The 144,179-nt window shown below is 43.6% G+C and overlaps 1 protein-coding gene and 1 long non-coding RNA gene across 2 annotated transcripts; one reads left to right on the forward strand and one right to left on the reverse strand.

The window, feature by feature from the left end:
- The first annotated feature begins 24,072 nt into the window (after positions 1-24,072).
- LOC134949292 (cytochrome P450 2G1-like) lies at positions 24,073-107,660 on the forward strand. The gene is made up of 9 exons (XM_063937790.1): positions 24,073-24,330; positions 33,006-33,168; positions 51,207-51,359; positions 64,498-64,658; positions 70,776-70,952; positions 78,118-78,259; positions 97,176-97,363; positions 105,544-105,685; positions 106,710-107,660. The coding sequence occupies exons 1-9, from the start codon at positions 24,151-24,153 to the stop codon at positions 106,889-106,891; spliced, it is 1,488 nt and encodes a 495-aa protein (XP_063793860.1). The 5' UTR covers positions 24,073-24,150; the 3' UTR covers positions 106,892-107,660.
- On the reverse strand, positions 64,451-65,630 carry LOC134949293 (uncharacterized). The gene is made up of 2 exons (XR_010183133.1): positions 65,543-65,630; positions 64,451-64,648 (listed from the first exon to the last, which is right to left on the reverse strand). It is a non-coding gene; the product is annotated as an uncharacterized LOC134949293 (long non-coding RNA).
- Positions 107,661-144,179: the final 36,519 nt, after the last annotated feature.

A 144,179-nucleotide genomic window follows, 5' to 3' on the forward strand; every position in this document is an offset into this window, starting at 1 on the left:
GTTCAGACACTGCCAGCCTGAGTCAGGTCATTCCCCTCATCAGGCTTTTGCAGAAGAAGCTGGAGGCATTGAAGGAGGAGCTAACACGGAGCGATTCCGCTAGGCATGTGGGACTTGTGGATGCAGCCCTTAATTCGCTTAACAAGGATTCACGGGTGGTCAATCTGTTGAAATCAGAGCACTACATTTTGGCCACCGTGCTCGATCCTAGATTTAAAGCCTACCTTGGATCTCTCTTTCCGGCAGACACAGGTCTGCTGGGGTTGAAAGACCTGCTGGTGACAAAATTGTCAAGTCAAGCGGAACGCGACCTGTCAACATCTCCTCCTTCACATTCTCCCGCAACTGGGGGTGCGAGGAAAAGGCTCAGAATTCCGAGCCCACCCGCTGGCGGTGATGCAGGGCAGTCTGGAGCGACTGCTGATGCTGACATCTGGTCCGGACTGAAGGACCTGACAACGATTACGGACATGTCGTCTACTGTCACTGCATATGATTCTCTCAACATTGATAGAATGGTGGAGGATTATATGAGTGACCGGATCCAAGTAGGCACGTCACACAGTCCGTACTTATACTGGCAGGAAAAAGAGGCAATTTGGAGGCCCTTGCACAAACTGGCTTTATTCTACCTAAGTTGCCCTCCCACAAGTGTGTACTCCGAAAGAGTGTTTAGTGCCGCCGCTCACCTTGTCAGCAATCAGCGTACGAGGTTACATCCAGAAAATGTGGAGAAGATGATGTTCATTAAAATGAATTATAATCAATTCCTCCGCGGAGACATTGACCAGCAGCAATTGCCTCCACAAAGTACACAGGGAGCTGAGATGGTGGATTCCAGTGGGGACGAATTGATAATCTGTGAGGAGGGGGATGTACACGGTGATATATCGGAGGGTGAAGATGAGGTGGACATCTTGCCTCTGTAGAGCCAGTTTGTGCAAGGAGAGATTAATTGCTTCTTTTTTGGGGGGGGTCCAAACCAACCCGTCATATCAGTCACAGTCGTGTGGCAGACCCTGTCACTGAAATGATGGGTTGGTTAAAGTGTGCATGTCCTGTTTTGTTTATACAACATAAGGGTGGGTGGGAGGGCCCAAGGATAATTCCATCTTGCACCTCTTTTTTCTTTTCTTTTTCTTTGCATCATGTGCTGATTGGGGAGGGTTTTTTGGAAGGGACATCCTGCGTGACACTGCAGTGCCACTCCTAGATGGGCCCGGTGTTTGTGTCGGCCACTAGGGTCGCTAATCTTACTCACACAGCTACCTCATTGCGCCTCTTTTTTTCTTTGCGTCATGTGCTGTTTGGGGAGGGTTTTTTGGAAGGGACATCCTGCGTGACACTGCAGTGCCACTCCTAGATGTGCCCGGTGTTTGTGTCGGCCACTAGGGTCGCTAATCTTACTCACACAGCTACCTCATTGCGCCTCTTTTTTTCTTTGCGTCATGTGCTGTTTGGGGAGGGTTTTTTGGAAGGGACATCCTGCGTGACACTGCAGTGCCACTCCTAGATGGGCCCGGTGTTTGTGTCGGCCACTAGGGTCGCTAATCTTACTCACACAGTCAGCTACCTCATTGCGCCTCTTTTTTTCTTTGCGTCATGTGCTGTTTGGGGAGGGTTTTTTGGAAGGGCCATCCTGCGTGACACTGCAGTGCCACTCCTAGATGGGCCCGGTGTTTGTGTCGGCCACTAGGGTCGCTAATCTTACTCACACAGCTACCTCATTGCGCCTCTTTTTTTCTTTGCGTCATGTGCTGTTTGGGGAGGGTTTTTTGGAAGGGCCATCCTGCGTGACACTGCAGTGCCACTCCTAGATGGGCCCGGTGTTTGTGTCGGCCACTAGGGTCGCTAATCTTACTCACACAGCTACCTCATTGCGCCTCTTTTTTTCTTTGCGTCATGTGCTGTTTGGGGAGGGTTTTTTGGAAGGGACATCCTGCGTGACACTGCAGTGCCACTCCTAGATGGGCCCGGTGTTTGTGTCGGCCACTAGGGTCGCTTATCTTACTCACACAGCGACCTCGGTGCAAATTTTAGGACTAAAAATAATATTGTGAGGTGTGAGGTATTCAGAATAGACTGAAAATGAGTGTAAATTATGGTTTTTGAGGTTAATAATACTTTGGGATCAAAATGACCCCCAAATTCTATGATTTAAGCTGTTTTTTAGTGTTTTTGGAAAAAAACACCCGAATCCAAAACACACCCGAATCCGACAAAAATAATTCGGTGAGGTTTTGCCAAAACGCGTTCGAACCCAAAACACGGCCGCGGAACCGAACCCAAAACCAAAACACAAAACACGAAAAATTTCAGGCGCTCATCTCTAGTAATCACCAGGGAAGTCAGGCTGATCTGCAGAAAGGAATTGCAGGAGAAAATCTGTAGTGAAGCTTGTATGCTGGAATCACAGATGACAATGAAAGCACTGACGATCTTTTGGGAGCTGGGACCGGATATTTATACCTGCTGCATAGCAGGGATTGGCTGAGCAATTATGACAAGGCTCCAGCACCGTGGATAAGAGGAATAATGTCATGTGACTGGAGTCTAACATGGCTGCGCCCATGAACAAACAAAGAAGGGGAATTAAGTACTATAGGGAAGGTGCAACACTTGCGATGTAGGCCGCAGTAGCTGAATAACATGCGCCGAGTGGCGCGCGGCGGTCAGCGAGACAGGAGTGGCAGCAGAGGCCCATGGAGGACGTACATCCAGAAGGAAAATGGTGTCTCAGTATCCGGATCGTGACACCCAAAGTTGAAATAATGTATTAACAACACTATAACGGAAACTGTTGATGAGGAAAGGGATACAGAAGTCACTATTTCAGGTGACTTAAATGCAGCAATTATAACAAAGCAATGAAGAAGGCAATCCAGATGCTTGGTTAGGGAGAGGAATAAGTAACAGAAAGAAAGATATAATAATGCCACTGTAGGTAACATTAGGTATGGCCTCATCTAGAATACTGAGTTCAATTTCGAGGCCATACCTCCAGAAGGATATAAATACATTAGATACTGGACCAAGAAGGGCAACTAAAATGGTGCATGGTCTACACCACAAAACTTACCAGTAAAAATTAAAATATCGTAATATCTATAGTTTGGTACAGAGATGAGAAAAATAAGGGTCATGATTGAGATTTTCAAATATATCAATGTTTTAACAAGGTACAGGAGGTAGACATTTTTCCAAGGAAAAGTAGTATTAGAACACAAGGACATGTGCTGAAACTGGCAGATGGTAGGCTCAAAGGAAACTTGAGGAAACATTATGTTACAGAGAGGTTTAGTTGTCGGATATCCTCCCATCAGAGGTGGTAGAAGCAAAGTCAGTAGAGCAATTTATACATGCTTGGGATAAACATAATACCCTTACAAAGAACTAGGGATCTAATGGGGTTGAGGTTACTAAAAGGTAAAAAAGGGGCAGACTAGATGGACCAAGTAGCTCTTATCTGCCATCAAATTCTATGTTTCTATGCCAGTGATTTTGCATCTTTTTTTTACGCTACCACTTTTAGTGACATGTCGGCGAAACTCCCATAAGACCAACCATCTCTGTACATAAACTTTGCCACCTCCCAGGAATACCCAAAATTCTTTTAGCACATTTCTGAGACCATGTTTCTCCCATGCATCTCAAATGCAACTGCTACATAGAATCTGGAAAGAATTTGCACCACTGTGTCCGGCATCGCCGTTGTGTCTGACTCAGACCCATTCTAAGTATTGTATCCAGCATACAGAACAAGAAATGTGTCACTGTGCAGTTCTCCATACATACAGAATGGGGACAGCTCATACACGAACAGAAATGGAAATGTGCAAGCAGCCACTTTATACTGACAACTACAAATCACGTACAGGACAAAAGTTGTACTGTGCTGTTGTCCATATATATGCACACACACACACACACACACACACACACACACACACACACACTTATGAGGTTTTTCTTGATTTTAATTGATATCAACAGGGATCTCACCTTTCATTGTGTTTTAACACATATCTAGCATATGTTACATTTACTACATGTAAAGAGAGCCCCCAAAAATTAATCTTCCTTTTCCCCAGTAAACAAGTTGTAGCATTGTAACTGCAAACTGTCATGTTATCCAGTGGCGTCACAAGGGGGTGCAGCGGCACTTGCAGATCCTATCTGGCTCCCCTTCCTCAGTCCCATAATGTACTCCTCTTGGGGGGCGGAGTTTCACAGAGTGACACGGTTGCATCGTGACGTTATGGCGCAACGTCATCATTTTGCAAAACTCCACCCCCTTGAGCAGAGTTCTATGGGCAGGAGGAAGGAGAACAGAATAACAGTGCTTTTATACACCCCTAGACAATGAGCATCATTACCTTTGGCAAAGAGCATGGATCCCACAGCATGAAACCCCTGGCAACGAGCATGGATCCCAGAGCATGACACCCAGCACATGAAACCCCTGGTAACAAGCATGACACCCAGCACATAAAACCCCTGGCAACAAGCATGGATCCTAGAGCATGAAACCCCTGGTAACAAGCATAACACCCACCGCATGAAACCTCTGGCAATGAGCAGGTAATTTAAAAGTAATTAGAAGCTGTACTGTAGGGTATAATGTATCACGGGCATTGCTGTGTATGGCATAATATGGGTTCACTACGATTTGCCGGCGGCGACCAGCATACCGGCGCTGGAAGCCCGACCGCCTGCTTACCGACAGTGTGGCGAGCGCAAATGAGCCCCTTGCGGGCTCGCTGCGCTCGCCACGCTACGGGCACGGTGGTGTGCAATTTTATTCTCCCTCCAGGGGGGTCGTGGACCCCCACGAGGGAGAATAAGTGTTGGTATGCCGGCTGATGGGCTCCCAGCGCCGGTATGCTGGTCGCCGGGAGCCCGACCGCCGGCATACTGAAGACCACCCCATAATATGGTGCAGGAGGCATAATATGGTGCAAGGGGCATTACTGTGTGGGGCTTAATATTTTGGAAAGTTTTTTTTTTTCCTGTGGTGGCCTAGGTTTGTTGTTGCAGGGTCAATAACTGGGGTGTAAGGTAGTCTTTTTCTACAAGGCCACTCCCATTTTTGAGTGACCATGCCCATTTTAGGAAATGCCACAACCCCTCATTGAGAGTGCAAAATTATTATTTTTTATATCTGGTGGGGTGAGGGGGTTGCATTTTTGAATGTCTATGGAGGGGGCACATTTTTTAATGCTCATACTGGGAGTGAAATTTTCTAGAAACATCTCTGGTGACCCCAGCTTTTATGTTCTGGCAGACATTATGAGCAGCCATTGGTCAAATGTTTAATTGTGCTAACGATGTGTGTCCAATGTTGCATCTTTATATAAAATACAGCGGATGTGGAATTAGCATAATTTCTCAGTTCTGCTGCATACAAGAGTGCAGTGATTGTCGAGAATCGCTGCATCTTCAACAGCTGGCTGTGATACTGAGGCATCTCTGGTGAGTACAGCACCCCCCATCCTCCCTGTGGCGCGGACAGATAAAGAAGCGGCCATCACCCCCTCCCACCTCCCTTTCCCCGCTATGTGCTTAGCACATACATGGAGAGGGGGTTACACTGTCCAGCTGCACTTCTATGATGTCTCTCCCAGCAGCCATAATGTGTAAAAAGGGGTACTATGCCTGCCTAATGTATAAAAAAGGAGACTCTGCCTGCCTAATGTGTAAAAAAGGGGGACTGCCTGCCATAATGTGAAAAAAGGGGGACTCTGCCAGCCTATTGTGTAAAAAAGGGGGACTCTGCTGCCTAATTTGTAAAAAGGGGACTCTGCCTGTCCAATGTGTAAAAAAGGGGGTCTCTGTTGCTGTAATGTGTAAAAAAAAAAGGGGGACTCTGTTTCTATAATGTGTAAAAAGGTGACTCTGCCTGCTGTAATGTGTAAAAGGGAGCTTTGGCTGCCTAATGTGTAAAAGTGGGACTCTACCTGCCTAATGTGCAGAAGGGAACTCTACCTGCCATACTGTGTAAAAGTGGACTCTACCTGCTGTAATGTTTAAAAAGGAGCTCTGCCTGATGTAATGTGCAAAAGGGAACTCTGACTGCAGTAATGTGTAAAAGGGAGCTGTGTGGCAACACCATTTCTCCATGAAGCAACACCCCTATATTTTAGGCACACACCTATGGCATGCACTGGCCCTGTTTTGTATATGGGGGGCACCGATGCTGTTTCTTGCACACAGCACTAAAATGTCTAGTTACTGTGAGACATATACATTCTGCAATTGTGTTCCACAGTGCCACACACTGCAGACTTGCTCATGGAGACTGTCACACAATATTTAATGAGACTTACTATTAATTGGCCACATGATGGATAGAGACACATAATTAAACAACTTATCAGCCGTGTCAGCATCAGGTGTTACAAGACAGGGAGATTCCAATGGCTCAACAATGTGCCCAGGAGTAACCTCATGCACAGCTGGAGTTGACCTGCTGAGGCTGATAAGCCAGGCCACTGAATACTTTTTGAAGATAGAAAGAGAAAATCAGCACTATTATTTTCTATGTGAACTGCCAGAATTCATCCTGAACAAAAACAACTTTGTGTTCAATGAACAGTTCTTCCTACAAATCTGAGGTACAGTTATGGGGACTATATGTGCTCCCACATACACAAAAATGTACCTCAGGTGGTAGGAGAAAGAACGTTTCTTCAGTGACCAACTGTAGAACTATACTAAACATATCAATGCTGGTATAATGTTTAGCATTACTGCCTCACAGCACTGAGGTCATGGGTTTGATTCCCACCATGGCCCTGTGTGGAGTTTGTAAATTCTCACTGTGCTTGCATTTCCTCTAGTTTCCTCCCACAATACATAACCCTAGTGTGTGTGTGTGTGTGTGTGTGTGTGTGTGTGTGTGTGTGTGTGTGTGTGTGTGTGTTTAAACATGTGGTAGGAAATATAGATTGTAAGCTCCACTGAGGCAGGGACTGATGTCAATGGCCAATGTGTGTGTGTGTGTGTGTGTGTGTGTGTGTGTGTGTGTGTGTGTGTGTGTGTTTAAACATGTGGTAGGGAATATAGATTGTAAGCTCCACTGAGGCAGGGACTGATGTCAATGGCCAAATATTTTCTGTAAAGCGTTGTGGAATATGTGTGTGCTATATAAATAACTGGTAATACACAAATAAACAAATAATAATAATAATAATAATAATAATAATAATAAAAATGAAATAAAACAGATACTGAGGATTTTACTAAATATTTCCCTCTTTTGAATATACACTTGAACACTGATAACATATGATGAACCCAATAGAGAAGATTGGTTGAAAATACAGTGATCATGTGTATTGATCATTATCAAAGATGACAATGATCTAAACAACTAATATCACAGGGGGGATGTAATAGGGTGTGAGACTCAGAAAATAAGATATTTTATGAGAGTTCTGTTTTTTAAAGTGGCAATCATTTACATGGCAAAATCATTCTGGTTCCCCTCTTTAAAAAAAAACAGGGGAACTCTCCCAAACTCTCTCACTTCCTGATTCTCACAACCTATTACTGTACATCCCCCCCCCATATGTTAATAATTGTAAAGTGGATTATATCATTCTAAACATTTTAGTGGATATTAGAATGAGTGACACTCATTTGATTTTTCATGATTGCAACACTTTCTCACAAACAATAGATGTGACAAAACTTTCACTTTTTAATATTTTATACCACATACTATAATTCCATAGAAACAAATAACCTAAAATTATTAGAGATATTTTTTTAATTGCGTACCTATTCACTATGCAAAAACACATATTTGTCCATATAAATGAGGAGAATATTGAATGGGGGATAAAATAAATAATTAATATATGTTACGTATCACTCATGATGTAGAATATTTATATGATTACGCTGTATACACATTATTTTAATTATAGAAATACCCTAATTTTTATTTTTAGCTTCATCACCATTCACAATTAGTTTATAAATAGATGCATTCATGGGAAACCATTATGTGATTTAATGTAATTCTTAATACCTTCTTATTGACTAAATCCTAAATTATTAATTTATTTTCATCTAATAAAATGTATTTTTATTTTTATCTAATAAATTAAAATATAGATATCTGATGTGTATAAATAATTATGTGTCTGTGATCGATTTGAAGTAGAGCAGTAGAGAATCTGTATACAATTACAAGTGCCCAAGTCCCTCCGGTGACCGGAACGGGAGCTCGTACAATTACCAATGCCCAGGTTCCGCCAGAGCTGTTAACCACTTAACTGATGATTTTTTCCCCCAAAAGAAACGTTCCAAAATTGTCGGGGCTTTTTTATGAGTGAATTAGGTGAAGAACATGAATTTAACCCTATCCAAAATTATTTTAATAAAAAAAAAGATATATATATATATATATATATATATTTGATTTTTTTTAAAGATTTTTTTAAAACATTGAAACATCGATCAGGAACATTGCAACCATTGAAACATCGGAAATATCGCGACCATCATGGCTTTCATTTTGAAAGCCGGAACAACCTCCAGGTATACAAGTGATGCGACCATGCCAGGCAAGTGGTTAATACCAGTGACGTGTGGTGGAGTGAGGTAGGTGAGACAGAGCCTTTCCTATCATCCTAATGTATTAGCCAGAGTTTTGACTCTATAAAGTATAGGACAAATACAAAGACTATGGGGGTAATTCAGAGTTGATTGTAGATGTGCTAAATTTAGCACATCTACGATCATTTACTTTGACATCCAGGGTGCTGCCCAGCACGTCAGGGCCTAAACCCCTCCCCCCACGCACAGGTACAAAGGCATCGCATGGCGGCAATGCTTTTGTACCTGATGAGTAGCTACCTGCCAGCTCCCAGGTCACAGCAGCCATGGCCCGCCCCCCAATGGTCTGGACACGTCTCATTTGTCCGGACAGCGCCCTACCAATTGCGTTCTAACACTGTTGGCATGTCTTTGCCTGTCAAACAGAGGTGACCGCAGCCAATGAGATGCCGATAGCATCTCACTGGGCCCCCGGGGTGCGCGCGCGTACTCCACACAGTAATTCAGACCGCGACTGCTGCCGCTGCAGCGATCCAGTCTGAATTATGCCCTATATTAGAAATATCTTATTATTATTATTCTAATCATTTTTTATAGTCAAAATGCTGGAGAAAACAGTCTATGGCAGGTGAGGCAGTGCCTCCCCTGCCTGACTTTTCCTCACATCTCTAATCAAAGCTCACCAAATTTCCAACAGTATGTACTGCTGTACCCGTGTATAATGCCCACATGAACGCTTGGGCTCATTTATTATGTGTAACTCTGGATCTGGTACTATCCAGTGCCTTCTGAGCCATTTACCTTATCGTACGTCTCTGATTAATACAGCAGGTGGTTAGCGGTGAAGCTGTGTAATGGTGTGTGCCGGCAAAAGCCGGAAGGGGAGTTTGGAACGACAGTTAGCCGACTAGGGGAGATTCCGTCTCACTAGTATTTATGCATACCTCTAAGCATGACTTTCTCCAGTAGGGACAGAATGCTCTGCTCCTGGACTTCCCTCTTAATTTATGATTGCCATCATCTGTGGTGAAACGCCTTTCTTATCCATTAACCTGTTCAACACAGGTGACAGCAATAATACATTAAGAGGAAAGTTCAGGAGCAGAGCATTTTGTCCCTCCAGGAATGGGTCATGTTGGGAGGTATGTACTGTATATACACTGTAATAAACAACTCATAGAGCCCCTATACCTATATATAAACTATTGACCCTGACATGGCAACTAACAGTGGGGTAAATGTATGAAGCAGTGATAAGAGTGAAGCAGTGAGCAAGGGGAGAAGCTGCCCATGGCAACCAATCAGCTGCTCTGTATAATTTTATAGTATGCAATTTATATATGTTACTCTAGTGCTGATTGGTTGCCATGGGCAACCTCTCCACTGACTCACTTCTCTACTCTTTTCACTGCTTCATGCATTTACCCCTTTATAAGAAGCTGCATAATGGTGAGTGTAAGCTGGTTGAGGAGACCAGAGTGATGGTCAGTAAAATAAGGGGGACTCACACCCAACCACACACACCCAACCAGTCCAACAGAGTACAGAACAAACTATCGGTGGGATGTAATGCCTGCCCAAGTTCAGCGGGCGTGCGAGAAGCTGGCCGAACTGGGACTTTTTTTTATAAGGACAATCACTTACAAGGGAGGGTTTTGTAAGTGACTGCCCCTTTAAAAAAAAGTCAGAGTTCAGCCAGCATCCCGCACGGCTGTCGAACTCAGGAGCAGTATTACATCCCGACCTATATCTACAAATAAAAACCTCTGATTGGACTCTTTCAGGGAAGGCTATAACCTGCATAACGAGGTAATTATTTCATTTTATACATACGTAAAATGGCACACCTGAACTCTATTGAAGGCAGCACTATTAAGGGGAAACAGACTCATTGTCTAAACAGAGCCACAATTACTACCACAGTACAGTTGTCTGAAACAAGGGTAGTTAGGCTGGTCTGTATAAACCCAGTGACATATCTAATATATGCAATGAAAGGCAGGAAACATTTATATTATCCACACCATAGGAGGTAATTACTTGGATAGCAATATTTATTTACAACTAAGTAGAGAGATCTGAACTGAGGACATGATAAGTAGGAATCAGATGTCAATACACGCAGACAGAAAGTAGACACATATTAAATGTAAATAACTACCTTGTGCCCAATAACACCCCTTTCACATGGCACAAATGACGCGGTATCGACCTGGTATATTGCCAGGTGGACGCGGGTCACTGTGCAGTGTGAAAGGCATCACTCCAGAATTTCCGGGTTGCCTAACCCGGTATTTCAACCTGAGAATTAAGAAGGGTTATTCCCTGGTTATTACCATGTCAGGTGCAGTGTGAACAGGTTGCTAGGCCGATGTAACCCGGGACCCGTTCACAGTATAGGCAGAGGTGATGTCATCTCCCAGTGCCACCTCCGCACCAGCCACCAATGTCGCCTTTGTCCCTGCCCCCGATGGCAACCCGACCCGGCATATTGCTGGGTCGGAAAGCTAGTGTGAAACGGTCCAATGCCGGGTCACACACGGGAAGGACCCGTTTCCAATTCCTGGGTTAGACCCAGCATTGAGATCTGAAAGCTGTATTAGATTGCCAGATATTAACCAAGTAATACTCTGATACAGTGTTAAATGGTACGTTACTTTGTTTCTCTGTGCCTATAGGAATACAAGAACGTAACCACCTCATTGAGCTTCAGTGAGCCTTGGGGAAGGAGCATTGTGAGCACTATACACAATCTGTAGAAAGAAAGAAAATATACAGTAAGTGAAAACAACTCACTTACACACCAATTCCCTGTAGGATATTGAAAACATTAAAACTATAAAGACAAAAAAATAACACAGCGGCCATTTGTTTTTAATCATTTTAAATCCTTACTTTATTCCTTCATAACTAATATTTTAACAATGTCTGTATTGCCTGTCTGAATATCACAGAATCAATACAGTTATCATTTAATTTTATTATTAGAACTAATTAAAAGTTGTGTTTTAACATTGTATAGTAGAGGATATATATCAGCAGAGCCCAGCATCTATGGGTTCTCGGAGTGCACCAATACAGTAGATCTCACTCTTTCTTGGTATTCACATGTTGTGAGATACTGTAGGTAGCACCACCTCTCTTATAGTACATATCTACAGAAATACAGATGGAAGACAAATCAGTGATATTAAATGGAAAATCCCTTAACAAGGGAAGATCGAGAGATAAGGAAACCAACAAATACACAATAAAATCTCTTTCTTATCAAGGAAATAGTTCTGTGGTGAACCATTACCTAATTGTTAAAAAAACTCAGGCCTAGCGTATGGACTGCTTTGAGGTGGTGAGATTCCCCTGATGCCGTGAAGTCATTTTGTGAAAATAAATGTTATACGTATGGTGGTTGATACTGCTGGCTGTGGTATGTCACCTGTCATTTGCATGTGGAGAGTTGATGGAATAAAATCTATTTTTAAATGGATTCATGCACTATAGAGCACCCTTTTTATTTCATTTTTTAGATAATTGTCATCATTTGTTGGGTACTAGTGCAAAAAAGGAGCTGCTATTCAAGTGGATTAAAGTGCAAGGCGGCTGCGGTGGATGCCCTTTTGCTGCAGGGGACAGTCTGCCATATTTACTATTTATCCTGGGACTTGTTGTTCCACAGGGTGGCTGGTGAAATTGATATATTGCGCAGAAACCTTAATTGTATATATATATATATATATATATATATTCGACATATATACTGTATAATAACATACAGTACACACACAGGGTATATTTACTAAGGTATGAGTTTTTTTAAAAGTGGAGATGTTGCCCATAGCAACCAATCACATTCCACATTTATCTGGCTGCTTCTAGACAATAATAGCTAGAATATGCTATGGGCAACATCTCCACATCCAAGAAACTCACACTCTAGTAAATATACAATGCAGCATATTTTATATACAGCACATACAGATGGAGCCACGCTAATCATGGCTCCATCTGTGATTGGGCGCGCCCACCTAGGCACGTCCATTGCAGCATCTGGGCCACGTGCGTGTCCGTGATGCACACGCACTCCAGTCACTACAATGGGAGTGTCTCTGTGTGCTCCCATAGTAGGGCTAGCCATATCACCTAGTCCTGCCAGGAGTGCATGTACAATATATTGTGTATACATATATACTTGAGACCACTTACAGTACCTACTGTATAAATCGCTAAGCTTATCTATAGTAAGATTCAAGGCTTACCTTAGCAGATAGTAAAAAATAACAAACCTCAGTCACTAAGTAGCAGAGTACACCATCTACACCTCTAAAAACATATATAGTACATTCTGTAGAACTTACCACAAAACACATGGGCCTGGCAAAGGCTAGTGTACCACTTAGCCTCATATTTACTATCCATCAACAACACCATTGCAAAATATGGCCATTGTGCACCTAGCATAGCCATGAGGCAGCAACCCTTAGTGTACAGATTACAATTCCTAAAAGTACACGATCTATGCCTGTAACTTGTGTTTGCATACATATATCATACATTCTACAATACAAACAACAAAACATGAACTAAAAATAGTCTAGTGGAGGAGCAGGAACATGGGTCACAGTGCTTTTTAATTAGCCAGCACTAGGCTGAGCCATCCACGACTTGCTGTGAGGATCTGTGCAGGGATCTGGGAATTGCCTGCATACACTCTGATTATAGACAAGTCAGATATTTGGGCAGGATTTTGGTGGGCTCCAAATCCATGGCTTAGTAAAGCTGTGGCTTCTATCATCTAGAGCAGTGGTTCCCAAACTCGGTCCTCAAGTACCCCCAACAGTTTATGTTTTCCAGATCTTCTCACAGGATTGCAAGTTAAATAATTTGGGTCTTTCAAAATGTGTCAGTGAGTAATGAATACACCTGTTCAACAGCTAGGTGACCAGGAAAATATAAACTGTTGGGGGTACTTGGGGACCGAGTTTGGGAACCACTGATCTAGAGCACATGTTCTCAAATTCAGTCCTCAGGACCCTAAACAGTTCATGTTTTTAATGTCTCCTCCAGAATTGTGACACCCAGGTATATATTGATGTTACCTTTTTCCTTTTCTTAGAACTTCCCAGGGTCCAATTCTTTGCAGAAAGGTGAGAATGATGACTGCAACGGAAAGCTAACAGCAAAGGAAAGTAAATCAAACCCCCAATTTTATTTAAATACATCAACAGCAAAAGATTGAAGAAGGAGAGTATAGGCCCTTTAAAGTATAAGCTGGGAGTCTTAATCAAACACGATATTGACATAGCGGATAAATTAAATGAGTTTTTTTCATCTGTATTCACAAGAGAGGACTAGATGCAGGGATTAACACACAATCTTAGCAATGATAATGCCCCACCGCTAAGTGCTTATATAAGTGAGGAAGTAGTCTATGGGGTATATGCAATTGCGGTCGAATTCCCGAAATTGTCGAAAAACGGGACTTTTTCGCAAAAAAAAAAAAAATCGACAATGCAATTCAGTACTTTCCGTCAAAAAAACGGACTTTCAAAAGTCGACTTTTTGAAATTCGACTTTTGGCAAATTCGACTTTTCTGCAATGATACAAATGCTGCAATTCGACCAAAGTATATTCAATTGAAGTTTGGAAATTCGACAACAGTGCTTTTAGACAGTAAATTCATCATTTTCAATCCGCCACACTTTGGTGGGTGAAACTAATAAAAAAAATTAAAAACATATTTTTTTGGTGTTTTTTTTTCTTTCTAACAGCATATCTATTTATATTAGAAGGGATTAGGTAGTTGGTTTGTCTGTTTTGGAGGCACAAGTATTATTTATATATTTTTTTAAATAATATTATTTTTTTTAGATGGAATGGTAAAATCCAGGAAAAAAATGGCGTGGGGTCCCCCCTCCAATGCATAACCAGCCTCGGGCTCTTCGAGCTGGTCCTGGTTCTAAAAACCCGGTGAAAAAATGGACAGGGGATCCCCCGTATTTTTTGCACCAGCACCGGGCTCTGCGCCTGGTGCTGGTGCAAAAAATACGGGGGACAAAAAGAGTAGGGGTCCCCCGTATTTTTTACACCAGCATCGGGCTCCACTAGCTGGACAGATAATGCCACAGCCGGGGGTCACTTTTATACAGTGCCCTGCGGCCGTGGCATTAAATATCCAACTAGTCACCCCTGGCCGGGGTACCCTGGGGGAGTGGGGACCCCTTCAATCAAGGGGTCCCCCCCAGCCACCCAAGGGCCAGGGGTGAAGCCAGAGGCTGTCCCCCCCATCCAAGGGCTGCGGATGGGAGGCTGATAGCCTTGAGAAAATTGGAAGAATATTGTTTTTTCCAGTAGTACTACAAGTCCCAGCAAGCCTCCCCCGCAAGCTGGTACTTGGAGAACCACAAGTACCAGCAATAAGGTTATTAATAGGAACCAACATGGATTTGTGAAGGATAGATCATGTCAAACAAACTTACTAGGCTTTTATGAAACAATTAGCGCAAACCTAGATCAGGGTAAGAAGGTGGATGTAATCTTTTTAGACTTTGCTAATGCTTTTGACACAGTACTGCACATGAGAATTATCCATAAGTTACAAGAACTGGGGCTAGAGAGCACAATATGCACTTTGGTTAGAAATTGGTTAGACAATAGGGAGCAGCAAGTTGTGGTTAATGGAACTTTTTCAAATTAGACTGAAGTACTGAGTGGTGTGCCACAGGGGTCTGTACTTGGACCACAATTATTCAACATTTTCATAAATGATCTAGCAGTAGGTCTGGAGAGCATGGTTTCAAGTGTCAAGTGTAAGGTAATGCACTTTGGTAGGAAGAACACAAATACCACCTACATACTAAAGGGGGTTAAATTAGGGATTTCTGTGCTGGAAAAAACTTGGGTGTTCACATAGATAACAAACTAAGGGGTAAATTTACTAAGGTGGGAGATTTTTAGAACTGGTGATGTTGCCCATAGGAACCAAACTGGTTATATCTATTATCTGCTAGAAGCAGCTAGAAAAATGGTAAGAAGAATCTGATTGGTTGCCATGGGCAACATCACCAGTTCTAAAAATCTCCCACCTTAGTAAATTTACCCCTTAGTAGCAGTAACCAAAGTAGGATTGCAGCTAAGAAGACAAACAAGGTATTAGCAGGCATAAAGTGCGGAATTGATGCAAGGGATGAGAGTGTTATAGTCCCATTATATAAATCACTAGTGAGGCCACATCTTGAATACTGTACACAATTGTTGGCACCATACTACAAAAAGAATATCCTGGAACAAGAAAGGTTTCAGAGGAGGGCTACCAAACTGATTAGGGGAATGAAAACACTACAAGGTAAGGCTTACAAGGCTAGGCATGTTCACACTGGAAAAGAAGAGATTAAGAGGGGACATGATTAACATTTACAAATATATAAGGGGACAATACACAGAGCTTGTGAGGGATCTGTTTTTTGGTAAGATCTACTCAGAGGTAGAGATGTGCACCGGAAATTTTTCGGGTTTTGTGTTTTGGTTTTGGGTTCGGTTCCGCGGCCGTGTTTTGGGTTCGAACGCGTTTCGGCAAAACCTCACCGAATTTTTTTTGTCGGATTCGGGTGTGTTTTGGATTCGGGTGTTTTTTTCAAAAAACCCTAAAAAACAGTTTAAATCATAGAATTTGGGGGTCATTTTGATCCTAAAGTATTATTAACCTCAATAACCATAATTTCCACTCATTTTCAGTCTATTCTGAACACCTCACAATATTATTTTTAGTTCTAAAATTTGCACCGAGGTCGCTGGATGGCTAAGCTAAGCGACCCAAGTGGCCGACACAAACACCTGGCCTATCTAGGAGTGGCACTGCAGTGTCACGCAGGATGGCCCTTCCAAAAAATACTCCCCAAACAGCACATGACACAAAGAAGAAAAAAAATAGGCGCAATGAGGTAGCTGTGTGAGTAAGCTAAGCGACCCTAGTGGCCGACACAAACACCTGGCCCATCTAGGAGTGGCACTGCAGTGTCAGGCAGGATGGCCCTTCCAAAAAATACTCCCCAAACAGCACATGACGCAAAGAAGAAAAAAAATAGGCGCAATGAGGTAGCTGTGTGAGTAAGCTAAGCGACCCTAGTGGCCGACACAAACACCTGGCCCATCTAGGAGTGGCACTGCAGTGTCAGGCAGGATGGCCCTTCCAAAAAATACTCCCCAAACAGCACATGACGCAAAGAAGAAAAAAAAGAGGCGCAATGAGGTAGCTGTGTGAGTAAGCTAAGCGACCCTAGTGGCCGACACAAACACCCGGCCCATCTAGGAGTGGCACTGCAGTGTCACGCAGGATGGCCCTTCCAAAAAATACTCCCCAAACAGCACATGACGCAAAGAAGAAAAAAAATAGGCGCAATGAGGTAGCTGTGTGAGTAAGCTAAGCGACCCAAGTGGCCGACACAAACACCTGGCCCATCTAGGAGTGGCACTGCAGTGTCACGCAGGATGGCCCTTCCAAAAAATACTCCCCAAACAGCACATGACGCAAAGAAGAAAAAAAATAGGCGCAATGAGGTAGCTGTGTGAGTAAGCTAAGCGACCCTAGTGGCCGACACAAACACCTGGCCCATCTAGGAGTGGCACTGCAGTGTCAGGCAGGATGGCCCTTCCAAAAAATACTCCCCAAACAGCACATGACGCAAAGAAGAAAAAAAAGAGGCGCAATGAGGTAGCTGTGTGAGTAAGCTAAGCGACCCTAGTGGCCGACACAAACACCCGGCCCATCTAGGAGTGGCACTGCAGTGTCACGCAGGATGGCCCTTCCAAAAAATACTCCCCAAACAGCGACAAACAGTGAGTATATTGATTTTTTCTTTTCAGGTATCCGTGGATTCTACATGGAGAAGAGGACCGATGTCGGCGTGTGAACATAGGTAAGTAGGTGTGTGTCAACGTATGAATTAAAGTTTTACTGTCACGGTGTGTGTGTCCTGTTTTTATTTGGGTATTTTTTTTCCAGTAGTACTACAGGTACCAGCGGGCCCGTTTTTCTCCCGCATGCTGGTACTTGTGGTTCTCCAAGTACCAGCTTGCGGGGGAGGCTTGCTGGGACTTGTAGTACTACTGGAAAAAACAATATTCAGACATTTTACTCCAGGCTATCAGCCTCCCATCCGCAGCCCATTGGATGGGGGGGGACAGCCTCGGGCTTCACCCCTGGCCCTTGGGTGGCTGGGGGGGACCCCTTGATTGAAGGGGTCCCCACTTCCCCAGGGTACCCCGGCCAGGGTTGACTAGTTGGATATTTAATGCCACGGCCGCAGGGCACTGTATAAAAGTGACCCCCGGCTGTGGCATTATCTGTCCAGCTAGTGGAGCCCGATGCTGGTGTGAAAAATACGGGGGACCCCTACTCGTTTTGTACCCCGTATTTTTTGCACCAGCACCAGGCGCAGAGCCCGGTGCTGGTTTTAAAAATACGGGGGATCCCCTGTAAATTTTTTCCCCGCATTTTTAGAACCAAGACCAGCTCGAAGAGCCCGAGGCTGGTTATGCTTTGGAGGGGGGACCCCACGCCATTTTTTCCCGTTTTTCCCCGTTTTTTTAAATCGCGGCAAAATCCGGCAAATCGGCCGTTTTTCGCCCGCGGGAATGTCGAATCCGTTTTTCATTGAATATGGTGAATTCTGGCAGCCACCTGCCGGAATTCACCTGTCGAATTGTGTCGAATTAAAAAAACGGCGATAATTTGCCGCGATTCGCCGTGAATTGCATATACCCCTAAGTATTTTCATTTTTCTAGCGAGAGGCTGAGTGCTTCCATCCTCATGTGAAGCTGAACCACTAGCCATGAACATAGGCCAGGGCCTCAGCCGTTCCTTGCCACTCCGTGTGGTAAATGGCATATTGGCAAGTTTACGCTTCTCCTCCGACGATTTTATTTTTGATTTTTGAGTCCTTTTTTTACTGATGTTTTGTGTTTTGGATTTTTCATGCTCTGTATTATGACATTGGGCATCGGCCTTGGCAGACGACGTTGATGGAATTTCATCATCTCGGCCATGACTAGTGGCAGCAGCTTCAGCACGAGGTGGAAGTGGATCTTCATCTTTCCCTAATTTTGGAACCTCAACATTTTTGTTCTCCATATTTTAATAGGCACAACTAAAAGGCACCTCAGGTAAACAATGGAGATGGATGGATACTAGTATACTTATGGATGACGAGTGACTGACGACACAGAGGTAGCTACAGCCGTGGCCTACAGTACTGCGTCTGCTAGTATAGATAATATACTAAATATATTACTACTGTAGGTATATAATATAATGACGGACCTGGTGGACACTGTCAGCTGACTCCTAAACTACTAGTATGAAGAAGATAGAAAAAAAACCCCACCACAGGTAGGTAGGTATACAATTATGGACGAGCACTGACGACACAGAGATAGCCACAGCCGTGGACTACCGTACTGCGTCTGCTAGTATAGATAATATACTAAATATATTACTACTGTAGGTATATAATATAATGACGGACCTGGTGGACACTGTCAGCAGACTCCTAAACTAATAATATGAAGAATATAGAAAAAAAAAAAACACCACAGGTAGGTAGGTATACAATTATGGACGAGCACTAACGACACAGAGATAGCCACAGCCGTGGCCTACCGTACTGCGTCTGCTAGTATAGATAATATACTAAATATATTACTACTGTAGGTATATAATATAATGACGGACCTGGTGGACACTGTCAGCAGACTCCTAAACTACTAGTATGAAGAAGATAGAAAAAAAAACCCACCACAGGTAGGTAGGTATACAATTATGGACGAGCACTGATGACACAGAGATAGCCACAGCCGTGGACTACCGTACTGCGTCTGCTAGTATAGATAATATACTAAATATTTTACTACTGTAGGTATATAATATAATGACGGACCTGGTGGACACTGTCAGCAGACTCCTAAACTACTAGTATGAAGAAGATAGAAAAAAAAACCCACCACAGGTAGGTAGGTATACAATTATGGACGAGCACTGACGACACAGAGATAGCCACAGCCGTGGCCTACCGTACTGCGTCGGCTAGTATAGATAATATACTAAATATATTACTACTGTAGGTATATAATATAATGACGGACCTGGTGGACACTGTCAGCAGACTCCTAAACTACTAGTATGAAGAAGATAGAAAAAAAAACCCCACCACAGGTAGGTAGGTATACAATTATGGATGTGAACTGACGACACAGAGATAGCCACAGCCGTGGCCTACCGTACTGCGTCTGCTAATATAGAGATGATAAAGATGATAGAGATGAAAAAAAAATATATATAACACTACTGTAGGTAAATATTTATATAATATAATGAATGACGGACCTGCTGGACACTGTCAGGAGAATGCGTTTATACTATAGAATATAAAAAAAAAACACCACAGGAGTGTTTATCTTTTTCAGGCAGACAATATACTGGTGGTCACTGGCAGCAAAAGTGTGCACTGTACTCCTGCTATAACTGCTCCCCAGTTTCCCCCACAATTAAGCTGTGTGAGCAGTGAGCACTCAGCACAGTCAGATATACATAGATTATATATCATTATCATGCAGCACACTGAGGCTGAGCACAGATATGGTATGTGACTGTGTATCGTTTTTTTTCAGGCAGAGAACGGAATATAAATAAAACTGGTGGTCACTGGTCACTATCAGCAAAACTCTGCACTGTACTACTGAGTACTCCTAATGCTCCCCAAAATGAGTAGTAAATCAAGTGTCTCTCTAATCTATTCTAAACGGAGAGGACGCCAGCCATGTCCTCTCCCTATCAATCTCAATGCACGTGTGAAAATGGCGGCGACGCGCGGCTCCTTATATAGAATCCGAGTCTCGCGAGAATCCGACAGCGGGATGATGAAGTTCGGGCGCGCTCGGGTTAACCGAGCAAGGCTGGAGGATCCGAGTCTGCTCGGACCCGTGCAAAAAAGGGTGAAGTTCGGGCGGGTTCGGATTCCGAGGAACCGAACCCGCTCATCTCTACTCAGAGGACACGTGGACATCCGCTTAGGTTAGAAGACACACAGATGCAAAAAGGTGTTTTTCACAGTAAGGACATTACGTGTTTGGCATTCCCTGCCAGATAGACTAGTAATGGTGGACTCAGTCAATACGTTTAAGAATGGGATAGATAAATTCCTAATGGATAAGGATATACAGGGTTATGGTGGGTAGGTCACGCACTATAATAATTAAAAAAAATAGATAAAAATAGTCCTAAAAATAATACAACGTAGGAGCCCCCAAATAGGTTGAACTCAACTTTTTCAGCCTCAGAAACTACAGTATGTAACTATATATATCTGTTTATTTGCCTTTATGTATCAGTTTCTTAGAACACCAATTATGATAATGAACTTTTGCGCAAATTGAGCAAAACATTAGTTCACAAAAAAGTTTACAATACAATACATCAATTTCAAATAGTGACAATGGGGTAAATTTACTAAGGTGGGATATTTTTAGAACTGGTGATGTTGCCCATAGCAACCAATCAGATTATATCTGTTATCTGCGAGAAGCAGCTAGATAAATGGTAAATAGAATCTGATTGGTTGCCATGGGCAACATCACCAGTTATAAAAATCTCCCACCTTAGTAAATTTACCCCAATGTATTTAATTCAAAAGATAATAAACTCTTTTATTAAACTGCTCCTAGTCATATGGACTCCTTTTTTCTATAGATTAGCAGGTAAACAAATTTAACTCATTAGATCAAATTGACCATATGTAACCATGAATATAAACATTTTGATACTTTGTGAATATATGCATTAGTATCACTTCCGAAAATGGTCTTCAACTTTGCACAAATACTATACTGTTTACCAGGGCCGCCATCAGAAATTCTGGGGCCCAGGACTCGCAAAATAGGCAGGGCCCGCCAAAATAAATAAATAAATTGAGTAAAAAGTATAATACATAAATATATGTATATATATATATATATATATATATATATAACCATACAATATATATATATATATGTATATGTATATATATATAAAACCATACAAAAAATATATATATATACACACACACACAACACACACACACACACACACACACACACACACACTTTCTCTCTCCCACTCACTCTCCCTCAACTTACCTATCACAGGCTTGCCAGAGATGTAGCAACCTGGTCCAGTGTAGCTCCGCCCCCTCCATTTTGTGTAGCTCTGCCACCTTCTCATGACCGAGATCTGGCATTTTCACAGGAGGGGGAGAGTACGCTGCAAGAAAAGTCTGTACCAAAATGGCTGCCACCTCAGAGGAGACAGTTATTAAAGATACCAAAGGATCCTCCTCTAGTATCTTTAATAACTGTCTCCACTGAGGCGGTGGCCATTTTTGGTGGGACGTTTACAATAGAAGCTTTCAGAGTCCTCTCCCCCTCCTTTGACAGCCAGAACTCAGAAATGAAAAGTGGGCGGAGCTTTGTGGCGGCGGACGGCGGCATGAGTGTCCCGGGCCCTCTCCACTGTGTAAGAGAGGCCGGGCCGGGACATCTGTGCCCGCAGCACCCCCTATATGGCGCGCCTGCTGTTTACTGTAGTTTATACGGTTGTCCCCAAGTCTGTCCGTGCGATACAGTACAATTGGGTACCCTTTCCTAATGTCAGAATATCTCATGTGATAAATGAGGACTCTTGTTAATGTTATTTCTTATTAATGTTTTAAGTCATTCCTTTCTTTTCTGCAGATAATAGTTATACTGTTGTAGGAACTATTTGTAATCCTTTTGTGGCATAGGATCATTCTCTCTTGCTAATCCTGCCATCTATGAAGAGATGATTTAACGTTAGACTTCGTTTTTTATTAACCCCAAATGATAACTTAGTTATTCAAGTTATTTAAGACACAGTACACTGATTGACTGAATAAGTGCTGTTATAATGAGTTCCAGCCGAAATGATTATTATTGGCAGAAATGCAGACTGCAGTAAAATAAGCGTTTGCGATAATCTCCCTATGAAGACTGCCAGCTGCCGCTGTCCCTGCGCTGTGACATGAAATGGGGGCACCAAATTATTTTTATACCCTGCTGTTCTAATTTAAGTCTCTGTAATAAGTGCACTTATTGATACTTGTTAGATAAAGGTGATTTATCTGGATTAATAGTGCTCCTACAATGAGGTTCAGTGGGACTGTGTCCATGGTTTGCTCAGTATACCTCGCCAGTTGCTCACACCTGGAATTTGTCTCTTGCATCTTATATGGCGATTCTGGCTTCACCTCATGGACCACCTCTCTCAGTCTCTCTCTATGCTGTGGCTGTTGTGAGGGCCTTGCACGTGGCCGCTCCTTCAGACTGTCATCACCAGGACCAGACTGCTTCACTGGCACTGCACTGCTCCATCCCTCACTGTCACTGGAGGCCCTCAGAAGTTTTATAGAGAGAAGCAGATATTAACTTTACTTTACTGTCCATGGGTTAACTGGATGGTAAGCCAGGACAGGACACACTGACAGCAGAGCTCCTTCCTTCAGCACCGTCACTTCACAGCTCCCTCTGACAGTTGTTCACTCAATTGTAACTGTCTCCCACCGTATTACTTGACACTAGTCATGTGACCTGCTCCTGACCCTTTGAGCAGTTGCTGGAGCTGCTTAGAAATTTGAGCATGGGGCAGCACATATAAGACCCCTTTTTTAATACAAGTGGGATAATACCATATATATATATACTGTAGATATATTTGGGGGAGATTCAAATGTTTGAAAAGTCAGTTGGGAGTCTGTTTTTTCCTATCTAATAGACAGGAACAGACAGACAACCAACCGACTTTTCAAACATTTGAATCTCCCCCATCGATTCCCCTTTGGTGGGTATCACAGAATCACTAGTGAGATAATGACCTACACCTGTGGATGTTGTAAAACGTGTCAGTTAGTAATGAATACACTTGTGTTCCTGTTAGGTGACCTGCAAAATGTGAACTGTGTGGAGTCCTTAGGACTGAGTTTGATAACCACTGAGCCATACCCTCCAACTGTACCTTTTTAGCAGGTACAGTACCTTTTTTTTATGGTCGGTACCAAATTTTCGCTCTCCAAACTTCCATTGAAAGTATAGAAAAAGGGTGGTGGCCATGCCCCCTTTACCAGCAGCCACGCCTCCTTTCCTAATTTGTGCTGATTTTATGTGTAAAATGTTGGAGGGTATGCTGATCTAGAGATTACATTCTTTCTGTTAGAGAGAAAATTTTAGGATGAGAATAGTAGAATATTATTGTATTTTTTTACAAGAAAATAATTCTGTTTGTATCACTATAGCAGATTATGTAATTACAGCAAATTCTATAGCAAAGAAAAAAATTAATATTGCCTAAGCTATTACATAATTTCAGTACGCTGTGACTCATTCAGTCTAGAATACTTTAATTGTTATGCTCCACCTACTCTACACTGTACATCTGCATGATCCATCCTCTATCATACATAGGCAAAGCTAACTGATTGTGCTCAGTAGACACTGACGGCAGACCATCAGATACACAGTGAAGTTAAGCTTGTCGGAGCTTAGAATGTATTTACTACAAGATTTCTCATCGCTACTGATGTTATATGCTTTTTTCCTTATATCGTATTTATGGTTGAAGAGATTTTGGAGAAATAACAACCTTCCCCCTGGACCGACACCTCTTCCATTGTTGGGGAACTTCCTACAGTTAGGAGTAGGAGGAATAGTGAACTCTGTGGCTAAAGTAAGTCCCTTTATAGCTTTTTTTTTTTAACTGGATAAAGCTGATCAAATATCTTGCAAATATTTAATATCAAAGTATGTAATTGAAGAAGTGCGTATGAGAAGAGTTTTGTAGGGAGACAATAAATTTTCCACATGGTTGAACAGATAATGTTACCTTTAAGTTAGATAGACTTCCCTGTATGAAGATATATGACATACAGTATATAGATTATTTATGATGTACAGCTGCAGGACAAATGCTAGAACTTCTCTGTTTGCAATACTTTATGCCCACTTTGTGTGTTTATTGTAAAGGGCATGCTCCTAAGATTGTATATATGTGTGATGATGGAAGTAAGTGCTACAATGTAGGTGGTCATGTTTACCAGGAGCAAACTAAAACTGTACAGGTAATCAACAACGGCGACACCTACTTGCTAAACGTAAGAGCCGCTACCCCCTGTGCCTGGAGAGGAGAGTTGACAGACAGCCCCGGGTCCCGCCACCAGCGCAATGGATCCCAAAGGAGCTACGGTGTGACTGCGCTTGTGCAAACTGCCAGCTTCTATGGACTGCACCAACTGCAGCCCATAGTAGCTGGATTGGGCTGTACAAAAGGCAAGGAGTGGCTTCCTACAGGAAGCAGGTCCCTGTATATCACAGTCCAGTCTGGCAGTCCCAGAGGGAAGAAAACACCTCCAAATGGGGCTGCCTTGTGTGTCGGTGAATGACAGGTAGGACTCCCAGTAGGAAGTCACTGCCTGTCACAGTTAAGCCAGTGCAGCCATGAACTGCATCTGACTTTACAGACACTGAGCGGGGTGGTGGACTTTACCTGGTGGTCTGCAGTCTTGCAGCCCATTGTTAAAATCTGCCACTGGTATTCACCTCAAGTATTAAAATAAATAAAAATCTCATCAATTGGCCAAAGTAGATGTGTCCTTCATTTTGGGTCTTGGACAACATAAGATAAGGCAACCTTATATACATACATATGTATATGTACAGTGCACTAGGACATACAAGCATATATTTAAAAAAAAACCATATTTACATTACGTAAATAAACCTAGGAGTAAATATAATAGCGTGTAAAATGCAGGTATCTGCAACTTCCCATTGAGTAAAGGCCCCATACATTAGCAATCACGAAACAGCAATTCACAGATTCTGAGATTTTTTCCCAGATTTAAAGATTCTCCGATCCACCAATCTGCGCCGATACATTCAGATATGTTTCAGTGATTTGCAGATAATTTTTAGTAAATACAGATCTGCCAATTTTGAAAAGCTCATTAGTTTATTAGAAACGGTCTGCAAATCTACTGATTGTTACCATACACTAGCAATCTACAGCCCCAATTGATCTGCAAAATCATACATGTTGGAGAACCTGATCCCAATCGATGTTTGGTTTGAGGGTCTAATTCAGCATGGACCGCAAAAGCAAAATCTTTCTCTAAATGGCAAAACCATGTGCACTGCAGGTGGGGCGAATGTAACATGTGCAGAGAGTGTTAGATATGTGTGGGTTATATTGTTTCTGTGCAGGGTAAATACTGGCTGCTTTATTTTTACACTGCAATTTAGATTTCAGTTTGAACACGCCCCACCCAAAATCTAACTCTCTATGCACATGTTACATCTGCCCCACCTGCACTGCACATGGTTTTGCCCATTAGAGGAAGATTTTGCATTTGTGATCCATGCTGAATCAGGTCCTAAATCCACGATCTGTGAAGCCCAAACATTGCAGATTTCTTTATACAATCATCTACATACTGGTAAATTGCACCAATCGATTGCTGATGTATGGGGGCCTTTAGCCCAATGATTTACAGGAACAATAACTTTGAAGACAATATACATAATTGGTGCAGTGTGTGCGAGGCACACGGGCCCCTAGGTCCAGGGGGGCCCACCCCGCACTCACTGCACCCATTTGCATAATACTTACCTCTCTGAAGTCCCCCATCGAAGCCATCCCTTTTCGGCAGCGCAATAGAGTTTGAACACTAGGGGGAACAAACTCCATTGCGGCTGCTGAAAACTCCGGAAAGATGGCACGGCGGTCATTTTTCGGGAGTTTTGCGCATGCGCATTAGCAAAATCTTCGGGAAAATGGCCACTGCTCCGTGTTCCCGGAGGTTTGCGCATGCACAATAGAGTCTGTTCTCAGACTCTATTGCCGCTGCAGCGGAAAAGGACCGCTGGGGGACTCCGGAGAGGTACGTATTAAATGTTGTGCATCAGTTGGAGAGGAGGGGGCCCATGAAGCAGAAGGCTGCAAACGGGCCTCCTACTCTCTTAAAACGCCCCTGTCAATTTCATTTATTTTCTTAATTAAAAGTGTATGGCTTGCCATAATATCCCTTTAATATGTGATACCTATGATTAGGCTTACCATACCATCCCTTTAAACCAGGATGCTCAGGGATTGCACAGGTTCTGTGCCTGATTAAATCCAGGTGAAATGAAGGCTTGAAGTGAGCAGCCAGAGAATCTGTGTAAATCATAGATGTCCTCATTTAAAGGGATAGTATGGTAAGCCTACCTATGAATTACACAGGTTCTGTGGCTGATTAAAACCAGGTGAAATGCAGGATTTTATTTACCCAGACACAGAGCCTACTACATAGGTGTCTTAGATTAAAGAGATATAACGGCAAGGCTATGTATTAAAGAATGACAACTTAAATCATGACTGTTGTTTTTTCGGGATGCAGTCAGTTTACCTCCAATCAAAATCCCGATGTTCAAAATCCCGACACCAATTGACCGATGGTCAAAATCCCGACAAGGTCAAAATACCGACACGGACAAAATACCGACATTTAAAATACCGACAAGGTCAAAATACCGACATGTAAAATGCCGACAGGTCAAAATACCAACATGAGTTTTTCATGATTTTTTTCATTGAAACTGACTTGTTCATACTTTTCCATCCCAGCGGACCTGGAGGGGAAATATAACAGTGTGCCGAAGCATGGCGAGCGCAGCGAGCCATGCGAGGGGACGCGGTACACTTTATATGGTGTCCATGTTGATTTATGTTGACATACACACAAAAAAACATCAAAAAATGCATGTCGGTATTTTGACCTGTCGGCATTTTACATGTCGGTATTTTAAATGTCGGTATTTTGTCTGTGTCGGTATTTTGACCTTGTCGGTATTTTGACCATCGGTCAATTGGTGTCGGGATTTTGAATGTCGGGATTTTGATTGTAGGTATTTCATACCGATCCCGTTTTTTCAATGAATGCTAATGTTAGTCTCAATAAATTATAATAAAGAGAATATGTTGCACATGGGTTAAATATTTGAATCTATATACTCTTCAGCTAGAGGAGATAATCAATCTCCTCCCAGTCATAACTAGTAGATTAATCAGGTGTGAGCTGAGCGTACCTGGAAATGCATGTCTTTAAAAAAATGAACACCTGGGGGCATATGTAATAGGGTCTGAGTTTGCTGGAGGTGTGGGATGCTGCTTGATCTCTCAGGTTTTTTTAAAGTGGCAATCATTTACAAGGTAAAAACGTGTTTTGTAAATGATTGCTGTTTTTAAAAACCTCAGAGATCGGCCAGCATCCCGCACCTCAGGCAAACTTGGACTCTAGTAAATAATGCTCCTAAGTTCTGATTGTACAAAGACAAGGAATACCGTTACACAACACAATAAAGGGAGGGGTGGAGTGTGGTTTGTTGCAGCATAATCATTTATTATTGCAATGTGCTCCATTCCAATTTCCATTGATTTAATGAACTCTGCAGTTAACTCTGAAGCTCCCGGGTGTTGCCTCAGACATTGAAGGATCTGTAGTTCCTAATAGGATGAGTATATTGTAATTGTGTGTATGGTGGGGGATGGGGACTTTAACAGCTGTCTAAGGGCTGTTTCACACACACCGGTTTTCCCCGGATGGCAAAAAGCCAGACAAACTTTGTCCAGCTTTTTGCCATCCTAGAGGGTCTTTCACACACAACGGTTATGTGCCGTGTTTAAGGCTGTGCGCATGCGCCGCAGCATGGCACAAAAAACCTGTTGTGTGTGAAAGCACCCATTCATACCTCCCAACATGACCCTCTCCAGGAGGTACAGAATGCTCTGCTTCTGGACTTTTCTCTTAATTTATAATTGCCCTCACCTGTGCTGAAACACCTTTCTTATCCATTAAGCTGTTCAACAAAGGTGCTGGCAATCATAAATTAAGAGAAAAGTCCAGAAGCAGAGCATTGTGTCCCTCCTGGAGAGGGTCATGTTGGGAGGTATGCCCATTCACACACTTAACTCACTGCCTGTAAGGACGGCATGGTCTCGGCATGGCAGGCTGACCTTTCAGTTGATATTTCCGTCTGCAACCCGGCAGCCGTGCCGGGGCCATGCCGTGTGAATTGACACCTGCTCTGCATGTGTCTCAGCAGCACGGCCGCGGCAAAAAGCCATCCAGTATTTTGCCATCCAGCATCCCGGAGTGTGTGTAATAGCCCTTAGGGTGCCTAACACAGGTGGGCGGCACGCTCCCGAGTCCCGCTAAAATTACATTTGGCGGCTGCTCTGATGTTTGACTGGGAGCGGAGGAGGTGGCAGCGGCGGTGGCAGTGGCGGTGGCAGCGGCGGTGGCAGCAGAGCTGAGCATGCTGCTGCTGTGTGCAAAAGTGACGGGCTCAGGGGATGCCGGGGCGCAGCTTCTGTGGATGGAGATGCTGAGGAGCAGAGGAGGCGGCGTGCCCACTGCCTCTTCTCGAATCCCTACTGCGCATGTGCTGTCTGGAAGTTTTGGGGGGCGAGGCCTAGACAAATGGATATCACCCTGAAGCAGCAACAGAGGTCGGGAGAAGGGTCTCGGGGTGTCCGCACAGGGAGGAGGAGCCATGAAGATGTCTGTGCGCGCAGCACCATCGGAGGTGTTAAGGCGCTTGTTACCTCAGCCAGAGATACACACATCAAGGAGCTTGAGCGTCTACCCCAGGGACACGGATCTTAACTGGAGGGTCCTTTTAAAATGGTGAGTAGCCATTTATTCTAATTGTTACCTGCACAGGCTGCCATGGGTGGATACTGTAATGGTGGTGGGTGGGTGACACATGTTGTGCAGTGTTACACAGAAGGGCATTTGTGCTGGGTGACACAGGGTGGGGAGCTGTGCTGGGTGACACAGGGTGGGGTGCTGTGCTGGGTGGACACAGGGTGGACACGGGGGGTTTGATGTGCTGGGTGACACAGGGGGATTGAAGTGCTGGGTGACACAGGGGTGGGGAGCTGTGTTGGGTGACACAGGGGTGGGAGCTGTGTTGGGTGACACAGGGGTGGGGAGCTGTGCTGGGTGACACAGGGGTGGGGAGCTGTGTTGGGTGACACAGGGTGAGGAGCTGTACTGTGTGACACAGGCTGGGGTCCTGTGCTGGGTGACTCAGGGGTGGGGAGCTGTGTTGGGTGACACAGGGGTGGGGAGCTGTGTTGGGTGACACAGGGGTGGGGAGCTGTGCTGGGTGACACAGGGGTGGGGAGCTGTGTTGGGTGACACAGGGTGAGGAGCTGTACTGTGTGACACAGGCTGGGGTCCTGTGCTGGGTGACACAGGGTGGGGTGCTGCGCTGGTTGGCACAGGGTGGGGTGCTGTGCTGGGTGACACAGGGCTGGGGTGCTGAGTGACACAGGGTGGGGTGCTGTGCTGGGTGACACAGGGGTGGGGTGCTGAGTGACACAGGGTGAGGTGCTGTGCTGGGTGACACAGGGTGGACACGGGGGAGTTGATGTGCTGGGTGACACAGGGGTGGGGAGCTGTGCTGGGTGAAACAGGGGTGGGGTGCTGTGCTGGGTGGCACAGTGGACATGGGGGGGTTGATGTGCCGGGATACACAAGGGAAATGATGTACTGGGTGACACAGGGTGAGGAGCTGTACTGGGTGACACAGGGGTGGGGTGCTGTGCTGTGTGACACAGCACGGGGGGTGCTGTACTGTAGGACACGATAGGGAACTGTGCTGGGTGACACAGGGTGGGGTGCTGCATTGGGTGGCACAGGGTGGGTTGCTGTGCTGGGTGACACAGGGGTGGGGAGCTGTGCTGGGTGGCACAGTGGACATGGGTGGTTGATATGCTGGGATACACAAGGAAAATGATGTGCTGGGTGACACAGGGTGAGGAGCTGTACTGGGTGACACAGGGGTGGGGTGCTGTGCTGTGTGACATGGTAGGGAACTGTGCTGGGTGACACAGGGTGGGGTGCTGCACTGGGTGGCACAGGGTGGGTTGCTGTGCTGGATGACACAGGGGTGGGGTACTGTGCTGGGTTACAAGGTGGACACAGGGGGGGTTGATGTGCTGGGTGACACAAGGGGATTGATGTACTGGGTGACATAGGGTGGGGAACTGTACTGGATGACACAGGAGTGGGGTGCTGTGCTGTGTGACACAGGGTGGGGTGAAGTGCTGTGCTGCATGACACAGGGTGGACACAGGGGGGTTTATGTGCTGGGTGACACAGGGTGGGGTGCTGTGCTGCTAGGTGACACAGATGCAGTGTGGTTGGAACGCAGTCCACGGATGTCACCCTGATACATAAGGGTCCGTCTACCGTGGAGTTATGGGTAACAGCGGCCATGTCTGGAAGCCCTGTCCCAGGACCGTAACTACATGTCTCCAAGGTGTGACTGGCACACAGTGCAGTTGCCCTGAGGGTGCAATTGCTCGCATCCCTGTTCCAAGGGGACTTTAGTCAGCGGCTGTGTAATGAGTCAAACTGACTTATTACAAGCTACCTGTGTGTGCCGAAGTGAGGAGAGGAGCAGCTCCGGGGGCAGGGGAGAAGGAGGAGGGAGGGGGACTTGGGAGATGCAGCAGCGCACTGTAATTGGTGGTGGCAGTGGCGGTGCTGCAGCTGTCCCTCTCCTTCCACATAGGCTGGCCACCGCCGCTGTGAATGCTGGGATGTGCTTCCCTCATCCCAGCATTCACAGCAGTGGCGGCCATCCAATGCGGAAAGGAGAGGGACAGCTGCGGCGGTGCCGCCACCAATAACAGTACGCTTCTGTGGCTCCCGAGTCCCACTACCTCCTCCTCCCCTGCCCGAGATCTGCCAGCAGCTGCACAGAGGAGCCTGACTGCCTTAGCCAGCGAATAGACAGTATCTATCTATCTATCTATCTATCTATCTATCTATCTATCTATCTATCTATCTATCTATCTATCTATCTATCTATCTATCTATCCAGGGCTGTAACTAGGTTGCACACAATGCATATGCTTATTTTAATGTGTAAAAGGAGGACTGTGTCTGCCGTAATGTGTAAAAAGGGGGACTCTGTCCGCTGTAATGTGTAAAAAGGGACTCTGTCTGCTGTAATGTGTAAAAAAGTGGACTCTGTCTGCCGTAATGTGTAAAAGGGGCTCTACCTGGTGTAGTGGCATTACTGTGCGGCTTAATTTGAATAATGAAGACTACTGTGCACCATAATATGAATTGGTATTTTTTGTGGCCACACCCCTATATTTTTGGCGCACCCCTATGGTGCACACTGTCCATATTTTACATAATAGGGGGGGGGGGGGGGTGCCAATGCCGATTCATGCACATAGTGCTGATATGTCTACATATGGTACTGCCCTGTCCCAGCAGGGGGCAGGCAGGCAGTAGGCTGAACTTTTGCCTAGGGTGTTGAGAAACCTTGCACCAGCCCTGGGTGCGATGTAACCTTACCTTTAAGGAAAGTTAGTGCAAATCGCACCATTCTAGTACATAGTATAGTCAAAATTAGCACTTAGTCAAAATCTCACATAGTCATAATCTTAAATAAAGATGTCAATATCGGTGGTTCAGAATCAGAATCATAGATAGTCAAAATCTCACTGTGTGTATGCACCTTATCAGTGCACAATTCACTCTGCTTATGGGGGTAATTCTGAGTTGATCACAGCAGCAAGTTTGTTAGCAATTGGGCAAAACCATGTGCACTGCAGGGGGGGGCAGATATAACATTTGCAGAGAGAGTTAGATTTGGCTGGGTTATATAGTTTCTGTGCAGGGTAAATACTGGCTGCTTTATTTTTACACTGCAAATTAGATTGCAGATTGAACACACCACACCCAAATCTAACTCTCTCTGCACATGTTATATCTGCCTCCCCTGCAGTGCACATGGTTTTGCCCAATTGCTAACAGAATTCCTGCTGCGATCAACTTGGAATTACCCCCATGGTTTTGCCCAACTGCAAACAAATTTGCTGCTGCGATCAACTCAGAATTAGGCCCTATGTGCAACAGTGCCTTTGGGTCTGATTCATAGTTGTATGCTAGTCCACTGTTCAAGCAGTTGAGTATTTATAGGTGGTCTGCGGATACATCAGTACAGCACTGTGCAAGGGTCGTGTTGAATTGCGATCTGCAGTAGTATTATGACAATACAGTATACTCACCTTAATAAGCCTGATTAGAAGCCTTGTGGTGGCCTAACACCCCAGCTCATTCTCAGTCCCTTTAAATATTTACTAGCTGTGATGCCTGGAGAATAAAGCAAACAGACACAGCAATATGAATACCTCTGTATGTGAGTGTTGGGGTCCATGTTAGTCATTTTGACAATTTGACAGGGTTTAATCGCTGCTAAATTAACTGTTGGAGCAATATGAATTAGCAATGAAGATATTATTATATTAACTACTGGTTCAATATTTTTATCTTCCAGCTCACTGAGAAATATGGTGACATATATACCATCTATCTGGGGTCTCGTCCAATTGTGGTGGTCACCGGATACAAGTTAGTAAAACAAATCTATTTGGACGATGGAGATGATTACTTAAATCGGGGAGACATGCCACCTTGGGAAACTTTCTACAAAGGTCACGGTAATTAAACTTCATCTGTATTCCTTTCACAATGGTTTACTTTCTTTTATGAAGGAATATTCGACTTCCATTCACTATAGGCCACCACTTGCTGTAGTTATTTAGTTTTGTAATTTCATTAATTATGTTGTAGACACATGGGCCCTCATTCCGAGTTGATCGCTCGCAAGGCGAATTTAGCAGAGTTGCTCAGGCTAAGCCGCCGCCTACTGGGAGTGTATCTTAGCTTCTTAAAATTGCGACCGATGTATTCGCAATATTGCGATTACAAACTACTTAGCAGTTTCAGAGTAGCTTCAGACTTACTCGGCATCTGCGATCAGTTCAGTGCTTGTCGTTCCTGGTTTGACGTCACAAACACACCCAGCGTTCGCCCAGACACTCCCCCGTTTCTCCGGCCACTCCTGCGTTTTTTCCGGAAACGGTAGCGTTTTTATCCACACGCCCCGAAAACGCTGTGTTTCCGCCCAGTAACACCCATTTCCTGTCAATCACACTACGATCGCCGGAGCGAAGAAAAAGCAGTGAGTAAAAATACTATCTTCATTGTAAAATTACTTGGCGCAGTCGCAGTGCGATTATTGCGCATGCGTACTAAGCGGAATTTCACTGCGATGCGATGAAAATTACCGAGCGAACGACTCGGAATGAGGGCCCTGGTTTGAACTACAGATATTGAACTCATATACATATAAATACACTAGAGATGAGCATGTCATGTTCTCTGAGAACCAGACCCACTCGAACTTTTGGATCCGAGTCCGTACCGGGGTTTCCCCCCAGACTCAGATCCCAAAACTAGGCAAAACGTCATCATCCCGCTGTCAGATTCTCGCAGGGTTTTTAATTCTATAAAGGTCCTGGTGATCGGCACCATCTACACTCCGGCTGTGGAGAGTGTACTGGACGGATGTGTCCTTTTTTAGTACTGTGTTGTCTGGTGTGGGGCGGGTGTGCTCTCTCTGTATGCTATGTCTGAAAGGGGTGCTCTCTTTCTCTCTGCTGTATCTAAAAAGGGGTGCTCTCTCTGTCTGCTCTATCTGAAAGGGATGCTATCTATGTCTGCTGTATCTAAAAAAGGGGTGCTCTCTCTGTCTGCTGTATTTGAAAAAGGTGTGCTCTCTCTGCCTGCTGTATCTGAAAAAGGGGTGCTCTGTCCGCTGTATCTGAAAAAGGGGTGCTCTCTCTGCCTACTGTATCTGTCAGTCTATCCAGGGGCTCCTTCCCAGTGTACTATGTCCATTTCAGGGAGCTGTGTCCGTAGCTCATGGTCTTATGTTATAACTAATTGTCCTATTTTCATAATTCTTCTTATCACCACATTGTGATTCATTCAAATGAAAATTATTAATAATACAGGTTGAGTATCCCATATCCAAATATTCCGAAATACGGAATATTCCGAAATACGGACTTTTTTGAGGGAGAGTGAGATAGTGAAACCTTTGTTTTTTGATGGCTCAATGTACACAAACTTTGTTTAATACACAAAGTTAATAAAAATATTGTATTAACTAACCTTTAGGCTGTGTGTATAAGGTGTATATGAAACATAAATGAATTGTGTGAATGTAGACAGACTTTGTTTAATGCACAAAGTTATAAAAAATATTGGCTAAAATGACCTTCAGGCTGTGTGTACAAGGAGTATATGCAACATAACTGCATTCTGTGCTTAGATTTAGGTCCCATCACCATGATATCTCATTATGGTATGCAATTATTCCAAAATACGGAAAAATCCCATATCCAAAATACCTCTATTCCCAAGGATTTTGGATAAGGGAGACTCAACCTGTAATAATAATTATAAATTAACTAAATTTAAATTAAATTAACATAACTAATCTCTTGCATGTCAAAGATATATTTGAGGAACAGAAGAACTGGATCCAAAATAAATTGAAATCATGATTACAGCATCTAAAATATTGTCTTTTTTATTCTTCTTTGCCTAATTTATCTTTCTGAGAATGAAAAAGCCAGAGACAGAGGTGTCTGTGGCAGAAATAAAAGGATATGGGGGGTAATTCAGATCTGATCGCTGGGCTGCATTTTTGCTGCCCTGCAAACAGATAGTCGCCGCCTACAGGGGAAGGGAAAATCGCTGTGCAAGTATGTGATCGCTTCATTAGCAGAGCTGCTAAAATCAGTTTGTGCAGTTTCTGCGCAGCCCGGGGCTTACTTATTATTTATTAATTTAGCAACAGTTTCTTTCATAGCACAGCAAATTCCATTGCGCTTTACAATTGGACACAATGATAAAACAAAACTGGGTAATAAACAAACAGTCATAGAGGTAGGAAGGCCCTGCTCACATGCTTACACTCTATAGAGAAATAGACATTGATACACAAGGAAAGGTGCTATCTACTGCATATTTGTGACTGGATTGCAAAGGTTCTAGGTGGGTTGCATGATATCACTTCACAGCAATGATGAACCAAGGTCAGAAAGAAGGGAATGTGAAGAAAGAGGAAATATGTAGAGGATATGTGCAGACTGTACAGTGGGGATATAATAGTATAGGAAAGCTTATGAAGGTTGAGTGAGCGGTTCTGGAATGTGATAACCTAGCCTGAAGAGGTGAGTTTTCATGGAACGTTTGAAGGTTTGGAGACTAGGGGAGAGACTTATTATTAGAGATGAGCGGGTTCGGTTCCTCTGAATCCGAACCCGCCCGAACTTCGGTTTTTTCTTCACGGGGCCGAGCGACTCTGATCTTCCCGCCTTGCTCGGTTAACCCGAGCACGCCCGAACGTCATCATCACGCTGTCGGATTCTCGCGAGGCTCGGATTCTATCGCGAGACTCGGATTCTATATAAGGAGCCGCGCGTCGCCGCCATTTTCACACGTGCATTGAGAGTCATAGGGAGAGGACGTGGCTGGCGTCCTCTCCGTTTAGAGAAGAGAGAGACACAGTATTTTGGGGAGCATTATTAGGAGGAGTACTACTATACTGTATACTACTATACTACTTGTTGAAGTGATATTTATAGAGTCATAGGGAGAGGACGTGGCTGGCGTCCTCTCCGTTTAGAGAAGAGAGAGACACAGTATTTTGGGGAGCATTATTAGGAGGAGTACTACTATACTGTATACTACTATACTACTTGCTGAAGTGATATTTATAGAGTCATAGGGAGAGGACATGGCTGGCGTCCTCTCCATTTAGAGAAGAGAGAGACACAGTATTTTGGGGAGCATTATTAGGAGGAGTACTACTATACTGTATACTACTATACTACTTGCTGAAGTGATATTTATAGAGTCATAGGGAGAGGACGTGGCTGGCGTCCTCTCCGTTTAGAGAAGAGAGAGACACAGTATTTTGGGGAGCATTATCAGGTGGAGTACTACTATACTGTATACTACTATACTACTTGCTGAAGTGATATTTATAGATTAGATAGTGTGACTGTAAGTGTATTATCTGACTTGTGGGGGAGACACTGACAGTGGGGAGCAGTTAGAGTCTGAGAGCAGGACTCAGGAGTACATATAACGTACAGTGCACACTTTTGCTGCCAGAGTCAGTGCCACACTGCCATTGTTGTGACCACACTGACCACCAGTATAATAATATATTTTGTGATTGTCTGCTTAGGACTCGGAGTACTAGTTGCAAGTTGCAACGTGACCTGACCACCAGTTTAATAATCAATCACCACCAGTTTAATATATATATATATATATAAAATTGTATATAATATATATATATATATATATATATATATATATATAATATTGTATACCACCTACCTGTGGTTTTTTTTTTTTTCATTCTTCTTTATACATACTACTATATTAGCTTACTGTAGCAGTCTGCGGTGCTGTGCTGACCTGACAGTGTCCAGCAGGTCCGTCATCAGTCATTACATAATAAATATATATAGTACCTGTCCGGCTGCAGTACTAGTGATATTATATTGATTTCATCTCATTATCAATAATTTATCATCCAGTCTAGACTCTATATTAGCAGCAGACACAGTACGTTAGTCCACGGCTGTAGCTACCTCTGTGTCGGCACTCGGCAGTCCATCCATAACTGTATACCACCTACCCGTGGGTTTTTTTTCTTCTTTCTTCTTTGTACATACTACTATAGTATAGTAGCTTACTGTAGCAGTCTGCGGTGCTGCTGAGCTGACAGTGTCCAGCAGGTCCGTCATCAGTCATCATTACCAATACCTAATAAATATATTATCTACCTGTCCGGCTGCAGTACTAGTGATATTATATATACATACATATATATATTGATTTCATCTCATTATCAATCATCCAGTCTATATTAGCAGCAGACACAGTACGGTAGTCCACGGCTGTAGCTACCTCTGTGTCGGCACTCGGCAGTCCATCCATAATTGTATACCACCTACCCGTGGTTTTTTTTTTCTTTCTTCTTTGTACATACTACTATAGTATAGTAGCTTACTGTAGCAGTCTGCGGTGCTGCTGAGCTGACAGTGTCCAGCAGGTCCGTCATCAGTCATCATTACCAATACCTAATAAATATATTATCTACCTGTCCGGCTGCAGTACTAGTGATATTATATATACATACATATATATATTGATTTCATCTCATTATCAATCATCCAGTCTATATTAGCAGCAGACACAGTACGGTAGTCCACGGCTGTAGCTACCTCTGTGTCGGCACTCGGCAGTCCATCCATAATTGTATACCACCTACCCGTGTTTTTTTTTTTTCTTTCTTCTTTGTACATACTACTATAGTATAGTAGCTTACTGTAGCAGTCTGCGGTGCTGCTGAGCTGACAGTGTCCAGCAGGTCCGTCATCAGTCATCATTACCAATACCTAATAAATATATTATCTACCTGTCCGGCTGCAGTACTAGTGATATTATATATACATACATATATATATTGATTTCATCTCATTATCAATCATCCAGTCTATATTAGCAGCAGACACAGTACGGTAGTCCACGGCTGTAGCTACCTCTGTGTCGGCACTCGGCAGTCCATCCATAATTGTATACCACCTACCCGTGTTTTTTTTTCTTTCTTCTTTGTACATACTACTATAGTATAGTAGCTTACTGTAGCAGTCTGCGGTGCTGCTGAGCTGACAGTGTCCAGCAGGTCCGTCATCAGTCATCATTACCAATACCTAATAAATATATTATCTACCTGTCCGGCTGCAGTACTAGTGATATTATATATACATACATATATATATTGATTTCATCTCATTATCAATCATCCAGTCTATATTAGCAGCAGACACAGTACGGTAGTCCACGGCTGTAGCTACCTCTGTGTCGGCACTCGGCAGTCCATCCATAATTGTATACCACCTACCCGTGGTTTTTTTTTTCTTTCTTCTTTGTACATACTACTATAGTATAGTAGCTTACTGTAGCAGTCTGCTGTGCTGCTGAGCTGACAGTGTCCAGCAGGTCCGTCATCAGTCATCATTACCAATACCTAATAAATATATTATCTACCTGTCCGGCTGCAGTACTAGTGATATTATATATACATACATATATATATTGATTTCATCTCATTATCAATCATCCAGTCTATATTAGCAGCAGACACAGTACGTTAGTCCACGGCTGTAGCTACCTCTGTGTCGGCACTCGGCAGTCCATCCATAATTGTATACTAGTATCCATCCATCTCCATTGTTTACCTGAGGTGCCTTTTAGTTGTGCCTATTAAAATATGGAGAACAAAAATGTTGAGGTTCCAAAATTAGGGAAAGATCAAGATCCACTTCCACCTCGTGCTGAAGCTGCTGCCACTAGTCATGGCCGAGACGATGAAATGCCAGCAACGTCGTCTGCCAAGGCCGATGCCCAATGGCATAGTACAGAGCATGTCAAATCCAAAACACCAAATATCAGTAAAAAAAGGACTCCAAAACCTAAAATAAAATTGTCGGAGGAGAAGCGTAAACTTGCCAATATGCCATTTACCACACGGAGTGGCAAGGAACGGCTGAGGCCCTGGCCTATGTTTATGGCTAGTGGTTCAGCTTCACATGAGGATGGAAGCACTCAGCCTCTCGCTAGAAAACTGAAAAGACTCAAGCTGGCAAAAGCACCGCAAAGAACTGTGCGTTCTTCCAAATCCCAAATCCACAAGGAGAGTCCAATTGTGTCGGTTGCGATGCCTGACCTTCCCAACACTGGACGTGAAGAGCATGCGCCTTCCACCATTTGCACGCCCCCTGCAAGTGCTGGAAGGAGCACCTGCAGTCCAGTTCCTGATAGTCAGATTGAAGATGTCAGTGTTGAAGTACACCAGGGTGAGGAGGATATGGGTGTTGCTGGCGCTGGGGAGGAAATTGACCAGGAGGATTCTGATGGTGAGGTGGTTTGTTTAAGTCAGGCACCCAGGAAAACACCTGTTGTCCGTGGGAGGAATATGGCCGTTGACATGCCTGGTGAAAATACCAAAAAAATCAGCTCTTCAGTGTGGAGGTATTTCATCAGAAATGCGGACAACAGGTGTCAAGCCGTGTGTTGCCTTTGTCAAGCTGTAATAAGTAGGGGTAAGGACGTTAACCACCTTGGAACATCCTCCCTTATACGTCACCTGCAGCGCATTCATAATAAGTCAGTGACGAGTTCAAAAACTTTGGGTGACAGCGGAAGCAGTCCACTGACCAGTAAATTCCTTCCTCTTGTAACCAAGCTCACGCAAACCACCCCACCAACTCCCTCAGTGTCAATTTCCTCCTTCCCCAGGAATGCCAATAGTCCTGCAGGCCATGTCACTGGCAATTCTGACGAGTCCTCTCCTGCCTGAGATTCCTCCGATGCATCCTTGAGTGTAACGCCTACTGCTGCTGGCGCTGCTGTTGTTGCTGCTGGGAGTCGATGGTCATCCCAGAGGGGAAGTCGGAAGACCACTTGTACTACTTCCAGTAAGCAATTGACTGTCCAACAGTCCTTTGCGAGGAAGATGAAATATCACAGCAGTCATCCTGCTGCAAAGCAGATAACTGAGGCCTTGACAACTATGTTGGTGTTAGACGTGCGTCCGGTATCCGCCGTTAGTTCACAGGGAACTACACAATTTCTTGAGGTAGTGTGCCCCCGTTACCAAATACCATCTAGGTTCCACTTCTCTAGGCAGGCGATACCGAAAATGTACACAGACCTCAGAAAAAGACTCACCAGTGTCCTAAAAAATGCAGCTGTACCCAATGTCCACTTAACCACGGACATGTGGACAAGTGGAGCAGGGCAGGGTCAGGACTATATGACTGTGACAGCCCACTGGGTAGATGTATGGACTCCCGCCGCAAGAACAGCAGCGGCGGCACCAGTAGCAGCATCTCGCAAACGCCAACTCTTTCCTAGGCAGGCTACGCTTTGTATCACCGGTTTCCAGAATACGCACACAGCTGAAAACCTCTTACGGCAACTGAGGAAGATCATCGCGGAATGGCTTACCCCAATTGGACTCTCCTGTGGATTTGTGGCATCGGACAACGCCAGCAATATTGGCCCTCATTCCGAGTTGATCGGTCGCAAGGCGAATTTAGCAGAGTTACACACGCTAAGCCTACGCCTACTGGGAGTGTATCTTAGCTTCTTAAAATTGCGACCGATGTATTCGCAATATTGCGATTACAAACTACTTTGCAGTTTCTGAGTAACTTCAACCTTACTCTGCCTGTGCGATCAGTTCAGTGCTTGTCGTTCCTGGTTTGACGTCACAAACACACCCAGCGTTCGGCCAGACACTCCCCCGTTTCTCCAGCCACTCCTGCATTTTTTCCGGAAACGGTAGCGTTTTCATCCACACGCCCATAAAACGCCGTGTTTCCGCCCAGTAACACCCATTTCCTGTCAATCACATTACGATCGCCGGAGCGATGAAAAAGCCGTGAGTAAAAATACTATCTTCATTGTTAAATTACTTGGCGCAGTCGCAGTGCGAATATTGCGCATGCGTACTAAGCGGATTTTCATTGCGATGCGATGAAAAATACAGAGCGAACGACTCGGAATGAGGGCCATTGTGTGTGCATTAAATATGGGCAAATTCCAGCACGTCCCATGTTTTGCACATACCTTGAATTTGGTGGTGCAGAATTTTTTAAAAAACGACAGGGGCGTGCAAGAGATGCTGTCGGTGGCCAGAAGAATTGCGGGACACTTTCGGCGTACAGGCACCACGTACAGAAGACTGGAGCACTACCAAAAACTACTGAACCTGCCCTGCCATCATCTGAAGCAAGAAGTGGTAAAGAGGTGGAATTCAACCCTCTATATGCTTCAGAGGTTGGAGGAGCAGCAAAAGGCCATTCAAGCCTATACAATTGAGCACGATATAGGAGGTGGAATGCACCTGTCTCAAGTGCAGTGGAGAATGATTTCAACGTTGTGCAAGGTTCTGATGCCCTTTGAACTTGCCACACGGGAAGTCAGTTCAGACACTGCCAGCCTGAGTCAGGTCATTCCCCTCATCAGGCTTTTGCAGAAGAAGCTGGAGACATTGAAGGAGGAGCTATCACGGAGCGATTCCGCTAGGCATGTGGGACTTGTGGATGGAGCCCTTAATTCGCTTAACAAGGATTCACGGGTGGTCAATCTGTTGAAATCAGAGCACTACATTTTGGCCACCGTGCTCAATCCTAGATTTAAAGCCTACCTTGGATCTCTCTTTCCGGCAGACACAAGTCTGCTGGGGTTGAAAGACCTGCTGGTGAGAAAATTGTCAAGTCAAGCGGAACGCGACCTGTCAACATCTCCTCCTTCACATTCTCCCGCAACTGGGGGTGCGAGGAAAAGGCTCAGAATTCCGAGCCCACCCGCTGGCGGTGATGCAGGGCAGTCTGGAGCGACTGCTGATGCTGACATCTGGTCCGGACTGAAGGACCTGACAACGATTACGGACATGTCGTCTACTGTCACTGCATATGATTCTCTCAACATTGAAAGAATGGTGGAGGATTATATGAGTGACCGCATCCAAGTAGGCACGTCACACAGTCCGTACTTATACTGGCAGGAAAAAGAGGCAATTTGGAGGCCCTTGCACAAACTGGCTTTATTCTACCTAAGTTGCCCTCCCACAAGTGTGTACTCCGAAAGAGTGTTTAGTGCCGCCGCTCACCTTGTCAGCAATCGGCGTACGAGGTTACATCCAGAAAATGTGGAGAAGATGATGTTCATTAAAATGAATTATAATCAATTCCTCCGTGGAGACATTGACCAGCAGCAATTGCCTCCACAAAGTACACAGGGAGCTGAGATGGTGGATTCCAGTGGGGACGAATTGGTTAATCTGTGAGGAGGGGGATGTACACGGTGATATATCGGAGGATGATGATGAGGTGGACATCTTGCCTCTGTAGAGCCAGTTTGTGCAAGGAGAGATTAATTGCTTCTTTTTTGGTGGGGGTCCAAACCAACCCGTCATTTCAGTCACAGTCGTGTGGCAGACCCTGTCACTGAAATGATGGGTTGGTTAAAGTGTGCATGTCCTGTTTATACAACATAAGGGTGGGTGGGAGGGCCCACGGACAATTCCATCTTGCACCTCTTTTTTCTTTAATTTTTCTTTGCGTCATGTGCTGTTTGGGGAGGGTTTTTTGGAAGGGCCATCCTGCGTGACACTGCAGTGACACTCCTAGATGGGCCCGGTGTTTGTGTCGGCCACTAGGGTCGCTTATCTTACTCACACAGCTACCTCATTGCGCCTCTTTTTTTCTTTGCGTCATGTGCTGTTTGGGGAGGGTTTTTTGGAAGGGACATCCTGCGTGACACTGCAGTGACACTCCTAGATGGGCCCGGTGTTTGTGTCGGCCACTAGGGTCGCTTATCTTACTCACACAGCTACCTCATTGCGCCTCTTTTTTTCTTTGCATCATGTGCTGTTTGGGGAGGGTTTTTTGGAAGGGACATCCTGCGTGACACTGCAGTGACACTCCTAGATGGGCCCGGTGTTTGTGTCGGCAACTAGGGTCGCTTATCTTACTCACACAGCTACCTCATTGCGCCTCTTTTTTTCTTTGCGTCATGTGCTGTTTGGGGAGGGTTTTTTGGAAGGGACATCCTGCGTGACACTGCAGTGACACTCCTAGATGGGCCCGGTGTTTGTGTCGGCCACTAGGGTCGCTTATCTTACTCACACAGCTACCTCATTGCGCCTCTTTTTTTCTTTGCGTCATGTGCTGTTTGGGGAGGGTTTTTTGGAAGCGACATCCTGCGTGACACTGCAGTGACACTCCTAGATGGGCCCGGTGTTTGTGTCGGCCACTAGGGTCGCTTATCTTACTCACACAGCTACCTCATTGCGCCTCTTTTTTTCTTTGCGTCATGTGCTGTTTGGGGAGGGTTTTTTGGAAGGGACATCCTGCGTGACACTGCAGTGACACTCCTAGATGGGCCCGGTGTTTGTGTCGGCCACTAGGGTCGCTTATCTTACTCACACAGCTACCTCATTGCGCCTCTTTTTTTCTTTGCGTCATGTGCTGTTTGGGGAGGGTTTTTTGGAAGGGACATCCTGCGTGACACTGCAGAGACACTCCTAGATGGGCCCGGTGTTTGTGTCGGCCACTAGGGTCGCTTATCTTACTCACACAGCTACCTCATTGCGCCTCTTTTTTTCTTTGCGTCATGTGCTGTTTGGGGAGGGTTTTTTGGAAGGGACATCCTGCGTGACACTGCAGTGACACTCCTAGATGGGCCCGGTGTTTGTGTCGGCCACTAGGGTCGCTTATCTTACTCACACAGCTACCTCATTGCGCCTCTTTTTTTCTTTGCGTCATGTGCTGTTTGGGGAGGGTTTTTTGGAAGGGACATCCTGCGTGACACTGCAGTGACACTCCTAGATGGGCCCGGTGTTTGTGTCGGCCACTAGGGTCGCTTATCTTACTCACACAGTTACCTCATTGCGCCTCTTTTTTTCTTTGCGTCATGTGCTGTTTGGGGAGGGTTTTTTGGAAGGGACATCCTGCGTGACACTGCAGTGACACTCCTAGATGGGCCCGGTGTTTGTGTCGGCCACTAGGGTCGCTTATCTTACTCACACAGCTACCTCATTGCGCCTCTTTTTTTCTTTGCGTCATGTGCTGTTTGGGGAGGGTTTTTTGGAAGGGACATCCTGCGTCACACTGCAGTGACACTCCTAGATGGGCCCGGTGTTTGTGTCGGCCACTAGGGTCGCTTATCTTACTCACACAGCTACCTCATTGTGCCTCTTTTTTTCTTTGCGTCATGTGCTGTTTGGGGAGGGTTTTTTGGAAGGGACATCCTGCGTGACACTGCAGTGACACTCCTAGATGGGCCCGGTGTTTGTGTCGGCCACTAGGGTCGCTTAGCTTAGTCATCCAGCGACCTAGGTGCAAATTTTTGGACTAAAAATAATATTGTGAGGTGTGAGGTATTCAGAATAGACTGAAAATGAGTGTAAATTATGGTTTTTGAGGTTAACAATACTTTGGGATCAAAATGACCCCCAAATTCTATGATTTAAGCTGTTTTTTAGGGTTTTTTGAAAAAAACACCCGAATCCAAAACACACCCGAATCCGACAAAAAAAATTTGGTGAGGTTTTGCCAAAACGCGGTCGAACCCAAAACACGGCCGCGGAACCGAACCCAAAACCAAAACACAAAACCCGAAAATTTTCAAGTGCACATCTCTACGTATTGGCCCTCATTCCGAGTTGATCGGTCGCAAGGCGAATTTAGCAGAGTTACACACGCTAAGCCACCGCCTACTGGGAGTGTATCTTAGCATCTTAAAATTGCGAACGAAGTATTCGCAATATTGCGATCACAAATTACTTAGCAGTTTTAGAGTAGCTCCACACTTACTCTGCCTGTGCGATCAGTTCAGTGCTTGTCGTTCCTGGTTTGACGTCATAAACACACCCAGCGTTCGCCCAGACACTCCCCCGTTTCTCCGGCCACTCCTGCGTTTTTCCCGGAAACGGTAGCGTTTTTATCCACACGCCCCTAAAACGCCGTGTTTCCGCCCAGTAACACCCATTTCCTGTCAATCACACTACGATCGCCGGAGCGAAGAAAAAGCCGTGAGTAAAAATACTATCTTCTTAGCAAAATTACTTGGCGCAGTCGCAGTGCGAACATTGCGCATGCGTACTAAGCGGATTTTCACTGCGATGCGATGAAAACGAACGAGCGAACGACTCGGAATGAGGGCCATTATACGTGGTAGGGCATTCCACAGAGTGGGTGCAGCCCGAAGAAAGTCCTGCAATCGTGCATGAGAGCAAGTAATGAGTGTGGATGAGAGACGTAAATCTTGAGAAGAGCGGAGAGGTTGGGTTGGGAGATATTTTGAGATGAGTGAAGAGATGTACATTGGTGAAGTATGGTTAATGGCCTTATGTGTGAGTAAAAGTATTTTATATTGAATACGGTAGAATACATGTAACCAATGGAGGGACTGACAGAGTGGATCTGCAGACGATGAATGTCTAGCAAGGAAGTTTCGCCTCGCAGCTGCATTGTAGTGGTGAGAGTCTCTTTTTGATAAGATCAGTAAGAAGAATATTGCAATAATCAATGCGGGAGATAATGAAAGCATGGATTAGAGTTTTTGCAGTGTCATCTGTAAGTCATGGTTGGATTTTAGATATGTTTTTCTCTGACGTCCTTGTGGATGCTGGGACTCCGTCAGGACCATGGGGAATAGCGGCTCCGCAGGAGACTGGGCACAAAAGTAAAAGCTTTAGGACTACCTGGTGTGCACTGGCTCCTCCCCCTATGACCCTCCTCCAAGCCTCAGTTAGATTTTTGTGCCCGAACGAGAAGGGTGCATACTAGGTGGCTCTCCTGAGCTGCTTAGAGTAAAAGTTTAAGTTAGGTTTTTTATTTTCAGTGAGTCCTGCTGGCAACAGGCTCACTGCATCGAGGGACTAAGGGGAGAAGAAGCGAACTCACCTGCGTGCAGAGTGGATTGGGCTTCTTAGGCTACTGGACATTAGCTCCAGAGGGACCGATCACAGGCCCAGCCATGGATGGGTCCCAGAGCCGCGCCGCCGGCCCCCTTACAGAGCCAAAAGACTGAAAAGGTCCGGGAAATCGGCGGCAGAAGACGTCCTGTCTTCAATAAGGTAGCGCACAGCACCGCAGCTGTGCGCCATTGCTCTCAGCACACTTCACACTCCGGTCACTGAGGGTGCAGGGCGCTGGGGGGGGCGCCCTGAGACGCAATAAAAACACCTTAGATGGCGAAAAATACATCACATATAGCTCCTGGGCTATATGGATGCATTTAACCCCTGCCAGTTTTCCTTAAAAAAGCGGGAGAAAGGCCGCCGAGAAGGGGGCGGAGCCTATCTCCTCAGCACACAAGCGCCATTTTCCCTCACAGCTCCGCTGGAAGGACATCTCCCTGACTCTCCCCTGCAGTCCTGCACTACAGAAACAGGGTAAAACAAGAGAGGGGGGGCACTAAATTGGCAGTTTAATCTATACAGCAGCTATATAAGGGAAAAACACTTATATAAGGTTATCCCTGTATATATATAGCGCTCTGGTGTGTGCTGGCAAACTCTCCCTCTGTCTCCCCAAAGGGCTAGTGGGGTCCTGTCCTCTATCAGACCATTCCCTGTGTGTGTGCTGTGTGTCGGTACGTTTGTGTCGACATGTATGAGGAGGAAAATGGTATGGAGGCGGAGCAATTGCCTGTAATAGTGATGTCACCCCCTAGGGAGTCGATACCTGACTGGATGGTCTTATGGAAGGAATTACGTGATAGCGTCAGCACTTTACAAAAGACTGTTGACGACATGAGACAGCCGGCAAATCAGTTAGTGCCTGTCCAGGCGTCTCAAACACCGTCAGGGGCTCTAAAGCGCCCGTTACCTCAGATGGTCGACACAGACCCAGACACGGATACTGACTCCAGTGTCGACGGTGAGGAAACAAACGTGATTTCCAGTAGGGCCACACGTTACATGATCACGGCAATGAAGGAGGTTTTGAACATTTCTGATACTACAAGTACCACAAAAAAGGGTATTATGTGGGGTGTGAAAAAACTACCCGTAGTTTTTCCTGAATCAGATGAATTAAATGAGGTGTGTGATGAAGCGTGGGTTTCCCCCGATAAAAAACTGCTAATTTCTAAAAAATTATTGGCATTATACCCTTTCCCGCCAGAGGTTAGGGCGCGTTGGGAAACACCCCCTAGGGTAGATAAGGCGCTCACACGCTTATCAAAACAAGTGGCGTTACCGTCTCCTGATATGGCCGCCCTCAAGGAGCCAGCTGATAGGAAGCTGGAAAATATCCTAAAAAGTATATACACACATACTGGTGTTATACTGCGACCAGCAATCGCCTCAGCCTGGATGTGCAGTGCTGGGGTGGCTTGGTCGGATTCCCTGACTGAAAATATTGAGATGCATTTCTATATATGCGAGATGCACAGAGGGATATTTGCACCCTGGCATCAAGAGTAAGTGCGCTGTCCATTTCTGCCAGAAGAGGGTTATGGACGCGACAGTGGTCAGGTGATGCGGATTCCAAACGGCATAAGGAAGTATTGCCGTATAAAGGGGAGGAGTTATTTGGGATCGGTCTATCGGACCTGGTGGCCACGGCAACGGCTGGGAAATCCACCTTTTTACCCCAGGTCACCTCTCAGCAGAAAAAGACACCGTTTTTTCAGGCTCAGTCCTTTCGTCCCCATAAGGGCAAGCGGGCAAAAGGCCACTCATTTCTGCCCCGGGGCAGAGGAAGGGGAAAAAGACTGCAGCAGGCAGCCTCTTCCCAGGAACAGAAGCCCTCCCCCACTTCTGCCAAGTCCTCAGCATGACGCTGGGGCCTTACAAGCGGACTCAGGTACGGTGGGGGGCCGTCTCAAGAATTTCAGCGCGCAGTGGGCTCACTCGCAAGTGGACCCCTGGATCCTGCAGGTAGTATCTCAGGGGTACAAATTGGAATTCGAGACGTCTCCCCCTCGCCGGTTCCTGAAGTCTGCTTTACCAACGTCTCCCTCCGACAGGGAGGCGGTATTGGAAGCCATTCACAAGCTGTATTCCCAGCAGGTGATAATAAAGGTACCCCTCCTACAACAGGGAAAGGGGTATTATTCCACGCTGTTTGTGGTACCGAAGCCGGACGGCTCGGTGAGACCTATTTTAAATCTGAAATCCTTGAACACTTACATACAAAGGTTCAAATTCAAGATGGAGTCACTCAGAGCAGTGATAGCGAACCTGGAAGAAGGGGACTATATGGTGTCTCTGGACATCAAGGATGCTTACCTCCATGTCCCAATTTGCCCTTCTCACCAAGGGTACCTCAGGTTTGTGGTACAGAACTGTCATTATCAGTTTCAGACGCTGCCGTTTGGATTGTCCACGGCACCCCGGGTCTTTACCAAGGTAATGGCCGAAATGATGATTCTTCTTCGAAGAAAAGGCGTCTTAATTATCCCTTACTTGGACGATCTCCTGATAAGGGCAAGGTCCAGGGAACAGTTAGAGGTCGGAGTAGCACTATCTCAAGTAGTGCTACGACAGCACGGGTGGATTCTAAATATTCCAAAATCGCAGCTGATTCCAACGACACGTCTTCTGTTCCTAGGGATGATTCTGGACACAGTCCAGAAAAAGGTGTTTCTCCCGGAGGAGAAAGCCAGGGAGTTATCCGAGCTAGTCAGGAACCTCCTAAAACCAGGCCAAGTGTCAGTGCATCAATGCACAAGGGTCCTGGGAAAAATGGTGGCTTCTTACGAATCGTTTCCATTCGGCAGATTCCATGCAAGAACTTTTCAGTGGGATCTGCTGGACAAATGGTCCGGATCGCATCTTCAGATGCATCAGCGGATAACCCTGTCTCCGAGGACAAGGGTGTCTCTCCTGTGGTGGTTTCAAAGAGCTCATCTTCTAGAGGGCCGCAGATTCGGCATTCAGGACTGGGTCCTGGTGACCACGGATGCCAGCCTGAGAAGCTGGGGAGCAGTTACACAGGGAAGAAATTTCCAGGGCTTGTGGTCAAGCATGGAAACGTCATTTCACATAAATATCCTGGAACTAAGGGCTATTTACAATGCCCTAAGTCAAGCAAGGCCTCTGCTTCAGGGTCAGCCGGTGTTGATCCAGTCAGACAACATCACGGCAGTCGCCCACGTAAACAGACAGGGCGGCACAAGAAGCAGGAGAGCAATGGCAGAAGCTGCAAGGATTCTTCGCTGGGCGGAAAATCATGTGAGAGCACTGTCAGCAGTGTTCATTCCCGGAGTGGACAACTGGGAAGCAGATTTTCTCAGCAGACACGATCTCCACCCGGGAGAGTGGGGACTTCATCCAGAAGTCTTCCAAGTGATTGTAAACCGTTGGGAAAAACCAAAGGTGGACATGATGGCGTCCCGCCTCAACAAAAAACTAGACAGGTATTGCGCCAGGTCAAGGGACCCTCTGGCAATAGCGGTGGACGCTCTGGTAACACCGTGGGTGTACCAGTCAGTGTATGTGTTCCCTCCTCTGCCTCTCATACCAAAGGTACTGAGGATTATAAGACGGAGAGGAGTAAGAACTATACTCGTGGCTCCGGATTGGCCAAGAAGGACTTGGTACCCGGAACTTCAAGAGATGCTCACGGAGGATCCGTGGCCTTTACCTCTAAGAAGGGACCTGCTTCAGCAAGGACCCTGTCTGTTCCAAGACTTACAGCGGCTGCGTTTGACGGCATGGCGGTTGAACGCCGGATCCTGAAGGAAAAAGGCATTCCAGGTGAAGTCATCCCTACCTTGATTAAAGCCAGGAAGGATGTAACTGCACAACATTATCACCGTATTTGGAGGAAATATGTTGCGTGGTGCGAGGCCAGGAAGGCCCGACAGAGGCTGATTAATTTACCAAGAGATGAGGTATAGATTGAGAAAAGCAGAGGACTTAAGACCGAGCCTTGTGGTACTCCAACTGAAAGAGGTAGCAAAGTGGAGGTGGATTCAGAGAAGTGAACACTGAAGGAGCGATTAGATAGGTAGGATAGGAACCAAGGGCCCCATTCAGACCTGAGTGCATGCTAGGTTTTTTCGCTGCACTGCAATCAGGTCAGAACTGAGCATGCGTATGCACCGCAATGTGCATGCGTGTCGCGCTGGTATTAAGCAGATCGTTGCTGAGCGATGGATTCAACGAAGAATCCATTTGCACAGCTGATCGCAAGGAGATTGACATGAAGAAGGTGTATGTGGGTGGCAACTGACATTTTTCTGGAAGTGGTTGGAAAAATGCAGGCGTGTCCAAGCGTTTGCAGGGCTAGTGCCTGACGAAAGAAAGAAAGAAAGACATAAGAGAGATAATTAAATCGAGTGATACCCCTCTGCGGCAGAGCGGAAGCACAGTGAGTGACACACACCCTCCAGTAACTGTCTGGTAGCCGGAGTTTGAATAAAGGATGCTGTGTAAATAAACATTTCTGCACAGTGCAGTGGGTTGCTTGCTGCTCCGGTGCTGAAATGATAGACAACACTAACCACACTTCTTGTTGCACTAGCCATACCCACTCGCGGAGACCTGAGTTGGGGGGCCCTTAGAAATTTTGCTATGGGGCCCACGAAGTACTAGTTATGCCTGTGAATCAGCCTACTAAGAAATCCTATGGATATGCAGCAAGTTCTTCAGAAATAAGACATTGTATCCATTGTGCATACAAGATCACAGTCGCAAGCTGTGACATGCCCGGTCACGACACTCCTCCATTTTAATTACTACTACCTTGTTACCGCCAACAAATGGTCCATTCTTGTCACTTAATTTACAGATAAGTCCCCTCTGCGACCGACGTCACAAGCCCATCTTAGCACATACACAGTGCAATTCCAACCCATGTACAATGGCAAAAAATCATACCATTGCATCTACACTGCATATATCTTTGAATCATGCTCATAGTTAAAAGTTTTGGATGAGGATTCCACTGTGAAGGTTTGTATTGACAGTTTGTTGGAGCTTTCTAGATAAGTCAGTTTTAGCATTGCCATTTAGAGGTCTTCTAGTATAGACAATAGAGCGTATATAATAGGACTTACTGTACTTTGCTATTCGCAGGCTTGGCTTTTACAAAAAACATGAAGAGGTGGAGGACACTCCGTCGGTTTTCTATGCCTGTTTTGCGGGATCTTGGCTTTGGGAAAAGGAGCACTGAAGACCATATTCAAGAAGAGACATCCCGCCTAGTTGCAGAACTAAAGGAGACTAAAGGTTAGTACTAAATGTCAAATTAAACAAAACTTTGATGCTGCTTTAAACATATACAGTCATTCCATGTGGCGTGTTGCCTGTACTCTGCAGTGTAACGGCCAACAGGAGACTCCTGACTTACACATCATAAAGAAAAGTGGCCCAGCATTGCGGGTAGAGGATGGCTGTGAAAAAATCAGCTAGATGGGTTGGCCATCAAAACCCTGAGCATCACATATGCCCCAGTTTTGCCCTTTAAGACAGTCCTTAACCAAGCTACAATTGTTTTCCAAACAGGCATTTTGACTTTGAAACACATAGAAGAGAAGCTAAGGCTAATGAATAGAGTTGCTCCCAGGTTCCAGAAAGCTTGCTCAATACCTTATGCTAGAACACAAAAAGAAAAAGTATTCCACATTGGGGCACTCATCTGTAAGTGGCTGTAATGATATTTCTAAATCTAGGTGCAGGACGACTCCCTCTAAAACGTCACCTTTATTATAATTAGTATAAAATACCAGTCATGGGTAGCTAGCGAAGTATTAGAAGAAAATGTGTGAAAAGTGAATAGTGTAGAAGAAAAATCAAAAATAAAAATAGAACACACACCAGTCTCAAATATGATCAATCAGTTAGATAATTCTCTCCTATAATGATTATACAACTATATCGTTGTGCTTGTTATCAATATTGACCTATAGGATTATATACATAAATTGTGCGCTCCCCTCATTGGGATATGGGCTTATTGTTAGGGTATTTTGAATTGGGAGATCCACTTTAATATTGGTCACAGTGTACTACAATCACAGTCAGCAATTCGCGTACTGATGCCATGAGTAGGTAAAATTCTGACACACTTGTGATTATTACTCATGTAGACAAATTAATGGAGTACCATGTCTTAATAAGTGATGATTCTATTCTTGTGATCCTAACTTGCTACACATTCCAGTCTGATTTGTATGAAAACTGAGGTTCTGCAGCGATATAATCTGAACACTTCTCTGTGCAACAGCGGAATCACTTAGATTAAATTGATGTTCTTGTCTAACATGCATTAACACAGGTCAGTTGAGGGGTTAATCTTATATGCGAAATGCGCATTGGTTAGCACGCCACCCACCTTCTGGGTGCCGTGTTTTTAAATGATCACACTGTCTCTATACATTATATCTTATTGTGCAATATGTATATGTTGATTATTGAGATAATCTGATATCCGGGGCACCGGATCAAATGTACCGTAGGATACTATTAGATATTAATTAAGTGTTGTCTACCTCTCACCTGGGATATAGTAAAGCTTATTTGGGCACAGTTGAGAGAACGAGTCTGATATAATGCACTATTGCTATTAACGGCATTGAACAACAAGACACGCTGTAAACTGACACTCGATCTCTCTCTTTTATCCAGCCAGCACATTAGGGATTAATTCATAGAAACGGTTAGCTCAATATCCATATACAGAATAGATCCCTCACTATGTTATATGGCAACTGCATGAGAACGTAACTGGCAGCACATGTGGTGGATACAATGTAAAGTAGTCAGGTTATGCTAACACTGACACGGCTGATTTTGATACATTTGTAGCGGATCAGTGTGAATGAGTCCACTATTTGTACAACACGTTTGTGATACCTTGTATTGTAGTCAGACCATTCTAGCCTGACTTAATCAGCCGTAGACATACTGCACTAAGTGAAAAAGATTATTATCTCAAGTGTATGTCACCAAGACTCTCCGACTGAGCTACAATTTTACGGCCTGATTTAGCTGCTTCTGATTGATTACACATAGGAGCAGGGAGACTTAGGACACCTACCAACTCCCGGAGAGTTTGGAATGTTATGCTCCAGTAAGATTAACCCCTCAACTGACCTGTGTTAATGCATGTTAGACAAGAACATCAATTTAATTTAAGTGATTCCGCTGTTGCACAGAGAAGTGTTCAGATTATATCGCTGCAGTACCTCAGTTTTCATACAAATCAGACTGGAATGTGTAGCAAGTTAGGATCACAAGAATAGAATCATCACTTATTAAGACATGGTACTGCATTAATTTGTCTACATGAGTAACAATCACAAGTGTATCAAAATTTTACCTACTCATGGCATCAGTACGCGAATTGCTGACTGTGATTGTAGTACACTGTGACCAATATTAAAGTGGATCTCCCAATTCAAAATACCCTAACAATAAGCCCATATCCCAATGAGGGGAGCGCACAATTTATGTATATAATCCTATAGGTCAATATTGATAACAAGCACAACGATATAGTTGTATAATCATTATAGGAGAGAATTATCTAACTGATTGATCATATTTGAGACTGGTGTGTGTTCTATTTTTATTTTTGATTTTTCTTCTACACTATTCACTTTTCACACATTTTCTTCTAATTGTTAGGGTCTCCTGCCCTGTGCTGCCACGTCGTCATGGCAACCGGGAGACAAGTGCTAGTGGAGTAACCTGAGCGCAGCTGATACTCCGGTTCGGGTCTTTTGCTGTGCAGTGGTTACAGGCTCTGTGCACGGCAGGGGATCCGGTGCTGGTTTTTGTGCTCACAGTCTGTGAGGTCTGAGTGGGGCGTGGACAGCACCTGCTTTATAAGGCCTCTTTTCAGGGTAAGCAGATGCTGCTGAATCTCTGTTGGTTAGTCAGTTCATGAAAGTTAGCCAGTACTGTGTAGCTTTGTATTTGTTGTTGCTTACTGCAAATAGGCCTGGGGATTTGGTATTACACTCTGCCAATCCAGACCTAGCAGTAAGACTGGAGTCAGTCGTTTAGCTTGCTGGGGTTCTGTTATTACTCTGTGAACTTAGCAAGTTTGCGGCTGTATTCTAACACTTGCCTGTCTAATCCTGTCTCACTGTGCTAGGTGTCAGGGGTCAGTTTAGTGGCAGTAAGCTTAAACCTGTGCACTGCAAGTGAGAATCAGGATTGTGGAGGCTCTCCTTGTGTCTATCATTCCATCTCTGACCAAGGAGTTTACTGCCACACCCGTTGGTAACCCTTTAGGGTTTTGCTGTTGCCCTTAGCAACAGCATTTCGGGTTCTCTACGTATTAAAACACAACATCTTGCTTTTTACATCTGAGCAGTTCTAATACAAGGGAGATACCCAGTTCCTTAGCCTCTGGGCTTCTCTGTTCACTGTGTGTGTATTTTGTTACCCTATCACCTTCTGTGTACGTTATGTCATATTCCCCAGTTTGTCTGTGAGTCCATTTGTTTTGCATAACAGTTCAAACACCAGTACATTCCTGCAGACACTGGAGTGCATAACAGTTCTGACACTAGTACTTTCCTGCAGGCACTGGTGTGCATAACATATTCAGCAGCCTAATACTCCTGTTGAAATTTTGTGGGAATATGGAGCATACCCCTCAAAATACGTTGCAACAGGTGGTCGATCAGGTGCAGGTCCTGACTCGACAATTTAATGATTTGTCCATTAAAATGCACACCTCCCAGGCTGCTGGCGGAGCTCCCGCAGCAGCAGCACCTGCAGGGGTTAAGGAGCCGAAAGTAAATCTCCCGGATCGTTTTTCTGGAGATCGCTCGCAGTTCTTTTGTTTCAAGGAGAGCTGCAAGCTATACTTCCGGCTTAGGCCTCAGTCTTCTGGGTCGGAGATTCAGCGGGTGGGCATAGTGATTTCCTTGCTACAAGGAGACCCACAGGTCTGGGCATATGGGTTGCAGCCTGACTGTCCATCGCTTAAAAGTGTTGATGCTTTTTTTACGGCACTGGGCATGTTGTATGATGACCCTGACAAGACGGCCTCAGCCGAGGCTCAGATTTCGATCCTTAAGCAAGGGCGAAGGCCAGTTGAGGTTTACTGTACGGAGTTTCGGAGGTTGGCCCATGATACCCAGTGGAATGACCCAGCCCTGAGACACCAGTACCGAAGAGGTCTTTCTAACCAGATAAAGGACCAACTGGTACAATATCCCTTGCCTGATAGCTTGGATCAGCTCATGCAGTTATCCATCCGGGTGGATAGACGGCTGAGAGAGCGTAGGCTTGAAAGGGAGACTGAGATTTCCTTCCTTCCCAAGGGAACCTCAGACTCTGAGGAATTTTCTGAGGAGCCTATGCAGATTGGGGCTACCCGCCTCTCCTCGCGTGAGAAGACGCGGAGGAGACAGCAGGGGTTGTGTTTGTACTGTGGGAATAAAGGTCATGTGGTAGTATCATGCCCAGAAAAGCCGGAAAACTTCAGGGCCTGAGGGTGATGGGAAATATCCTGTCAGGCCAGAAGTCAGAATTTCCCAAGAAGACTTTTATCATTCCGGTGACCTTGAAGATCCTCGGTCAAACTGTCAAGACTGAGGCCTTTGTGGACAGTGGGGCCGACGGGGTTTTTATGGACCGCCAATTCGCCCTAAAACACTCTGTTCCCTTAGTACCCTTGGCATCGGAAATTGAGATTTGTGGGTTAAACGGGGAACCATTATCCCAAGGTAAAATTACCTCTTGCACTAGCCAGATTTCTTTGTTTATTGGAGCCACACACTCTGAAAAATTGTCCTTTTATGTGACTGTCTGTACTTTTGCCCCATTGGTGTTGGGGTTACCCTGGTTAAGGGCCCACAATCCTCAATTTGACTGGGTCTCTGGGGAGATTCTTAGTTGGGGTACTGATTGTTTCAGGAGTTGCTTGAGCCTTCCAGTCAGGCTCTCGCAGCTAAGTTTGCCAGGATTGCCAGGGTGTTATGCAGATTTTGCGGACGTGTTCTCCAAAAAAGTTGCAGAGGTACTACCTCCCCATCGCCCCTATGACTGTGCCATTGATTTGTTGCCAAATGCTAAGCTTCCCAAGAGCAGGTTGTACTCCCTGTCACGTCCTGAGACTCAGGCTATGGCAGAGTACATTCAGGAGAACTTGGCTAAGGGATTTATCAGACCTTCACAGTCTCCAGTTGGGTCGGGGTTCTTCTTCGTGGGTAAAAAGGACGGTTCGTTGCGACCCTGCATCGACTTCAGGGAATTGAACCGTATCACGATTAAAAACTCATACCCACTGCCTCTCATTTCGGTCTTGTTTGACCAGCTTCGTACTGCCACCATTTTTTCTAAGATTGACCTACGCGGTGCGTACAATCTAATCCGAATAAGAGAGGGGGATGAATGGAAGACTGCCTTTAATACCCACTCAGGGCATTATGAATATTTGGTGATGCCTTTTGGGCTCTGTAATGCCCCGGCAGTCTTCCATGATTTCATGAATGATGTGCTCAGGGAATATTTGTATAGATTCTTAGTTGTATACTTAGATGACATCCTAATCTTCTCCCATTCCCTGGAGGAACATCGGAAGCATGTACGCTTAGTCCTCCAGAAACTCAGAGACCACCGGCTTGGGGCGAAGCTGGAGAAGTGCGAATTTGAAGTTCAGCAAATCGCATTTCTAGGATATATTATCTCCCCAAAAGGTTTCCAAATGGAGGGTTCCAAGGTACAGGCAGTCCTGGATTGGGTGCAGCCCACTAGTTTGAAGGCGCTTCAGCGTTTCCTGGGCTTTGCGAATTTTTATAGACGATTTATCGCTGGATTTTCGTCTATAGTGGCGCCCTTGGTGGCACTCACTAAGAAAGGGGCGGATGTTGCTCACTGGTCTTGTGAGGCTAAAGCGGCTTTTGCCCGTCTCAAAAGGGCATTTGTTTCGGCCAAGGTGCTGCGACACCCAGATCCAGAGCGTCCTTTTGTGGTGGAGGTGGATGCCTCTGAGATGGGTATTGGGGCAGTGCTTTCTCAGATGGGAGTGTCTGATAATCGCCTTCATCCCTGTGCTTACTTTTCCCGTAAATTTTCGCCTGCCGAGATGAATTATGACGTGGGTAACCGGGAATTGTTGGCTATTAAGGATGCACTCGAGGAGTGGAGACACTGGCTTGAGGGGGCTAAGTTTGTGGTCTCAATTCTCACTGACCATAAGAATCTGGCATATTTAGAGTCAGCGAAGCGTCTCAATGCCAGGCAGGCACGATGGGCTTTGTTTTTTGCTCGCTTTAATTTTTTGATAACATATCGCCCTGGGTCAAAAAACATCAAGGCTGATGCGCTCTCGCGGAGTTTTGCTCCAATCCAGGAGACCACCGAGGAGCCGTTGCCCATTGTTTCCCCATCATGTATTAAAGTGGGCATTACCCAGGACCTCTTATCATTAGTCCTTAGAGCACAGGAGCAGGCTCCTCCAGACCTTCCGGTAGGTCTTTTGTTTGTGCCTCCTAGGTTAAGACAGCGAGTGTTCCTGGAATTTCATGCCAAGAAGTCGGCAGGTCACCCGGGTATTGCCAGAACTCGGGAGTTGCTATCTAGGGCGGTGTGGTGGCCCTCGGTGGCTAAGGATGTGGATCAGTGGGTTCGGGCATGTGACATCTGTGCCCGAAATAAGACTCCTAGAGGGGTTCCTGTTGGCCCATTACATCCACTCTCTATCCCATCTAAGCCATGGACCCACATTTCAATGGATTTTGTGGTGGACTTGCCCAAATCCTCGGGGATGACAGCCATCTGGGTTGTCGTTGACAGGTTTTCGAAGATGGCGCACTTCGTTCCACTGGTTGGGCTGCCATCAGCCAGACGCCTGTCTGAATTATTTATGCTGCATGTTGTGCGTCTCCACGGGTTGCCACTTGATGTGGTCTCTGACCGCGGATCCCAGTTTGTGGCCAAATTCTGGAGGGCATTTTGTTCCGATCTCCAGATTTCTGTCAGCTTGTCGTCAGGCTACCATCCGCAGTCTAATGGGCAGACTGAAAGGGTGAACCAGTCCTTGGAGCAGTTCCTCAGGTGTTATGTCTCCAAGTGTCAGACTGACTGGGTTGCTCATCTGTCCATGGCGGAGTTTGCCTATAACAACGCGGCTCACTCTGCTACAGGGATCTCTCCCTTCCTTTGTGTGTATGGGCATCATCCTAAGGCCAATTCTTTTGACCCCCTGGACTCCACGCCTGGTGGTTCCTCTGTGGTTTCGGTCCTTAGAGGTATTTGGCGGAAAGTGAAGAAAGCCCTTGTGTCTGTGTCATTAGTGACCAAAAGGGTTTTTGATAAGCGGAAAAGACCCTGCAGCTTCAAATTAGGAGACTTCGTCTGGTTGTCTACCAAGAATTTGAAGTTGAGACAGCCATCTCATAAGTTAGGGCCCCGGTTCATCGGCCCTTATAAGATCACCAGGGTTATCAATCCGGTGGCATTTCAGTTAGATCTGCCCCGTTCTTTGGGTATCAATAAAACATTTCATTGTTCCCTTTTAAAACGGGCGATTAGTAATCCTTCTTCCAGTGGAAGACCTTCCCCTCTTCTGATACGTGGCCAGAGGGAGTTTGTTGTTGAAAGGATTCTTGACTCCAAGGTGGTTCGGGGTCGGCTGTCATTTTTGGTGCACTGGAAGGGGTATGGCCCGGAGGAGCGGTCGTGGGTGCGCAGTTGTGATCTTCATGCCCCCAGACTGATACGCTCTTTCTTCTCGCAGTTCCCCGATAAACCCGGTGGTAGGGGTTCTTTGACCCCTCGTCAGAGGGGGGGTACTGTTAGGGTCTCCTGCCCTGTGCTGCCACGTCGTCATGGCAACCGGGAGACAAGTGCTAGTGGAGTAACCTGAGCGCAGCTGATACTCCGGTTCGGGTCTTTTGCTGTGCAGTGGTTATAGGCTCTGTGCACGGCAGGGGATCCGGTGCTGGTTTTTGTGCTCACAGTCTGTGAGGTCTGAGTGGGGCGTGGACAGCACCTGCTTTATAAGGCCTCTTTTCAGGGTAAGCAGATGCTGCTGAATCTCTGTTGGTTAGTCAGTTCATGAAAGTTAGCCAGTACTGTGTAGCTTTGTATTTGTTTGTTGCTTACTGCAAATAGGCCTGGGGATTTGGTATTACACTCTGCCAATCCAGACCTAGCAGTAAGACTGGAGTCAGTCGTTTAGCTTGCTGGGGTTCTGTTATTACTCTGTGAACTTAGCAAGTTTGCGGCTGTATTCTAACACTTGCCTGTCTAATCCTGTCTCACTGTGCTAGGTGTCAGGGGTCAGTTTAGTGGCAGTAAGCTTAAACCTGTGCACTGCAAGTGAGAATCAGGATTGTGGAGGCTCTCCTTGTGTCTATCATTCCATCTCTGACCAAGGAGTTTACTGCCACACCCGTTGGTAACCCTTTAGGGTTTTGCTGTTGCCCTTAGCAACAGCATTTCGGGTTCTCTACGTATTAAAACACAACATCTTGCTTTTTACATCTGAGCAGTTCTAATACAAGGGAGATACCCAGTTCCTTAGCCTCTGGGCTTCTCTGTTCACTGTGTGTGTATTTTGTTACCCTATCACCTTCTGTGTACGTTATGTCATATTCCCCAGTTTGTCTGTGAGTCCATTTGTTTTGCATAACAGTTCAAACACCAGTACATTCCTGCAGACACTGGAGTGCATAACAGTTCTGACACTAGTACTTTCCTGCAGGCACTGGTGTGCATAACACTAATACTTCGCTAGCTACCCAAGACTGGTATTTTATACTAATTATAATAAAGGTTACGTTTTAGAGGGAGTCGTCCTGCACCAAGATTTAGAAATATCATTACAGCCACTTACAGATGAGTGCCCCAATGTGGAATACTTTTTCTTTTTGTGTTCTAATATGATTAATTTATTCCAGGGAGCACCCCCAAACTAATGATTAATACTAACAATTTCTTCTAAGAACTGTTTTTGACTAAACAATGGGAAGTAACTGATTGATATGAATATATGACCTATATGATCTGTGTGGATTTTTTCTTCATTTGGAATCAATACCTTATGCTGTCTGGCAGAAGGTGTAGCTGGAGTTGGACAGGCTGGAAGTTGAAGAAATCTTATCTAAGGTGAAATGGAGCCCTTGGGCATTTCCAGTCATTCCAATAGTAAAGAAAAATGGCACTATATGGCTTTGAAGGAAATTTAAAGTCACTATAAATCCAGTATTGCAGACAGATCGCTACCCATTACCAAGAATTAAAGATATATTTGCACATCTTGCAGGAGGATAAAGGTTAAGTAATATTTACCTAGCTGATTTATACAGCACCTACAAATGTAGAGGGTGATTTGAAGGTGTTCCTCACCATTAACACACTCAAAGGACTTAACAGGTACAATCATTAGGTGTTTGGCATTGCTTCTGCCTCTGTCCTTAGGCAACGAGCCATGGACGAAGTTTTACAACGGGTGCCTGGTACCCAATACCATCTGGATGATATTATTGTGGCTTGTCTGATGCAGAACACCTTGAAAACCTGAATCTGGTGTTGAAGCATGTCACAACTGTGTTTGTCTTTGGACCCGGACTAGGTGTTTTGGCTAGTATGGATTCTGAGGTGGTTATATGTAAACTGGGAGGCTTGGTATAATTCCTACTCATGAGCTAGAACAGGATTGCAGGATGAAAGATGTGAACTATTATGATGATTGGACTAATCAAGATGAAACCGTACTTAACTGATACACAGGGACAGTAAATTAATCATCAAAGAAACTGGCACTAGTAGGGGACTGGCAGAATAATGTCAATGGGGTTGATCTGGAATCAGAGCTGGCCTTAGCTATAGGCAAGTTAAGAATTTGCCTAAGGCATTTGCAATGCCTAGGGGCATTAAAACATGTCTGCAGTATCTCATTTTGGGAGAGACCAAGGAACAGTCTGCAAACTATTTCTACTTTACCAACATGGTTGCTTACACTTGTATACCCTGTGATTAGACTTGGCTAGTAGATTGCAGACTGTCCCTTACTCTCAGCATGAGTGACTTGTGAGAGTCAGAGAATGTACATACCCGCAGACTGCAATTCTTGGACCTCACTGTGACACACATATTCACTGACTATGGGGGTCATTCCGAGTTGATCGTAGCTGTGGTAAATTTAGCACAGCTACGATTGTTAACTCAGACATGGGGGGGGACACACCCAGCACAGGGCTAGTCTGCCCCGCATGTCTGTGCCGGTCCCCCCGCACAAATACAAAAGCATAGCACAGAGGCGATGCCTTTGTATTTGAGGAGTAACTCCTGGCCAGCACAGCTCCTGCGGCTGGCTGGGAGTTACTCGTTGCTCTTGTTGGCTGCAGCGTCTGCAGGACACGTCACACAGCCGCTGTGGCCGCCCCATAATGGTCCAGCCACACCTGCATTGACCGGACCGCTCCCCCTAAACGGCAGCTTAACCCAGCCGTTCAGCCCCCTTCCGCCTAGCGACCGCCTCATGCGCAGTTCCAACCCGATCGCTGTACTGCGAAAAACTGCAGCAGCGATCGGGTTGAAATGACCCCCTATGTGAGGTTATTACTGGATGGCTCCATATGGCTCCATATAATGTCATGTGTATTTAGGCATACTGCTTGTGCTTAAAATGGAAGGAGCACCCTGTCATCCTGTGTATATCCCTTATACCTGTGTAACCCCCAGGTGTCTGCGGCACATAACATGGGCAGTGTTCTTCCCACACTATACAGGTATTTCTCAGTCAGTTCACGAGTAGAATTCAACTGCCACTCAGCACTGTAACATATTCATTAAGTCGCATTGCGCTATTTCTATACGAAATGTCAGTGAAGCATGACTTTCGAATATGTCAGACTGGAGGGCAGAGCATATTCCTCACACAGTATAAAATAAAGGGTGAAGACAGTGGACGATTGCTACATATTTGTTACTCTACTTTTTGTATAACCAGTAAGTATGGCAATATCTGGACATTGCTGCCATCTGTGTCCAAACAGCAAGTTGAGCTGGCTATCTGTGTCCATTTGAGGTGGTTGGTGCACAAGTGATACATCTGTCCGGTGTAATATTGGTTTTCTATAGAACACCTTATCGTTGATATAATAATTGTTTTACTGTACAATTTTAGAATTTTAGTGGATGTTACAATAAACATCAGGTGTTTTATTAATTGTGGGCTTTGCGCCATTTTCTGGGTGTCTATGTTCTTGTTGTAAGGGTATTTTTCAGGAGAACAAAATATCCAACAGAGTGCTACCAAGTGACGATCTAAAACTTCCACGTATAACCCTAGTTGGGGATTCAATCAAGTCCTAGAAAGAACATTTGCGAACTGCTATCAGGATTTTTACTGTTTTTTAGTTGGTTATGGACTTCATTATGGACAATCATATCTGAATATAGCACCCTCCGGTTTCCATTTGTCTACACATCTCTTTGTTCCCACTAACAGGGGTTCTACTGCGAGGTGCGACTGATTGAAGTGCAAGATAAGGGTAACTTTGTTGTGTATATGTATGTATGTGTATATATATATATATATATATATATATACAAAACTGAAAAAACTGCGGTACTCAGGGACTGATAGAAAAGTCAATGCATTAGACAATACAAAACATCCATCTATTATATATATATATATATATATATATATATATATATATACGTGTATGTATATATATATATATATATATATATATATATAGTTGTGGGTGTCTACACTCTCCAATAATATATTGAATAGTGGGGTGCTCCAATAAAGACTAACAGTCCAAAATACAAAAATATATATGAATAAAAAATCATGCACTCACCAATATAAAGCAGGCGGTTTTAATACAGTTTTTTAAAGTGGAAAAAAAGGACATGTCGCTTTTTTGCACTTTAAAAAAACTGTAATAAAACAGCCTGCTTTAAATTGTGAGTGCCTAAATGGAATATTTTTATTCTTATATAATATATATACAACAATGGCCGGCACTCCAACAAACAAAGATCAGCTGCCCTGGTGCCATCCAAGGATTAAGTATAGACACTGTGGTTCCTAGGGAGGATATAGCAAATGCTGAAAGAACCAGGCGGCACTCTGGGGACTGGTGCAAAACTTTACCACATTTTGCACCAGTCCCCAGAGTGCCGCCTGGTTCTTTCAGCATTTGGGACTGTTCTATATCTTCCCTAGGAACCACAGTGTCTATATATATATATATATATATATATATATATACATATAGGATGAACTAACAGCGCCAAAACATTTTTGGGGTGATTCCTGCTACTACTGAAATCCCCAGTTAAGCTGTTTTTTCTTTATATCAAATTTTTGTATACATTCATATTTTTACATCATTTTTAGACACACAGTTGTCTCTAATATTTCTCATATTTAGTGCATGAATTTTTACCACCATTTTAATCTTGTCTTTTATGTTCCCTTTGGAATGGTTTTTTAACAAATTGTGTTATGGTTTTTTTGTCTGTTTGCTGTCTTTTTATGTGCAATTGTCTTAAAACGTTCTGTGCAATAAACCCCGTTTTATTTTTTAAGAAAATCTTCTTATAGTCACTTAGAATATCTACCACCTATGTTCGCTTTGTTCTTATTCGCTTTTCCAATATATATATATATATATATATATATATATATATATATATACAGGTTGAGTATCCCATATCCAAATATTCCAAAATACGGAATATACCGAAATACGGACTTTTTTGAGTGAGTGTGAGATAGTGAAACCTTTGTTTTCTGATGGCTCAATGTACACAAACTTTGTTTAATACACAAAGTTATTAAAAATATTGTATTTAATGACCTTCAGGCTTTGTATATAAGGTGTATATGAACCATAAATGAATTGTGTGAATGTAGACACACTTTGTGTAATGCACAAAGTTATAAAAAAATATTGGCTAAAATTACCTTCCGGCTATGTGTATAAGGTGTATATGTAACATAAATGCATTCTGTGCTTAGACTTAGGTCCCATCACCATGATATCTCATTATGGTATGCAATTATTCCAAAATACGGAAAAATCCGATATCCAAAATACCTCTGGTCCCAAGCATTTTGGATAAGGGAGACTCAACCTGTGTATATATATATATATATATATATATATATATATATACTGTATATTTATAAATGCAATATCAGTAGGTTGTCACTTTTTTTAACCATTATCATTATTCAGGGTTTGCGTAATAAGCAGCTTTCTTAAGTTTAATAACTTTCATTTCTACATTTAGGAGTATTTTAACTCGACTAATCATTCTATGGTTAAACTAAATTGCAGAATTAATGGTTCTTTATCCTCACAGTAACTGGAAATAAGGCACTCTGGTTTAATGATTAAAACTTTATTTATTTATTTTTCTTCATATTTTCTAGAATCAGTCTTTGACCCTCGTAACTGTCTCAGCAGAGCTGTTTGCAATATAATTTTCTCCATCATGTTCGGAAATCATCATAAATTTGAGGACGATGACGTAGATACTGTTTTGTCTTGTATACATGACGCATTAGTTCTTATCAGCTCAGCCTGGGGACAGGTAAGAATTACATTATTTTAACATAAGATACGGACTAAACCAATGGCAGAACAGGCATTGCCAGACCTTATAGCAAAATTTGGGAAGGAGCCTGGTGATGCTTATATGACTTTCCTGGCCCACAGCTTGGATACTGAGCACAGATTTCCATTGAGCATGCATGAACAGCACTGACTCACAACAAGCAAAGGTGTCATTGGAATGTGACCGTCAGCAGGGGGTATCCGGATGATAGATAGACAGTGTCTAGTTAGATAGTCAATAGATAGATATCATATGTTAGACAGACATTAGGTCGACAGGGTCAAAAGGTCAACATGGTCAAAAGGTCTACATGAAAAAGGTAGACAGTTAAAATGTCAACAGGGTCAAAAGGTCGACATGAAAATGGTCAACATGTAAAAGGTAGGCACAGTTTTTTTTTTCAATTTTTCATGTTTTTTCGATTTTTTTCATACCTTCTCTATCCATGTCAGCATAGAGTTGGTTATAAAGCTTGTGGTGAGTGCAGCGAGCTACTGAACCCAAAGTGTGCCCTGCGAGGTAATGCCTTTCTACATTTGCGGGTCCCAGAAGATAAAACTATCCACACAAACCACAAAAATAAAAATAAAAAATAAAAAAATGTTGTTTATCTTTTTTTTACCATATTCATGTTGACCTTTTGACACTATGTACCGTTTGACCCAGTCAACCTTTTGTACTGTCTACTATTTTCATGTCTTCTTTTTGACCCTGTCTACCTTTTGACCCTGTCGACCTTTTGACTGTCTAACATGCTGATTCTGTCAATTGACTGTCTAACTAGACACTGTCTATCTGTTATACCACACCCTAGCAGTGTAGAACACCATGACATTGCCAAGCCAAGGTAGATACCTCACCTCTGACCACTGTGGTAGACTTGCCTCTTCAATCCCACGGTTAGATCTGTGTTAAAGAGTGTACAAGGCACTCAGGTGTTCAGGAATATTTATTCAGAAAAATATATAAGACCAGCTGCCAGCAAATGGGATGTGCCAATTTTCAAAAACTAACAGAAAAAAATATATATTATAGTGCTTGGTCTAAATCAGTAATAACAATTTAAACCAAATATAATAATATAAAATAAAGTAGAGAGCGTCCAGTACTATATATTAAAGAAATAAACATATTCAATACTTAACACAAAAAAAATATTTAACTTACTACCACCGGAAGAGTGAATCAAAACTACATGAAGAGGTCAATTCAATTAACCCCAACTTTACAGCACCACTGTACTCTGGGATTTTTGTTTGCAACCTCATATCGCTGTATACAAAAATTTGTGAGTCCCTCTAAATAATTGCCACTTATCACTCCGTAATTGGGTAATATGTGACTGGAAGAGTCAAAGTATAAGAGTACTGAATTGAACTAGGAATCATGCACCATAGTAATAATACTGTACAATTATATACTTACTAAGCACTTGTAATTGAATGGGCCTCACCACCTAAACACTGAAAAGTATCAAGTCATCATACCAAGAGTACTTGTGAGTAAAGCCCAAGCACCAAATTACATAGTAACATAGTATCTGAGGTTGAAAAAAGACAATTGTCCATCGAGTTCAACCTATTTGTGGTGTCCTATGCATGATGATTTGACTAAAATTTCTGACTGATGCTGCTGTCAGCCATTGCATTTTATCCCTATTTATAGTAACTATAATGCATGACTATGCACCATACCCCTGGATATCCTTATCCATTGGGAATTTATCTAACCCATACTTAAAGGTGTTGACAGATTCCGCCATTACAACTCCCTCGGGCAGGGAATTCCAAACACGTATTGTCCTTACCGTGAAAAAGCCTTTACGCCGTATTGTGCGGAAACTCCTCTACTCTAACCTGAGTGAGTGTCCACGAGTCCTCTGTGTTGATCTAACCAAAAACAGGTCCCGCGCAAGCTCTGTGTATTGTCCCCTTATATATTTGTAGATGTTGATCATATCCCCTCTTAGTCTCCGCTTTTCCAATGTAAACATGCCTAGTCTTTCAAGCCTTTCCTTGTATTCCATCGTCTCCATGCCCTTAATTAGTTTGGTCGCCCTCCTCTGTACCTTTTCAAGCTCCTGGATATCCTTTTTGTAGTACGGTGCCCAGAACTGTACACAGTATTCAAGGTGTGGCCTCACTACTGATTTATATAACGGGAGTATAATACTCTCGTCCCTAGCATCAATACCCCGTTTTATGCATGCTAATATCTTATTAGCCTTCTTTGCTGCAGTCCTACTTTGGGTACTACTGCTTAGCTTGCTATCTATGAGGACACCTAAGTCCTTTTCCAGTACAGAATCCCCTAAATTGATATGTATATCACTTTTTCTGCAATATGCAATATGTATTTTTCTGCACCACGGAAGTGGTTATTAACCAACCCAGAACTACTACACCGGTCTTCCCTGGGGGTCACCCATCTGGCCTTGCACTATAGAGTTCCAAGATCATATGCACTGCGGTATGGTAGTAGGTCATTCTACGTATCCGTAGATGTATCTTCTGAATCGTCGATGAGAGTTCAAGAACTGATAGAATTAGATAGAATGGATTTGCTTTTGGAATTAGATAGTGATACACCCGCCAGTTGAGGAACTGTTGCAGCTGATAAGGGTAACTGAATCACCAATGAGAGTCCAAGAAAAAAGAAGAATCAAAGAGAAACAAACTCCAACATTGGAGGATAGGTTGGCACACAATCAGACAATCAGGGCCGGATCTAGACTTTGTGGTGCCCGGGTGAAAAATAGGGGTGTGGCTTCATGGAGAAGGGGCGTGGTTATGCCCCTGTAGAGTTGTGCCCCCCGGTAGAGTTGTGCCCCCTAGTTGACTTTATCGCGCACTGCAAAGCACCGCATCTAATGAGCACTGGGGGGCACCAGTAGCGGATCTTGCCACGGCAGCGGCACCCTCCGGACGGCTGCGGCGCCCTCCAGAAGGCGTCACTCTGGGCAAAAATCCTGCATGCCCGTAGCAAGTTCCGCTACTGCAGACAATAAAGCAGCTATCTAGGGTATTGATAACATCTGAACTTAACTATACCACAGAGAACAAAGTGATTTGTTAGGACAATGTTGCTAACAAACAATTGTAGATCTTTAACTCTGTAGCACTTATGTCCACTGAAAGTGTAATATGCAACAAGTTAACAACAGCACTAAATAGAACAGCTTAAATTAACTCCTTATTGCCCAAAACTTTGCTGAATAGTACAGCACTGCACTGCACACGTGGCTTCTTAACCCTCCCTGCGATATATGGTATACATGCACACATTAATTGGCAACTAGTTGTCACTATACCACAGAAATGAGTGTTTTAGGACAATGTTGTTGACAAACAGGAATGCTATAAATGACTCTTCCTCTGTAGTGGTTTGTTGCACTGATAGCAGAAAATGTTGCAATTAAATCACAACACAAACTGAGGCTACTAATTCACTCCTTCTTGCGTAAAGAGCTATTTATGGTGCAGCCCAATAGGATTTTTTTACGTTCCTGAGATACAGTATGTGGCATCCATACTGTACACTCATAATATTATCGGTAAAAAAATATACACTCAATGCGCTGGTTAATTATATACAACTTTGATTATCTGGTATGTATCCAAAAACTAAAGATATATATATTGATCTGGCACCAGACAATAATAATTTCTCAAATTATTATTTACACATTAGTATGTGCCAACATATGATATGTATAATAATAAGGGATATTTCCACGGTATACTGTTTGTGTGGGTGGAGCTCCCCTTGGTTTAATCATTACTGAATAAACAGAAGGGGTCTCCCCTAGCAAGAAAAAGCAGTATGGGAAAGAAAGAAGTAAACCTCTTTTTGGGGGGCACTCTTATTAAATGAATCCAGTTAAAATATAACTTTAAATAATTACATAATAAAATTCATACAAACAGACTTATCCTATATCTAATGAAAAGAGTATTAGTCCTTTTTATTATAACAGTGATGCCCTCTTATTAGTAGCAAGTTATGTATCAGTCTGGGTGAACAATATTTGTAGCAATGTAACATTGAATTAGTTTGATACTTTTATCTTAAAACTTCCAGGCACCATTGAATCATCCTGAATAAATCTCAAAGGGGAGTCCGAGATGGTTAATTGAAAAACTGCTTTCATATGCACAATTGGCCTAAATTTAGACCTGATCGCTCGCTAGGGTTTTTTTGCACTGCTGCAAACAGATAGTCTCCGCCCATAGGGGAGTGTATTTTCGCTTTGCAAGTGTGCGATCGCATGTGCAGCAGAGCTGTACAAAAAAATGTGTGCAGTTTCTGAGTTGCCCAGAACTTACATTGCTGCTGCAATCACTTCAGCCTGTCCGGGTCTGGAATTGATGTCAGACACCCGCCCTGCCAATGCTTGGACACGCCTGCGTTTCTCTAAACCCTCCCAGAAAATGGTCAGTTAACACCCACAAACGCCGTCTTCCTGTCAATCTCCTTGCGATCGGCTGTGAGAATGGATTCTTCGTACAATCCATCGCAAAGCAATGATCCACTTTGTACCCGTGCGATTCACCTGCACATTGCGGTGCATAGGCATGTGCAGCTCTGACCTGATCGCAGTGCAGTGAAAAATCCTAGTGTGCAATCAGGCCACTATTCCAAAAATCTTCTAGTAAATCAACACTAGGGAAAGTGCGGAAGTGCTTATATTCTGCATATACTGTATCAAGCAGGAGAGTATCCTTAGAAAAATCTCTAATTACTGCTTCACAATTTAGACAGCTCTGTATCAATAATTACAGTAAATTAGTATGGCCTTCCACAGTGATATCTGATCTCACTATCACTGTGTTAACCAGCGCAGCAGGCCCAAAAAGAGGTTTACTTCTTTCTTTCCTGAACTGCTTTTTCTTGCTAGGCGAGACCCCTTTAAGGTGATTATACAGTTCCCGCCTGGTGTAGTGAGAAGTTTCCAGTAGGTATGGGTCTCGCGGCCATTGAGAGATCAGGTGTGTGTGTGAAGCAGCTGTACCTTCTATTGGTTGTTGCACAAATCCACTTCCAGTGCTGCTGTGTACAGAGTCAGAACACGCAGCTGGAGGAAACTTGAAGTGCTGGTGCCGTGTAGGTTAAGGCAGTGCAGAATACACTGCATAGACTTTGCATACAAATTAGAAGCCAGCCTGAATGTGACTCTCTGCTCTCTGCAGGAGAGAGTACACTAAGCCACTGCTGGTATGGTGATGTATATGGGGTTCTGTGTGCATTTATATCTGATAGGGAATAGGGGATAGGGAATAGTAGTTCAATACCACTGCAGTGAAGAGGCTTCCCATTGTGACAATGCATGGTGGGCAACTTGTGTCAAGGTGCTAGGACTTCAACACATTTCACCATTTTAACCAGTTTGTTATAGTATCATTGTAAGAAAGTCATTATAATCAATACTTAATACATCAACATATTCTTTGGGTAGTTTAAGACATTTTTAGGTGCACTAAAGTATTAATTCCCTGCATCCCCAATTAGATTTGTGCTGTGTATGTCTGCTGCACAGCCCTGGCAAAGATACGCATTGGATCACTAATGTGTCCATTAAGGGCATTGGCGTCATGGTTTGAGCCCATGGCCAGTCTGCTTAAGCTCTTACCTCCCTGTTGAGTCCATGAAGCCTGCATCCAACAATGCAGGCCTTATTATCAGCACCCCTACAAAATAGGGGTATCACGACCTGATTTTGTAGAACAGTCTCAATTCGCCACCCCAGTTCCACCCCCCAAATGCTGAAGCATGTCAATCATACTGCAGCTCAGGTGGGCTGCAAGCAATCGCGCAGGGCATGCAGAGACCCACAAATAATGAATTTCTATGTAGACTATTGGGTTTGACTACAAATGTAAATCAGGCCCATTGTTACTAAGCAGAATTTTTAGTACATTTTGGTACATTTTATCTAGGATAATTTATTCCACAGTTGTTGTTTTTTTTTTAAAAAGAGTATTACATTTGTGAGTGCAAACTGGGTAAGATTGTTCAATATTCTTACTAGACAGATACAGTTATTTCCTCTGTCTACCTGTATTTGTATGTGATGCCATTCCATTCCATCTACAGATGTTTGATATGTTTCCTGGCCTGATGAGAGTTGTTCCTGGGCGTCACCACAACATATATAATCTACTGAAGAAGCTCAGCCAGTTTGTGGAAACCAGAGTACAAATTAATCAGAAGACTTTGGATCCTGATAACCCAAGGGATTATGTTGATGTTTTCCTCATTCAAATAGAAAAGGTAAAAAGTGTTGGGGTAATAAGGCTTACACCTCAATTACCAACACCTTAGTAGCCCTTCTGTCTTGGAGATTCAAAATACTGGATACAGCCGGCCGGAGAGCAAGAAGTCACACTACACAGTTGTCAGTATAACACTGCTCTGTCCCTCCTGTGTCAGAGAGAGCCTTTAATTATACCAAGTAAAAAGGGGTCTCATTACATGCCCTCCAATCACAGTGAAGTATAAAATTAGCTAATCCTACAAATTACAAGTTTCAATGACATAAAAGGGAGTATACAAAAAGACACATTTCCAAACTATTCTAGGAGTCTGTCTTGTCAAAGTATGAGGCGATTGCTGAGGATTTCCTATTTATGTAATTTTCTGTCCTCTGGCTTCGCATTCTTTTTTGTAAAGTATTTAAGGAAAACACTTGTTGTTTCGAGCACATATACAAGCAATGATAACCTTGTAAAGGTTCATATATAGAGTATTTAGAATATATTGTAGCATTAATACAGCAAAAAGCATTTTAATCAATATTACTCCTACAAAAGTGAATGTGTCTTGCAGCACGACTTCAGTATAGATTTTATGGGGTTATTTCATGAAGAAAATTGAACTGTAAATTAATCTGTTTTATAAAGACCTTAGAATGTTGACATATTCTCTAAGTTAGCCCTCCATTCGTCCAGTGTTTGGGTATTTTCCCAATATCCCTAATTCCTTAACCCTCTCTCTATTGCCTGACCCTAATCTCTCCCCACTTCAGTCTAACCCCAGCCACCTCCTGTAGCCTAACACTAATCCTTAAACCTCCATCTAGCACCCAAACCTAACCGCTCCCCCATAACTTAACCCTAACCATCCTTTCCTCAGCCTATCTCTAATGTTGACATTCTGACAATGTCAACATTATAATGGTTAGCTTTGTGAATGCTGACATTGTCATTGTCAACCATTTGATTACATCCCTATTAACATCTGCAGCTGACACACTGGTGTATTACACAAATCCCCAAAAGTGAACAAAAGGAAATATAATTATATCACACTCTGGAACTGTTAAATCAAACACTTCAAATTACAAGAATTCTAATTTATGGAAACTGTTTCAATTTTTTAATCTTTTTATCAATGATATTTAAAAATTGACTATACATACAGTATGTAACATACAGGGATATTCAAAAGTCACAGTACACCCTTTTGTTTCAAAAACTGTGCAGGAAGTGGGAAAACTGAATACTTCAGTAAGGTATGGGTGAGGTGGGCTATCTTTTAGAGTATGTACCGAACATTGGCGCATTCTTGAATCTAAGTCAGTTTCCCATTTTAAAACTGCGACTGTACTGCGGTGTACTGCGACTTTTGAATCACCCTGTATATTGTAACATACTCAGTAGTAAGGGATAAATGTATTACCCTGTGATATGGGTGAGAGCGGGATCAGCGCACGTTATGTGCACTATACCGCTTCCAGTGGCGGATCTTGCCACGGGCAAGCAGGACTTTTGCCCGGGGCGCCGCCTTCCGGAGGGCGCCGGCGCCATCTGGAGGGCGCCGCACCTTGGCAAGATCCTCCACTGTCAGTGTGCGCCCCAGCAGTGTCCCCCCGCTGTGCCCCCCCTCCCGCTGTGAGAAGGGAACCAGACGCTATGCGTCTGGTTTCCCTTCGTGGCGCTGGTCCTCCCCCGCTCTGAAGGGAATCAGACGCTAAGCGTCTAGTTTCCCTTCATGGAGAGGACCTTTGGTGTGCGGTGCGCGATGATGTCATCGCGCACCGCACAGCATTGTGGCATAGATGCTAGGGGTCATAATTGACCTCTAGCGCTTATGCTGTGCTATGGGAGAGACGTCATGACTGACGTCTCTCCCATAGATCCAAGGAGAAGAGCGGCGCCGGTCTGCAGGGTCTGGAAACAGGAGCGGGGTACAGTAAGTATACTTTTTTTTTTTCCCAGCGGCACTACAAATGGGGGGCGTGACTGACCACGCCCCCATGTTAAGCCACGCCCCTAAATTTTGCCCGGGGCGCCGAAAGTGCAAGAACCGGCCCTGACCGCTTCTCTCCCATGTATGTTGGCTGCGGTACAAGCACAGTGACAGGGGCGCTAAGTGCTCCTGTCCATATCGGCGCTGCTATCTAAAAATAACAGGCTGATAAGTGTGGGCAATGTGTGAATGGTAAGCATGCGCTGTGTGCTCAGGGGGCCATCGCTGGTGGGCGGAGCTTTTGCTCCTCCGCTTTTGCCCGACAAGACGTTAATACATCTTGTCGATGTCACTTCCTGATTCGTCTCGGTAATGAGGCTAAGCAGGAAGTGTTATAGCACCACGATGCGTGCCGCTATAATACATTTACCTATAAATAACACACATGGTGAGTGCATGCAAAAAAAAAAACCTCAATCAAAAAAAATGCTTAAAATTAAGTGTTGTGAATTATTTAATTTTATATGTAAGGAGACACAAGTGGTCCGCAGTGCTGTACATATGGCAAAAAATAAGACAGAACAGTACAGTAACCAGAACATAATAGTAGACAAGTAACAACACCACACTTCTCAGTACACAAAACAGCAGGGAGTATTTGGTGTACAAGGGAGTATTTGGCATAGGTTCAGTGGCGGAACTTGTGACTGGTGGGCCCAGGTGCGACAGTATGGTTTGGGTGCCCAGCCCTAAAACAGGGCCTCTTTGCACTCCTAAGGCATGCACCCCAAAAACTGATTAAACCTTGCCTTTAGAAACTAGACAGCATCGGTGAACCCCCAGATACAGTACTACAGACAGTAACAGTGACTATGGTATACTACAGCCAGTATCAGTGACACCGGTATACTACAGACAGCATCATTAATGTCTGTAAACTGCAGAGAGCATTCATAAACCCCATACACTGCAGAGAGCATCATTGAACCCATACACTACAGAAAGCATCCATGCCCCCATACACTGCAGACAGCAATTGTGACCCCTGTACACTGCAGACAGCATTGGTGACCCCGCACACTGCAGACAGCATCTGTGACCCCCATAGATTGCAGAGAGCATAACCCTCATACACTACAGAGTACGTCTGTAACCCCCATACACTGCAGACAGCATCTGTGTCCCCATACACTGACTGCAGACAGCATCTGTGTCCCCCGTGCACTGCAAACAGGGCCTCTTTATACTCCTAAGTGTACCCCAGTACACTGCAAAGAGTATCAGTGACCTCCATACACTGCAGAGAGCTTTAGTCATGCCGAAAACTGCAAGGAGCATCAGTGACCTCTGTACACTGCAACAAGCATTAGTGACCTCCATATACTGCAGACAGAATAAGTGACCGTTGTACACTGCAGAGAGCATCCATGACCCCCATACACTACAAACAACATCTGTGACTGCATAAAAATTCCATGAATCTGTAGCTCCTGTAGACTGCCAACAGCATTAAGGACCGTATACTGTAGACAACATCAGTGACCCCCATATACTACAAACAGCATCAGTCAGACTCATTATAATGCTGACAGCTGTGTGCCCCTTATTTGCAGAGGGCCCTGGTGCAATGCTCTGCTCTGTGTAGGTTAGAGCCTACATACAATAGCTGCAGCATAACTAGCATTTTTAAAGCAGCTGCAAAAGATGAATGGCTATGAGTGAGTGAATACTGGTGGTCTATTGCAGCTGAGTAGGTGTAGGCTGCAAGTGATGTGCAAGAAAAGGGACCGATGAGAACAGGATGGAGGAAAACCCTGCTCCTAGGAGTTTATAATCTAAGGATCAGGTGGAGATAGTGAATGGGGACTGAGAGCAGGGAATAGGGCTGGACTGGACTGCCCATCTGGTGTTTCTGGCATATACCAGAAGGGCCAACAGTCTGGTGGGCCGGTGCAGTCAGATAGAGAGCCAGTAGGGCCATTCGCTGCACAGCTTCCGGCTCTCAGGGTTCCACCCCCCGAAGTGTTTCTTTTAAAAAAAGATGGAGTATGCACTCCCCTCACTCACAGTACCCCCCCCCCCCCCCCTCGTAAGCAGTGTCCATGCCTCCTTTAACTGGTGTGCGCCCCTTCACAAGGGCTCATTCCAGTGTGTGTGTGTCTGGGGGTAGGGCGGGGGGGGGGGGGGGTAGCACAGAAGAAATCTTGGATTTGATAGTGAGATGCAGTAACCAGGGTAGAGGAGAGACAACAGTCATTGGCCGACCGGAGTAGTATGTATGGAGATGAGGTTGGAGATGTAGGGAGCCGTGGTGTGTGAGAGGACCTTGTATGTAAGATTGAATAGTTTGAAGAGGATTCTGTAGGGGAAGGGGAGCCAGTGCAGGTTTTAGATGAGCAGAGTGGCGGATGTGAAGTAGTTTGAGAAGAAGATAAATCTAGTTGCAGAATTGAGAATAGATTTGAAGCTAGTGAGATAGTAATGGAGGAGGACAGTATGGAGAGATTAGATACAGTAATCAATCTTAGAAATGATTAGAGATGTGCGCAAGACCCATCTTACTGGTTTTAGGGGGACACATAGTAAGCAGTGATAAACGTGGAGAAGTGAGCCAGTGAGAACCCCTGAAATTAGAAATGAGCGGGTTTGATTTCTTGGAAACCTAGCCCACCCAAACATATCAGTTCCGAGGACTTTCGGAGTCCCAGCTCAAATTTCCGCGCCATTTTCTGAATCCAAAACGAGGCCTGAATGGCATCCTCTTGCTTTCGATTCTCGTGGGACTTAGTATCCATAAAAGGGCACCACGGCCGGGACTTGGCGGCATTTATGTTTAGTGCACGCTACTGTTACCTGCACTGTACTCTGCTGTAGGGTCTGTGTACAAGAGGCATGCTTACTGTGCTGTGTCTGACTCCTGATTCAAACGCCATAGCTGTGCACTTATTATTGGGGCATACTGTACTATTGTTCTGTGTCCAACTCCAGACTCAAAAGGGCTGTGTATGTACTGTATAGTAGTCACTATGTATAGGGGAATGCAGTTAAAATACTGGCTGTCCAGACCCCGGCAACCGGTGGAATAGCCCTGTGATTCATTCACTTTGATCCGGGCGGCAAGTTCAAAATCAGAAAAATAAAAAGATATATATTTCTATTGTTTTGTTTGCACTGCGCTTTACCCAAGTGCACTTTGTTGAACTTCTTTTTTTTTTTAATTGCCATTTTGTTTCCTAGATGTGTCATGTTGGAAATTTTAGTGCCACACGTTTGTGGCGCCCACTTCTGTCGCTTAGCTTAGTCATCCAGCTACCACGGTGCAGCCTTTGGGCCTAAACTGGATGAAAACAATATTGTGAGCTGTGAGGTGATCAAAATTGACTGGAAATGAGTGGAAATGAATGTTATTGAGGATAACAATACTGTAGGCCAACACTCTAATTTTAGCTGTTTTTATGATTTAAAAAAAAAAAAAATAATACATATCCAAAACCCGCAAGGGCGGTTTTGGCAAAACCAAATACAGATCCAAAGCCAATACCCATGATTTGGGTCGGCGCACATCCCCACCTGAAATAAGGTTAAAGGAAGAGGATATGTATGAAGTTTTAGGAAAAGTTATAGGAAGAATAGTGTTAGGTAAGCATACCATGCCATCCCTTTAATTGGATGCTCATGGTTTACACAGGTTCTGTGTCTGATTAAAACTAGATGACATGCAGGCTTGATGTCAGCCAGCCACAGAACCTGTGTAATTCACGAGTGTCCTGGTTTAAAGAGATAGTATGGTAAGCCTAATATTATGTGTATTTACAAAAATATGGAAAGAGATACAGTAGAGAGAGATAAAGCACTAATCAATCAGCTTCTAACTCTCATTTCACAGACTGTGTTTAAAAATGAGTTAGGACTGATTGGTTAGTGCAGTGGCATACCTCCCAACAATCAAAATCCCGGATTCGGGACTCCTGCGCTCCCAAAGCGTGCACGCTCCCAAAAAGGGGCATGGTATCAGCAAAAGGGGGTGTGACTTAGCAAGAATACTGCTATCGGGAGCCACATCTCCCATATTCATCACTCTGGCTCTGTGAACTTCTGGTCATAACCCCAGCCTCTCAGCCTCCAGTGAATAGACGCTGTGCGCATGCACTCAGAGTCTATTCACCACTGCAGAGCAGCAACTTAATTAGTGACAGGAGCCTCCCAACTGCCCCCCCCCATGCTGCGGGACAATGTGGCCCATGGGTGGGACAGCAGGAGAGTCCCCAGAAAATGGGAATGTCCCTCGAAAATCGGGACAGATGGAAGGTATGCAGTGGTCCCAAATGCAGTATTCAAGGCACCCTAACAATCCAGTTTGAAAGATACAAATTCATGGTAAAGCACAAGTGACGTAGGGGGGTGATTAAGAGCTGATCGCTGGGCTGCTAAATTTGTTGTCTTGTCATCAGATAGTGACTGCCTAAGGGGAGAGGATATTCGCTGTGCATGTGTGCGATCGCATGTGTATGCCGAGCTGCAGAAAATCCCTCAGTCCGCGGAAAGCTGCAAATCCGTTTGCAGCTCACTCAACCGTGATTTTTCCACTGTGTGCAGTCTGTGCGCAGGCCTGGACTTACTCCTACAGTGCAATGAGAACAGGCTGATCGGGGCCGGAGCTGACAATACACACCCTCCTTGAAAACGCTTGGGAACGCCTGTGTTTTCCTTGACACTCCCAGTAACAGTCAGTTTCCACCCACAAACGGCCTCTTCATGTCAATCAACTTGCGAACGCCCATGCGATTTAAATTTTCACACAAGCCTGTCGCCTGTTGTTGTTTGCCGACATGCGTGCGCAGTCTAATGCTAATTGCCCTCTGTGCGAAAACACACTGCCGCGATAAGGTCTGAATCACCCCCTTAATTAGTTTGATTACACTATCTGTTCACAAGCATGGATTTCCTTAAAACCTGGACTGATAGGGTGCCTTGAGGACCCAGTTTGGGAAACCCTGGTTGGTGCTTTATTTCTCTCCACTTTGATAATACCCCCTAAATATAGTAATAGTAGTGTGTACTTAATTACATTGAGTATAATGAAGCATATGGAGGAATTGTTTATTTGTTATACAAGTACACACCGTGGGCAAACACTGAATAGTATTTACAGCAGTATGTACATATGTCAACAGTTTGGTTGAAAAGTTAATATACACTTTACATTGGATCAGTGATATTTATCAGTGCATTCTTTTTACTTCATCAGGGGAAAAATGACCCAGACAGTGAGTTTTATATGAAGAATTTACTGGCAAACACATTACAGATCTTCTTTGCTGGGGTGGAGACCATGAGCACAACGCTGACCTATTCTCTATTAGTTCTCTTGAAATACCCTGATGTCCTTGGTGAGTGATTTATTAAAATACTTCTTCTTTTTACGGTTAACATCATCATATTGATAAATATATGCTACATATGGCACTGACTTACCTGAATAAGATATAGGGCCTAATACAGACCAGATCGCTCGCTAGCTATTTTTTGCAGCACTGTGATCAGATAGTCGCCGCCTATAGGGGAGTGTATTTTTGCTTTGCAAGTGTGCGATCGCATGTGCAGCCGAGCGGTACAAAAAAGTTTTGTGCAGTTTCTGAGTTTCACAGAACTTACTCAGCCACTGCGATCACTTCAGCCTGTCTGGACCCGGAACTGACGTCAGACACCCGCTTTGCAAACGCTTGGACACGCCTGCGTTTTTCCAAACAATCCCAGAAAACGGTCAGTTGACACCCACAAATGCCTTCTTCCTGTCAATCTCCTTCCGAATGCCCGTGCAAATGGATTCTTTGTTAAATCCATCGCACAGCAATGATCCGCTTTGTACCCGTACAATGCGCCTGCGCATTGCGGTGCATATGAATGCGCAGTTTTGACCTGATCACAGTGCAGCAAAAAAACCTAGCATCTGATCAGGTCTGAATTACCCCCATAGTTGCTCTTAAAGACAGTTTGTGCAAATACTTCAAATGATTACAAAATAAAGAAAAATCTCTTTAGGTAAAGAATGCCTAATTTCTAAAAAAAACAAAACATTTATTACACATATTAAAGTAAAATAAACATGAGCATTAAGTGAGTGAAACAGGCACATATGTTCAATCAAAAACTATACAGCAATAGTCATAGTATCTACAGTATATTGCGAATCTGCAAAAGAGTGCACTAATAGGGTAATACTTAATTGATTATCACACCCGATTCCCTGTCTTAAATGATGGGAGAGTACAGGGGTGATATTCCATTATTTCTGGATTTCGCACTGATCGCGCCCATAAAAGTTGCGTTTAGCTGTGTAAAGCAGCTAAACCCAACCAAAGTGCTGGAGGCGATTGTTAAAAGTGCCATTTGTGTGCCTAAACCAGTCACTTTTTTCGCATTTCAGCTTGCCACCCCCAGAGGGTGTGAGCTGAAATGCAGACACTGGCATCCTTCGAGTCCAACAGAGCTACAATTGAATAGTATCTCTAGTGGCTGCCGGCAAGAAAATAAGTGAATCTCGTCCATAGTTTCTCACACCAAAAGAATATATGGATATTAATGTGTAGAGACCTCCTGGTATTACGCAGAAAAAAAAAAGAAAATGCAGTTACACACTGTAAGCACAAAAAATACTAATGTCATACCAGAGGTTTTGTCTCCACCCAGGCTGGGTTGAATGTAAGAAGCTGGGCTAGGTGCTACGTGTAGGAAGATATGTAAATTGACAGGATTCCGGTGTGTTCTCCTGTATGCCGAATGTCGGGATCCCGGCGCACAGTATACCGGCGCCGGAATCCCGACACCCGGCATACCGACAACTATTCTCCCTCATGGAGGTCCACAACTCCCCTGGAGGGAGAATAAAATAGTGTGGCGCGCATAGCGCAACACCGTGCCCATAGCGTGGTGAGCGCAGCGAGCCCGCAAGGGGCTCCTTTGCGCTCGCCACGCTGTCGGTATGCCGGCGATCGGGCTCCTGGCGCCAGTATGCTGGTCGCCGGGAGCCCGAGCGCCGGCATACCATACTACACCCCAGGATTCCTTCTCATGCAAAGGTGGATCTGGTAAGAGTTTAATAGCTGAGTGAATATCTGTAGCAATTGGAACAGACGGAGTATAACTTGAATAGAGGAGGCGAGTTGAACTGGAATCAAACTTCTTGACTGGACTGGAAACAGATAATGAGTCAGACTGGACCCAGAATGCTTGACTGTACTAGAACCAGATAATGATCTGGACTTGACCTGGAATGCTTGATTGAACTGGAACCAGTTAATGAGCCGGACTGGACCCGGAATGCTTGACTGAGCTGAAACCAGGTAATGAGCCAGACTAGACCCAAAATACTTAACTGAACTAGAACCAGATAATGAGCCACACTAAATCTGGAATGCTTGATTGAACTGGAACAAGTAATGAGCCTGACTGGGAGTGGAACCAGAGAATTTTTTATTAATCCAAGGTTTTGTTTTGGGTGTCTACATCTCTTTGGTGAGAGGGTATTTTCTAGGTTTAACACCTGGCTGAGTATTACTGAACATAGATTGAAAGGAGATAAGAATACCCACTCCAAGTTGGATTTACAATCAAGTCCAATCAGAAACAACGGTTGAAAATAATCTGGCCTTGAAATCCGTAAATTCATATGGACTTATTTATGGACAATTGGTTTTGATGTTCTAGAGCAGGGGTGGCCAACCTGTCAGAGGCAAAGAGCAAAAAATATTATTAGGTACGTCAAAGAGCCGGCAGCGAGCCGAAGGCATGCATACAAAAATGGGGTGTTTCCTTGTGCCTGCTAGGCCACTCCCCTGGTATAAAATACATTTAAAAAGCCAGATCCAACATAAAATACATTTTAAAAAGCCACTTCCACATAAAATAATTGAGGAAGAAAAATTCACATACCGTATATACTCGAGTATAAGTCGACCCGAATATAAGCCGAGGCACCTACTTTTCCCCAAAAAAACTGGGAAAACTTATTGACTCGAGTATAAGCCTAGGGTGGGAAATGCAGCTCTAGCCGTACACAGCCCTCATACGGCCAGATATGCCCCCCAGTGCCAGATATACCCCCACAGTGCTAAATATGCCCCCATGGTGCTAGATATTTGCCCTCATAGTGCCAGATATGCCCCCACATTGCCAGATACACATATTCCCCCACAGTGCCACATATGCCCTCATACTGCCAGATAATCCCCCACAGTGTCAGATATGCCCCCACAGTGCCAGATATGCCCTCATACTGCCAGATAATCCCCCACAGTGCCAGATATGCCTTCCTAGTGCCAGATATGCCCCCACAGTGCCGCATATGCCCTCATACTGTCAGATAATCCCCCACAGTGCCACATATGCCCTCATACTGCCAGATAATCCCCCACAGTGCCACATATGCCCTCATACTGCCAGATAATCCCCCACAGTGCCACATATGCCCTCATACTGCCAGATATGCCCCCACAGTGCTACATATGCCCCCACAGTGCCAGATACCGTATGCCCTCATAGTGCCAGATATGCCCAGCCCCCAACTACCCCACGACAACCCCCCCCACTGACACACCCGCGCTCCAGCCCGTAGCCCGTCTCTACTCACCATCAATGATGACGGGGCACGGGAGTACAGGCAGCGGCAGGCGGTGCGGGCAGCGGTGGCCGGCCTTGGGACGGAACGCAGCGGCTGAGGAGGCGGGCGGCTGAGGAGGCGGTCAGCGCGGCGGTGCTTTAGCGAGCATGGAGAGGGAGAAGGATGGCTGCAGCAGCGTCACTGGTGGATGCACCAATTACAGTGCGCTGCTGCGGCTCCCGAGTCCCCCTCCCTCCCTCCTCCTCCTCCTCCTCAAATGGCTTCTCCCTGCGCTCTGCTCCTGCACATGACTCCCGGGAGCATCACTCGAGTATAAGCCGAGGGGGAGCTTTTTCAGCACAAAAAATGTGCTGAAAAACTCGGCTTATACTCGAGTATATACGGTATATTGAAAAAGCCAGATTCACATAATACACTTCAATTCCCCCATATGTCACTCCAGCCAGCTCCCTCAAGTGTCACTCCTGCTAGCACACTCCCATATCACTCCATCCAGCTCCCCCATGAGTCATTCCTGCCAGCACTCTCATGTGCCACTCCTGCCAGGACCCTCATGTGTCATTGCAGCAGCCCCTTATGTGTCCTCTGTTTGCCAGTGGGTGTCTCACCTCTAGTATCTGGCTCCCTCAGTTCTCAGCTCCCGTAGTGCTGCTGCCTGTCTGGCTGGCTGGAGTGCAGCAGTTTCTGGACCTGTTGTAGTCATGTCAGGAGCCACATTTGAATAAAAAAAGCCCTCCAGGCTTCTTCAGGCTTCTTCAGTTGTCTATGTCACGTAATGCTGGGTGGAGTCACAAGGCTGGGTGGAGTCAGCAGCCTCTGCCCTGTGTCAGCACAACACTAGGGAGGCGGACACACTCACCAGGGAAAACGCCACTGGACGGACGCCCCACCATGCCCGGTCACACAATATACATCCAGAGCCGGATTACTGTGGGGTCACTACCCCGGGACCCCCTATCTCAAATGGCCCCTCAGCTGGAGCTCTGTCCCCATTCAGGTTGCCGGGGCAGGAGAGATCCACGCTGCCGCGAGAGGAGTGCGGGCTGTGCATGCGGCTTCCTCCTGTCGGGCAGCACGGTCGAGCAAACTCCAGCCTCCACCGCAACCAGAAGATTCGCTGCTGGCGGCGGAGGCTGGAGATTGCTTGACCGTGCTGACCGAGAGGAGGAAGCCGCATGCACAGCCCGCACTCCGCTCCCGGCAGCGTAGATCCCTCCTGCCCCGGCAACCTGGTGTCCTCTCTCCCTGCTGCAGCGCTCCCATTGCCTGTGTGACTGGGCCAGGTGAGCCGCGCGAGCAGCGGGGGAGGGGGGGGGGAGAGAGTGCTGGTGATCGCTGGGGGTGCTGGTTATCGCCGATGGGGGTTCCGCTGGGGGTAATGGTCCTCGATGGGGGGATGCTGGTGATCGTGGGGGGGGGGGGCGCTGAGGGTGCTGGTGATCGGTGGGGGGTGCTGGTGATTGTGGGGGGGGGGGCACTGGAGGTGCTGGTGATCGGTGGGGGGGTGCTGGTGATCGGTGGGGGGGCCCACTGGAGGTGCAGGTGATCGGCAGAGCGGTGCTGTTGATCAGTGGGGGGTGCTGGTGATCTGGGGGTGCTGGTGATCGGGGGTGCAGGTGATTGGCTGGGGGGTGCTGTTGATCGTGGGGGGGTGCTGGTGATCAGTAGGGGGTGCTGGTGGTCGGGGGCAGCACACAACCACCCAAACCCTATCACATACAACATCTACCCCTACCCGTAAACCACATACACCTCAAACCTCCCCCACCAAAAAAACACTATAAAACTACTATTCTACACCTTCACATTTCTCTGGAGGTAACGGGGGCATAGCCCCTTACGACGGTGTGAAGAGCGCCCGTAGGGCGCGATGAATCACCTAGTATATATATATATATATATATATATATATATATATCCATTGTAGAAGAGCCGCACTCACATGTCGTTAATAATCACAGTTGCTGGGGTGCAAAATCCAGGAACAGGTCCTATCAGAACAACGTTCCACGATATATGTGCACAAATAAGGATGCACTCACCAGACTTCTACAGGGTGAAATTGATAGATTTTAATCCAGACAGCACATACTCACAAACAGAAGGTCAACGTTTCGGCTCACAGCAGAGCCTTTGTCAAGACCAGATTACGAGGTTGCCATCTCCCTAGCACTGCTCTGAATAGTGAAACCATATATACCCTTGGTGCAGCCACAGCCCCCAATCATCCAATTAGCAGCATGAACAAACAGGCCATCATTAAACTAATATCAGCCAGCTGTCACAGGATAAGGCCAAATACATATACACAGCACAAACCAGACACACACATAAATTGATTTTAAAACAACTCATTGTGGCCACACAAGGAGTCTAACATCGTGTGTGGAACGCACGCCGGTACAGTGACACGCATGGCACTTCCTGTGAGCCGCGCATCACTTCCCGTCCGGCGTTGCCAAGTAACGGCGCCGTGAGTAAAGCAGACCACATTAGCTTATGTGAACCACATCGGTATATATATATCACCCTGCTGTGGCACTCAGGAAAGAAAAACAATGAAGCAGGTCTCCTGGTCAATGTTTCAATGTTTTCACATTTTCGTCAGGACAAAGAACAATAAATAACTCACCAGCTTTAAAGTGTTCCCCCTCACCATTTTTGCGCTGTTTCCCACAAGTCTCGCCGGCAGGAGCGCCTCTCGATGACATCACCAGAGTGCACCCATCACCATAGTAACATTTTGCTGCTTCAATAATGAACAATAAAGTTATTAATAAAGCTATTACAAAAAGACAAAAAAAAATGCTGTCTACATGGAATGAAATCCTATTCACAGCATTGTATAGTTATCTTATATTAAAAGTAATAATACTCAGAGAGCTTCATCATTAATACTAGAGAAATAACTCTGAATAGACTGTTTTAAATATACAAGCTAAACGCTTCACTAAGATGCATAGCTGTGTCCACATCACCACTGCCATGGAACAGCACCATCTAGTGTCAAAATGACACAGCTAACTTCAAAAAACTAATGACATGCACATGCCTGTAGCTGTTACATGTCAGTAACTGACATAAAAGGTGCACAGTTGAGTTTACCACAGTGGCAGAAAGCAAATACTATGAAAAGCAATGCAGACCAAGAGATTCATTTAATCCTTTAGGGGCCAGGGAGTATAGGCGGTAAATCTGAATTGCCTCCCTTTCAAGCAGCATTCTGCTGTGGTCACCACCCCGAGACGTCATAGGGATGTGATCTATAATCTCATGCAGCATAGTAGTAAGTGAATGGCCCATTTTGGCAAAGTGCCTTGCCACAGGCTGGTCACAAGTTCCAGCAATAATTGCTGCCCCAATGGCGGACCTGTGGAGAGCCATCCTATCCTTGAATTGCCTTTCCGTCTTCCCAACATAAATTTTGCCACATGGGCAGCAAAGGCAGTATACAGCAAATTTAGTTGAGCATGTTAATCTGTGTCATATTTTAAAAGGATGTCCAGAGAGAGGATGGTGTATGGTGTCTCCGGTCAGCATATAGCTGCAAGTTGCACAGCCTGTACACTTTACACATACCTTTTTAGGTGTGGGGAGGAACATGGGGCAGTACGGATAGTGTAATGTTTAGCATTACTGCCTAGCAGCACTGAGGTCATGGGTTCGATTCCCACCATGGATCTACCTGTGCGGAGTTGGTATATTCTTCCCGTACTTGCGTGGGTTTCCTCTGGGTACTCCGGTTTCCTCCCACAATCCAAAAATATACTGGAAGGTCAATTGGATCCCAACACAAATTAACCCTAGTATGGGCGAACCACAAAATCTTGTATGTTTTTGCCTCGTGAAAAGCAAGTCATTATGCTCTTACATTTTAATGCTCCCAAATCATTGTCAGTGGCAACTATATGCCAGTTATCCCTTATCAATCTGCGCATAAAGTTGCTCCTGACATTGAATCTGGTAGGCCATGCAAGTTTGTTTGTCAATGTTTTACTACATTTAGATTTGAAAGTATCACATCTAGACACCAAGCTTGGACTTAGCAAGCTCCAGTTTCTGTGGGTCATAGCCTCTTTGAATAAATTTTTTAGACATTAATTCCATCTGTCTAGCAACATCTTGTTCCTCCTGCCCACCCTCAAAAATTTAGATTAAGGCAGACTATGCACTGTGGTCCATGGATGGAAACTGGCAGGCATAAGTAGGGTGTTTCTGTCTGTGCTTTTTACAAATAATGTTGGTTCCAACTTACCCTGTTTGACTAGTATCGTAACATCCAAAAAGTCGATTTTGGTATGGTTGAACTTATATGTTAGTTTTACTGGGCTACTACCTGTGTTGTGGTTCTCTGATAGCACACAGGTCATCCTCCTCTACTCCTCCAAGACTAACCACATCAGTAAGTTATCATCTATATAGCGGGTATAATAAAACACCCGCTCACCAGGGACGTGCGGTGAGGTAAATTTCTTAGGAGGCACTGGTTAGTACCAGAGCCAGATTTACACACAATATATGTGCCAAATGGTTCATGTGGGCATTAAACACAGGTGCAGCAGTATAAACTTCTGGAAATTTGGTGGGTTTTGATCAGAGATGGGCAGAAAAGATAAGGTGGTGAGGCACTGCCTCACCTGCCATAGACTTTTACCCCAGAGATTTGATTATAAAAATGAATAGAATGATACAAAGAAGATATTTTGAACATATTCTTTCTATTTTTTAATATACTTTATACAGTCAAAACTCTGGCACAAACATTAATATGATAGAAAAGGCTCTGCCTCACCAATACTGGCATCCTGTCGCTCACCAATGCTGGTATCCTGAAAGAATAATTCACTCTCATCTACGAACATGTAGGCGTTAGCGTACGGTGGGGCCACATTGGGCCCCATGGCACAGCCAGACACCCGCAGGTACATGCATCTGTTGCAGAGAAAATAATTGCAAGTGAGGACAAGCTCTAAGAGTTGACAAAAGAAATTGACATTGGGACCAGTATACAACTCATTATTGCTTATAAGATCACGTGTGGCCTTAATCCCTGCTTCGTGTGGATTACACGTATAGAGTGAGCAGACATCGATGCTACATACATGTAATTAGCAATTTTCAGGAATAGAGCCCAAATTCTCCATAGACACTAGCAGGGAAGTGGTATCTTTTAGAGATGATTTCTCACCTTGTACACAAGGTTGGAGATAAGTATCTAAGAAGATCAATATTGGCTGGAAGAGTGAACCCCGGGCAGAAATAATGGGTCTGCCCAGGGGATTCTCCATTAATGTCTGCTCACTCTATATGTGTATTCCACGCGAAGCAGGGATTAGGGCAACATGTGATCTTATAAGCAATAATGATTTGTATACTGGTCCCAATGTCGATTTCTTTTGTCAACCCTTAGAGCTTGTCCTCACTCGCAATTCTTTTCTCTATGACAGATGCATGTACCTGCAGTCGTCTGGCTGTGCGATGGGGTCCAATGTGGCCCCATCGTACGCCAACGACTACATGTTCGTAGTTGACAGTGAATTATTCTTTCAGGATGCCAGTATTGGTGAGCGGGTGTTTTATTATACCCGCTATATATCGATGATATCTTACTGACGTGGTTAGGCTCAGAAGAGAATCTGTGTGCTATCTTAGAAAACCACAACACAGGTAGTAGCCCAGTAAAACTAACATATAAGTTCAACCATACCAAAATTGACTTTTTGGATGTTACAATACTAGTCAAATGGTAACATTATTTGTAAAAAGCACTGACAGAAACACCCTACTTATGCCTGCCAGTTTCCATGCACGGTGCATAGTCTGCCTTATTCTCAATTTTTGAGGGTGCACAGGACATGCAGTGAGGAACAGGATGTTGCTAGACAGATGGAATTAATGTCTAAAAAATGTATTCAAAGAGGCTATGACCCACAGAATCTGGAGCTTGCTAAGTCCAAGCTTGGTGTCTAGATGTGATACTTTCAAATCTAAATGTAGTAAAACATTGACAAACAAACTTGCATGGCCTACCAGATTCAATGTCAGGAGAAACTTTATGCGCAGATTGATAAGGGATAACTGGCATATAGTTGCCACTGACAATGATTTGGGAGCATTAAAATGTAAGAACATTATGACTTGCTTTTCACGAGGCAAAAACATACAAGATTTTGTGGTTCGCCCATACTAGGGTTAATTTGTGTTGGGATCCAATTGACCTTCCAGTATATTTTTGGATTGTGGGAGGAAACTGGAGTACCCGGAGGAAACCCACGCAAGTACGGGAAGAATATACCAACTCCGCACAGGTAGAGCCACGGTGGGAATCGAACCCATGACCTCTGTGCTGTAAGGCAGTAATGCTAAACATTACACTACCCGTACTGCCCCATGTTCCTCCCCACACCTAAAAAGGTCTGTGGAAAGTGTACAGGCTGTGTAACTTGCAGCTATATGCTGACCGGTGACACCATACGCCATCCTCTCTCTGGTCATCCTCTTAAAATATGACACAAATTAACATGCTCAACTAAATTTGTTGCATACTGCCTTTACTGCCCGGAAAGGCAATTCAAGGAGAGGATGGCTCTCCACAGGTCGGCCATTGGGGCAGCAATTATTGCTGGAACTAGTGACCAGCCTGTGGCAAGGCACTTTGCCAAAATAGGCCATTCACTTACTGCTATGCCGCATAAGATTATAGATCACATCCCTATGATGGCTCGGGGTTGTCAGCGCAGCAGAATGCTGCTTCAATGGGAGGCAAGTTGGATTTACCACCTAGACTCCCTGGCCCCTAAAGGATAAAATGAATCTCTAGGTCTGCATTGCTTTTTATAGTATTTGCTTTCTGCCACTGTGATATACTGAATTGTACACCTTTTATGTCAGTTTCATTACTGACATGTAACAGCTACAGGCATGTGGCTGTCATTAGTTTTTTGAAGTTAGCTGTGTCATTTTGACACTAGATGGTGCTGTTCCATGGCAGTGGTGATGTGGACACAGCTATGCATCTTAGTGAAGCGTTTAGCTTGTATGTTCAAAACAGTCTATTCAGAGTTATTTCTCTAGTATTAATGATGAAGCTACACAAAGTTTTTATAATCCTGCACCAGTTTTCTTAATTATTTTCTTATATGTGGAGCTTGAATGTATCGTGGTAACTACTGCGTTACTAACTTATCTTGGGTTTATTATACCCTATTTCTTGTTCTAAACGCAGGTGCTCTCCAAATGCTTTTGGGTCCTAGACCCACACAATGTAATCGGAAAAAAGAAAGAAAAAGAAGCATTTTTTTGGACGTACTAAACCACTGTTCATTTATTTAAAATTTTTAATCTTTAATCGGTATGCATTAAAATTGTGATCTCAAGGAATTGGTGAAATATTAAAATATAGTGTGAGTAAGAAAAACAGAATGTGATAATAAAAACTACTAATATCCGAATGGTGATCCCTCAAAGTATCTATTGAAATAAAGGCTATATTGCCTATAATAAAGTATCAGTGTCTTCTCTTAGTATTGTCCTATAATTTCCTATTATACATATAACAAGCCAGCAGTGTTGTTGTATACCCTTTTGCTACAATTGAATGCAAGCTTTTAAATTGTAGCTATTTGTCTGTTCTTAGAGAATGTAGCAAGTTGTATATTCTCAGCTTAATTCCAGGGATGTGTCACTGTTAGCCCTTTATACAGGGGAAATAATACCTCCACTGGTTATCTTGGGCTAATATCACATTTGCACAAATGCTCTTATATAATATAACTGCTTGGTATTAGTTCTCTTCTTACAATGTGTTGCCCAATTATTGACACATCATCTTTTGAGTGTTAATTCACAAAAGAAATTTTATTCCACCTTATTTAGTATATTCTGTTTGGAACTTTAAGCAATCTGCCAGTTTGTATATATTCTCATCATAATTCCATCCCATCAATAATATTTCAGGCAATCATATTTAATACTGCTATTTCATTATTTTCTCCCAGTATCAGTAATGTTTTCTTATTTGATCATATTGCTTATTATCAACTTGTGTCTAAGGGGTCTATTCATGCAGCAGAGAAAAGCCCTGTTTTGCGTTAAACAGGGCTTTTCTCTGCTTACCGCAATACACAGAGCGGGTTACCGTGGAGAAGTCTCTGACTTCTCCGGCGGCACCCCCGCTCTGTGGCTGAATCGCATCACCATAACTTTGTATGGTGAGTGCGATTCATGAAGGTGCGGAAAGCTCTGCTTTCCGCTTCTCCATGGAGTTCAGGTTCGCCATCTGAGGACGGCGTAACCTGAACTGTGGTGCGGAGACATCAGGGAAGCTCAATGCTTCCCTGATCGCTGCTCTGCACCTCGCGCTGGCTCCGCCCCCCGACCTCCCAGCAACCACTGCGGCCTGCCGGGAGGTTAACACCCTGCGCATGCGCAAAGGGACCCGCCGCTGGACCCCACGCATCGCTGGGAAGGACCGCTGGAGATGACCTCACCGCAGGAGCCCCAGACACCGCAGCGCATCGTCGGAAGGGTAAGTATACATGAATTGCTACTTATCACAGCTATACATCGCATCGAAGCGATGCGATGTATAGTGATAAGTAGCAATTATGTTTTCGTTTTCTACATGAATAGACCCCCAAATGTTTTAAGATCACAGCACCATGTGGCTTTCGATGCTGTGATCACTATGCAGGAGAGCACTGAATGATCACCGCCTGTCTAATTACCGCTGGCCGCTCTGAGCTCAGCGTGTATGTGGGCTGACGCTGGGGCTCCCTGCTCTCGCTCTCTCCTCTCTCCGTCTGGCAGTCCTGCACGTCAGGCTGCTACTGACAACGGAGATCGTGAGGGGGAGCGGTGCTAGTAGCTGTGCTGCCTGTATTACGTGGGAGGACAATAAACTAAAGACACATAATTAACATTCTTTCAACTTTGAGTGCCCTGAGGAAGCCTAAGGTGGAACGGCCGTGGGCTGCTTCCGAATGGTGGAAATAACTCAAAGTTGAAAGAATGTTAATTATGTGTCTTTAGTTTATTGTCCTCCCACGTAATACAGGCAGCACAGCTACTAGCACCGCTCCCCCTCACGATCTCCGTTGTCAGTAGCAGCCTGACGTGCAGGACTGCCAGACGGAGAGAGAGAGAGCAGGGAGCCCCAGCGTCAGCCCACATACACGCTGAGCTCAGAGCGGCCAGCGGCAATTAGACAGGCGGTGATCATTCAGTGCTCTCCTGCATAGTGATCACAGCATCGAAAGCCACATGGTGCTGTGATCTTAAAACATTAAGGGGTCTATTCACGAAGCAGAGAAAAGCCCTGTTTTGCGGTAAACAGGGCTTTTCTCTGCTTACCGCAATTCACAGAGCTGGTTACCGTGGAGAAGTCTCTGACTTCTCCAGCGGTACCCCCGCTCTGTGCCTGAATCGCATCACCATACCTTTGTATGGTGAGTGCGATTCATGAAGGTGCGGAAAGCTCTGCTTTCCGCTTCTCCATGGAGTTCAGGTTCGCCATCTGAGGACGGCGTAACCTGAACTGCGGTGCGGAGACATCAGGGAAGCTCAATGCTTCCCTGATCGCTGCTCGACACCTCGTGCTGGCTCCGCCCCCCGACCTCCCAGCAACCACTGCGGCCTGCCGGGAGGTCACTGAGCTGCGCATGCGCAAAGGGATCGTCGCTGGACTCCGCGCATCGCAGGTAGGGACCGCCGGAGAAGACGTCACCGCGGAAGCCCCAGACACCGCAGCGCATCGACGGAAGGGTAAGTATACATGAATTGCTACTTATCACGGCTATACATCGCATCGAAGCGATGCGATGTATAGTGATAAGTAGCAATTCTGATTTCATTTTCTACATGAATAGACCCCTAAGACACAAGTTGATAATAAGCAATATGATCAAATAATAAAACATTACTGATACTGGGAGAAAATAATGAAATAGCAGTATTAAATATGATTGCCTGAAATATTATTGATGGGATGGAATTATGATGAGACTATATACAAACTGGCAGATTGCTTAAAGTTCCAAACAGAATATACTAAATAAGGTGGAATAAAAATTATTTTGTGAATTAACACTCAAAAGATGATGTGTCAATAATTGGGCAACACATTGTAAGAAGAGAACTAATACCAAGCAGTTATATTATATAAGAGCATTTGTGCAAATGTGATATTAGCCCAAGATAACCAGTGGAGGTATTATTTCCCCTGTATAAAGGGCTAACAGTGACACATCCCTGGAATTAAGCTGAGAATATACAACTTGCTACATTCTCTAAGAACAGACAAATAGCTACAATTTAAAAGCTTGCATTCAATTGTAGCAAAAGGGTATACAACAACACTGCTGGCTTGTTATATGTATAATAGGAAATTATAGGACAATACTAAGAGAAGACACTGATACTTTATTATAGGCAATATAGCCTTTATTTCAATAGATACTTTGAGGGATCACCATTCGGATATTAGTAGTTTTTATTATCACATTCTGTTTTTCTTACTCACACTATATTTTAATATTTCACCAATTCCTTGAGATCACAATTTTAATGCATACCGATTAAAGATTAAAAATTTTAAAAAATGAACAGTGGTTTAATGATGAAGCTCTCTGAGTATTATTACTTTTAATATAAGATAACTATACAATGCTGTGAATAGGATTTCATTCCATGTAGACAGCGGGGTTTTTTTTGTCTTTTTGTAATAACTTTATTAATAGCTTTATTGTTCATTATTGAAGCTGCAAAATGTTAATATGGTGATGGGTGCACTCTGGTGATGTCATTGGGAGGCGCTCCCACTGGCGGGACCTGTGGGAAACAGCGCGAAAATGGTGAGGGGGAACACTTTAAAGCTGGTGAGTTATTTATTGTTCTTTGTCCTGACAAAAATGTGAAAACATTGAAACGTTGACCAGGAGACCTGCTTCATTGTTTTTCTTTCCTGAGTGCCGCAGCAGGGTGATTTTGTGTAAATAACACTGCCATCTAGCAGTGTGAAACTGAGGGCACTGGAGCTAATATATCATAAGACACATGCAGGGGTGAGTGCCGGAATACAGCTTGATAGATATAGATATATTGTGTATATTTATATATATATATCATACTTGCCCACCTTGCTGCCCCCTCCTCTGGGAAGAGGCAGCGTTGTAGGTGCATGGGGTCGTGGCCGGCAGCATGATGGGCTGTCCGACGACCGTGACGACGGGGAAGTGGGCAGTCCGGTGGGACGTGACATCACGACGCGTCATTGTGGCTCTGCCCTCCCATTGTACAGTGCCGAGAAACTAGGCACTGTATAGTGGGTGGCGGAGCTACGATGACATGATTCGGCATGAATCGCGTCATCGGATCCCCTCAGACTTAAACTTGTTCTCTGCTGTGAGTGGCAGAGGGGGGGGGGGGAGTGGAAGGCCTGACAGAGAAAAAGGGAGGCTTGCCTACCCTTCCGGGGGGGCCGGGTGGGACACCTGATTTTTGGGAGCCTCCTGGCCATTCCGGGAGAGTAGGCAAGTATGATATATAGATATATATATATATATATATATATATATATATATAATGGATGTATGTGTGTATGTATGTTCCAGCATAACTCCGGAATGCCTGGTGCAATTTACACCACACTTGGTACACATTTGGTTTACAATCTGGAACAAAAAATACTGTTGGGGTAAGACACCCCTATCACCCCTAGGGGTGGGGGTGGGACGGGGGTGACATGTAAATCGGGGTCCAAGTTCAGCCCCCATCAGCATGGGGGGTGAGAAGGGGAGAAAAATAAAATTTCCAAAATTACCAACATTAGTGTCAAATCCAAAATTTTCGGGGTCGTTAAGCTGATCGCCTTTTTAAAATTGATATGTTCCTTAGACTGTCCGTTAACATATAGGCTATGTATCCTCACGCTAATTCTTTTAGGGTTGGGTAGTGAACTTAAACTTGAAGATGGGCACAATGAAAATAGTCTTATTGCGTTAAGATTTCCACGTGGGTAAAAAGCTAGTACTGTATAAAAGTAGCAGGACCACTACCAGAAGTAAAAGGACCACTACCAACAAGAAAGTGGCCATTGTCGGAGCCTTTCCTTGCCACTTTTGGTGACGTATGTGATGACTGATTAATTATTTTACAATTCAAATAAATATAAGGCACTGTACTAGTAAAAAAAAAAACATTAAGTACATTAGTGTTGGCATGGCAGATAAATGAATCAAGACACCTGTAAATATATTAAAATGTCAATAACTACCAATATTTGCACAATGCATCACGACCATACAGTAGATAAAAATTGTGCTAGTGATATGGTTGTCACAGCAATGCACAGAAAAATCAAATATAATATATTAGAAACTTGTTTGAAATAATGTACTTTGGAATACTCTTATCTCTGCTTATGTGCAAAATGAATGCTACCCAAAACTGCATACTAATTCTAGTAATCCAAACAGCATTAATGGTTAGGTATCCTATATAGATAGTATTGTGTCTGGCTAGAAAACAGGTGTACCTTAGTGAGGATTTCTACAATGTGCAATTCCAAGCAATTTCCTGTCTGTGGTTGTGCTGCTGTATGGAACAGAGCAGTCTCGGCATGGCAGCTGAAGTCCAAGCAGATGGCAGTGTGCTACCAGCTGATTCTTTAGCACAGTGTAGAGACAGGGCCGGTTCTAGCCCTTGTGGAGCCCCGGGCAAAAGATACGGGTGTGGCTTCCTACGGGGGCGTGGTCAGTAACGCCCCCATTTGTGCCCCCTGTAGAGTAGCGCCGCTGAAAAAATAAATTAATTAATTAATACTTACTATCCCTGCTCCTGATACCCGACCGCTGCAGACCTCTGCCGGCGCCGCTCCTCTCCGCGGATCTATGGGAGAGACGTCATGAAGTCTCTCCCATAGCACAGCATAGACACTAGAGGTCAATTATGACCCCTAGCGTCTGTGCCAGTCCCACAATGCAGTGCGGTGCGCGATGATGCCGGCGCTCTCCGGAAGGCAGCGCCCCGGGCAAAAGTCCTGCTTGCCTGTAGTAAGATCCGCTACTGTGTAGAGACCTGGAAACAGTAATTGATGACAGACGTGATGTGTTTCACCTCTATAGGAAGTGTCAGCAAAGAGTATTTATAGTTTTAACAAAATCACCACATTCATTATTAAGGCTAGGTACATATCAGAACGATGTGTATCCCAGCCTTTCCCAATGCCTGATGGAAGGATAAATTGGGTGACCGTATACAGCGCAGGATCCAGTATACCACCGTGCAATATATCCTTCCGTCCCGCATTCAGCTGTATTCCGATGTCAGTGGCACTGTAACATCTAATGTACAGCAGAAGGAACAGTCCCGCTGATGATGCACATGCATGTGTGATTGAGGTTACGCACTAGACGATTTATCATTCTGATCTGCGGTAGATAAATCACTTTATTTTACCCAGGGAAAGTTTCCTTTAATTCTTAAATAATAAGCTTATGTTTTCCTTAAGATTATAACACCCTATTACATTTTCTTCCCACATGACCTTACAAGGTCAAGGAGAAGTTATACAAGCACTGGGATGCTTTTATAGACACACTCAAAATGGTGCCTCAAGTTGATTCAATGTAATAGAGAAAAGGACTGCATTTGGAAGTTTGGGGTTACTGCACAGATTCAAAGGGGGGGAAATCAATTGTTTTGTGGGTGCCAAACATAACCGGAGCTACTCAACTGTCCCCCCTCCATTGGGCATGCATGCCCATGAATGATAAAGGGCACGATCAAGCTCTATATTGTTCAGTGGCGACAGTGCCGTAACTAGATATTTTAGCGGTGTGTGCAAGAAACTGTATCTGCGACACCCCCCCCACACACACACACACACACACACACACACACACACATACACTTATACAAAACAGGTCCAGTGGCTTCATGGGGAAGGTGCATGGCCACAGACCTTCCTTTTACACAATACGGCAGTCAGAGCTCCCTTTACACAGTATGGCTGGCAGAGCTCCCTTTGACACAGTACGGCAGGCAGAGTCCCCTTTTACACAGTGTGGCAGGCAGAGTTCCCTATTACACAGTATGGCAGGCAGAGTCCCCTTTTACACAGTACAGCAGGTGGAGTCCCCTATTACACATTAGGCAGGTAGATCTCCTTTTTACACATTACGGCAAGTAGAGTCTCCCTTTTTAAACATTACAGCAGGCAGAGTCCCCTTTTTACACATTATGGCAGGCAGAGTCCCCCTTTTTACACATTACGGCAGGCAGAGTCCCCCCTTTTAAACATTATGGCAGGCAGAGTCCCCCTTTTTACACATTATGGCAGGCAGAGTCCCCTTTTTACACATTATGGCAGGCAGAGTACCCCTTTTTTTTACAAATTAGGCAGGTAAAGTCCCAATTTTTACACAGTACAGCAGCAGAGTCCTCCTGTGTCTCAATATTATGTTTTAGTATCCCACTTTTATGCCACACAGTCACAGAGCCAAAATAATTTGCCACACACTGCCCCATTATTATGGCACACAGTTCCCACAATATGCCACATTAGTCTCACCTGTGTTGAACTTGCACACAGGCTCCAACCTCCTGATAACATACCTGGGTGTATGCAAGGGAGCCAAAGGCTGCCCTGCGTACACCTAAGTATGTACGCAGTGTAGTCACAGTCACACTTACACTTAAAGGTCTTGAGAGCTGGGAGGTAAAGCTGTAGTACGCCGCTTCCATTGATAACATCTGCCACTGGAGAGAGTACGATACCGCCCTGGTGCTCGAGACGGTCCTCCAATCTCGAGAGCCCTGGTGCCAGCGGTAAGGACAGCCTGACAGAGAGTACCTAGAGAGCCGTGGTTGGAGCAATGAGAGGTGGGGGAGGACCTAGGAGGAGAGGGGGTTGTGACCAATCCTTTCCCTCCAGCTTAACCATCGCTGCACTGACAGCAGCACTGAGCCGCTATGTATATACTTAATGGTGGCCCGCGGAGCAGGTTCAGGTGGCATATAAAGTGTCCTTGTGACTCATTTTAATGCCGCCAGCTATGGGCCCTGGTGCATTGTGCTGCAGCTGCGGGAGGTGGCAGCAGTGTGTGTGAAAGCGGCCATGCAGGTGTTGCAGCTAGATGGTGTGCCCACAGTGCATATGCGCTATGGGCAAGGCACCATTGGCACACACCTAGTTACGGCCCTGAGTGTCCATATCCAGGACCATGGTGTCTCTGATGATATCTTCATGTTGACCATTAAAAAGATGCAGGAGCGAGCAATAGTGCATACACACTGACCGATGTAAACAATACAGTATGTTGGTCCGGTCTGCCGGATCAGGTGACATATCGCCTAGTGTGTTCCAACTTTTTGTTTAGAAATTCGATTATAGGACAAAAGCTGTTACAAATATATATTTTTTTAACCATTTTTAATGAAACCTAAAACCAGCATCAATACAAATGTGATTTGCCAAAACAAAAACTTAAAAATGGTTTTAATACAAAATGTAAAACTCAGGAGTGTCTGCAGATCTCTAATTTTAAAACAATGGCACAAAAATGAGTTATTAGAATTTTTTGTTGTCATTCGGTTTATTAACAAAATGTGCAAATTTTATATCTGTCTCACTGATACATTTTTTTACTATTATCCTGATTTGTGTTCATTTTCTTCCTGTTCTCAAGCCAAGGTACATGTGGAAATTGACAATACCATTGGTCGAAATCGCAGCCCAACTATGCAAGACAGAATCAACCTGCCTTACACAGAAGCAATGATCCATGAAATGCAAAGATTCACAAACCTGATTCCATTGGGTGTACTACGTAAAACACTTAAAGAGGTTAAACTTAAAGGATACACACTACCAAAGGTATATAGTATTTCTATGTGCATGTAATTGTATGGACATTCAGTAACAGTTGTAAAAATTGTAACTACCGCAGGCGACCGTGCTCCAGCCATTTACGCATCCGCAGCGTCCACAGCACCTTCACAGTGCTACCACATCCTGGAAGGATGTGATCCCACTATGATTGACAGCAGCGGCTGTTGGGGAGAGGAGGGGGCGTCAAAGTGGCGTTTTGGTGGAGTGGTCCAGACAGCTACTATTTGGCAGAATCTGCTACTGAGCCTGAATGAGGTCCACAGTTTCTACTATTTACATAATACATACAATGCTACAATTATCATAGTACAGTATTTAACATAGTACATGTATATGCTGTATATTAGTCTTCTGTAGGTGCTGAGTTGAGTAAATTTAGGGATTGTCCTTTGTTAATTTAATTACACAATTTTGGGAAAAGCTGTCTTTACCTTTTGGTTAAAATTCCACTAACAATTCTGAACATCAAAAACTACAATATGGGTGGGAATGCATTTAAAATTGTAAAATATATATATTTCTGTCCAATGACCAAGCTTCATCTGCCAACATTCTGGAGGATTCATTCAGGATTATGTACTGTATGGCATTTCAGCTATGCTTTCTTCAATTTCTGGGACTGATTCTATGGGGTGTATTCAGTTATTGGGGGTAATTCAGAGTTGATCGCAGCAGCAAATTTTTTAGCAGTTGGCCAAATCCATGTGCACTGCAGGGGAGGCAGATATAACATTTGCAGAGAGAGTTAGATCTGTGTGGGTTATTTTGTTTCTGTGCAGGGTAAATACTGGCTGCTTTATTTTTACACTGCAATTTAGATTTCAGTTTGAACACATCGTACCCAAATCTAACTCTCTCTGCACATGTTATTTCTCCCCCCCCCCCTGCAGTGCACATGGGCCCTCATTCCGAGTTGTTCCCTCGCTAGCTGCTTTTAGCAGCTTTGCACACGCTAAGCCGCCGCCTACTGGGAGTGAATCTTAGCTTTGCAGAATTGCGAACGAAAGATTTGCATAATTGCGAATAGAAATTTCTTTGCAGTTTCTGAGTAGCTCGGGACTTGCTCTGCCACTACGATCAGTTCAGTCAGTTTCGTTTCTTGGTTTGACGTCACAAACACACCCAGCGTTCGCCCAGACACTCCCCCGTTTCTCCAGACACTTCCGCGTTTTTCCCAGAAACGGCAGCGTTTTTCCGCACACACCCATAAAATGGCCTGTTTCCGCCTAGAAACACCCACTTCCTGTCAATCACACTCCGATCACCAGAACGAAGAAATTTCTTCATTAAGCCATGAGTAAAATACCTAACTTTTTGGCAAATTTACTTGGCGCAGACGCACTGCGAACATTGCGCATGCGCAGTTTGCGACAAATCGCTCCGTTGCGAAAACCACTAACGAGCGAACAACTCAGAATGAGGGCCATGGTTTTGCCCAACTGCTAACAAATTTGCTGCTGCGATCAACTCTGAATTAGGCCCCTTGTTGGATACTGCCGTCTTGTCGGAAAGACTGCAGTTTCCGACAGGTTTAGGTCGGAAGGGGTTCCGACCTTTTTAATGGTGGCTGTTTTTTTCCAACAAGTCATGAGTTCCCGACTTGTCGGAGACCACGTAGATAGTCGGAATCCACATTTGCTGTCAGAAATGTGCGGCCAAACCCGACAGGTTTTAGCCCCATTTTTGACAATGGGGGTCATTCCGACCCGTTCGCATGCAGCGGTTTATCGCTGCGGTGTGAATGGGTGCAGAATGTGCAAGTGCAGCGGGCGCAGTGCGCATGTGCAACGTTGCCCGGCGACAGGGGTTGCCGGGTTACGTCACGTCTTGAGAAGGAAGCAGTTGCAGAGCGGACCGCAAAGAAGATTGACAGGAAGGAGGCATGACAGGGCGGATCCGGACCGTTTGGAGCCGTTTTCGGGAAGTGGTGAGTGTAACGCAGGCGTGTCCAGCAGAACGGGGGGCGGAGGAGTGACGTCAAAGCTGGGCCCATCATCGCTGAATCCATTGCACAGGGTAAGTATGTCCAGGGCTGGTCTACATCTGCTTGAATTTTTTTTTAGCTTAGCAGTACTGCACAAGCGATCGCAGCCCTGCTAAGCTAAAATACACTCTCCCCGTAGGCGTGTACTAGTTGATCGAAGCAGCAGCAGCAAAAAGTTGCTGGCTGCGATCAACTCGGAATGACCACCAATGTCAATCCGGATTTGGCCCGGCATTGAATACTGACCTACGAAAAGGATCTGACAGGTATTGAATACACCCCTATTTTGGAAGCAAAGCAAAAAATGAGTAACTTTTGGACAAACAATGTTGCAATATAAGGGGTGCAAAAACATTCCTTTTTTGGATGCAAGGTACATTTTGGCAGCCTTTACATGTAGACAAGGGTACTGGGCAGCTTTATTTCTACATTGCAATTTAGATTTGAGTTCAGACACACCCGTTCCAAATTTAAATTGCTCTGTGCATTTTAAATCTACCCCACCTGCAGTCCAACATGATTTTGCTAAAAGGTAAAGTTACTACTTTTTTGTCTTGGATCCCAACTCCGACTTAGGGGCTGATTCAGACCTGATCGCTGAGCTGCTAACTTTTCTGTCCTGCGTTCAGATAGCCGCCTCCAGGTGGAGTGTAAATTTGCCGTACAAGTGTGTGACCCTATGTGTATGCCGAGCTGCTGAAAACCACTTTGTGCAGTCTCTGCGCAGCCCAGGACTTACTGCTACAGTGCAATCACAAAGGGCTGGTCGGAGCCAGAGCTGATGTCAGACACCCTCCTTGAAAACGCTTGGGCACGCCTGCATTTTTCCGGACACTACCAATAAAAGTTAACGCTCACAAATGGCTTCCTCCTGTCAATCACCTTGCGAACGCCCATACAAACGTATTTTTTGCACCATCCCGTCGCTGACCACCGATGGCCATTGTAGCTGTCCGACGCACATACGCATGTGCAGTTAGTACCTGATCGCCTGCTGTGCAAAAAGAAGCTGCTTGCAGCTTCTAAAGGACCTCTTTAACCTGCTGTTGATAAGAGTCCATGGGGCATATGTAATAAAGTCTGAATTTGCCGGAGGTGCGGGATGCAGACCAATCTCGTTCATTTTTTTTAAAAGCAGCAATGGTTTTACCTTGTAAATGATTGCTGCTTTTCTGAAAACATGATCAGCTGGCATCTCAAACCTCTAGCAAACTCTGAACCTATTACATATGCCCTCAAGTCTTGACAGAAAATATTGTCAAGATGTGCCACAACTGACTTGTACAGTAAGTCACGAAAGTTTCATTCACAAAGTCCTGGAAAATGATGGGAGCAGTACTTAGGCAGAAGGTCATAATATATTCTGACATGGCCTCGGTTATATATATGTATATATATCCTGCCACAAGGTGACGTTTTATCAGGCACTAAAATGGTGAGACATTCTCACGCCTGATGTGGGGGAAATATATTCGCTCCCTGCTTACTGAAGACATCAGCAAACTGTAAGTAAGGTGTTGGTATCTTGATGGTTTTGGAGGTTTCAGAGTCTCGTAGAGGAATTACTTGTTTAAACACTACTTGAAACAAGATTGTCCCAGGAGGTAATTTGCATTAAAGACCCATCGTTTGCGGGACGTGCTTCTGTAGCCAAGGGAACCCTAAAACAATGGCATGAAAAGCTTTAAGTATATTTAAAAATTATATTTTTTCAAGATGTAGAGCTCTCACTCGAAGCTTAAGAGGCAAGGCATGATGGGTTATTAGACCATTGGGTGTCAGGATTTGATGTGGATGTATCTCGTTCCTTGTGGTAGGGCTGTGTGGTGCTGGGTTTAAGAGTGGCGTGAAGTTAGGAGGCTTTATATAGTTCCTTCACATCAGATACTGAAGTGCTAGCTACTATAGAGAAATAGTAAATGGGGTACATAAACTAACGCTAGGTACTTTAGTTGACTAAGACCCAAGACAGGAGCGTGGAATTTGGGCTTAGTTGCACCAGATGGGCTGATCACGACCTCCTGTCTGGGTCACCTGGGTTAGCACTAGAAATGAGTGATTTAAGAGTCACCGATGGTAGATAATATCAGACTTACACTGATTGTAGAAGATATTGCACTTGCACCGATGGTAGAGAATACATTGTAAGATACTTAGGGAGAACTTATACCAGGATCAGGATCCCCAGGAGCCGGATAGAATTACTAGAGAGCACAGAGACAATGCTCACACGTAGAGCTGTGTGACTTATGGTGCTGACAACCTTTGCCTTACAAACCCAGAGCTTTATACGCAAGGGTTGTTCTGGATTGGCCGGAAGTGTCAGCTGAGCACCATACAGGACAGGATAAGTCAGAATCATATCACCTGATGCAGGACAAGATGGCGACATCCATCCTGCTGGTCTGATGCTAATTGCACCATGTGGAATGCAAGCAGTGCACCCTTAACCACACTCTGCACATACACTTGTGCCATGCAAGGCAATCCTGGAATCCTGCTTTATGCACCCAGTGCTGCATCCACTTAACCTCCAGACCTGTCTGCAGAAGATCATCGGCGCATGAATCCGTAATCTTCTGGCTGTTACTGAGCGCCTACATCTGATCTCCCTTACTCTTCTCCACTTAACATTCTCTTTAACAAAGATCCACTTTGTTACAATGCAAGATCAGCTCATCAAGCTTTGAAGGAAAATCTCGTATAGCCAGATCATCCTTTAACCTCTCTGAAATACCTCACCAAAATACTGTAATAAGAGCCTCTTCATTCCATTATAGTTCCGATGCCAGGGTCTGGAACTGGATCACATACTGGGCTATGGTTTTATTACCACGGCGAAAATGCATGATTTCAGTAGCACTTAACGATGCCCTTCCTGGCTTGTCAAATATTGTTCTGGATGTAGAGATGAAGATTGGGAATTAGTTACCCCCAGATGTGGGCATTTGGATTAAGCCCAGACCATGCTACCTTGCAGTTTGTAGAGTCCTTCTTTGAGGCAGTGGGTTTCCCTTATGATGACCCCAACTGGATCACCTCTGCAGTGGCTCATTTACATAACTTTAAGAAAGGCCGCATCTTGCAGACAAGATCCGCATGGAATTCAGACGTTGGCCTGTCAACATTGAAGGAATGACCAAGCTTTGCACAGTCAATTTTGATAGGCAAATTACGGGTTTCTTGATGAAGTATCCTGTATAGAATTTCTTGGAAATGCTCATTCAGTTAGCAATTAAAATTGAAGAAAAGAAAGTTGGACAAGGGATCACACTTGTACAGTATACTCCTCATGTCTCAGTCCCATCAGTGATGGAGGATGCTGCTGAACCAAAGCAGCTTGGGGTATTTAGACTGTCCTCTGAAAAAGAATCCAGGAGACAATCTCTAGTTTTCTGCAGGGGCAAGAGATATCAGGGTCACAACAATCCTATTAATTTGTCAAAAGACAAAGCCTAGTGTGTAAGGAGGATGTCCATCTAGGCATACAATTAGTCTCCTCCAGCAATTCTGTTTTAATTCCTTCCCAGATCTCCTTCAAGCAGCATTTTACTAATGTGTCTGCTTTCTTGGATAGTGGTGCTGCCGATAACTTCCTGGAAATAGATTTTGCGAAATCTTTCGATATTCCCAATGTTGAGCTAGTTACAACAGTTACAGTTTGTGGCCTTGATGGCTATCTTCTCTTGGATGGCAAGGTCAAGTATTAGACCCCTCCAGTCCAGTTGGAAGTCATTTCTCTAAACAAAGTCTGGTCTTCTTTTTTTTCATTGTCCCATTAAACACCATAACAGCATGATTGATTGGGGCAATGGGGGCCCCAAATATGTGGTCATCTGTCTGACTCTGCCAGCACGGGTTCTTCAACAGGTTCCCAAAGACTTGCCACTCAATATCACAAATTCCTGGATGTTTTCTCCAAAGGAAAGTCTGATACTTAGAAACATAGAATTTGATGGCAGCTAAGAACCACTAGTATGCCATGTTTTAACCTTTAGGTATCCTCAACCCTATTTGACCCTAGCTCTTTGTAAGGATGCATATGCTTATCCTAAGCATTTTCACCTCGATATTGGTATGGTACGGCTCCACCAGTGCGAAGGACAGATGCAGGCTCCAAAAGGTGGTCAGAACCGTAGAGAAGATCATCGGGGCCTACCTTCCCTCAGTCCAGGACCTGTACCTGTCCAGAGCTAAAAAATGTGCAACTAAGATAGTAAAGGACCAGCTACACCCCGGCCACAGTATGTTTAACCTGCTTCCTTCAGGCAGTCATTACAGGGATGTTTCCGCCAGATCCACCAGAAGCCTCAAAAGTTTCTTTCCCCAAGCGGTCCATCTGCTGAACTCCTGAACATTGACTGACTAGATGTACATGTAACTCACTTGTGACTTGTGTCCCTACGGTATTCCTATCTGTATGACTTTACTTGCCCCCCACCCACCTGCTTATCTGTTACCTTCTTGGCTGTTGTATAGCAAACCGAAGACAAATTCCTAGTATACGCAAATACATCTGGCCAATAAATCTGATTCTGATTTTAAATTGCACTTCTGTATTAGCCTTTTCCACCTCTTATGGGAGGCTATTCCAAATACTCCACTACCCTTACTGTGAAGTCATTTTTCTTCAAATTACCCCTAAACCTACCACCCTCCAGTCTCAGTGCATGTCTTCATGTTCTAGTGCTTCTCTTCATTTGAATAATGTTTGCCTCCTCTACCGTAATAAAACCCTTGATATATTTGAAAGTTTCTGTTATGTCCCCGCTTTTCCTTCTTTGCTCCAAGCTATACATATTAAGATTTCTTAGCCTTTCCAGGTAAGTTTTGTGAGGTCATGCACCATTTTAGTTGCCCTTCCTTGTGCACTTTCTAATGTATTTATATCCTTTTGGAGATAAGGTCTACGAAACTGAACACAATATTCAATATTAGGCCATACTCACTCTACAGTGTCATTACTACTTTTTTTTTATTGCTACTGATTCCTCTTCCTATTTATCCGGGTGTGGATCATAGGGTCGACAGTAACTAAGTCGACAGTCATTAGGTCGACCAATATTGGTCAACAGTGACTAGGTCGACACCTGAAATAGGTCAACAATGTCATTATGTCGACATGAGATAGGTCGACATGGGAAAAGGTCGACCTGAGGGTTTTTTCTGTGTCGTTTTCTTCGTAAAGTTAAAAAAAAGTTTAAAATAAATAGAAAAACTCACTTTTCATGTGTCGAATTTTGCCATTACTCAAAAGTTTTGGCTATAAAAATGATTAGAATAATACAAAGAAGATTTTTCTAACATTTTTTTTTATTTTCCATATACTTTATTTCTACAGTCAAAAATCTGGCGCAAATGTTAGTATGACAGAAAAGGCTCAGCCTCACCTGCCTCAACCCACCGCACGTAACTGCTATCAATACACTTCCAGACCTTTGATACCCCATTCCTCAAACCTCAAACCATTTCTCTCCTTTTAATCGCTGCTGGTTATGACTAACGCTTATACAGAGGGCTCTGACTTATGAGGCAATAATTGCAAAGCCCAAACCTCCTTGCAAGAGTTCCTGGTGAAAATTTGTATCCCATAAGTCTGTGCACTTCTGGGGAAGCCCTGATAAACCATTACTAACCAAGCCAGATACAGAAAATCCCTGTGTATTTTGATACCCATATTCTAACACCAGACCATTGGAAATTGTACTGTAATAAATAGAAGTTGTTTGTCATGGGTGTGATATGCGTGAACGGTGGTCAGGAGACCGCCGGTCAGCATACCTCTGCCGGGATCCCAGCAGAAGAATGCCAGTGGGTGGGGCAAGCGCATCAAGCCCCTTGCGGGCTCGCTGCACTCGCCACGCTGCAGGCTCAGTGGCGGCTGATGGGTTCTATTCCCACTCTATGCCGACCATAGGGATTGTGAGGGTGCGGGATGTATGGGGAGGTATTGTGACCGGCGGTCTCCTGATCACCGGTCACATAACTACATCCCGTTTGTCACTTCACTGTCATTCTCATCATGGCTTCTAAGAGAGCAAGTCATCATTGTTCTATAAGGGTCTTTTTCTTTACAACCAATGTATTGACAAAAAGGAAGCATGAAGATCAATACGAAAGTATCTATCAGTGATGGTAATGGTAATTTAGCATTTTCACAGTGGTTTTCTCATGTTTCCAGGATACTGATGTTTTACCAGTACTGACATCTGTGCTGCAAGATCCATCCTGTTTTAAGTTCCCAACAGAATTCAACCCTGAAAATTTTCTCACTGAAAAGGGAGAATTTCAGAAGAATAATGCCTTCATGCCTCTAGCCGCAGGTAAGTACCATATTTAATTTAGACAGCCATGATTTCAGGTCAGTTCATATACAAAAAATTATGCACAGAAGTTACTTTCTCAAAATTCTGTGCTGTTTTGAAGAGGCTGGGATTTGGACTATCAACAGCAGGGGCTGGGAATCTAAAAAACTAGTGGTTTTCATCTGGGACAGTTTAGGGTTGTGGTTCTCAAACTCAGTCCTCAGGGCCCCACACAGTTCATGTTTTCTGGGTCACCTTTATATCTTTGAAATGTGATAGTTGTTTAAACACCTGTGCCCCTCTAGGTGTCCTGGAAAATGTGAACTGTGTAAGGTCCTGAGGAACAAGTTTATGAACCAGTGGTTTAGGGCTTCTCTGCAATCTGGGTCCAGACTTTGGTCCCCTCATTGGGTTCCTAATGCCATAGTAATCAGCAAGCAAGGTCTAGTGTTTGTGGAGGTCGGACCCACATAGCCCAAAGGGCAGTAGAATGGTCAGGTCACAAGCCAGGATCAAAATGTGCATATAAGAGCAATGGCAATGGTTAATGCAAAAAGGAAGGTTAAAAACAAGTTGATCATACACGGGAAGCAATAACCAATATAGTAGGTGAGTAATGCTGGAGACATGAGGCTGGATGTAATGATGCCTCAGTCCAGCTGCCGTGCGGTATGCTGGCCAAACTCGGATGTTTTTTAAAGGGAAATGACTTACAAATCATGGTTTTGCCCTGTAAAAAATTGCCTCTTTAAAAAAAGTACGAGTTCGACCAGCATCCTGCTAGGCCGTCATTACATCCGTCCCATGGTATATGAATCTGGATCAAATTTGGCAACAAAAATGATGTCAGCAGTCACTAGATAGATAGACAGATATTTGCAATTTGTCATTTAATAGTTATTTGTAATATTTTATTTAAACTTTCCTTGTGTATTTTCATAATTCATGGAGTCATAGTTTAAATCCCTTACTTCTAGATTTGAGGTACATCATTACATTATTATGTGTGATACTTTATCATTTCTTGATTTGTGCTTCAAAGGAAAGAGAATCTGCCTCGGAGAACCACTGGTACGAATGGAATTATTTCTCTTCCTTACCACCATCCTGCAAAATTTTGACTTGAAGTCCCCTGTGCCACCGGAAGATCTGGACATCAGACCCATTGTATCTGGACTGGCAAATTTTCCCAAACCATACAAAATGTCCTTTATTCCTCGCTGAATGTTAATATTGTTTAAGAATAGTCAGGTGTCTTTAGAAACGTAGTTTGGGGTGCTAGTGTTTATTTGTTGAGAATTTAGTATGTTTGTGAAATTATATTCATTTACATATTTGATACCGCTATATTATGAGGGGGTATCTGGGTTAATAGTTTGACAGTAGTTAGGTCGACCCCATATGTTTGACATGCGTTAGGTCGACTTAGTCAATACTGTAGGTTGACATGTAAAATGTCGACACTGCTTAAGCTCGACAGGAACAAAAGGATCACGGATTCAAATGATCGACATGACAGTGGTTGATACATCTACGGTTGACACAAGTTTTATTTTTTCAACTTTTTCATCCTTTACCATCCACATGGACTACGATGGGAATAGTAACCTTGCCCGAAGCTTGGCGAGCAAAGCAAGCCATGTTAGGGGACGCAGTACACTAATTGATGTCACATGTAGTTAAAAAACCAAAATGACACCATAGAAAAATTGTGTCGACCTTTTTAGTGTTAACCATTTCCATGTCGACCCTTCTAATGTGTCAACCTTTTGTACCTGTGGACCTTACAGCTGTCTACCATTTCAATCTTCACCTAATGACCCTGTCGACCTAATGACCCTTTTGACCTTGTGACCCTGCCGACCTTCCCATGTTGGCCATATGGGGTCGACCTATGACTGTTGACCTAATTAGGGTTGACTAAATTATCCACATCTTTATGAGAGCAATCCTTTGTTTATTGATTAAAGTATTACAAAATTATTAACAATTATATTATGGGCAAAATTATTTTTAAATATATTATGACAGACAAATTGTTACAGTAACAGGACAATATTATTTTAGCATTATATTAAGTGGGACACTAGTATTTTATAATTATATTAAGGGGATAAAATATATGGAGCCAAATGCAATGGAGCGCAATTTTTGTTTTGGATCTGTATTTTGACGAAAATTCTTAAAAATAGCTAAAATCACAATGTGGGCCTGTTTTTGTTCCTAAAATATTATTAACCTCAATAACATTCATTTCCAGTCATGTCCAGTCAATTTTGACCACCTCACAGCTTACAATATTTTTTTCACCAATATTGACCAAAGGCTGCAGCAAGCTGGCTGGTTACTAACTGAAAGAGCTGCAGCACAAACACACAGCAGTTTATAGCAAATCTATGAAACATTGCCACACAACAGTGGCAGAAAAGAAAAATGGTGCAATATGGAATTGTCCTTGGGAACCCCCCTATGATCGCTATTAAAAAGGACATGCACAGTTTAACAAACCAAGCACTTCAGTGTCATGGACTGACAATTTTGTGGCTGAAGTGCTTGCTTTGTTTGGCCCCCACGAGACAATTTTTTGAAAGGATTACCTCCAATCACTAATGAGGAACTCGTCCAAAATGACGTAACATGGAGGAGTCGCCTAGATGGCTAACATTTAGGGTTAGGGAAGAGGGCATGAGACTAGGATCAGAGGGTTGGTGCTTGTGTAACCTTTTTGGGCTACGCTGTGTGACTGATATGAGTTATTTCACATACATCAAGGGGCTGCCATGTGGGGCTTTATACTTTATAGGGGCTGTGTGCTGTAAAGGGTCTGTGTACTGTATAGGTGTGCTTATAAATATACTGTGGCTGTGTGTTGGTGTGCTCTGTTAGGGGCTGTGTACTATAGGGATACTCTGCATACTGTGGCAGTGTGTAGGTGTTCTTTGTCTGTAAGAGGCTGTTTATAGGGTGCTCTATATGATACTTTGGCTATGTATTGGTGTGCTCTGTCTCTAAGGGGCTGTGTATAGGATGCTCTATCCAACCTCAGTGTGTGACCGATTCTATTTTTAGCTGACAGAGATTTGTGCATAAATCACAAAGTGTGGGATAGCGATAAAGTAAAATATTGCTAAGTCGTGCGTCATACAACTATACTACCACTACTATGTCCTTAGTGTGTGACCAATTTTTTTTGCTGACAAAGTTTTGTGCGTCAATCACAAAGTGTGGGATAACGATAAAGTAAGATATTGCTAAGTCATGCATTACACAACTATAGTACCACTACTATATGTTCAGTGTGTGACCAATTCTATTTTTTGCTGACAGAGATTTGTGTGTCAATCACAAAGTGTGGGATACTGATAAAGTAAGATATTATTAAGTCGTAGGTCACACAACTATACTACCACTACTATATCTGGTTCTGATACAGAAGATACACATTCTAACAATAGACAGTGAAAAGGTCGACAGGGTCAAAAGGTCAACAGTTAAAATGTCGACAGTCAAAAAGTTGACAGGGTCAAAAGGTCAACAGTCAAGTTCAACATTGTCAAACGGTTGACAGTGAAAAGATTGGCAGGGTTCAAAAGGTCGACAGTAAATAGGTCATCAAGGTCGACAGTGAAAAGGTCAACAGGGTCAACAATCAAGAGTTCAACAGGGTCAAAAGGTCGACTGGGTCAAAAGGTTGACACACAAAATTAAAATTTTGGATGTTTTGTGTTTTTAAACCTTTTTACCCCAATTTGTTGAAATGCATCCCCTTGCGGGCTCGCTTCGGGCGTGGTGGCTCACTTCGCTCCCCACAAGATTACAAATTGTGATAGTTTGTGACATGGATAGTCAGTTTGATGAAATGCATCCCCTCGCAGGCTTGCTTCACTCGCCACTCTTCAGGCTCGCCACAAGGTTACTAAAGGTAATAGTTTGTGACATGGATAGTGAATGCAGCAAAAGTTGTAAAAATAACAAAAAAAGTGTCAACCTTTTGACCCCGTCAACCTTTTGATTGTCGACCTTTTGACCCTGTCAGCCTTTCGACCCTATCGACCAAATGTATGTCGACCATTAGTGGTCGACCTATTGACTGTAGACCTTTTTCTTGTAGATCTGTAGACCGGATACCATACATCCTCAGTGTGTGACCAATTCTATTTTTTGCTGACAGAGATTTGTGTTCAATCACAAAGTGTGGGATAACAATAAAGTAAGATATTGCTAAGTCATGCGTTACACAACTATACTACCACTACTATATCCTCAGTGTGTGACCGATTCTAACTTTTGCTTACAGAGATTTGTGAGTCAATCACAAAGTGTGGGATAACGATAAAGTACGATATTGCTAAGTCGTGCATCACGCAACTATACTTCCACTACTATATCCTCACTGTGTGACCGGTTCTATTTTTTGCTGACAGAGATTTGCGCATCACACAAAACCACAGAAATGGAGGTCAAACAAGTGAAAGATCAGGAACCACTTACTACTACTAGTGCTGAAGCTGCTACAACTATTCATGACGGCAATGCAATTCCATCAATGTCATCGGCTAAGGCATACAGGGCATGTAAAGTCAAAGAAGCAATATTTTAAGCTGACAAAAAAAATTAAGTTATCTGAAGAAAAAATGTAAAATTGGCAATATGCCATTAACTACACGAAGTGGTAAGGAAAGGCTAAGGCTTTGGCCTTTGCTTATGACTGGTCGTTCTGCTGCTTATGATGATAATGTGTGCCATCCTCCCTGTAAAAGAGCTAAAAAAGTAAACTTGTAAAGGCACAGGAACCAAGTTTGCATTCAAAAATATCACAAACTCCCGAGGAGAGTCCAAGTTTGTCTGCGGTTGCCATGTCTAACCATACTGTACCAGAAGAGGAGGCTCCTTCCATCATTTGCATGCCCTTTGCTAGTGGTGAGAGGAGCAGTGCACGTCGACAAGTTGAGATTTCCCAGAAGGGGACCAGGAAGACTACTTCTAGTTTAACCAAATACAGTAATTGACTGTTCAACAATTCTTTACAAGGAAAATGAAGTATGACAGCAGTCACCCAGTTGCAAAGCAGATTACTGTGGCCATAACAACTATGCTGGTGTTAGTCGTGCATCCAATATCTGCCATTAGTGCAGTGGAATTTAGACAGTTGGTTGATGTACTGTGTCCCCGGTACCAAATGCAATCTAGATTCCACTTTTCTAGACAAGCCATTCCCATCCTGTACATGGACATTAAAAAAAAGTTTTGTTCGTGTCCTCAGAAATGCCATTGTACCCAATGTCCGCTTAACCATGGGTATGTGGACAAGTGGAACAGGGCAAACTAAAGACTATATGACTGTGACATCCCACTAGGTAGATGTATTTCCATCCGCATCACCAACAGCACCAGCACCAGCAGCATCTCGCAAATGCCAGCTCATTCAAAGGCAGGCTACGTTGTATATCACTGGTTTCGGTAAGAGGCACACCCCTGAAGAAAAACTCAGGGAAATCATTGCACAATGGTTTACCCCACTTGGACTCTCCTCAGGATTTGTGATATCTGACAACAATATTGTGAAAGCATTACATCTGGGCAAATACCAACACGCCCCATGTTTTGCTCACACAATCAATTTGGAAGTGCTGATTTTTTTTTTAAATGACAGAGGCGTGCAGGAGATGGTGTCGGTGGCCTGCAAAATTTGTGGACATTTTCGCCATTTGGCACTTGCATGTCAAAGACTGGAGCGCCAGCAAAAACTCTTGAATTTGCCCTGTCATCAGCTGAAGCAAGAGGTAGTAACAAGGTGGAACTCTACCCTTCATATGCTTCAGCAGATGGAGGAGCAGAAAAAGGCCATTCAAGTCTACATGTCCACCTATGACATAGGGAAGGGAGCAGGATTGCATCTTAGTCAAGCACAGTGGAGAATAATTTCCTTGTTGTGCAAGGTTCTCAAGCACTTCAAAGTTGCCACATGTGAAGTTAGTTCAGACACTTCAACTTGATTCAGACCATTCCTCTCATCAGGCTTTTGCAAAAGCAGCTGAAGAAAGTGAAGGAAGAGCTGAAACAAAGGGATTGAACTGTCAAGTATGTCAGACTTGCAGCTCAAGCCCTTAAACCACTTTCTCAGGATTTAAGAGTCGTCAGTCTCTTGAAATCAGAGCACTATATGTTGGAGACCGTACTTGATCCTACATTTAAGTCATATGTCATGTCTTTCCAACGTGAACAAATCTGAAGAGATGCAAAGAGCTGTGGAAAATTGTCAGCTCAAGCGGAATGTGACAAGCTAACATCTCCTCCTTTATTTTCTCCAGCAACTGCGGCCACAAGGAATAAACTAAACTTTCCAAATAGACCCACTGGCGATGATGAACATCAGTCAGGAAAGACTTTTGACATCTGGTCCGTACTGAAGGAGCTGACTACAATTACTAACATGTCTACTGTCACTGCATATAATGCTGTCACGATTGAAAGAATGGTTGACGATTATTTCAGTGACAGGATCCAAATAACAATGTCAGACAGTCTGTTTGAATACTGGCAGGAAAAAAAGGCAACTTGGAGGCCCTTCCACAAACTGGCTTTGTTTTACATAAGATTCCCACCCTCCAGAGTTTACTCAGAAAATGCTTTTAGCGCATCCAGGCACCTTGTCAGCGATCATCATAGGAGGTTACTTCCCCATAATGTGGAAAGGATGATATTCATCAAAATTAATTACCTCCAAAAAGTACAGAGGGACCTAGGATGGTGGATTCCAGCGGGGACAAATGAACAGTCTGTGAAGAAGAGGATGTTGACACTAATGGGTATGAGGAATCAGATTATGATAATGAAAACTACGACATTGTGGCTGTAAACTAAAGCCAGTTTGCGCACTGTCCATTGGCAGCTTGTTTTCTGGGGGCCCCAACATACCAATCATTTCAGCAGCAACATAAGTGAGAGTCCCTGTGCTGAAATTATTGGTTTTTTAAACTTTGCATGTCCTGTTTAATATACAACAGAAGGGTGGGTGGGAGCGCCATAGGACAATTTCCATCTTGCATCTCATTTCTTTGCATTATATGCACTTTGCAGTATTTTTTGGAAATAGTGCAAAAAACAAAACTGCCATTCTGTCTGCCACTGCAGTGCCACTCCTAGATGTGCCAGGTGTTTGTGTTTATTTGTTAAATAACTTGTTCCATGTCTTTAATTTATGTCCATGGTCCCTGCCGCTGCATCCATCTAGGGCTAGGCTTGTTCTGTTTTTTTGTCTAGGGGTGTTCTTTTTTGGTCAATCAAAATAATACATTGTTGTATTAGAGATGAGCGGGTTTCGGTTTCTTGGTAACTAAACCCACCTGAACTTCACCGATCCGAGGAGTTTGCATCCCAGCTTGACCCCTCCTGCAATTTTCTGGATCCAAACCGAGGGCGAAAGCCATCATCCCGCTGTCGGGGTGTAGTATGGTATGCCGGCGGCCGGGCTCCTGGTGACCAGCTTACCGGCGCCGGGAGCCCGACCGCCGGCATACCGACAGCATGGAGAGCGCAAATGAGCCCCATGCGGACTCGCTGCGCTCGCCACGCTGCGGGCACGGTGGTGCGCTACACGCGCCACGCTATTTTATTCTCCCTCCAGCGAGGTCGTGGACCCCCACGAGGGAGAAAAGTGTCGGTATACTGTGCGCCGGGATCCCAACAGTCGGCATACTGAAGACCACCCACTGTCGGATTCTCATGGGGTTTGGATTCTATATAAGTCCCGGTGATCGGCACCATCTTCACTCTGGCTTTGGATGTTGTACAGTGCAGATGGGGCTGCTGTGACCTCTATCTAAGGGGCTGCTGTGACATCTATCTTTGGGGCTGCTGTGAGCTCACATTTAGGGGCTGATGAGTAATCTGAGGAGCTGTTGTGTCCACATACAAGGGCTGCTGTGTCCTCCAGGGACTGCTCTGTCAAAGGGGTGCTCTCTGTCAGTCCATCCAGGGGCTTTGCCCCAGAGTTAAATAAAAATATATATATATATATATATTCTATTTTGTGCTGTACCCCAGTATACATTCAAAGGCTGCTGCTGTGTCCATCCATCAAGGGGCTACTCCATCCAATTAAGAGGTGCTCTGCTCATCCACATCCACCCAGGGGTTCTGTCCCAGTGTTAAAAAATATATATATATATATATATATATATATTTAAAAAAATTATAGATCAGTGTACTTCTCTTAGTCCAATGTTTCTGTTCCACAATCTAGGGTTCACAGAGGGATCTCAAAAGTCCAGATTAAGCTTAATAGCTTCACTTATACACACTATACTTCTTTGAGCGGCTGCTCAGTTCCTCCAAAAGCCATTAGGTGTATAGCCAAAGAACCTGGAACCAGAAGAGGGGAACAAGTGCATATGGTGTAGTATTTCCTTTCAAGGGTGCACAAGCAACACGCTACTCATAAAACTGCATACCATATTATAACTTGTATTAAGAGCATATCAATCCACTGTTACATAGCCCTCTAATAGCACTGGAATCTAGAAGTCAGAGGGAAAGAACAATCGCCATATGATGTAGTAGTTAAAGTCATAAAGGTTAGGAATGACACAAATAACATGCGTACCAGATAAATAATAAGAATAAGAACATCAAACAGGGCCTTTGTATCTTCTTATATCAAGATGTTTCAGTAGTTAGGCACAGTATTTCCAGTCACCGTGGGTATAAAAGCACTCCTTAAGGTATAAAGATAATAAGGAGTAACATTTATTAATACATCAGATTAAAAAAAATGGAGCTTAGTTTAGTAGTCAATGTAGACTGGTTTTAAGTAAGGTAAGTCTCAGGTAAGTCCCAACGTGTTTCTACCTTTCAGGGCTACATCAGGAGAATACATGGTGTTCTACTGGGGCCTCTCTTATACCCCTACTGATTAGTATCTAATTATGCAAATCACTCCAGTCCGCATCAGCAGTGGAACCGGAAGTGCACATTGAAAAAGAAGCAGAGTGTCCACACTATTCTGTCCCCTGTAGGCGTCTGGCGGAAGTGTGTCATCACCAGAAGTGACGCAGTCTCCCGAATTCTGCGGCCCATGTCACCACCGGAAGTGTGATCACTGAAAGTGACACCACCACATGGACCCTGCCGGGCACGGAAGTGAGTAATTCACAGAAATGACGTGTCAGCCCAAGCAGGAAATGACAAAACCATGTGGTCAAAACCACTTTTTTGATGTATACTTTACAAATTCATAACATAAATCAAATGAGAATATATCTTACATATCATGAGGTATATATATGCAAAAACACAGATAAGAACCACATTTTCAAATCAGTATTATTAAAAAATAATAATAAGCCCTTATTAATGCTTCTAAAAATATATATACACTTATAAAAATATATATGCATATATAGGGTGAGGGAAATATCAAATAATAAACCCAATCAATTTTTGGCATAAACAAAGGGATACATCATATAAAAAATGTACAAAAATATATTGTAAATATAGGAAACCAGACGATAACTCAAGGAGGCAGGTGGTGATAAGATGCTAAAAATTATAAATAAAAATACAAATAATTATAAAAATACCGGAATCATAAAAAGGGTGCAATTTCATACCCCTCATTATGACCATGAGGAGTCATCGTGTTCAGGGTAAATATCCAATACATTTCACGTTGTGATAATTTTTGTCATTAAATCTCATCCTCTTGTACCCAGTTGGACATGTTCAATTGCCCTAAATGTAAGGGTATCTAAATTTGAACCATGGAAGAGGGCAAAATATCTAGACAGTGGATGGCTTTCAACCTTGTTTTTCACATTAAGTGCATGTTCCTGTAAACGTAATTTTAATGGCCTTTTCGTCTTGCCAATATATTTCAATTTGCAACAACATTCAATCATATAAATTACGGAAGTGGTATTGCAATTAATAAATTCTTTCATTTTAAACTCCCTTGTGTTATCACAATTAAAGTAAGTCCTTCTATTTGGGTGGACAAACTTACACATATTGCAATGTCCACAGTTATACATTCCAGAACATTTAGGAAGACTTTGTATGTTTCCCTTATTGTCCTTAATTAAGCTAGGAGCTAATATTTTTTTTCAAATTCTGGGACTTTCTAAAAATAATTTCAGGATGTTCAGGGAGTATTTATTTCAAAAGGGAGTCCATTTTAAGAATATACCAATGTTTAGCAAAGTATTTCTTAATCTTATATTCCTCGCAATTATAATGAGTGACAAAGGGTGCAACCATCTTCTTGTAATTTTTCTTCTTTTTTGACTGAAGTAGCTCTCCCCTATCCACTCTTTCACTTCGTTCAACATCATCTCTAATGATGTTATTGTGGTAACCCCTGTCCCTAAATCATTCCACATACACTTTTGATTGTTCTGTGAATACTTCAGGGTCACTGCATTTCCTTTTAATTCTATAGAGTTGTGAAAAGGGGATATTATTCTGCCATCGAGTCATATGCCCACTTCCAGAATGCAGGTAGCTATTTGTGTCAGTAGTCTTTATAAAATTCTTTGTTGTCACTTTATCGCAATCACTCGATAGTATTAAATCCAGAAATTCTACCTGTGTTTTACTTGTTGTGCAGGTAAACTTCAGGTTGAAATCATTGATATAAATAAAATCCATGAATTCATTAAAACTTTCCACATTTCCATTCCAGATCAAAACAATATCATCAATATATCATTTCTAAAACCTGATATTCTTCACAAAGTGATTATTAGAATATATAAAAGTATTTTTCCACATACCCATTAAGATATTTGCATAACTTGGTGCAAAAATAGTACTCATGGCTGTGCCACAAATTTGTAGATACAATTTATCTAAAAATGTAAAATAGTTATGTGTCAAAATAAAATGAATAAGGGTACATATAAAATCACAGTGTACAGCAGTAATATTTGGGTCTGATCCAAGATTCCTCAGCAGGCTTTAAGACCTTTCTCATGGGTGATGATTGTATATAAGGACTGAACATCAATAGTGGTCCATAAAAATGTTTCCTCCCATTTAAAATCTTTCAAAAATTCAAAATACTCGTATCTTTCAGAAAGGAAGGGAGGTTCTGTACTTGCGGTTTAAGGAAGACATCTACATACTCAGATAGGTGCAATGTTAGCAAATCAATTCCTGCGATGATACAGTAGGTCTATCTGGTGGGGAGTCCAAACTCTTGTGAATCTTTGGCAGATGATACATGAGAGGGATGAATGGATTGCTATTCATCAAATATATATACTCCTCTTTTGAGATAACACTTTTATGAAGTCCAGGGACCAGAATTAAAAATATATTTTTTTAACACTGGGGCAGAGCCCCTGGATGGATGGACAAAGCACCCCTTAATGGATGGACAAGCCCCTTGATGGATGGACACAGCAGCAGCCTCTTGGTGTATACTGGGGTAAAGCACAAAATAGAATTAAATATATATACATATATTTAAATACATACATATCCTACAAACCACAACCTAAGGACCCGGAGGAAGAGTTAATTGAATTAACTCTTCCTCCGGGTCCTTAGGTTGTGGTTTGTAGGATATGTATGTATTTAAATATATGTATATATATTTAAGTCTATTTTGTGCTTTACCCCAGTATACACCAAGAGGCTGCTGCTGTGTCCATCCATCAAGGGGCTTGTCCATCCATTAAGGGGTGCTTTGTCCATCCATCCAGGGGCTCTGCCCCAGTGTTAAAAAAATATATTTTTAATTCTATATTGTGCTATACCCCAGTATACATACAGAGGCTGCTGCGGCGTCTGTCCATCAAGGGACTGCTCCGTCCATTAAGGGGTACTCTAGCCATCCATCTAGGGGCTCTGCCCCAGTGTTAAAAAAATAATAAAAATATATATTTAATTTTATTTTGTGCTGTACCCCAGTATACATACAGAGGCTGCTGCTGATTCCATCCATCAAGAGGCTGCTGCGACCATCCATCCAGGGGCTCTGCCCCAGTGTTTAAAAAAATATACATTTATATTTTTTGCTGTACCACAGTATACATCCAGAGGTTACTGCTGTTGGTTCATCAAGGGGCTGCTGTGTCTGTCCGCTAAGGGATGCTCTGTCCATCCATACAGGGGCTCTGCCCCAGTGTTAAAATAAAAATAAAAATATACATTTCATTCTTTTTTGTGCTGTACCCCAGTTTACATCCAGAGGCTGTTGCTGTGGCTGTACATCAAGGGGCTGCTCCGTCCATTAAGAGGTGATCTGTCCGTCCATCCATCCAGGGGCTCTGCCCTAGTGTTCAAATACATTATCTATCTAATTATCTATCTATCTATCTATCTATATATCTATCTTTCTAGCTAGCTAATTCTATTTTGTGCTGTACCCCAGTATACATAAGGAGGCTGCTGCTGTGTCCATCCATCAAGGGACTGCTCCAACCATTAAGAGCTGCTCTGTCCGTCCATCCAGGGGCTCTGACCCAGTGTTTAAAAAAAATATATGTATATTTAATTCTATTTTGTGCTGTATTCCAGTATACATCCAGAGGCTGTTGCTGTGTCTGTCCATAAAGGGGCTGCTCCTTCCATTAATGACGGAGCAGCCCCGTGGTGACACCATTTCTAACACCTGGCAGCTAATTGTCTTCACACTGACACTTGACCAGCCACAGTCTGACAGGGGAAGCAGGTTACCTGAAGGCACCTCCAGCCAGAGGAGTAGAGAGAATAGTGCACCATTATAGGGAAAGCATTGCAGGCAGATTAGCCTTATATCTGCGCAGACTTTCTATGTGAAGATATCATTCTGAACAGGAAAGTGGAGTATATAGGCAGGATCATCACAACCTGATCCAGTGAACCTACATCCATATACGACTGGATGGGTATGGACTATTAAATCCACACTTTGTATTTATGTTGGGAGAAACTGAGTGCCATATGCTTGTTTTATTTTGAAAGGTCTGTTTACAGGTGTCCCATAGTGATACTTATTATCAAGTTGCTGCTGGTTTTATGAGCACCTTGGGACTTCACTTTTTTCTTATCTAACTCATACACAGATTGTTGTGTGATGCTATTGGTGGTTTATTTTTGGTCCAAATGTGCTATATGTCTGTTGATAGAAATGGAGTATGAACAATTGAGAGTATATCAGCAACCAAATACTAGTGCTAAAGCTGCTGACACTAGTCATCTGATAAGGCCAATGCACAATGGCGTAGAGGGCATGTAAAATCAAAGAAGCCATATTTAGAGTGATAAATAAAATTAAGTAGTTAGCTGACAAGAACCATAAAATTGACAATATGCCATTCACTGCACAAAGAGTTATGGAAAGGATAAGGCCTTGGCCTGTGTGTATGACTGGTGGTTCTGCATCTCATAGTGATCATGTAAGCCCTCCTCCATGTAGAAGAGTTAAAATAAAAAAAAAACTTGTTAAGGCACACGAACCAACTGTGCGTTCAGAAATATCACCAATCCCTATGGAGAGTCCAAGTGTGTCCACGGTTGCGATGTATAAGCCTGACCTTTCCAATACTGTACTGGAAGAGGATGCTCCTTCTACCATTTGCACACCCCCTGCAAGTGTTGGGAGGAGCAGCACCAGTCAACATGCTGACATTGACATTGGGAAGGTCACTGTAGAAGTACAACAGGAGGAGGAGGATATTGGTGTAGTTGGTGTTAATGAGAATGTTGGCAATGATGATTTTGATTATGGGGATGCGATTTGTTTAAATAAGGCTCCAGTGGAGACAGTTGTGTCCTATGGTATGAAAAACAAGTACATTGTCATGCCTGGGCAAAAGACAAAAAAATTCCACCTCTTCTGTGTGGAATTATTTCTATCCACACTAACCTCCTCCCAGTTACGCCACTTGCATCGCATACATCAGAAGTTGTTGAAACATTCAGAAACTTCAGATAAGAATGTTACCAGTCCAGTGACACACCTAGCTCCCTTTCTCTGTTCAATTCAGGTGCCTGCAATCCCCACCACCAACACCCTCATTGTCAATTTCCTCCTCAGTCTGGATCGGAAGTAGTCCTGTATCAAATTCCTCCAGCGGATCCTTAAGCGTTAAGCCTACTGCTGTAGATGTTGCTGCTGGGAGTCGATCATCTTAATCCCAGAAGGGGACTTGGAAGACTACTAGTTTAACAAAACAATTAACTGTTCAACAATTTTTTGTAAGCAAGATGAAGTATGACAGCAGTCATCCAGTTGCAAAATGGATTACTGAGGCCATAACAACTATGCTGGTGTTCGACGTGCATCCGGTATCCTCCATTAGTGCAGTGGGATTTATACAGTTGATTGACATACTGTGTCCCCGGTATCAAATCCCTTCTAGATTCCACTTCACTAGACAAGCAATTCCCAGCCTGTAAAAGGACATTAAAAAAAGTGTTATTAGTGTCCTCAGAAATGTCATTGTACCCATTATCCACTTAACCATGGATATGTGGACAAGTGGAACAGGGCAAACTAAAGACTATATGACTGTGACAGCCCACTGGGTAGATGTATTGCCTTCCGCAGCAGCAGCATCTCACAAATGCCAACTCATTCAGAGGCAGGCTACGCTGTGTATCACCGGTTTCAGTAAGAGGCAAACCACTGAGAGCCTCTTAGAAAAACTCGGGAAAATTATTGCACAATGGCTTACCTCACTTGGACTCTCTTCAGGATTTGTGATATATGACAAAGACACCGATATATTGAGAGCATTACATCTGGGCCAATTCCAACATGTTTCATGTTTTGCTCACACTTAATTTGGTTGTGCATAATTTTTTTAATAAATAACGGGTGTGCAGGAGATGCTGTCAGTGGCCTGCAAAATTTGTGGACATTTCCAACATTCAGCAACTACATGTCAAAGACTGGAGCGCCTTCAAACACTATTGAATATGCCCTGCCATCAGCTGAAGCAAGAGGTAGTAACAAGGTGGAATTCTACCCTTTAAATGCTATAGCGGATGGAGGAGCAGCAAATTACTATTCAAGCCTACAGATGTAGACACGCTAATCGTGGCTCCATCTGTGCCTCTGCACACCTGCCAAGGTGTGCCTATCGCAGAGTCTGGGGTGCACATGCCTCTGAGACACGCACCCCTTTCACTGCAATGGGAGCATCTCTATGTACTCCTATAGCGGGTCGCCAAGTCATGCCAAGAGTGCATGTTTGCGATGGATGGAGCCACATCCACATATGACATAGGGAATGGAGCGGGAATGCACCTGAGTCAAGCACAGTGGAGAATAATTTCCTTGTTGTGCAAGGTTCTCAAACCCTTTGAAGTTCCACATGTGAAGTTAGTTCGGACACTGCCAGCTTGAGTCAAGTCATTCCCCTTATCAGGCTTTTGCAAAGTGGCTGGAGAAAGTGAGGGAGGAGCTGAAATGGAGCGTTTCTGCTAAGTATGTCAGACTTGTAAATGAAGTCCTTCATTTGCTTTGCCAGGATTCAAGGGATGTCAATCTCTTGAAATCAGATTACTATATTTTTGCAACCGTACTTGATCCTAGGTTTAAGTCATACATTGTGTCTTTCTTTCCCACTGGCAAAAATTTGCAGAGGTCCAAAGAGCTGTTGGTGAGAAAATTGTTGGCTCAAGTGGAACATGATACAACAACATCTCCTCCTTCGTTTTCTCTGGTAACTGCGGCTGCAAGAAAAAAACAAAATTTTCCTAAGAGACCCACTGGTGGTGATGCAGATCAGTCAGGAACAAGTTTTGACATCTGGTCCAGACTGAAGAAGCTGCCTACAATTGCTGACATGTCTACTGCATATGATGATGTCACCATTGAAAGAATGGTTGATGATTATTTCAGTGATAACATCTAAATAGGCATGTCAGACAGTCCTTGCACAAACTGGCTTTGTTTTACCTAAGTTGCCCACCCTCCCGTGTGTATTCAGAAAGAGTTTTTAGCGCATCCGGGAACCTTGTCAGCAATCGGCGTAGGAGGTTACTTTCCCAAAATGTGGAAAAGATGATGTTTATCAAAATTAAAATCAAATACTATGAGGAAGACCTTTACCAGTAATTACCTTCAAAAAAGTACAGAGGTACTTGTCATGGTGGATTTCAGCTGGTATGATTTAATAGTCTGTGTAGAAGAGAATGTACACACTGATGGGGGTGAGGAATCAGTTGCTGATGACGACATCATGCCTATCTGAAGTACTAAGCCAGTTTGTGCACTACCCATTGCCAGATTTTTTTGTGGGGGTCCAAACAAACCAAAACAGTCCATGTTGCTGAAATTATTTTTTGTTAAACTGTGCATGTCCTGTTTAATATACAACATAAGGGTGGGTGTCCTTGGGCCCAAGGACAATTGCATCTTACACCTCTTTTCTTTGCATTATCTGCTCTTTGGAGCATTTTTTGGCATAGTTTATAAAACGAATAACATGTCTGCCACTGCAGTGCCACTCCCTACATGTGCCACGTGTTTGTGCCACCCACTTCTGTCACTTAGCTTAGTCATCCAGATACCTCGGTCCAACCTTTTGGCCTAAACTGGATGAAAACAATATTGTGAGCTGTGAGGTGTTCAAAATAGACTGGAAATTAGTGGAAATGAAGGTTATTGAGGTTAATAATACTGTAGGAACTATTAAAAATTGTGCTGGAACCGCATATACAGTATTATACTCAGACTCCAAATAGGTGTATGTGCATGGATCACCAGACTAGATTATCATGCACATGCACTTATTTTGAGTCTGAGCATAATATATGTGATTCCAGCACAATTTTCAATAAGTGTATTGGTCACCTGTGAGAACATTTTTTCATTGTTATAGGGCATTTGTGGATGCCATTTGTAAGTGAATTTGTAGTTTCGTTCAAGGGATCATATATTGCCACCACTAAGTGGGAGTGCTACAGCATTTAAGTCCTTAGTGGATTGATTGATAATTCCAATCATCTGATTTTAAACAAAATCATCATGATACCCCTGAAAAAGTAATTGTGACAAAATGCATAGGGTTCACCAATCTACAACATATCGTGTCTCAGTATCTGCATTGTCTCACCCTGAGCTCACACCTTTGTTAAGTGGGTCTATTTCAGGTTTCCTGATTCTATTCAGTCATCAAAGATCCTAGGTACATTCAATATCAGAATTGGTCTACATCCACAATTCTAAAGGGAATATCAGTATTGTATATACTAGCGCACTTGGATAATTTTTAGTCTTTATGTGATTTGTATAGGTTCCCACTAACATGGGATCCATCCTAAGTGCTGCTTTGCATAGCACAAAAGAGGATAATTTTGTCCATTTATATATATATATATATATATATATATATATATATATATATGCGTATACTGTACATGCATCAAACAAACAAAACAGCACTAATGACAAAAAATATTTAGCAGTTGTGCAGGGTTCAAATATAGAATACAAAAACACTCACTTTTACTTTTGTAAAAATAAGTACAAGAACCAGCACTCACTTTTAGAAAAGGTTGTTTATTGGAGAAACATCAGTGTAATTTCCATACAGTCTGCATTTGTCAGAAGCAGCAGCCCAGTGGAGTCTGCTGCCCAGGGCCGGTGTTAGGGTGTTTGGTGCGCTCCTGCAAACTACAACTTTTCACCTTCACTACCTTACTTTATAAAGGAACAGCACACGCAGCAAAATATGGAGTGGACTCACAAGAGAGGGGTCTGGCCACACAGTATTACCAACATTTCATATTACACCACACAGTAGCACAATCTGTTTCACACTATACCACATTACGACACACAGTAGTGCTCCTTATTTATGTTACGCTACCCAGTAGTACTCCTTATACACAATAGTAGTACCGCTTACTATAAGTTGAGTGGGGCTCCGCGGGGGTGTTAGAGAGAGAGTGTAATGAAGTGGGAGCCCAGGAACATGTGCACACCGGAGCATGCCAAGACAGAGCCCCGCACCACATAACCATACTGAAGCTAACTGGTATTCAGTACGACTGAGTATGGACTCACTGGCGGCAGCTGCTCCTGGCTGGGGGTAGGCGCTGAGTGGGAGCCATCGGTCAGTAAATAAATGCAGGAAGGAGCTGGGGAGTGGACCAAGCTAAGCACTCTTTGGTGTAGGGGCTGGCTGGCAAATTTTCTCTTCGGGGCACACATTGGTTTTCTGAACCAATCTGAAATTCACTTTGAGCTCTAGCCATGATGTTTTCCCACAGCCCGGTCTCAAGTAGCTTATGTTATCTCTTTGCTGTCTGGGGTGGTGCTTGAGTGGACATATCCATTGTGGGAGAAGTCTGACCCTATCCTATCGAATTATGAAGATTTTGTTTCTGGTTTTTGAAACTTTTTTGATGAGCCTGGGAGAACCACTTCAGCTTCAATCGATAGTCTACACATTCTTCAAGCAGGGAGGTCAGTGGGCCAGTATATAGTTCGGTTTAAGACTCTAGCTGCTGAATTAAACTGGAATGAGGATGCACTGAAGTCAGCTGTCTGGAACGGCCTTGCTGAAAAGATCAAGGATGAAAATGGTGACTCGAGATACACCTGAGATCTTGGATCAACTCATTTCACTTTGCAACAAGGTTGACCTGTGCTGATGTGAGCATCAGCTTGAGAGAAACAAGTTAACTTGAGCCAGGCCTCATCTGCCGCCTCATCCTTCATCCCCAACCTTAACCAGGGAAGAGCCAATGCAAATCAACCAGTCACAATTAACACCCGAGGAACATCTCAGACTCCGAAGATACAATCTTTGCCTCTATTGTGGTTCCTCTGACTATCAGATCAGGGTCTGTCCCAACCATCCAGGAAAACCCCTACTCCTAACTTGTGTTGGAGAGGTCAAGTTAGGATATTCCAAGGGACATCTAAAGTGCTCCAGGCATTATTAGACTCCAGTGCTGCTGAAAATTTTATTTCTTGGGACTACGTCATGAAACATCAGTTACAAACGGTGACCTTAACCAGAGCAGTGGCTCCCACAGCTATGGATAGGAGTCACATTCCAGCGTCTATTGTAATGTGTCACACCTCGCCTCTAAATTTGCATATAGGAGCTCTTCATGCTGAAGTTCTATCATTCTTGGTGATACCCAAATCCTCTCATAAAATTGTTTTAGCCTAACCTGGCTGCAGCTCCACAATCCTCAGCTGGAATGGTCTACAGTGCAAGTTCTGTTGTAGAGTCCTTCTTGTTTCAAAGGTTGCTTACAGCCAGTCCTGCCTCTTTGATCTTCTTCGACAGCAGTGATCGGGCTGCAATCAACTTATTCTGAATTCTCAGATGTCTTCAGGAAACAAGCAGCAGCTACTGTACCCCCACATAGGGCATGGGATTGCCCCATTGATTTGCTGCCTGGGGAGGCTCCACCTTGAGCTGAACCTATCAGTTATCGCTCCCTGAGACTTAGGCAGTATCTGATTATATCAAGGTAAACATTCAAAAAGGGTTTATTCAGCATTCTTCATCACCAGCGGGAGCAGGGTTCTTCTTTGTATTAAAAAATAGATGCTGGGGTTACATCCTTGCATAGATTACTGTGCCCTGAATGATATCACCATGAAGAACCAATACCCTTTACCCTTTATTACTGAATTGTTTGATAGGGTAGAAGGTGCCATGATTTTCACCAAGTTAGACCTCACGGGGGCTTATAATCTCATCAGAATCCGAGAGGCTTACAAATGGAAAATAGCTTCAATACCTGGGATGGGCACTACGAGTATTTGGTGATGCCCTTTGGACTATGGAATGCCCCCACCATTTTCCAACACTTCATCAATGAGATCTTCTGATACCTGCTCTATAAAAGGGTGGTAGTGTACTTGGACTACATACTTATCATTTCCTTCAACCTTCATTATCATCCCTTACAAGTTAAAGCCGTTCTTCTTTGGATTCGGCAGAATCATCTATACGCAAAGATCAAGAAGTGTGTGATTGAAGTATACTCTATTCCCTTCCTGGGATATACAGTATAATTTCAGGAACTGAGATTCGCATGGATCCAGAGAAATTACCAGCCATTCACTCTTAGACCAATCCAACTTCACTTAAAATGATACAGTGTTTCCTCGGTTTCACTATCACCGAAAGTTCATTAGAGGCTTCTCTACCATAGCTGCTCCCATCATGGCTCTTACTCATAAGGGTGCCAATCCTTCCCTCTGGTCAGAGAAGATGAATGCCGCATTCCAATGGCTAAAACAGGCCTTCACGTTGACACCTGTTTCTAAGCAGCCGGACAATACTCGGCAGTTTATTTTGGAAGTCGACGCATCTACCGTTGGGGTGGGAGCTGTTCTATCACAAAGATCTGAGGATGGGAAACTTCATCCTTCCGGGTTTTTCTCGTGGAAATCACTTCCTGCTGAGAGGAAGTACGCTGTAAGTGAACAGGAATTACTTACCATCAAACTGGCTTTGAAGGAATGGTGTTACTTGCTCGAAGGAGCTTGTTATCCAATCACTATTCTAACATATAAAAATCTCCTCTATCTCAAGGATGCCCATTGCTTGTATCCTCGCCAAGCCCATTGGGCAATGTTCTTCTCAAGATTCAATTATCAGTTACATTATCGCCCAGGTACATGGAATCTTAAGGCAGATGCTTTGTCTCGTTCTCTAGAACATGAGCAAATCAGCTAACAGCCAGCAACCTATTTTGGGCCCATCTGCTTTCATGTCCCTGCAAACTACCATTGCTCCATCAGTGTGAAGATCTTATGTGGAGCCAAAACTGTGTAAAAGCCTCGAAACTTGGGCCCATGCATCAAAATTCTCTGGACATATATAAGTGCAGAAGACACTCAAATTCCTCCAGCGCTCCTATTGGTGTCCCTCCGTGAAGGAGGATGTAATGGCTTTCCAGCATCTAGTAAGCCCAGCATAAATCACATAGGCAGTAGCCTCCCGATCTACTCCAACCTCTTCCTCTTCCACATCAAGCATGGATGCACATTTCCATGGATTTTATTTCTGACCTGCCTCCATCACAGGGATTTAACTCATTCTGGGTTGTTGTGGACCAGTTTTCAAAGATGGCACATTTTATACCTCTGACATGTCTACCATCTGCAACCCTGCAAGCTACACTCTTCATTCGGGAAATATTCATGCTCCATGGACTACTCTCCGAGATAGTGTCAGATAGAGGCGTGCAGTTTGAGGCCAGGTTCTGGAGAGCCTTGTGTTCTGCACTACAGATCAAACTTAAATTTTGCTCTGCTTACCATCCACAATCTAATGGTCAGACGGAGAGCATTTACCAAGATTTGGAGAGCTTCTTGCACCTATATGTATCTTCTTAGTAGGTTGACTGGGCGGAACTGCTGCCTTGGGCCAAATTCGCTCACAACTTCCATTATCAATCTTCCTCTCAGACCGCTCCGTTTTTCACTGTGTATGGGTATCATCCCAGGATCCCGTAATTCCAACCTGTATTCTCACAAACTGTACTCGCAGTCTATGTCTCTGTTCAACAGTTTTCAAAAATCTGAGTTGCCTTGTTGAGAGCATCTTCTCAGTATAAGAGCTTTGCATACCATCCCATTTATGTATTCCAAACTCCTTCCACATTTCTCTCCTCATGCCGCTATTTCTAAACCACTTCCGCACCACTTTGCCCCCAAAGTCAAGACTCAGAGAGGTACTGAATTTGAGTTGGAAAAAAAATATTGGATTCACATTGCAGGTTCGGTAGTTTAATTGGAAAAACTATGGTCCTGTGGAAAGATGCTGGGTCAAGGCATCTGATGTCAATGCACCCTGTCTTATACAGGCTTTCCACAACAAATTCCCACATAATCCAAAAAGGTGTCTGGTGGGACCCTTGAAAAGTGAGGGGTACTGTCACAGCTACCAGTGAGTTCCGACATCGGCATTTACCTGTCTGGCTGACTGTGTGGTTGCGCTCATCCCAACGGCAACGCTCTGTTCAGCTGCAGCAGTGTTCCCAGAGGTGGTTGGTAGCAGGGCATAGGGCAGAGAGGAGCCTGTGTCATGCTGTTCCCTGTGACTCTGGCCTGTCGGGACATGTGGTATGGATGGTGCCATCTTGCTTCAGGTCACCTTACCAGGTTCAGCCCAATCCTGGTCAGGTTGTGAGTCAGCTGATTCCTGCAGCCAATCCAGATTCACTTGAGGGTATAAAGCTCCCTGCTTCACTGGTGCCAGTTCCATAAACACACAGCAGTGTGATCATTGCAGCTATGTTCCCTGAGACTCTAGACTCGAATCTGAGTATCACTGTGAAACCTTGCTATAAAAGCATTACTCCAGTTGGGTTACACTCCAGTCTCGCTCCAGTCCAGTTACACTCCAATCCAGCTCCAGTCCAGTTATGCTCCAGTTTGGTTGCACTCCAGTCTGGTTCCAGTCCAATTACACTGCAGTCCGGTTGCACTCCAGTCTGGTTCCAGTGTCATCATTCCGTTACCAGCCCTGTCAGCACTCCAGCCCAGTTCCAGTTGGTCAGACCACCAGCCTAAATTATTACCAGAACTCCTAGACCAGGTAACCCAGACAGGGGGCCCTAGGTGCAGAAAATCCCAAAGTTCCTTGTGGGGCTTCCTGGTGAAGACCACCAGTGGGGTAAGACTCCACACCACTGTTCTTGTCAACCTCCTGGTACTAGTTCTACCCATAACCTTGTAACCATCAAGGGTTATTCCATTGTATGCAAAAACACTATTTTTCTTGCCTCCCAGCTTCCATTAAAATACTACCCAGAGGACCAGTGTCTCTGACACCAGTCCAGAGACATATGAAACCCAGATCCAGACAGGAGGCACATTTTCAAAATATGCCATAGAGAAGAAGAGTGGGTGTCTCCAGAATGAGGCTAAGGGAAAATTACAGTACTGGAGTAATTCGCAGTCTGAATTACTATGTGCAATGCACTTGGGCGGTGAGCACACTGCGCATGTGCAGCCAGTGATATGCAAAAGCATCTAACTGGTGCAATCACCTCTGCCTGACTGACAGGCAGAGTCGGTCGCGGGGCGGAAGGGGGCATGCCAGTGGTGTTAGAATGCTGTTGGTGGGGAGTGATCTGGACAATGGAGGCATGTTGGGTGTGCATGCCACAGTGGCTGCATTACATCACAAGCAGCCACTGTGACCCAGGATGTGGCACTTAGTCCCCTGCCAGTGCACAGGAGCTGCGCTGGCAGGGAGCAACTTGTCAGGTACAAAAGCATCGCCACGTGCTATGCTTTTGTACCTGTGTGAGGGGTTCAGGGCCTGACATGCGGGGCAGATTAACCCTGTGCTGGGTTTCCACCCGCATGTCAGAGTAAATGGTCATAGAAGTGCTAAATTTAGCACATCTACGATCAGATCAGATCTATGTTCTATAAATGTGTGTGTTTGTGTTGTGGATAGCGAAAATAGATTATGCCAGATCTAGTCTATGCCACTGTGAAACCATTGTGTAGATTTTATTTTGTCCTCATAAATAAGGGCATCCTCTATGTCCTACTTTTTTTACATTTCTGTTTTTTTATTCCTTAAAATTGTAGATGCCTTATGTACAGTAAAACGCATAATAATATTGTGTAAATATTTTCCACCCCATACCTCCCAGTTTGGTAGGCATTGTGAGGTATCACAAATTGGATTTTTATTTTTTCAGAGGATTTTATTATAGATTGATTGTAACACAGTAAAGAATCACCTCTTGAATCGAAACAGGAAATATCTAGAAAAGGTAGATTACAATAAGCAGAGCAAAATATAGATTTTAAAACCATTAATCATGCTGACCCATGAAATACTGAGTGATAAAAAGCTAAAGTCTCATTCCATAAGGGACAATCTGTAGGGATGTTTTAAAAAAATCATATGATGTAGTGAATACTAAGTGGCTCAACTGGGGGCTGATAACATTGTCATCATCCATGAGGTAGTATAGTAGATATAGAGCAACTTTTTATAAAGTTAATTGATTTTGACAGGTTGCCATGCCCCCTTCGAAAACATTTTGATACCCTTTGATAAGCACTTTATACAAAGTTTATAGAGATTGATATCAATCTATATCAAAAGATGATTGATTTGAAAAGAATGTCACGCTACGCCACGCGTCAAAACAATTGGATGAAAGAAGCATATTACACCGTATTAAAACCGGGTAGTTTTTGCGGTATTGATAAATATTATGAATCGGTTAAAAATAACTTTAAAAGATCCAACATAAGAAAGTGGTTAGAAGAACAAGATGCATACACGTTGCACAAGCCGGCAAGAAAAAACTATACAAGGAACATGATTTGCATATCGGGTATAAATCAACAGTGGCAATGCGATTTGGTTTCACTCATAGATCTGTCAGAGTACAACGATGGTGTTAAATATATATTAACCATCACCGATATATTCAGTAAGAGGGCCTGGGCTGAAAGTCTGAAGCAAATATTAAAATGGGATGAACCTGTTGTAAGTGTCATGACTGTGGGGGTAAAACCAGGCTTTCATGAAACAATATACACACTAATCAAGGTAATTAACTACGAAATTGCACGACATAAGCTGGAGGGCAGGTTAACACTACGCCACGAGCCCTTGGAACGAACGGTATCATTCGATAGTAAGCCTTTGTATCAAATCATTGCTGGTGCTAAAATGACAAGGATACTGGGTTTGCAGCCTAAAACCAAGTTTTTAAAACCGTGCACAGACATCAATGGCAGTCAATTTACTTTGTACATGTACACAGACATTTTCGGACACCAGAGGGTCAGTGACAGTTATGTACCGCTGCTGCAGACTGTTGAAATAAAAGGTCGTAACAATGAGATGGTCACTGTATGTTATGAGAAGCTCAATTACGTACCACTGTGCAAAACGCATTTTGACATGATAGCCATAGAGCTAAAGAATGACCAGATGCCGCAAAACCGAATTTAATTAAAGACCGTGGTCACCATTAAAAATGATGGGGATCCTGTTCTCTATGCACAACATAATAAAGCTCAAGCTGGATTACCCGGCTTTCACAGCAGTGCAACAATGTACGGTTGCAGTTTGGGCGGCATATTTCAAAGTCTGTCCAGAAAAGCTGTGCCGCTTTTCCGAATAGGCCTGAAGTTAGCAAAACCCTTTGTGAAGAACGTCATCAGACAAGCTACAACAGCAGTTGTGAATAAATTACACAAGGCAAATCAAGTGAAACAAGATGGATCTGGATTAATTTATATGCGGAATGGGGCTGCTAAAAGAAAATGGAAGTGTTTGACACAACTTACGCCTTGCCACATGCCCCTTTTAAACAAAACCGGGGCAGGCGCAACTTAGATAAAAAATGGAATCCGAAGCGGACGGTTGGTGATATTTTTTTAAGCATGTCTTTCATACACAACAAATCCATGGAATGCGCAAAATCTGAGCTTGATCTTTTCGATGTGCCCCCGACACAAACCAGTGTAGAGAAAAGTCTATATGTCGAAGTCCAACCTTTAGCGGCATTATCTGAGACAGTGCCGCTTGAATTCTATATAGCGGCCAGCAGTGAGCACTACTACAATCTGAACATATCACAAGGGGCACGGGCCACCATTATTAATTACCCCATAGCAACTTTATTCAACCAGGTGGATGTTTCTTTGGGCAACAGACTCATATCACAATTTAATAATCTTTACGCTTATAGGGCCTACATAGAGACCATATTGAATTATAGCTCAGATGCATTATCCACAAGACACACAACAGGATTATTTTACAAAGATATGGCTGGAGGACACACCACCAGGGCACTGGATGGGCTAAACACTGGTTTTATAAAAAGAGCAAGAGCAACGGTGCAAAGTCGAACTTTGGAATTACTAGGACCACTACACTGCAACCTTTTCCATCAACATAAGCTAATCTTAAACGGAGTTGATTTGAAGATAAAACTCACCAGAAACAAAGACTCATTCTGCTTAATGTCAGTGGAGCCAGACCCCTTTAAAATTCAGATAGTCACAGCGTCCCTGTTTGTGAAAAGAGTTCAGGTTACACCAGACATGCTCAGGCTTTGTTAAATGGCAATGCAAAATACACGATTTATCGTGTTGGTATGAAAATATACAGCGTACCAGTGGTAAGTAATTTAGAAAATATGTTTTTAGGCCATGTACCAAAAACAGCTATAGCTGCATTTTCAGGAGCCTATGACAGGAACCCTCTACGTTTTAAACATAAAAATGTAAACTTTGCATCCCTTTACCCGGATGGAACCCCGCATTCAGCCAAGCCGTTTCAACCTGACTTTGAACACGGTAATGCGGTTCGCGAGTACATGTCACTCATACAGATCACAAATAAGCATAAATCAGATTCAGGTATACTAATTGACTGTGAAGAGTACCTTGACGGTTACACGCTATTCGCTTTTGATCTTTTGCCTGAACAGGAATGAGCTGAGCACCTATCGCTAATCAGAACGGGGAATCTACGCGCCGAATTCCGCTTTGCTGAAGCGTTAGACTGGACAGTCAATGTGATAATATACGCATTATTTGATAGTATAACGAAATTAATCAAAGTTGTGATGTGATGTGCTGTACAATTATCTGTAAATTAAATAAATAATTTAAATATGTATTGCATATTTTAACATATTTATCGCATACTTTAACAAACATCACTATGCAACAGCAAGATGAACACATTGCAGATAAACTGCATACTGTACGCAGACCCAATGACGCGACTATTTTTTAAAGGTACCTTTCCATGCAATATGTTACTGACCAGTAAACTGTCACTATACCCCTGCGTGTTTGTAATCAATACACCACATAGTAGCGGACAGCCGGGGGAGCACTGGTTGGTCATTTATTTTAACGAACGGTGTGAATGTTACTTTTTTTATTCTTACGGGCTAGCCGCTGACAGCACCCTATTCCCAAAGGCTATAATACAATTTTTAAACCTGAATTAAAAAAGCATTTATCACCAAAATAAACAGCTGCAAAATTTTAACAGCACCGTTTGCGGTCAATTTTGCGTATACTTTATATTTTTCATGTGTAAAAATTACAAATATGTGGATGTACTGGCCCGTTTTAGTGTTGATACAAAACATAATAATCGTTTTGTTTCAAATTTTGTAAAACGTCTCCCAAGAAGTCATTGTATAAGTCATTATGCAAATAGTTATAAACAGGCTTGTGTAACTTGTAACCAACGTTGTGTGTGAATGCATCATAACTATGATGATTTTCTAATAAACAGCAGTTATAACTAGAGATGAGCGGGTTCGGTTTTACTCGGTTTTACTCGGTTCTCAAAACGGCATCTAATTGGCTCACGGATGTCACGTGTTTTGGATAGCCAATAAGATTCGGTTTTGAGAACCGAGTAAAACCGAGTAAAACCGAATCCGCTCATCTCTAGTTATAACCCGTTGCACATAAAATGCTTCACACACAACGTTGTGCTTGAAGCATTTTATGTACGATGCTGCATAGTTCGTGTAACTTGTGCTGGAAGCATTTTATGTACAATGCATTATATCTATGATGATTTTCTAATAAATAACGTTGTTTATTAAACTTTATAATGCGTGATTGTGGGTTTCTTCCATGTACGTCAATTAGAAACAAAGAACAAAATGTTGTTTTATAAATCATAAGTATATTTTATTGGTATATGCAAATTATAGTTACAGAAATATAGGCACTGAATAACACGGTAAAGCTTCACATTTAAAACGTTACATAAAATATTATTGACACAATACAAGTTAAACATTGTGGTGCAAAATACCCACACAAAATACAGTGTATAAAAATAGTATAAATTAGTAATATGTTATAGTTTCAGCCACTGTGGTTCCTGAAATAGATTTATGGATTTTTTTCTAGGTAGTAAGTAGCCGTGCGGCGTTGTTAGCCCCGGGGAACTTAAAACATTCATACGGCTTTTGTTAAGGGTTTATAGCAACATGAGCAACGTTACACTACCATCAGAGTCGTTCTGCTTCTCGGCTTTTAAGTGATCTAGATACATTCTATTTACTGCATTACCAATGACGGTGGACAAAGTATTTAATACAGACATAGCCCGCTTAAATTCAGACCAACCATTCGGTGCATTACGGCTCAACACGCCGTGGTTTTGCATGATGCTTCTTATTAATTCTAACATGTTGGAATCTGGTACAGCACTGCTTTTATACAGAAACTCACCTTTAGTATTCCAATCTGTGATGTGTTTAGAGCGCTTCATTTTTCTCAATAGTGTTTCCAGGTTTTTTTATACCTAGCATTAACACTGCTCAAACTCTCATGATAAACAGCATCGGTAGCAACCGGCTGTGCCATGTTATTTGGTTCATCAACAGCATTTGCAATGGGCGATAGAAGAGCTAAAGTTGACATTTCACTATCAGCCTGTTTACTCAAAACCAGATACCTCTGCAACAATGCTGTATATCATTTGCTTTTTCATATTCTAATAAATTGTTATTCTGTAGTATTTTCATGATCTCTACATCTAGACCATGTGTGTCTGTTTTACGTATGTCGTCACTGCTCGGCTTGTTATGTAAACGGTCTATCTGATGCTGAGGCATCAGATACATTTTCTCAGTGTACTCCATCAGCAATTAGGCAATAGACCTGTAATTAATGGAATAGTAAAACCAAGCCGCGATCCGATAAAGCTGGCTGACTGTTTCACCAACCTCTTCTTTTTTTCCAATGGAACATTTCTTATTACAAAGTGATTTTAAAAGCTCTTGCTTCTTTTTAAGCAATTTTAAAAGCTCTTGCTTCTTTTTAAGGTAGTTCAACTTTCATTATGACAACAGTATATCACCTTTAAGTGTGTTGAGTGCTATCTCACAAATAGCCATGACTAAATCGTTTGAAGCGTTGGATAAAATAACGTTTCTTTGGGATGGGCAAGCTTTAATTAATGTTTTTAAAAGCGCCCAATTACGCCTTATCCGGACCGACATGTTCACCATTGTTAGAATGACAATGAAGGTTGTATGGTTATAGCTTTATAAAACAGTGCTTCTTAATGACAAAAGTGACCAGTGTGTCAGGTGGGAATAAGCCGCTTCGTAAACGATACAAATGAAATTAACCAGTAAATTCTCGTAAGGGACCTCCGTCACATATTCATAGGATTCGAGAAAAAACTATATTTTGATGAGTACATTTGTCTACCCAGAATGCCCACCTGCATTTTATCCCTGGAGTTTTTAAACAGGACCATATATTTTGTGTTTAAATGTATAATCCTGCTCTTTTTATCTTGACTAAATATGTTTTGGACAAGGTACAGGATACTGAGATTACGATGATGTACATACTTTGTAAAAGCTTTCCCAACCTCAGAATTATTACTAGCAGCATCCATCATATCATCAATCACTGGGGAAAAGTTGATCATTACTAAAAGACTCAGGTAAACCCTCTATAAAATGCATACCAGGGAAATCACGCAGAAGTTGGTCGTTTATTTACTTTGCTACAGGTGTAAAACCAAACAACATTATCAGGTACATGCATCATATGCGTAGCCACATGCTGCAACTGCGTTTTCACAAAATAACTTTTACCTGAATTGGATGGGCCCGCTAAAACACAGGAGAAGGGATGCTGAAATGTGGTGTCCATCTTAATATCTGAACGGAAGTGTTGTGAAGTTGTCTGTAAGAGCCCGTTTAGTATAAACACACCTTTGCATCTTCCTCAAAGTCTGCATCTCAATCTGCCAGTACTTTTTCACGCGTACTATACCGGGTTGATGGATCACAACCTTTTTCTGATTATCACCTTCAGGGTTTAAATGATAAACTAAAACCAGTTCTTTCAGACTGTCAAAGTTAACGTGCTGCACATTATCAACATTGAGTGTTATTCCTTTAACTTTTAAACAGGCCTTCCCATTGTTTAGTCGATAGCCGTATGACTTGGGTCTGGCTGAGACAAATTCTGGTATATGCGTACCTGTGCATAGTTTGCTAGTCAACTCGCCTAAATAATCAACCAATAGAGGATTCCAGTCACCAGGTCTGCTGACAAACATTACAGAATCTGTGTCATGATACAGGCTATCTTGTAATCGATCCAATAGGTTGTACAATGCAACAAGAGCATGCACAGTTGTAAAGGCAGTGATATGTACATTCGAATTTGCACCCCTGGTGTAGTGGTCTTTGACATATCTCCAAGTCACCATAGCCATATCATTGTCAATGAAGTCCAAAGCAGACACCTCATAGTACGCTACAAACGCAGATTCAAAAAGCTTGTCGTGGTCAGTCACTAGACACATATTGGGCATGTTGCTATGTTGGTCAAATTTACCCCTAAAGGAATTTTTTTTTTTAATTTGTCTTTTGGCAGGGTTGATTTCTATGTGATCGGGCCATAAAGACATGCCTTCGTTTTTTTGATAGGCATCGATATACTCTTTGCATTTCACAGAGTCTGTACACCAGTCGGGTAATCAGATGCCTCTTGTTTATCCCTGAGGTGTGATTTAATGTAACCTGAAAACAAATCATCAGATCTCTCATCAAAATGCCACACCTCATAGATTTTACATACTCTGTACCCCATTTCTACAGCCAAATTTAGTTCCACAGTACACCAAGTACCGATGCGTGCCCGATTTTCTGAATCATGAACACACGGCTCACTCTGTACAGACTCAGTGCATGTGTGACATAATGGAAACATTAACTTACCACCCATTTTAAATGGCAGATCCGGAAAGAAAAGCCCTTGAGGCGGGTAAACTTTAACCCTGGCAAAACCGAAATATTGTGACATCACCAAAATCCTTATAAATTATGCACGGATGTTGTATAGGATACATTTTGGTTTTGTTGACAAAAGGGTACAGGCTGGTAAAGTCAAAATAGGGAATTTTTTCATCACAATCTTTTTTGTGATACAGCTTTATAGCGTTTGTGCATCCGCCGTAAAGAGCATCACGTGGTTCCAAGGGTTCGGGTAATTCTTTACCCTTCATAAAAGCCTGTAGAGCCTCATCAGACTCTAGCATAGCCTTCCATTCACAACCCCAGATTCACGTATCTGAATCCACATCATTTAAGGTAGTGCAACTTCACCTGCGTCTTGTGGTGCAGTTGACCGTAGGTTGTTTTAGTCAGTTTGTTTTCATCATTGGCATTGTAACACGCTCAACAACTGTGATAAAAACCACCTTGGAATTCAAAAGCGGTGAGTACGCCGTTAATCACGGCGTAACCATCCAGTCTGTATTTACTGACTTTCTTCTCACCCCCTTGTAAAGCGTGTCTTATACTCACACCTTCTTTGTGTTCTATGTACATTAACCACTGTATGGCAGGCATTGAGTATCGCTACTGAGTCTTGTGATAGTTATCGCCTGGTACAAGGGCCAGTGTGTTTTCCTGTAAAAATGTCCAATGGTTCATAGCCATGCAAACAGATGCTAAAGTCGTCAATTGAAAAGGCTTTATGTATACTTACCACAACATCTCTTTTTTCCTTAGTTATTAGAAACTCCTGTTCTGTAATGGCTATAACAGCTGATCTGAAAGTCTGATAAGCTTTTTGTAATATTTTTACATCATCTCTACAATATCAGATGAGTTCTTTTTAAAAGTTAAATGGCATGTGTTGACTCTTATTGTACCAATCTGAAAATTCAGCTTTTTCCTCTGACATCATGTATTGTAGACCAAAATACACTAATGAGGGCATAGCACCTATGTGATTTTGGTTATCCACAGTGTTAAAATAAATGTGGTAAATGCCCTTTGGTACCATAAAATCCCATTGCCTTTGGAACCTGCTAAGTCGAATGGGTAAAACATTTATAGAATAGATAAATCTTATCTTTATATCTTTTACCGTGATGCACATTATGTTGCTGCCTCTAGATAATAATTGCATCTTTAATTTCTCCTTAATCAGCTGGGCGCATCACAAAATACGCATCATACCGGCCGGCATAATGGGTTATGAATGTGTAACGTGCACATTTTTGTTTCATGAACGTCTTCACAAAATCTACGATACATGCAAAACCCTTAAACTACCAGTCTTTCTCACCCGTTAATGTTAGAGTGTAACAGTAGTTTGGTATGTGCACCCCTGTCTCCTGCATAAACTTAAAATCATAAAATATGTATTTCTTAGTGGGTTCTTCGTGCTTGATGGCTTCAATATAACACAAATTACTTGAAAACCCATCAATGTTTACCTTACAGGTGGGAATCTTTAGACTCCGGAAGTTATGTACCATGCGTTGGTAGAGACAGCACCTGTTACAATATACATGTTCAAGACAGGATATTTTGTAATCAAAAAATAAAGATTTGTGTAGCTCTAAACAGGCATTTAATCGACAAAATACCCTATATACCATACACCTTAATGCAGACACACTGTCATCAATGCAATCCGATCTGTGACAACACTTAAAAAATAAAAGACAATCGTGATTATTTCTATGATGGAAAGCGCTATGACAATGGCTGCAATAATTTTGGGCACCAAGAAACGCTTTGCTATCGAGTATGCCATAAAACTGACAATCGTGATACAGCACAAACGGTGTCTTTGCAATTGCTGTCTGTACAATAGTACCTCCAGTCTCCATTGCTATAATATAGGATCCTAACTGTAGCTTTTAACCAGAGCATTTTATCAAGTGGTAGATACAAAGTTTTATGTAGTTGGATCGCTCTCTCTTGTATTACATGATCATTGGCATTGTTACCTTTATCCAGAAGTTTACAGACACTAGCAGCCAAACACGGGTATATCCAATGTTTTTTAAATCGTACAAATAACGTCTGCATTTTTTAATAATAAGGCTGTATGGTAGGTGTCTCAATCCTTTACCTGTCAGGGAACCACCCATGCTATTCCTAAAAACACTCATCACAAACTTTAAACCTGTAGACAATAAGAATTCAGCATTACTTTAAAGTGTTTTTGTAATCTTATGAAAAGAAATTGGCTGCGTCTAATGTTTCTTGCGGCTTATGATGCGAATAGATGGTGTTGTGTAAACCACCGCCCTCCAATCTTAACTGCATGCGATCGTTAGGATCAACACCAACCAGGAAGCCATCGAGCATGGCCTGTATAGCCGTATGAATGGCTTGAACACCCTCTACAAATGATGTAACCCTGTCCAAATTAACAAACCGATAATGGTTATGGTACTCCACGGCTCTCAAATTATGTTGCCATTCATACCTGTTAATGTATACATGTCGCCGACCTTCATCGTTACCGGGTGACCCAACCCCATGTGCTTCATTATGTAAGGGGTTTGCAGCATGTTCAGTATTGTCAGACTGTGGCTCATCAACCGGTAATGCGAAGGTTGGCGAATGCTCTAAGTCCACAATCCTCGCAATCTGTTCCCGGCCTACCCCCTGTTTCCTGTGTTGATTGCGCTTTCTCAATCTGGATAACGTAGTTACAGCCTGTTTCACCTTTTTACATCGGAATAACTGTGAGATTTCCCTGTGTTGTTTGCACTTTCTCATTCTGGATAATGTTGTTACAGCCTGTTTCACCTTTGCATATTGGAATAACTGTGAGATTTTGTATATTACACAGGGTTTAATTTGTGGATTTTTTTTACAGTCATATAAATTTAAAACACATTTCAATTCGTGTCCTAACACAATGATGTATGTTGGCTTTAATAAAAGCATTTGTCTTAAATGACCAATCTATGTATTTTGACGTGACATTCATATAAGTCTCAACAACTTCTTTAATTATGTCTTGTTTACATTTAGACCTGTGACTCTCTTCTTTTATGTGTTTTAACAAATATCCGGCATTTTCCCCCATGCTATCAACATCTTCCTGTAGCTTTCCCATGAACGCATAAAATTGTATTTCAGCATCTTGGCCTTCTTGTTCTGCATTTTGACTCCTGTCAACTATGTCGTGTGATACCACGTGCGAAGGGGCAATCACATCGAGCGATGTGAGTGCCCCGTTGCCCGTGGTAAAAATATTGGGCATTGATGTTGCACAATCAACCACTCTAGTATTACCAAGAATTCCTGCAACCACTGATAACACTTCATCAGAACTATTCTGCGGGTCTTGTGTCATTGTCTCTACATCAGGGGGGGGGAAATCTTGTGCATTTATGTCCTCAATATATGATAACTTATCATTACCAGATATGTGTCGTGTTTTTGTTTCAGAGCAACCCTTTGTATCTGGAATTATGATTACATTGGATTGTGCCAGCTGCTTAACTTTCCTTCTTGAGAGGCACAATGCTCTCTTAACCTTTACAGTCTTTGTATTACCAGCAACATCCCGGTCTGCAATGTCAAATGACATGTGTTTTGCAGTTACATCGCCCTTGTTACTTACATTTGAAACAGATTATAATTCAATCCTTCTCCGTTGAGGCGTATCATCTTCAGAATACGTCAATTTTCTTTTAAGATCGGTAAATGCTGAATAATGGCCCTCATTCCAAGTTGATCGCTCGCTGCCGTATTTCGCAGCGCAGCGATCAAGTGAAAAAGCGGCAATTCTGCACATGCGCGAAGTATGCAGCGTGCATGCGCTAAGTACTTTCACAGGAACCTTTGTAGTTTTACCCAAGCTCGAGTGACATTTTTCAGTCGCTCGAGTGTTCGTAGTATGATTGACAGGAAGTGGGTGTTTCTGGGCGGAAACTCTGCGTTTTCAGGGAGTGTGCTAAAAACGCAGGCATGCCAGGCAAAAACGCAGGAGTGGCTGGAGAAATGGGGGAGTGGCTGGCCAAACGCAGGGCGTGTTTGTGACATCAAACCAGGAACTAAACAGACTGCAGTCATCGCAAGAGAGGTGTAGGTCTGGAGTTACTTAGAAATGGCATGACATATTTCCTGTGCAGTTCTGCTAATCTTTAGTTCGCACTTCTGCTAAGCTAAGATACACTCACAGAGGGCGGCGGCTTAGCGTTTGCACTGCTGCTAAAAGCAGCTAGCGAGCGATCAACTCGGAATGAGGGCCTATAACCTTAGTCGGTCATTCTTGGTCAAATCGGCCTGTGTTTATTCAGGATGATACCACTGTGATGCATCCCCATAACTAATGGCCTAGCTTTCTCCTTTAGGTGGTTATGTCTGATTGTTAAAAGGAAATGGTCAGTGCGCTCTGGGGGTGTGGATATCCAGGGAGGGGGGGAAATAGAAGGTAGGAGAGGGGGAGGAAAAGGAGGGGGAGGAGAGGTGTATTTAGAGAATGTTCCTGCTGGGTATGTATCTCTATGTATATCAATGACAAGCTATGAGGCGTGATAAGTTCTGTGTATTGATTGATTGTGAGCAACTCTTCAGGTGTGTCATGCAGACCACCCTTTACGAGTGTACCCTCCTAAATGGTACACTGATGTACACAAACCCTTATAGTCAATATTGTCCAAAGCCACTATCAGGTGTGTCCTGCAGACCACCCTTTATTGGTATACCCTCCTGATGGTATACCCTATTCAGAAGGACCCCGGCTGTGGTTAATGTCAGGTGTGCCCTATTATGGGTCACCTTTAAAATAGGTGTGGTGTGCCTATGTACTTCTGATATAGTCTTTAGTCAATATATCTTTGTGAGTGTGACAGTTTGCGGCATCCCGCCTGTCAGACTCTAACTGGTGTGCTCGGCTGGAGGTAGTGAGTGTGGGGCTGTGTAGATCTCACTTACTGTCGAGGGCGAGCTGAAGTGCTTAGCGCCGATGTCTGCAGACCCGTCCCACATCCTGCGCTGCCTCTGCCCGTCTTGTCTGTAGCTCCGGTCCCCGTCCGGATCACAGATGCCGCTGTCTCTCTCCTGCCTGTGGGTCCCGTCTACTACTTACTGGTGTCCACGTCACATGCAATGTCATGTGAGCGGGATGGTATCGCACCAGGATGTGTGTTATCCCCTTCTCCAGCCGGGGAAGGTTGTCTGTAAATGCAGTATTAATGTGGTTGTCTGTATCAGGTCCGTATCAGGTCTCCAATGCATTTCAGCACAAGTGCCTTTTTCTAGGATTACATGCCTGATATTCTGGGATACTTTTAAACTATTGTCTCGGTGGTGATTGGTTGTCATTGGTTAACACCCTCTATTACAATTGGATATTTCTTGTCCATCAGTTGTCAATCAAGTTCACATAGAATCTGATTCCTTGTATACGTGTCATTATTTATTGGCTCCCATATGTTCCTCTGGATGAATTAATTTCTAAACATGATGTATATAATGGTAATAATAAATGTAAATAATGAAAAGATGTATAGATGGATGATTGAATAAATAAATAAATAAAGATGTACACAGATGATTTGGGTGGATGTGAAATATTGCATACCAAGGGTTAAATGAAGATAAGGTAGAGGGGTTAACAGATGTGCATATATGAATGGTATGTGCGCACACATATATCATGTATAAACATGTGTGTTAAAGTATATTGAATTATGGGAAAACAGACCATTTCAAATGGATGGAGAGTGTGTCCCTCACAATGAATGATCATATTGGGTCAATGAGTAATAAATTACTCTCAATGTAATATGCGTGGTGTCTTTATGCAACCTATTGGTTGGTGATGGATTTTTTCCCATATGTATCGGTCTGACCTCTATTAGATCGAACCTGTTGATCAGATTGTCCCTTTATTTTATGGCTGCATAGTGTTTTAGTGCATCCATAAGAAACCCTAAAGTTCAAAAAGGGGCCTAAATGCTGTTAAAAGATCATGAAGTTTGCATGCCCCATTACATGACTGAGGTGATGTTGTAGTCTATGTTTAGGCCCCTCGGTGTGAGGGTCTTCAGAGTGAAGATCCATTTGAGTTCTTCCCTATTTATTTTTTTCAAAAAGACTCTTCCTCACCAATTTTTGATTACTTGCTGTATTGCCATGAAATGCATGTGTGCGGGGTCTTGCATGTGCTTTTCTTTGAAGTGTTGTGACACACTGGGGTAAATTTACTAAGATGGGAGTTCTATTTAAGATGGGATGTTGCCAATAGCAACCAATCAGATTCCAGGTATTATCTTCTAGAAGGTGCTAGATAAATAAGAAGTATAATCTGATTGGTTGCTATGGGCAACATCCCATCTTGAATAGAACCTCCCATATTAGTAAATTTACCTCACTGTGTTTCTTGTAACCTCTTTTTATGTTTTGTATGTGTTCTGATATCCTAATCTTTAACGTCCTGATAGTACGTCCAATATATTGGAGTCCACATGGGCATGTGATGAGATATATGACCCCTTTTGTGTGGCATGATAACTCTTCCCTGACCATGTGTTTCTGTCCTGTGGTATTTGAGGAAAATTCTGTAATGCTTTTGGTCGTTCTTGAATTGGTGGTCCTGCAGCCTAGACATGAACCACAGTGGTGGAATCTCTGTCTTTTTGTCGTGCCATCTAATTTTGTGTGATGGGTCTCAGACGGAGGGATATGGTTGTGTACTAGTTTCTCTCTCAAGTCCGGGGGCCTTCCTATATACCACTTTTGGTTGTGGAGGTAGGATTTTAGCTAATGTCTCGTCCTGCATCAGAAGGGCCCAATGTTTCTGTATACTTTGTCTGATTTTACCAGCTGCGGTGTTGTACTGTGTCACAAAGTATATGTCGTTCCCCTGTTGTGCTTGGTTCTTATATTTGTATGTCAAAAGTGTTCCTCTGTCTGTATCTTCCATTTTCTGGTAAGCCTTATCCACAGTCTCTTTTTCATATCTTTTGTCTAAAAAAATGTTGTTTTAACTCTTGTCCCTGTTCCTTATAGTCATCTAACTGTGTGCAATTCCTCCTCAGTTGTGTGAATTGCCCTACGGGGATGCTTTTGAGCCAGTTGGGGTGATGGCTGCTGGTGGATAGGATATAACTGTTGACATCCACTTGTTTATGATACGTGCATGTTTCTATCTTGTTGATGATTTGTATGTCTAAGTCCAGGAATACCACCTGCTCTTTACTGTAAGTGGTGGTGAATTGTAAGTTCCGGTCATTGTCGTTACTATAAGATATGAATGTCTGTAGATCACTCTCTGTCCCTTTACTTATGAACAGTATGTCATTTATGAAACGTCGCCAGAGGACCAGGATCATTCTGAAGCCATGCCCCTGCCAGATGTTGTCCTCCTTCCACTTGCTCATGAACAGGTTGGCATAGCTCAGAGCAAACCTGGTCCCCATAGCTGTCCCTGTTCGCTGTTTCTAATAACTGTTATCAAACCAAGTGTAGTTATGTTCCAGGATGAATATGATCGCCTTTATGATGAACTCTGTCTGTGTTTGTTGAAGTGTTTCGTCCTTTAAAAGAAACTGCCTCGTGCTTTCAGTGCCTTGTGTGTGTTCTATAACTGTATATAAGGATGTCACGTCACTGCAAAGAAAAACACATGCAACACCCTGCACACATGCAATTCATGGCAATACAGCAAGTAATCAAAAATTGGTGAGGAGAAGACTTTTTGAAAAAAATAAATAAGGAAGAACTCAAATGGATCTTCACCCTGAAGACCCTCACACCGAGGGGCCTAAACATA

This window comes from Pseudophryne corroboree, chromosome 8 (genome assembly GCF_028390025.1).
Source record: "Pseudophryne corroboree isolate aPseCor3 chromosome 8, aPseCor3.hap2, whole genome shotgun sequence".
In the NCBI taxonomy this organism is placed as follows: domain Eukaryota; kingdom Metazoa; phylum Chordata; class Amphibia; order Anura; family Myobatrachidae; genus Pseudophryne; species Pseudophryne corroboree.

Bases quoted from the DNA above. Each gene is read 5' to 3' on its own strand.
- LOC134949292 (XM_063937790.1), top strand. From the start codon at position 24,151: ATGTATTTACTACAAGATTTCTCATCGCTACTGATGTTATATGCTTTT. The intron at 33,169-51,206 runs GTAATTAAACTT...TGCTATTCGCAG, and splicing joins AACTTTCTACAAAGGTCACG to GCTTGGCTTTTACAAAAAAC. The intron at 97,364-105,543 runs GTATATAGTATT...TCATGTTTCCAG, and splicing joins AAGGATACACACTACCAAAG to GATACTGATGTTTTACCAGT.